Source organism: Ascaphus truei, chromosome 3, assembly GCF_040206685.1.
Source record: "Ascaphus truei isolate aAscTru1 chromosome 3, aAscTru1.hap1, whole genome shotgun sequence".
NCBI lineage: Eukaryota > Metazoa > Chordata > Amphibia > Anura > Ascaphidae > Ascaphus > Ascaphus truei.
In genome coordinates this window covers 413,662,141-413,789,241 of record NC_134485.1, presented here as the reverse complement: position 1 = coordinate 413,789,241, position 127,101 = coordinate 413,662,141, and the positions used below count along the sequence as shown (strand labels likewise).

Below are 127,101 nucleotides of genomic sequence, written 5' to 3'. Positions count from 1 at the left end.
TTGCCCTGTGTTGTCCTTTTTTCTTATTATATTTTATCAGAAAAGTATACTTGAAGAAGAAACCTATGTGTTTCCAAAAGCTCTGTATACACCATCATTTAATTTATGAACAAGTTGCATGATCTACAAACCTACTGTACAACACATCTACACTCGTCTAGTACCAATATGGAAACTAGTATTTGGAACTACACTTTAATTGTCTTAAAATCTTTTATAGTGGAATTGCACCTTTTTAGCATTGCTAGTGATTATTTTAAGATGTGTGTCTCTTTTTTATATTAATGTGACAGTTATTTAATTTCTTGTTTCCATCTGTTTGGTAACGAAGATACTCACTTTCTCCTTGTCTTGTGTTACATGTTCCCGAAAGTGAAAGGCATTAAAAGGACATTCAACATTTCAATAATAGGTGGATACTGATGTGGGAGATTGCATGAGCATTAGAGATGGAGGAATGTGTCAAAATTTGAGCCCCAAATTATTTTATAATTATTTCAATAAACAGTCAATCTTTTAATCAGACAGAGAATTATGTGTGTGAACATGAGGGGCACCGAGTACCATTATTTTTTATTAAAAGTCCTTCTTTTCTAGGGGAAAGGAATTTATTTTACAAACATAATAATAATAATAATAACAACTTTATTTCATATACTGTAGTGCTTTTCTCCCAATGGGACTCAAAGCACTTCACAATTACAGTATAGTGCGCAGTTCATAGCATATGGGGATTTTTATAGACACAGACCCCAAAATCTATGAATTTGGTGCCTAGGTACAGGGAGATGAAGTGACTTGCTCAAGGTCACAAGGAGCTGACATTGGGAATCGAACCAGGTTCCTCTCATTCAAACTAAGTGTCCATGCTTACAGAGTTTAGTATCGTACATTTTTTGCGCTTTCTAAAAGGAGGTTAAAAAGAGCTTAGGCTCAATGATTAACAGGTTTTTAATTTTCTGAAATCGGACAGAACTGCTACTTTTTCATTGGCTCAGCACATTTAATTTAATGAAACATTATTATCTTTAACCATAAGATGGTGCTATAGTCATTGAGGATATATTTATTGCAAGACGTGTTGGTTATTTCTTCTGTCTGAACTATTTTGTATGTGTGTACTGTATATATACAGTGGTGTGAAAAAGAAAGTACACCCTCTTTGAATTCCATGGTTTTACATATCAGGACATAATAACAATCATCTGTTCCTTAGCAGGTCTTAAAATTAGGTAAATACAACCTCAGATGAACAACAACACATGACATATTACACCGTGTCATGTTTTATTTAACAAAAATAAAGCCAAAATGGAGAAGCCATGTGTGAAAAACTAAGTATACCTTATGATTCAATAGCTTGTAGAACCACCTTTAGCAGCAATAACTTGAAGTAATCATTTTCTGTATGACTTTATCAATCTCACATCATTGTGGAGAAATTTTGGCCCACTTTTCTTTACAACGTTGCTTCAGTTCATTGAGGTTTGTGGGCATTTGTTTATGCACATCTCTCTTACGGTCCAGCCACAGCATTTCAATCTGGTTGAGGTCTGGACTTTGACTGGGCCATTGCAACACCTTGATTCTTTTATTTTTCAGCCATTCTGTGTTAGATTTGCTGGTGTGCTTGGGATCATTGGCCTGTTGCATGACCCAATTTCGGCCAAGCTTTAGCTGTTGGACAGATGGCCTCACATTTGACTCTAGAATACTTTGGTATACAGAGGAGTTCATGGTTGACTCAATGACTGCAAGGTTCCCAGGTTCTGTGGCTGCAAAACAAGCCCAAATCATCACCCCTCCACCACCGTGCTTGACAGTTGGTATGAGGTGTTTGTGCTGATATGCTGTGTTTGGTTTTCGCCAAACGTGGCGCTGTGCATTATGGCCAAACATCTCCACTTTGCTCTCGTCTGTCCAAAGGACATTGTTCCAGAAGTCTTGTGGTTTGTTCAGATGCAACTTTGCAAACCTAAGCCGTGGTGCCATGTTATTTTTAGAGAAAAGAGGCTTTCTCCTGGCAACCCTTCCAAACAAACCATACTTGTTCAGGCTTTTTCTAATTGCTCTGTCATGAACTTTAACATTTAACATGCTAACTCAGGCCTGTAGAGTCTGAAATGTAACTCTTGTTTTTTTGCAATTTCTCTGAGCATTGCACGGTCTGACCTTGGGGTGAATTTGCTGGGACGTCCACTCCTGGGAAGATTGGCAACTGTCTTGAATTTTTTCCACTTTTGAATAATCTTTCTCACTGTAGAATGATGGACTTTACATTGTTTGGAAATGGCCTTATAACCCTTCCCAGATTGATGGGCAGCAACAATTGCTTACTAAGATCATTGCTGATGTCTTTTCTCCTTGTGTTAACACATACCGGAATGCTCCAGACCAGCAAACTGCAAAAACTTTGGCTTTTATAGAGGTGGTCACACTTGCTGATGTTCAATTAATCAAGGGCATTTGATTAGCAGCACCTGTCTGCTACTTAGCATCTTAATTCCTATGGAAGCAGTAAGGGTATACTTAGTTTTTCACACATAGCTTCTCCATTTGGCTTTATTTTTGTTAAATAAATCATGACACCGTGTAATATGTCATGTGTTGTTCATCTGAGGTTGTATTTACCTAATTTTAAAGACCTGCTAAGGAACAGATGATTGTTATTATGTCCTGATATGTAAAACCATAGAATTCAAAGATGGTGTACTTTCTTTTTCACACAACATATATATGTACTGTGCATGCAATATCTTGTATTAAATTTATACCCTGTTCACTTGTGTAACGATGTACTTATAACCTTGTATTATTTGTCATCATAACTCTGTGCCCAGGACATACATTGAAAACGAGAGGTAACTCTTAATGTATTACTTCCTGGTAAAACATTTTATAAATAAATAGTGTGTGTGTGTGTGTGTACAGTATATATATATATATATGCTTGTACTATTCAAAATCCCTCCTATTTCCTGAGTCTCCTCAAAAAAATGCCTGAATGTAGTGAAATAGAAGCACATACAGTAAGAGAAAAACATCATAAAAATAGCCAAACTTTAATAACACAAATCACTAAAAAGAGTGTAAGATTAATGGAAAAGCTGCACTCAAGGAGAGTCTGAAAGTGCTTATCTGCAGTTCAAGTCCTATGGCAAGGAGGCCACTATTTGTATAGTGCCACCCATGTACATAGCAATCACATCAATAATACGCATGATAAAATAATAGGAGACATAATGGGAATAAGCACTACAACTCTGCCCTATCCTCCTCTCCTGAGCTCATGCCCCGCTTTCTCTCTGTCATTCTGCTAAATTTCCACACGCACGTGCTGCGTTCCTGCACACATTCCTCTGAACACCTCTGGAGGAAATCTCACACTCTCGCAGACTTCCTTTACTACAAATTTATGCTATCCTGTTTCAACTCTGCCCTCTCTCAGGCTAAACAAGCCTACTTTTCTTCACTAATCAACACGCACAAGTCTAACCCACGCCGGCTCTTCTCTGTCTTTGACTCCCTACTCAGACAAGCCTCTGCTGCCTGTTCTTCTTCCTCCATCTCACCTCGGGACTTTGCTGACTATTTCAAGGAAAAGGTGGAATCCACACGCCAGGCCATCCCTTCTGTACCCTCCTCCGATCCTACACCGCTTCCTAACTCTCCTCCTGCCTTCCTCAACATTCTTTCCGCTGTCACAGAGGATACAGAGGGAGGGGTTTGAATATTGCTTAGTCATTCTGACCCAGGTGACTGACTAAGCACCTTCCAGAAGGTGGGCGTGGCAAAGCCTCTGCTGAGTTACTATGCAGCATAATATGAGAAAGGGCACGATACCTTGCAACAACCCATGCAGCTAACCCTTTTGGGGCCTTAACCCCCTAAATACACATAGAAATCCCAGAGGGGGGGATTACAGAAGTAACATTAGGAAAGTAGAAGACAAAATAAATATAGAATCTGAATATATTACCCAGTCCCAGTTAACTGAACACCAAATGGAGGAACCAGTCTGGACTGATTCATTGAGACAAGTCAGATGGTGACAGTGGCGTATCTATGCTTAATGCTGAATCCAGTAATTTCACCAGTCAAATGTATAATGATGTTTACATTTAAATAAATTAAATAAATAATACAAACTTTTATTTATTTCATGTGTCTCTCTGCCTCTCCTCCCATGCTTTCCTTCCCCTGCTGGCACCACTTCAAAATGGCAGCAGGAAAGGGAGAGGTGGCTTTCTGGAAAAGGGGCCATGACAGGTTGAGCGATGCGAGGAAAAATGGTACTCGGCTTCCCGAATGTCTAGCATGTCAGATTCCATGGATCTGGACTCGCTCATCTCTAATGAAAACTACTGTAAAAACACATTTTGTTGCATAAAATATGAATTTACAGACTGATCTTTATTCAAGTGTGTTTGCACAAGTTTTACCATAAAAATATAGCGACCCAGAGAAAATATATTTTTGTACATAGATTTTTTTCCTAGTGGTAACTTTTGTCTTAAATTACTTTTCTTAAATGCTCTACTGTCCGATTTCTGTGTCTATGACGCGTGTCAAGTTAAATGCAGACACAAGTGTGATTCCTTAATGACGGGAACAGATAGTTTAACCTATTTTTGATTTACAGTACTAGAGAAAAAGACTATTTGCCCTTGTGCAGCTCAAACAAATGTCAAGAAAAGACACAGGCTTAGCAGGGTTTGGGAGTAAGGCCCAGCCTGGAAAATGATGCAAACACAGAGTCAGGCTGTAAATGACTAAACGTGGAAGCTTTAACTGGTACTAACAATATAATGCAAGGGTAGTATTGAACGTTAAACGCTAACACACCCTATTTTAGTTAGTGAATCAGTTTCATGGACATTTATCCCAAGAAAAATGTTGCAGCGCACCAATTGTGTCGTGAAATCACTGTAACTTGCGTGAAAGATAATGAAAGAATGCATTGTAAGCACAAATTGATTAAATAACAATCTCCTATTAGTGGAGAACAAAGTGGTTTCATTAAAGATGGCGGCCACAGGTGATACAAAAAGTGTATGCCAATACACAACCTTGTCCCATGAAGATATTATGAGAGGGTCTGCTGCTATATATATATTAGACATGCAGATGAGCATACAGTTATATTTACATATTTGCATATTTGCTTTGCAATGGAGGGTTTTTGTCACTTTTTTTACTCACCATAACGTAACTCAGTATTATGGTATACCCCATCCCTTAGCTTCTTTGCATACCCAGTCAATCAACCCCACACTGATGAGACCCATTAAGGTCGAAACAGCTGTCTGTGGGTGGTTTTCTGGGTATGCACCTTGACCCTGGCTGTGCTCAAAGCTGTGACCATGCAGCAAGCTTAAGCCTATAGGGAACCATGTTAAAAATGGTTTTTGAAGCAAAAAGTGGCACTGCGTGCTCATTTGCATGTCATTTCCCAGAATCCCTTTTGCTGCAGTGAAAGTGCTGTGTGCTGGGTGATAATGGTGAAGGGTGGGGTTCCAGACCTGCCTTAGACATGCAGATGAGCATACAGTTATATTTACATATTTGTATATATATATATATATACAGTGTTCGACAAACATATACATTTGCTCGCCCCGGGCGAGTGGATTTAACCCCCGGGCGAGTAAATATTGACCCAAGCAGCACACGTTTGGTACTAGGTGGCGAGTAGATTTTTTTGTGTGGCGAGTAGATTTTTTGGTGATTTGTCAACCACTGTATATATATATATATATATATATATACTTCTTTTCTAATAGGTATCATCTGGATGTGGTTCATCCTATTTGAGAGCTGCCGGAGATCCCCTCATACCAGGACTATTTTTTCCTATTTAAGGATTTTCACTCAAGGACTGGTTTTTATATCAATTTTTCTTTTTGCTTGTATTTTATGTTATCACATGTTTTTGGAATGTTGTCTTAAATTGTTTTTCACGAAATAGGAGCACATAATATATGTTATATATATATATATATATTTATTTTAAATTGTAGTATACATATTTACATTTTTAGTGATTTTTCCTATTTAGATATATTCATTTAAATTATCATTAATAATATTTTTACACTATTTCAACACTTCTTATTTGGCGCTACTTCACTCCCTTTTCTTTTTCATATATATATATATATCGCTTGGCATCGTGGTGGCTACAGAAAATGGACTAAGTAGTAAATGTAGCCAGGTCCCCAAAGAGTCCTCCCGGTGGCGTCAGAGGCACGGCGCCGCCATCTTTGTTATTTCCGCACGGGCGCGGAGGCTTATGCCTGCGCAGACGCGGTGGCCAATATAGTGAGCGCGAAGGGGCAGAGATGGCGCTCCGTAGTGCAGGGACTCCCCAAGGTCGCGCAGGCGCAGTTAAGCATAGCGGCGGCCATTACAGCTTTGCACAGGCGCAGTAAAGATAGCGCACGCGGTCCCAATGCTGAAGAGGTCCTGAGTGGACTACAATTCCCAGCAGCCTCTGGGGACTGCCCTTTCACCCACATCACGTGCAGCCAGCCAGCAAATAGAGTTTTCAGCTTCTCCTGTTGGAGAACGATACAATGTTGCAGAGACCACGCTAGGCAGTTGGAGTTGGGAGAAGGAAGGGGGAGGAAGTGTGTAAGGAGCAAGTGGCTTCTTACACTAGGCCAGGTACCCCCAGGTCCCAGGTAGGCCCCACTAGGTTAGTGGGTAAGTTCATAGGGAAGGCCCCTTAGGTAGGGACCCTGCCCTTAGCTGAGAGTAAGTTTAGTCAGTGACACAGCTGCAGTGCTGTGTGCTCTGACAAGAAGAGACAGTGTGGCTTTGAGTGCAGTCACAGCAGTTAGTTTGACTGTGTCAGTGAAAGGCCCCTCATAGGAAGAAGGGGGGTTGCTTTCTAAGTTATACAGTGTGTGTAATATCACCAGTGCCAGTTGCATGTGGTGAGCTGCCAGAGTCTGGGATCAGACAGAATCTACAGCAAGAGATATTCTGCATGCAGGGACTAGGGTAGAGAGAGGAAGATACATGCTGCAGGACATTGCCTGAATGCTCGTGCAGCCTGAGTGCAGAAAGAGTATCTGACTCCATAGCAGAGACTGTGGTAAAGGATCATTCCGGCTGGGGATCCCTCCCCTGTGGAGTCAGCGTGTGTATCCATTCCTGCAGAGAGCAGCGCAGTGCGGCGTGGGATCACTGTGCGGTGTTGCAGAGTTCCAAGGATTATCCTGATCAGGAGCAGTGGTCAGGGAGGTAGTAGAATAAGTGCACCACCGGGCCCCAAAACAGGGAAGCGCTATCCCTCACACTCACCTTATTGTTGTGGACACTCAAGGGATAAGTGCCCAAGCACATTATTATCAAAGGGATTGAGGGTGATGTGATGATGGACATGTGGGTGAGGGGATGATATGCATTCAGGGTGATGCAATGTTATTCATATGATGTATTGATGTTATGCAAAGAGAGTTTCATTGAAGTTATTGTTCCTGCTCAGTAAATACTGTTTATTCACATTGTGTGTATTTACTGTATGGTTGTTCTGGTGAGGGCACACTCCCACCACGTTGGGATCCCTCATCAGTGGAGGCGCTGCACCGAGTGTAAGTATACCCCAGGCTCCCAGTGGCAGAGGCTCAGCCCTCCTGGTTGCCAAAAAGGTACAGCACCACACTGATAAGTAGTCAGATACACCTACCCACCCCAATCTCACTTAGGGTGGGGGAAAGAGGGCTACATAAGTATAAAAATATATATTATTGAGTAAAAGATGAGTGTGACATGTACCGAAAAGCAGATAATTTCATGTATTACAAGAGTTACCGCAGCACCACACGCAGGTGATCTCCACGGGCGATGTATGTGCCTGTAGCAGCGATCAGGGAGACAAGGCAGCAGCTGCGGGCAGACGGTGGAACATCTGATCATCAAGCTCACAGGTGGTTCAGAGCGACCGCAGCTCAAATGATGTAGCACTCAGCTAGTGATCTCCGTAAACAGCACATTTTTAAAGAAATAAGCAATTTTGTGAAATCGTGGAGCATAAACAGTCATTTGCAATTTTATTGTGCAAATTTTAACACAATTTGTCCAAACTCACTAAATGTGCTTATATTCACCCATCATTTTTGTTAAATGTTCCCAAAACTTAGTATCAAGGTGTGAGTAAGAGTTTCATAATGTACTGTAGTTAATTTTTGAACAGCGTCCAACGTCCAGCATGTGCCACATTCTGACCCATCTCTAGCTGTAGAAACTGTGGCTGCACATCCCGAGTGCTCAGGAATCTGGGGCAGTCTGCTATCCTTACGCGGTTTACTGGCTGCCTTGATTGGCTGATGCTATTTACATTGTAACTGATGACAAGGTAACAAAGTAAAAAAAAACATGGCGGTCTTTACTGCTTGCCAAACTAGGGCACAACTAGTGAAAATGAACAATACCAGATCCATGAAAGAAAAGGAACGCCAGTTATAATGATCCTTTTTGTTTTTGCTTAACCTGGAGCAGGCTCAATGTGGCTCTGGGAACTTTCTCAGTGCAGAGAAAAAGGACAGAAAGCGGCACTACAACCAAAATGGTAACACAAGCACACCCCACACAAAATGCTATGGGTGGTGCTCCCTGGAGAGAAACAGACATGAATAAATAAAATAAAAAACCCTATGCGAAACATCCCTGCTTTATGATGCCTATTGATGCCCCTCGGATGACTCGGAAGACTAACGAGGTTGATCTTCACATACTGTAGTTTCCGGGCTTACCATATACTCCCGGTAGAGCGGATACATCCATGTGCATACTGGGGACTCACTTATTGGTGCTACAAACTTCCGTGACACCTTTGTGGACACTGGAGTATGTTTATAGGACTGTTGTATACATTGGCTGTATTTAGGATTTACAACATTTTACTCACCACCCCTTGTACTTCGATTATGATATTGGTGGTGGAGAGCGGCTATCTGGGTTTGTGCTGTTTAGTTCATAAAGAGAAACAGTGTATCCTAAACAGGAGACTATCATCATTGATACACTTTACACTAGCAGTTTGTTCTAATTATTGCTGCTGCTATTTTGTTACTCCTCTTGTTGATCCTATGTATCAAGTTGCCACCAATATTTGATACTTTTACTTGAGATTATAGGCTAAAGCAGTAAAATTCCAGGAATTATTAAAATCCCTGTTCTCTGATTGGTTAGCATTCCGGGCATTATTCATTCAGTAATGCCTGGAATTTTTGGTAACTTGTCAATACACCTTTCCGAGATGCAGGGGGAGTGCGCTGATAAAAAACGCCAAGTTTAAAACTTAACTGTAAATACTTCTCCTGGTCCAAGCTCCTGCAGCACCTCTGCTCCTCTCCTCACACAGCTCTGCAGCATATGCAGTCTCTCCCTCTCTCACAGCACCTCTCCTCACACAGCTCAGCTCTGCAGCATATGCGGTCTCTCCCTCTCTCACAGCTGCTAGTGCTGTCAGGAGCTGCTGTGTCCCAACTGGTAATTTTGTTACTTGCAACAAAGTAATATTTCTCACACTTCTATAGCTTGTGCTAAGGTAATTTGTATTTGCTTTTTATTTAGTTGTAGTTAATATCACTGTCCCCCCACTTCCCGCCCCTATCTCCCCTCCACCAACCTCTCCCCCTCCACTCTCCCCACTTCCCCCCATCGCCCCCACTTCCCTTTTCTCCCCTCACCTCTCTTCCCCCCTCATCTCTCTCTCTCCTCCCCTCACCTCTCTTCCCCCTCACTTCTCTCCCTCCTTCATCTGTTCCCCCTCTCTCTCCCTCCTTTCTCCCCTATCTCTCTCCTACCCCCCTCACTTCTCTCTTCTTCCCCCTCACCACTCTCCCCTCCCCCCTGTTACCTATCTCCTCTCCCCATCACCTCTCTCCTCCAACCCCCTTCACCTCTCTCTCCTCCAACCCCCTCAGTCTCTCTCCTCCAACCCCCTCACATCTCTCTCCTCCAACCCCCTCACCTCTCTTCTTCCCCCTTACCTTCTTCTTCCCCCCATCCCTTTTCTACCCCCCTCACCCTCTTCTCACCTCTCCTCACTCTCTTCTTCCCCTCCCCTCTCCCACCCTCTTCTTCCCCTCCCCACACTTCTTCTCCCCCTCGCCCTCTTCTTCCCCACTTCACCTCTCTCTTCTCCCCCCCTCTCTCCCCTCTCATTTGCTACTTTACTTCTTTTTACTACACAGGTGCATCAGCGTAGTTCCGATTTATATATCTATACAAGAGTGTCAATTATTTTATGAAAAAAGCCTACATTTAGCCTATAATAGTAATAATCACTTCACTACAGGCCAATAATGCCTTGGCTGGGTTAAACTCCTTTGGCCGCCTCGGGCCTTCAACTCTTCCAGCCAGGGCATTATTGGCCAGTAATGCCCTGTTCTTCAGGGGATTATTACTTAAGTATATTCTTCTGCTTAGTTCCACGTTTTGCTATTGCTACCGCTCCATTTTTTATTCCACCATGGTTTTATTATATTTATGTTCTGTGAAATTTTTTTTCTGAGCATTTATTTACCCAATTTAGAGGTTTAATTACATACTTTTCCTCTTTGCTGGCTGGGCAGTTATCCCATGTTTCAGGAGGGGCTATTACTTAGCCCCTCCTGGACCTTAGGGATGCTGTAAGGTTACTTTTAGTATTTTTTAGGTGCTCCTTTCTTCACATGGTACCAGCATACTATATCTTACAATAGAGAACCTCATAGATGACTGCTGACTACATTATTATTGTTACTTTAGTTTTCAGGAGACGTTCCATTTATATGTTTTTTAGTGTTTTTATTACATTTGTCTTGTATGTTTCATCATTGGTTATTTACTTAAATCATTTAGTACTTTCTCTACTCAGAGTGCCCACTATGGAGTTTCTGTGAATCTCGCCCTATGGGATTTACTTCTTCCTTTTTTTTTGTTAATCAACTTTCTCGGTTCGACTGACATAATGGCCATTGGAAGTGAATGAAATGTAGTGCTATTCCATGACCATGTGATAGAACATTACTTGTGCAAATAGCAAGGTCTTTCCCCTATTGCTTTCTCTTTCACTCAATCCTGTCTAAAGTTGGGAACCATCGTTTTGCCCATACACACACATATATATATATATATATATATATATATATATATCAACTGTAAATATTACTGTATGTTCATTTGCATGTCTTAGACAGGTCTGCAACCCTGTCTTTCCCCATTATCGCCCAGCATACAGCACTTCCACTGCAGCAAGGGATTCTGGGAAATGACATGCAAATGAGCACTCAGTGCCACCTTTTGTCTCAAGCTCGTATTACACAAGCAAATCCTCTAGCCAATGCATGCTGTTTTAAACACAGCTTTTAGACAGAGGCTGGGATGAGATGCAAAGCCATTAAACCCACTCACAGACATGTTTCAACCTTGATGGGTATCATCAGTGTGAGGTTGGTTGTAATGGCTAAGCTGGTTTGAGACTAGACTAGGTATTCACCACAATTATTAGGTTATGGTGGGTAAAAAAGTGACAAAAACCATCCACAGTAAAGCATAAAGCAACTGTAAATATTACTGCATGTTCATTTGAATGTCTTAGACAGGTCTGCAACCCTGTCTTTCCCCATTATCGCCTAGCATACAGCGCTTCCACTGCAGCAAGGGATTCTGGGAAATGACATGTAAATGAGCACTCAGTGCCACCTTTTGTCTCAAGCTCGTATTACACAAGCAAATCCTCAAGCCAATGCATGCTGTTTTAAACACAGCTTTTAGACAGAGGCTTATATATATATGTGTATGAACATGATGGGTGTTCATAGATTGAATTTTGCAATCATAAATCAGTGCCGGACTGGGAAATCAAGGAGGAGACAAATTACAGCTACCACTATCGGGTATATAGCAGACAAAAAAGTTATAGTAGGTTTTGGCCTTCTTTATACATACAACACACATGTTCATTCATAGATTCAATTGTGCTTACGTACATACATACAGAAATTCACTCCTATATATATATACATGCATAAACTTATGCACACATTATTATATATGCAGAGCACACTGACTCCCCAAGTGGCTCCGCTCACACACAGACGACCATGGGAAATATGGCCAGCCTCCTGAGTGCAGCCAACATTTCATGAGGTTCCTGGTCATTCTGGGAGACTTTACCGACTGATGTTACAGCTACCAGACCTTTCCCTCAGTGGGCCACGGCTAACCTGATCGTGATTGTGGTCATTTGCAATCCTCTTGATTTGCATTCACCAAAGCATTTCCATCTCTTCTTTTGTCCACAGTGCGGACGGCACTACCTACAGGATAGCAGCAAAGACATAAAAAGCAGATGTTTAATATCACCCTTCGGTATACCACCATGGGGATAATGACCAGCACAATGCTTTCAGATGGACTCTTTTCTTTCTGTTTGATATGTCTAGGATTCTCTTTTTAGCACTAGACTTATCTGGCCTGGTAACAGGGAAACGTCGCTACGTAACTCCCAATACGTGACAGATCAATTCAGGGACTTTATACTCCACCATATCACACATTGAGGGCTCAAAAAGTTGATTTACAGACGCCAGGAGTATTTATTAGCATTTACCTGTGTAAAACAAATAGAACCAGATTTATTTATCAAAACATTCAAATGAAAGCAAAGCAGGTAATAAGTTTTATTTTTTTGCACTGTGTTTTGCTGCCAGGAAAAATATATACATATATACCACCAGATTATCAGTGTTCCATCTCAAACATTCCGTTGCATTCTTTGGCCCTATTGAATATGCCCCGATGCAGCTTCCTTGTGCTTGAGATGATTCTAATTCCATTGACATTATATTAAGTAGGGACTTGTGTTGTTTATTCTTCCATAAATAACTTTTTTTTAAGCTGATCCAGAACATGGAAGGCAATGTGACTCTCCTCACTTTTGATTTAATTATACATTAAACATAATATCTTATATAAATACATTTCACACTGAGATATTTCTTAGTAGGCTGACATGAAGAAATGCTGCTATTTAACAGGACCTAATTGAATTAGTCTTTTGTACCCTTCCAATTTACTGTCACGTTGATGAATGACGGGGGACATTCCAAGTACATTTATCTGCATTCCATCATGTTTAAAAAGAAAGACTACAAAATTAGCATGGGTAAATTGTTCTGTTAAAGCTGCAATCTCATGCAGCCATCCATAAAAGAACCTTGTGGGAAACTATTTATCAATATTATTGGGTTCCTTAAACTAATCGAACCGTGCTAAAAGCAAAGATCGGGCTTCTTTTATTTCTCTAAAGAAGACGAAGAAGAAGAAGAAAACGAAGAAGAAGACGAAGAAGAAGACGAAACATCAGACAAAAGGGAGCGGCCAGAGGAGATCAAACCCATTCAAGTCTCAGATCATCAGCAGTCTCACAGGAAGTTAACAGTTTGGACACATAGGTTTGCTAACTTGAATAGCGAAATAGATGACTGCATACAAGGGGTTATTAACCATTTCAGCAATTGTTTATTCAGTTGGTGTAGGGAAAAAGAGCAGCCATAACATTTCGGGAGGTGGAGGGGACAGGTGGGAAGAGTGGGTTTGTTCCTTCCCAAATGTTGTGACTGTTTTGTCTCTGCACGAAGGACTGAAGAAACAATTGCAGTAAGACACCACTGAAGGGGTTAACCTAGAGTATCAAGTCATCTTTTTCTCTTTTTGAATGCTTACTAGCATGGTGGTTGGACAGGTCAACCACGACAGACTTGGAAGGACACCACGAGTGGATATCTTGTGGAAATACTTGTACAGATGCAACGGCCGTTATTCGAACACTTCACGCGTTGTATACCTCGGAATACCCACGACATGGCGCGTGATTTCTTCCAACCGTGCCGCCTTAAGATACGAGTGCAGAAAATAGCATTTTAGTGTTCTGGTTTTTAAACACCTGAGATTGACACAGTAGCACAGTACTGTACAAATTACAATTCATTCATTTCTGCCACGGATACGAAACAGAATCCATGAAATTCAAACAGAGCAACCGCGATAAACACGTGTGCCTGGTGTGATTGGCCGCGCGAATACCACGTGGAATACATCAGCGCACACGAAAATGGCTCCGTGATATGTTCGAATAACGGCCGCTGCATCTCTAGGTGTCGGATTTTGTAAATAAAAAAAAGGCATCAATCACCCAGATGTAAACATGTTACTGCCATTAGTATACTTCAGTCCTAGGGGGAACTGCATCTCTAAGTTGCATTCAGATGAAACCACAATGACCCTTATCGCTTAGCATACAATGCTTCGACTGCAGCCTGGAATCCTGGGTAATGATATGCAAATGAGCACTTGCAGTGAGTCACTCAGACAGGTCTGCAACCCTTTTTAACCCAGGCTGTGCTGAAAAGCTGTGTAATGCGGCAGGCATAAGCTTATAGGGGCCCATGTTAAAATGCATAAGAAGTAAAGAGTGACACTGTGTGCTCATTTGCATGTCATTACTCAGAATCCCTGGCTGCAGTGGAAGCACTGTATGCCAAGAGATAATTGGGAAATACAGGGTTGCAGACCTGTCTGAGACATGCAAATGTGCCCACACCTGGTATCTTGTTACATAACAAATACTTTTTGCCGGAGAGCTTCTAAGGAGTTTACACCGTGTCTTATTATTAGCTTCCTCGGTCTCTATTACCTGGTCAGGGTGGAGGCCGGGCATTGGTAATGTAATGATGGGCGCCAGGAACTTTATTCATATAAACTGGAGCTTTATTAACCACAGTTTTTAAAGTGCTTTGTCACAACATACACTTCAATATACATATATACATGTAACCCTTTTATCCTACCCCTCCTCCCCCCAGATGAGATGGGGGGTACTCTCCTTCTTGGTTACCTCAAACGGTCTGGGTGCTGTAACCTGCTGGCAACAGGAGGGCTGAGGGCTCCGCGGTGGTGTGGGGAGATCCAGGACAGGGAACAGGGGGACAGATTACCTTGATCTCTGATGTCTTCTGGTGGTGCAGTGCCTCCAGCCAGTGAGGATCTCCTGTAGATCTGCAGGGAATGGACTCTCACTGCCTGTGACGATAGCTTTGTAACAGGCTATTAATAATAAACACCAAATACCACTGGGTTGAACTGAACGAGGCTTAGATATGATAAAATGTAATTTATTCCTTGAAAAAGGTGAACACAACAGATTATACAAATAACAGACAAAATATGGACACTCACTTAAGATGGAAATGATGAAATAGTCAGAAATCGTGACTAGCAGTTCATACAGCAATCTTGAAAATCACAAAAGACACGAAAGACAATAGCCATAGGCTGAGCCTGGTTCTTATACAATTATTTCCCATTGAACACAACCTAAACCCAGCCCCTCTCATAAATCAGTGGTGAGGTTGACTGTTTTCCTCAGAGTAAAACTCCTCCCACTAAGGACGTTTAAAAACTGCTTTTCCTATCTAAATAACTTCATAACTTCATTTCAGAAATACTTACTGGCACGCGAGCCATATTAATACATTCCGGCACGCATGACGCTCCCAATGAGACTAAATATTACCGTGTAATACTAAAATTAAGAGAGATATTAATATCTGTCTCTTAGGACCTGTTAGACATCATGTGTCTGTAATCATTATTTGTGGTTCGGTCCCTCGGTTACACATATGTAACTCTTAGCATGTTCAGCCGAGGACATCTCATAATATTCTTATATTTAATAAGGTCACTCATTCTGAGATCTCCTTGCGTAACCGCACCCCTGGCCCCCATCAAGAAATCCTTTGAAGCTGGGCTGTGTGTAGTGAACATTTGTCACCGGTGCTATATTTCACACCCAATGCCCCAGCCTGGGTCCTAGCTGTCTCTACCAGCAATATACCCTTGGCCTGCCAAATTAGGTATTAACATACTGTACACTAAACCCCCATCTGTACTTGTCACACCCAACTTCAATCAAGCCTGTTGAAGCCCAGATATTTCTGAAAAGACCCCACACAATTGTATTTTCCTAAACTGTAGCTCATTAACCCCTTAAACCTCCCGCATCAATCCCAGTGTATGTGTTGGTGCAACACTGGAACAGAAACAATACATTTTTACAGGGGAATATACATTAGGATGCTGAAGCAAGGTAAAAACACATTACTGGACCACAGTCCAGTTAACCCCTTGCTTCCCAGGTGAGAGTAGGGGGGGCCAAATGGCATGTAACCCCTTTAATCCTGGGCCAAATACTCTCTCTCATGACACCTCCCCTGCTCAATGGGTGCCTTGTGGCCCAGCTGCCTCCCCTGGTGCTGGGACACCACTGGCGTCCTTGAAGCACTCAATAAGTCATGAGGGGTTGGCCTGGCAAAATTGTCCTCCGGCATTGTCCAGTACATTGTCCTGGCCACAGTGGACAGTGAAGTCCAGATCCTGCGGAGCAAGGCTCCACCGTGGCCGCCGGGCATTCTCCTTTGCCACCCTCTGCCCCCCACCCAGTGCCTGGTGAACCAAGCCCTTTGTGAAGGGGCACCGCTGCAGACCAGACTGCATTCTGCCCAGAGACTGGCATGTCTCTGCATCAGCGAGAGACCAGCTATCAAGCACAGACCGTCGCTTTCCTGTCAACCAAGTCTGGGAAAGAGCTATGTCACTATCCTGTAGGGACCCTACCTGCCCTGGCCCTGTGCCCACCTGTAGCTGCTCCGCTATACCCTTGCCTCTCCTCCCTGGCTCTAGGGCAGTCCCCACCCCGAGTGGCATCCTATCTGGAATCCAGAAACCACCTGGGGTGCTGACTCCTACCCTCTCCTGTGCCCCCTGGGACAAGATAATCTCCCAGTATCCTGTACTGGGGTCCCTGGTACCCAGGTGCTTTGCCCCTGCCCTCTCAAAACTGAAGGCCAGGAAACAAGCACCTGCTACCGCCACTGCTGCTAGGGCCAGCATCACTCCTCTCCCCTCCACTGTGCTGCCCTTCCTCCCTGTAGCTACCCTTGGCTGCCCTGGGGACAGAACCCTCTGCTGTACCCCCCTATTCCTGGCTACTGCTCCTGGCTGCCTACCTACCCACAGCCCCACCTATGGGAACCCTGGGGAATCTGTCAGGGGGGTCACTCCTGGCCAGTCAGAACAAGGGACCTCCAGCCTACCAAGCCCATCCCTAGCTTCTGCCAGCTGCCTGACACCCCACTGACCTCCTATCTCCCCCTGCTCCACGGTGTCTCCCTGCCTAGCCTCCCCTAGGCCCAGCACCTCAGCCCCGGCTGATGACTCCTGCTGCTTACCTCCCTGCAGCCCACCTGCACTCCGCTCCCCCTAGGCAATCCTAACCCAGACACTGGAACTACCTGAGTGCACCTACCTCCCTGACCTTGTCTTCCCCTTACCAGGGATGAGCTCAGGGGCACCTCTCCAGATGCAACCGCCGTAGCTCCTGGCTGGCAGGTATCCCTGGGGTGGAACAAGCCTGCCACTGCCCATGATACCCCCAAACCATAACCAGGCTGCAACAGGGGGTTGCTGATCTGAGGAACCCCCTGGGGCTCTGCCAGGGTAATGGGTAACTCTAGCTGCCATACCTGCTGCTTTCCCTCCCCGGCTACCACTAGCCCTTCTTCTCCCACTGAGATCTGATGCTGGCTACCTACCTGCAGCCTTCCCTCACTCCGCTTCTCCCTAGCTAATCCTAACCTGAATCCTAGGGACACCTGAGTGAGGTCATCTCCCTGCCACTGCCTCCCCATTACCGGAGAGGAGCTCAGGGTTGCTAGTGCAGATCCACCCACCTTAGCTCCTGGCTGGCAGGGAATCTGGGGGGGGTCTAACTATGCCACAATCCCTGATACTCCAGCCCATAGCAAGGCTGCAACAGTGGGGCTCTTAACTGAGAGTCCCCTTGCTGCTCTGCCAGAGTAATGGGGAAGCCTAGCTGCCCTACAAGCTGCCCTTCGTTCCCCTCCCCTGGTACCCCTATCTCCTGCCACCCCCCGGTCACCCCTATAGTGAAACAACAGGGTACAGTCATAGGAAAAAATAAGTCAGGGTCAGTCTGCGACTTGGTCTGGCTTACCTCGCTGGTCCCCGCAGAGACCACCACCTTCGTTGGTCCCGATTGCAGAGGGACTGGAGTGGCCGTCGTCGGCATCATCTGGGCCGGGCAGCAACGGGCTGCTGCCGCAACAGCGACCAGGCTTGGTTCAGGTAAAACGGTGCAGGACAAGGGTCCCAGGTCTTTGTGTAGTAACACAGCTCCCTCAAAACCAGGTAAAATAACCCCCTCCCGCAATCCCTGTCCCTCCCCCCACTCAGAAAGGGCTCTGGCACTTTGCCGGAATTGCGGCTCTTCCGCCGCTGTCGCCACCATGGGAGAGCCCCGGGTAACTGCCGCAACAGTACCCGGCTTTGGTGCAGGGTCGCCGGCGTGGATTGTGGGGCTCCGGTCATCGCTGGGAATCGCCGACTCCGACAAACAATGTGAAACACCCACCTCCCGCACACCACAACCCTCCCCCCAAATAAAATTGCCGCCAGCAGGATGCTGGAATGGCGGCTTCTTCTCTGCCGCCGCCGGTTCGCCGCCGGGATCTGATGGATGGCCGCCACTCTCCGCCGCTAACGGTGTCATCTCTTCCGCAGCTCGTGAGTGCTGGCCCTGAGGGGCTTCTTTACCCGACCGCGCACGGTCCGGGCACTGGGCATTATTGTGGCCCGTTTGTTGGCAGTGCCGCAGCGCCTGCCGGAGCTTTTCTGCCACCGGTGGACTACCCACCGCGAGGGTCTGCTGAGTCCAGAGCGGAGGTGCTTGAGCGCCAGGCTCTGGGAGGGGGTAAGCGGGTCGGTGCGGCACCAACTCCATGAACTGGGTCCACTTCGCTGGGAACCACGTCTTGCCCAACGCACACACCAGTGCTAGCTCTTTCAGGGAAAATGGACGGGCCGCCGCAACGGCCGTTACCTCTCCTGGTGCAAGACTTCCATGGTCTCCGAGACACCCGCTCCCTCCACAAGTTTCTGCCGTCCCAGAGCTGGGTCCATTCCCTGCTCTCCGGGCGGTTTGATGGTTATGGCGGCTGCAGCGGTGGATCTTTGCTCAGCTTGTCGGGTTTCATGCTCACCGATCACCGCCTCTCTCTCAGCCTTGCCGGCTGCTGGTCCCTGCGCCGACTTGATGCACTCCTCCGGTCTCGATGCCCGGCTCCAGCCACATGGATGGCCGGCACTTTAGTTCTGGAGGCAATGCTTCTCACAAGTAGGGGAACAGTGAGGAGGTGCCATATCTTGTGTTATATGTTGTACACTGTGTGTTCAATATCTTTAGTCCCAGGAACTCGCAATTACCCTCGAGTTCCCACTATATTACAGAATCCCGCAGTACTCCCGCAGTACTCTGTAATACAGGTCCAGTTCAATCCCGCCGCTGCCACCAGTTTTATTAATACCTGTGACGATAGCTTTTTAACAGGCTATTAATAATACACACCAAATATCACTAGGTTGAACTGAACGAGGCTTAGATATGATAAAATGTAATTTATTCCTTGAAAAAGTTGAATACAACAGATTATACAAATAACAGACAAAATATGGACACTCACTTAAGATGGAAATGATGAAATAGTCAGAAATCGTGACTAGCAGTTCATACAGCAATCTTGAAAATGACAAAAGACACGAAAGACAATAGCCATAGGCTGAGCCTGGTTCTTATACAATTATTTCCCATTGAACACAACCTAAACCCAGCCCCTCTCATAAATCAGTGGTGAGGTTGACTGTTTTCTTCAGAGTAAAACTCCTCCCACCCAAGGACGTTTAAAAACTGCTTTTCCTATCTAAATAACTTCATAACTTAATTTCAGAAATACTTACTGGCACGCGAGCCATATTAATACATTCCGGCATGCATGACGCTCCCAATTACCGTGTAATACTAAAATTAAGAGAGATATTAATATATGTCTCTTAGGACCTGCTAGACATCATGTGTCTGTAATCATTATTTGCGGCTCGGTCCCCTGGTTACACATATGTAACTCTTAGCAGGTTCAGCCGAGGACATCTCATAATATTCTTATATTTAATAAGGTCACTCATTCTGAGATCTCCTTGCGTAACCGAACCCCTGGCCCCCATCAAGAAATCCTTTGAAGCTGGGCTGTGTGTAGTGAACATTTGTCCCCGGTGCTATATTTCACACCCAATGCCCCAGCCTGGGTCCTAGCTGTCTCTACCAGCAATATACCCTTGGCCTGCCAAATTAGGTATTAACATACTGTGCACTAAACCCCCATCTGTACTTGTCACACCAACTTCAATCAAGTCTGTTGAAGCCCAGATATTTCTGAAAAGACCCCACACAATTGTATTTTCTTAAACTGTAGCTCATTAACCCCTTAAGCCTCCCGCATCAATCCCAGTGTATGTGTTGGTGCAACACTGGAACAGAAACAATACATTTTTACAGGGGAATATACATTAGGATGCTGAAGCAAGGTAGAAACACATTACTGGACCACAGTCCAGTTAACCTTTTGCTTCCCAGGTGAGAGTAGGGGGGGCTAAATGGGTTGTAACCCCTTTAATCCCGGGCCAAATCCTCTCTCTCATGACACTGACACTCCTTCATACCCAGAGACATGAATCCACACAGCAATGTCTTTTCTTGGCGGCTTTAATGCAGGCAAGTGTACAGTATACAGTATCACAACAGATTCTTCAATGCATATGCCCTTCTCCATACTAGGGAGCTCTTCCACTGCTCATAACCGCATACTTCCCCTCCCTCCCTCCCTCCCTGCCCCTGTGGGTTATGAGGGAGAGAACTATTTTCTTTCCTTCTCAGCTCACTCTCTAACTCTCAACTGACACTAACTGATAATTTAGGAGGCATGCCCCAATTTGAACATCCTTGGGGAGTGTCTCTAACTCTGACTCATTACTAGCCAGAGCCGGATACAGATTGGCCCACACACAGCAGGGGGCGTTCCAACCAATATCCACCCCTTAGATTGACAGCCTCAGAGTTGCAAGGCCCGTCCTCGAATATTGATACAACATTCAAGGCTGAAATACACATGCAGGCCTAATGGTGGAATTAACCTTTCCACTGCCTGCACTAACAGGACTGACAGAGGAAATGCCCTGAAAAAGAAATGGCTGCCAGAAGGCCAGGCTATATACATAAACACATATACATACATACACACATTCTCTGATATATCCACAAGTGGTGCTGTCTGTGTGAACTTCCCCAGCTGCCCCCAATCTTTTTGCCCTATTTTTGAAGTCTGGAGATTTTCATAAATATCCTCAAAGGGACTTACCCAATGTCACTAGAATTTGAACCAGGTTTACCTGTATCATAGGCCGGGTTCCAAACCCTGAACGGCTCCTTCATCTCTTGTGAGGTAAGCCATTCTCCGTGAATTAACCACGCTTCAACCATATTAGGTAGTGAATGGGAAGAATACATACTGCTCATGTTTATTAATGGGGACTGTCAGCAAGATGCTAGGTTGTATAGCATATACTTGAAAGCCGGGGCAGCCATTTTTATAACCCTGTAGGGCAGGGGTTATCTGGTTTCCCTTCAGTGTGATAAATCGTGTTGACAAAGACTCTGTTCATTAGTATATTAAAATTATTAGACAGATCTACAGCCGCCTTTCACCTAGTAACTTTAAAGGGCCGCTCCCACATAGCAGGTCAAGACATATATTTAAATCCCTTATCATTGTAATTGTTTTCCTTAGAAAGATTCAATCCCCTTAAAGTAACTACTTAACCACTTGTAAAATATGAATACTGTATGTTTTGCTTTTTTTTCATGGTCCACTGAGTTCCAACTGATCAGCAACTCATGTTTATTATTGTTATCATCATCATCATCGTTTATTTGTAAAAGTGCCAACACATTCCGCAGCGCGGTACAGCGGGGGGTACAGACGTTTTTGTGTGTCCTCTATTTTACATTTGCAAAGTTGCTGTTTTTTTATTTTTTTTTACAACACCTCCCTTTTCTGTAGTTGAATGCTGCAGATATCATGGCTGAAAATGTGCCTCCATAGGGACTTTAAATGGATGCTGCAATTCACACTTGTTAAGACCACACAGGTTGTCTTCGTACCAGCTGATGCCAGTGAAATAATAGAGGTGAAAACTCTGCAAAAAAATTGAGATATTGAAAAAGAAAAAGTTGGATAATTAGATTGTAAGCTCTTCAGGACAGGTACTCCTTTTCCAAAATATTACTTTATGTCTGAAGCACTTCTTCCCATCATGTGTTATTTGTATTATTTGTTAATTGTATGATTCTGTCGTGTATTACTGCTGTGAAGCGCTATTTAAATAGAGATGTACATAGATATCAGCCAAATGGGAACTATTTGGGTACATATGCCTTTTTTTGGAGGGGTGGATTGTGGCTTTAACAAATATAGTATTTATTGAAATCAGGAATAGTACTACTACTTAATTTAAACATGTTGGAGTCCTCCAGCATTTGTTGCTACCTGTGCCAGGCACGGACGACCCAATTCCGGGATTTCCTGGAATACGAATGGTCAGACTGGGTGGAGGCAGAGGTGCTAGCACATAGTATTGGCCTGTCTACCCCCAGGGTTCTGCCTGTTTGCTTCAAGGGATCAGGGATGCAATCGTCCCTGACTCCCGCACCTTCCTAGCTGGGATCTTGCAGACCGGAGAGTCATGTCCACCTTCTGAACTCCCTGCTTCCGGCTGTACTGCACCGACACACTTTATTCGAGCAAATACCCAGTATGTACCTGGCAGATACCTGGAATGCGCCGCTCCTCACCTCTGACAAGCCCCGTTGCGTTTGCCTTCCCAGCCTGGGTTCATGCCTGGCTGACGGGCGGCTGATCTGTTAAATGATAATGATTAGGATTTAATAGGCTGCAATGCTTCGTGTGTCTACCAGATGGCATAAATTCATGAATTGTAATGCAGTATATATATATATATATATATATATATATACTGTGCAGTATTGCAGCCAGCGGGAATAAAATGCTTCAATCCCTGCCTGGAAAATACCTCAATGCACTCGGGCAGAAAACAGTCACAAACCTCAATACACCCGGGTATACCCGAATTCGTGGGAGTAGCCGAGCTCGAATAAAGTGTGTCGCCAGTGTATGAGTGGGTCCTAAATCCTGCCAACTCCTTCAGGCCTCTCCTGCTTCCAGCCTCAGGGGTGGACAGGCTGATGGACATACCCTCGGCAGGCTTTTGTGGCATGCCGAGGAAGGAGCTGTACTCTGTCATGCTCCAAACAGTGCTCTTCCTCACTCGTCGCCCGCCTGGACAGAGTCTGGAAACGGGTGCTGCCACTCCACCGGGGATCTGAGTTGGAGGCTCCTCCATGAGGCCCTTAGCACGGGGGAGAGTTCCTAACTCACTTCACTGACTCCCCCCTTTTGTGACGAGCGGGAATCAGTGTTTCACATTTATTTTAGTTGTGCCAGACTACAGCCCCTATTGTAATTCTAGAGGGGCTTCCTTCTGCAGCTCTGCCTGAAATTCACCCCTCACACTTTTATTTTTGGGCACCCAGTATTCCGGAAACGATAGGGCTAGGGACCTCCTCATCAACCTCTTGGCAACCTCCTCATTTGCCTCTTGGCATTAGCCAAATTGGCTATATATAAGTCCAGGAAGCAGCATTGGGCTGGGGAAGATACCATTCCTGAGAGGCTCTGTTCCGAGTGCTGGTGCACTCCTGTATCCAAGTAGAGTTCACCAATGCTCTGGCCACTAAGCAGGTACCAGAGATCACCTCCCAGTTGGCCTTAAGCAGGGTGCTCTGCTCGGTCTCCCCCATCCGTTTCCTTTTGAACTCCACTTCCTCATTTAGATGTGATTTTGTTATGATTTGCTGGTGCACAGGTATGTTGCTTTGTTATATTCAGTTTTTATATTCATTCTTTTCCTAGTTGGTCCTCCAAGAAGAGGAAACCAACTAGAAGTTAGTTGGTGGTTGGCTGGTTTTGCCTACCAATCATATATCAGTCTGAAAAATAAACTCCTTTATATAAAGGAGGTTTAACCACAGAAAGCCATAGTTTCAGAAACTTGGAGTACAGTTATCCAGCGATATTTAGAATATCTCAGTACTTTTAGTTATCGCAGAAAAATTGTTTGCTAAAGAGTACCTTTTTTTAATCATCAATATTTGCATACATATTATTGTTAGAGAATACGGCAATGAAAATATATGTGGCTAGCAATTTGTCATTATCTAAATTATTGCTAAGAGTTAATACATCGTTATATGATTTCTAAGGTGACAGAACCAGATATTGCATACCATTAAGAGTGCCACGAATTTTTATTCTTATCTTAAATCTCTCTTCTTTCAAACTTCAGTTGGCATCAAAGGGGTTAAAACAATGAAATCAACAGTTTGCTGCTCTAAGTTCACCTTGCATGTGTGTGGTCCCATTAGTAAGTTCTTATTAAAACATAGAATTCAGACAATGGACCCTTGGATGGTTGCTGTAGGGAGGCCATCTCTGTGAATCATGTTTCATCACAGACACATCACTGACACAAGGCTAGACTTTCTCTTCAGTAGGGGTCAGTAGTGTTTGCATACACTGTGCATTTGCCCAGCAGCTGCTGTTTAACGACCTGCCACAGCTCAACAAAAAGGCGTTCATCTATTTCCTTTTCAACACAGATCTACAGAACTGCAGCTTTCTCTTGTAGCATCTTTCACATGTTGAAGCTCAGATGATGAACGCTGTCCAAGGAGTTCTGGTCTGTGACCTTTTAAGACCTTTCTCCTTTTCTTCCTGCTGTGACTAGATGTCTCATTCCTTAGTTGTACGCTCTGCTCTGAATCAGGTCAGCTTCATATGGAACCAGTTATTCTAACAGTGTCCCGGCTGATTCCTTCATTTATCAGCTTCCTGTAAGTACACGGTTCTGAGCTCTGTGATGCATGATTCATATTTCCATAGATATTAGAAATATGAACATTTCAGATAGGAACGTTGACATACTTTTAAGATCAGGTTATGCTGCCATGTCTCAGGGATTTAGGCGCATACACTGGAACAGTATGTCATTCTCATGCCATGTGAGTTGAGTTACAGTTGGGACATGATCCCAGTATTGGCCACAGCTCCCTAGTGCTCAGAATGAGCATAGACTCCAAGAATGTTCCTTGCAGCTATCTCTCCCAGTGTCCAGATTTCCCTTTCTAGCCAGGGACCTGGGAAGGAGAGGTTTTTTGGAAGGCAGCACGCAGAGAGCAGGAAGCACCACACAAATAACGCAATAAGTATCTCAGGCATTAGGGAAATATTGCACACGTTCCCATTTGTTTTAAGGGAGCAGTGTTGAGATTCGCATCGGGTGTTGCGGCAGCGTTAAAATGACGTATTGCATTAATGGGTGCGTTAACTTCTACTACATCTGAAGCAGGACCGACGGAGGAATATGAAGGGGCTTCTTACCCCCTCCGGAGCTGTGACTATGGAAGTTAGGTCGGGGTAGAGCACGAGCCCTGTGTAAACACTGGGCCAGGGGCAGTCGGAACCACTGGCACCACTATCAAGCTCGCCCTGGCCTGATACTTCATTATCCCTCTTAGGTAAAGAAACGTGTGTTTGCCCCACTTTAATTTGTGAATTTTGCTAGAATTTCGCCAAAATGCTAAATATTGCTCTGACCAGCACTGGAAGTTGAGCCCAGCCAGGCCCAACTTCTGTGTCCTTCTGCCGGGCCTCTGGTTGCCACCGAGCCCACGGTCTCTACCCAGCTCTGCCAGGTCGGGCCTCTCTCCGGCCAGTGCGCGTCAGAGTGCTGAGTGCGACTTCCGGGTGGGCCCAGCTTCCGACGGGGGAGAGGCCCGGTCTCACAGAGAGGGAGGCCTGGAGTGTGAGAGAGGCTCAGGGGATAAGGGGTATTGTATTTTGGGTAGGGGGGTATTCTTTGGTGGGGATTGTATGGGTATCGGGGGGTTGTGTGTGTGTGTGTGTGTGTGGGGGAGAAGGAGTGTGTGTGGGGCAGGGCGATTGAGGAAGAGGGGATAATTATGTGATAGCAGAGGGGGGGCAGAGTGTTAGACGAGAGAGGGGTGGAAAAGGGAGGTGGGGAAGTGAGAGAGGCGGGTGAAGAGAAATACATGAGGAGAGGTGGCTCGTGAGGAAGTGTGAGAGGGTGGGGATAGAGGAGGGGGCTTGCAAGGAAGTGTGAAGGGGTGGCTTGCAAGGTCGCTGACATGAGGAGGCCTGGTTGAAACTCTAGTCCTGGGCCCTGCGAAATCTGTCTGCGGCACTGACAGCGTGAGGATTCTGTTCTTTAAGAGGTTATGGCCAATAAAATGGCATAAATGACAAAGGCAAAGACTCATGTAGAGAGGCTAAATGGAAGTGGCAAATGATATATATGTTAATAATAATAATAATCATAACAGTAACTTTACTTATATAGCACTTTTTCTCCCAATGGGACTCAAAGCACTTCACAGTTCCAAAAGGGAAAAAAGAAGAAAACATTTAACGAGACCAAACACAAGGGAAGATACAATACAGGATGGGACGGTACTGTAGCTATTCAATGCTGGACAGGTTGTGGTTCATTAATTTAATGCCTGGGTAAACAGGTAGGTCTTGAGCCTGTTTTTTTTTATAGCTTTCCAGAGAGGGGGCCTCTCGAACCGTAGGAGGCAGACTGTTCAAAAGACTATGAGCCGCGTGGCTAAAAGCTCGGGCGCCAAAGGAAGTAATTCGGGGAACTGTTCGGAGTTCTTCATCCGCAGATCGAAGTGAGCGAATGGGAGTGTAGGGAACTAGAAGCCCTTTCAGATCGGTGGGACCCTGGTCATGTAGCACTTTATATGGATGGCATTTATTCTGCTGCCTTGAACGTTTTTCAGCCTTAGCAAAGTATTTGGCTCTTTTCTAGCACCAAAAAACTGTCACCATAGTCAGACTTAATTGTTTTATGCTGTAAGAGGAGAGTCAGTGGCGTATTTTCCACTGGGAAATTTGGGACGGCAATAATATCCGCCCCATGTACTTTTACCGCACTCTCGGGCCTGATGAGAAGTCCCTTAGTTGTTGCTCCTTACCTGCCACTCTCCTTCTCCTTCTGACCCGCAGCGTCCGATGACGCCGTGGACGTCATCAACGTGACGTCACATGGCATCTTGTTGCCAGCAGCAAATGACATTGCGTTACCATGGCAACATGACGCCGTGCGACTTCACGTTGGTGATGTCTGCAGTGTCATTTGATGCTGGGGATCAGAAGGAGGAAGGGGGCGGTAGCAAGGAGGAGTCACAATGAAGTGAAATCACTCAGACATGTGACAAATTCTGCATCATTTCTAATAATTCATTCAGAATTTACGATTTGCTAATCAGCTTACTAAAATGTAGACTTCGTATGGCACAATAGAAAATATCAAACAATATATAATACATTCAACTTTTGTCCCCAGTCATGAAGAGAATTTAGTCACATTTCCATAGTCTCAGTACGAAGACTTACAGAGCAGTTTCATATTAAACACCGTGGTAGCCATTTTAAAGAGCCCCCATAAAACAGGTCATACTCTATATCTGGAGTGGCCAACTCTAGTCCTCAAGGGCCACCAACAGGTCAGTTCTTCAGGATATCCCTGCTTCAGCACAGGTGGCTCAATCAGTGGCTCATTCATTGATTGAGCTCTTTTTATGTGGGGCTCTTCAAAAGCCACCTGTGCTGAAGCAGGGATATCCTGAAGACCTGACCTGTTAGTGGCCCTCGAGGACTGGAGTTGGCCACCCCTTGCTCTTTTTTTCATCATATCTTCTTCAAGCCTGCAGAATTTTACAACGATCAGTTTAAAAAAGTAATTTATATGTACAAGTTTCTCAGCCGCGTCTTGGATTCTATTCCGGAAAAAAACAATTTGAAGTTATTTCATAGTCCAAGGCTGTTATCACGAAGAACACGAGGCCTACACCATTCTTATAGTTTTTTTCTACAAAGTCTTGGCGTGTAAGGTTTTCATTTCCCCATTAAAACTAGGATAGTGCCGATCGGGGCCCCGTCGCACGGAAACTCCCAATAATACTCGATTGAGAGTATCCGTGAGATTGTGCCCCTGGTGGACACTATCACAGTTTATTATTATTGTTATCTGTGACTTGTATGGCGCCAACATATTCCGAAGCGCAGTGCAATGGGAGACGGTATTGTCTCAGACAAATAGTGAAGGGGTCCCTGTCCCAAGGAGCTTACGATCTAGAAGGAGGGCAGTGGAGAAGGAATAGAAAAATGACTTATCCTCTAAGTCACAATATACAGTATATCTATGGCACAATATATATATTTTTGCAATGTGTATAATTGGTGACCACAAAAAGGTGTTAATCGAAATTGGGTGAGATAAACGTGTTATTAAAACTGACGGTTTCATTTCATTGACAAAAAAACGGCCCTCTTTCAGTTTCATGTGCGATATAACATCGTTTTGAGGAAGTCACCACATTGTCGAGGCCCTGGCACAGAATAACAGGTCTATATATATATAACATCAAACGGCTGTCACACTCTGGATGTAAAATACAATGCAATCTAATTATAACGTCCTCCGCATTGTCACCGTCTTAAAGCTGCAGCACCTCTTCGCTAAAATAAAGATGGTGCTCGGCTTAACAGTAGAAGTTTGGTGCAAGCAATGTGTTTAACTCATTGAATCATTTTTACCGGTATTTTTATTAACCCTTTGCTTTGCAATTCATTGCAGGCACCTTTTGACAGTCCAGGGGTTTAAGAATTGTTTTTCTTTCTATAGCGGAGACCCGGGTAAGAAAAACAAATGTCAACCTTCTCCACGCTGTCCTGTCATCATCTCTAGAAAACAGTGACAATCCACAAAGGCTATTGAAGCTAAATAAAGCCAAACCCCATCGATGTTTAAGCTAAAAAAAAAAGACACATACTTATAGGCAGTGCTTGACAAATCACCCAAAAATCTACTCGCCACCTAACCCCGGCCCTAGTCCCACCCTAGCCCCACTTAAAAAAAAAGAAAAGAAATTGAACTAATAAGTAAATACTAATTACAGCATTCGTTTTTGACATAAGTGTATTTATTGTATAAAATAGAGGAAAAGAAGGAACACACAGGAGACTGGTTTTGAGTTTGAAAAAACGTCAATAAAGTATTCACAGCATCAGAGCTAATAAAGGTAATGTTTCAGGACTAATGCATCCCTTCTTCAGACCCAGGTGCCTCATTCCTGCAATGTTATATGTTGGAGGGGAGGTGTTCCCTACCTGTCTTCTGGGATAGGGGGGATTCCTATGTCTCCCGTGTGAAGCTTGAGTCAGATCTGGAAGAAAGCAGTATAGGTTATTTCGGTAAATATCCAGATCCAGAGTGTGAGACAGAGAGAGTGTGAGAGAGAGTATGTGACAGAGAGAGAGAGACACACACACACAGAGAGAGTATTTGACAGAGAGAGAGAGTGACAGAGTGTGACAGAGAGAGAGTGTGACAGAGAGAGAGTGTGACAGAGAGAGAGTGTGACACAGAGAGAGAGAGTGTGTGACACAGAGAGAGAGTGTGTGACACAGAGAGAGAGTGTGTGACACAGAGAGAGAGTGTGTGACACAGAGAGAGTGTGTGACACACAGAGACAGAGAGTGCGACACAGAGAGAGAGTGTGTGTGACACACACACAGAGAGAGAGAGAGAGAGTGTGTGACACAGAGAGAGAGAGAGTGTGACACAGAGAGAGAGAGAGTGTGTGTGACACAAAGAGAGAGTGTGACACAGAGAGAGAGTGTGTGACACAGAGAAAGTGAGTGTGCGACACAGAGAAAGTGAGTGTGTGACACAGAGAGAGAGTGCATGTGACACACAGAGAGAGAGTGTGTGACACACAGAGAGAGAGTGCATAACACACAGACAGAGAGAGAGTGCGTGACACACAGAGAGAGAGTGCGTGACACACAGAGAGAAAGTGCGTGACACAGAGAGAGAGAGTGTGTGACACACAGAGAGAGAGAGTGTGTGACACAGAGAGAGTGTGTGACACAGAGAGAGAGTGTGTGACAGAGAGAGAGGGAGAGAGTGTGTGACAGAGAGAGAAGGAGAGAGTGTGTGACAGAGAGAGAGAGAGTGTGTGATAGAGAGAGAGGGGATGACAGAGATAGACATAGGGGTGACAGAGATAGAGAGAGGGGGTGACAGAGAGAGAGAGAAAGTGACACAGAGAGGAGAGAGGGTGACAGAGAGAGAGAGAGAGAGATGGTGACAGTCTAATCTGGCAACAATGATGAAACAAAGCATCAGATGAGACACACACAGAGAGAGTGTTTGACAGAGAGAGAGTGACAGAGTGTGACAGAGAGAGAGTGTGACAGAGAGAGAGTGTGACAGAGAGAGAGAGAGAGAGAGAGAGAGAGAGTGTGACAGAGAGAGTGTGACACAGAGAGAGAGAGTGTGTGACACAGAGAGGGGTGTGTGACACACAGAGAGAGTGTGTGACACAGAGAGAGAGTGTGTGACACAGAGAGAGAGTGTGTGACACAGAGAGAGAGAGAGAGAGTGTGACACACAGAGAGAGAGTGTGTGTGACACAAAGAGAGAGTGTGACACAGAGAAAGTGAGTGTGTGACACAGAGAAAGTGAGTGTGTGACACAGAGAGAGAATGCGTGTAACACAGAGAGAGAGAGTGCGTGACACAGAGAGAGAGAGAGTGCGTGACACAGAGAGAGTGCGTGACACACAGAGAGAGAGAGTGCGTGACACACAGAGAGAGAGAGTGCGTGACACACAGAGAGAGAGAGAGTGCGTGACACAGAGAGAGTGCGTGTGGCACACACAGAGAGAGTGCGTGACACACAGAGAGAGAGTGTGTGACACACAGAGAGAGAGAGAGTGTGTGACACACAGAGAGAGTGTGTGACACAGAGAGAGAGTGTGTGACACAGAGAGAGGGAGACAGTGTGTGACAGAGAGAGAGAGTGTGTGACAGAGAGAGAGAGAGAGAGAGAGAGAGAGAGAGAGAGAGAAGGTGACAGTCTAATCTGGCAATAATGAGGAAACAAAGCATCAGATGAGTTGGATATCTCAATCCTGGGATTCACAGATGTGTTTCAGTGCCAGCTGTAATTACTTTCTAATATCCTCTAAAACACACTTAAATATTACTCTTCTCCTACATTACTTATATTCTCTGTTGAAATATAAACTACTTCCAAGCCTGTCCCTCCTTATCTAGCAAACACTTTTGCAGCAACTGATGGTATTGCTCAAACAAGCAGCAAAACGGCAAAGCAAGACTGTGTACAGTATAACGAAAGGACAAAATGACTTCTTAAGACAAAGTGAATGACTTCATTAACATAGAGCTAACGTTACATTATTATTTCATGTATGTTTGTATGTGTAACGAATATGGCAGAAAGTATTAACTATTTTTTTGAACCTGGCACTTCAGAGGTTAATGTTGGTTACAAATTGTCTTAAATACATGTATTCTTTTATGGCAGGATGCCATGCCTAGTTTTATGTGCTGATCTACTGTAAGGATAAAAGATAACTTGTTTTATAAATGGGGGGATTGAAATATGGCTGTCTTGACACTAGAATAAATGTCAACCTTTTAAAAGTACTTTGAAAGGCATTCTTTGGACGATCTGTGAAATATCAGGGGGCAGTGGCCAAGATAATAGCACAAAGGTTTGTGTAAAGTTATTAAATATGAAATCCTGGGCCTGACAGCAATTCGCAAGAATAACAAATAGATATTTATAACCGTTGCGATTACATGAATCAAATGAAACCAAAATCCAGGGTTTTCTATGTATCATAATGTTCTTGTATAGCGCTGCTAGTTTTACGTAGCGCTTTACAGAGACATTTTGCAGACACAGGTCCCTGCGGAGCTTACAATCTATGTTTTTGGTGCCTGAGGCACGGGGAGATAAAGTGACTTGGCCAAGGTCACAAGGAGCCAACACCGGTAGTTGAGCCAGGTTCCCCTGCTTCAAACTCAGTGCCAGTCAGTGTCTTTACTCAATAGTAGATAGCGTTTGGCTAAGTATTATAGAAACAAAGTTATGAGGTCTTTTATATATTCAGGCAAAGTTTAAAAGTCAAAAGAAAGGTTTTTTTCCTTAAAGTCGTAAAAATGTAATGTAGAGAGATTGATGAAAGGGGTGGGTTGAAACCATATCCAGAAAAGTGGGTTTATGTTGTTTTCAATTAAGAGAATTTAGACTATAATCCCTGCATTGGAATTATGAAGTAGAATTCAACAGAGGTGTGTTTTGGGGATCAGACAGGTGAATTCTCAACTTTCCTACTCCAGTGACATCTCTGGGAAGAACCTGTTACATGTGGTAACGTATAGGGAATTCTGTTTGTTTATATTTTTATTTTAAGAAACTGTCTGCATTTTTATTATATGTTCTTGTAATCTCTTTCTGCAACCTAAGCACTGTACTTTTTGGATATTAAATTTAAACTATAAGTAATACTTTGGGCTCTGATTGAACTGTTGCACGCTTTGTAGAGAGTAATTAAAATTTTTGGACACGTTTTGCTACAACAGATTTTTGTGTGTTACTGTAATTGCATAGTTTCCATAATAAATAGAGACCCTGTACGTAAATCTTTAAACCCTTTGGTGGTGGCAGGGTTGAGGGTAGTGTAACAGGTACTTAACCCTGTTTCATTGAGGCTTCAATATAAGCCTGTAGTGGTCTGAGGAATTCAGCAGGGAGCTGGTTAATTGCAGCTAGATAATTAACCAGTCTCCACCTGGCTAATCAGACAGCTAGAAAAGCCTCCTGCTGGGAACTTACAAAGAGACTCCTGAGCACAGTCACAACTGTGCTGCCAAAGGAGATGATTGTCTTGAGCACAAAGGACTGTGTGCTGATATCAAGACACCAGGGACCAGACCTCTATTCCAGGGTGCAGCAAACCCGGGAACCCACCAGAAGCTGCCCCCTCAATAAACACCCATCTAGACCCAGACCCAGAGACTGACATGAAGGGCCACCTGCTTTGAGGTATCGCTTTTGGACTTTGGGGTCTTAGGTTGGTAATAGGCTTATCCTCCCAGCCCTGCAGAAAGGGACTGGGGATGTAAGTTAGCCCTTATAAAGGGATAGGCAGTTTATTTATTTGTGTATATGTTGCCTTAAACTGTATAATTTAAAGTGACAGGCTGAATAAAAACTTTGTTTCATTTCCCCAAATCCATCTCCCTGGCCATACCTTTCCACATGTCTCTTACAGGTAGATATTATTAATTTGAGGGACCTTTGCAGAAGGTGAAAAGTGGTGTGCCATACGTGACAGTATGAAAAACAGACACGCTCAAAAAGTGAGCGACATTATTAATTACATTATATTAACTTTAACAAAGAAGAGGAAAGCCATTTAAACGGATTATTTCTCTCTATTCAAATCCGTTACTCTGGTATTCAAGAGTTGGGAAAATGTTGCCTCCAGCAACAAGTAAAATCTGTTCACAGCAAACGTCTAGCGACATTTTCAATCCACTAGGAATGTGGCAACATTTCAGGACAAAAGGGTGAGTTTTCCAAGTGCTTAATTAAGAGAAACAAGACATGGTTTTATTTTTTAAACGCCCCAAACTCCTGCTTCTGCGTATAAACCCCCTGTGGCCTTAATTGCATTGGGCTACCACTTCTGTATATGAGTGCTACCCAAGTGCTGTCAAACTGCTTTGCTCAGTACACAATATTTACCCTGTCGATCATGGTTGTATTTGGAGGAATGCGACAACTTACATTTTCAAGGTGTCTCCCGTGTTACTAACCCCGTGGTCGGCATCTCAAAAGTGGACATACAGTATGGATTGTATCACTGACAGAAAGTTTTCTATTATTAACAGGTACCCAGTTAATACCGTATTTTGTTCACAGACATACCCACACTTCTTGAGATGGTGATAGCAATTGAACTTGGGATACTCCCAACATGGAGAATCCACTACTTAATAATAGTGCCTGGGATCTGGTTTGCACACTTCCCTTCCATTATGGTCTATTACTTTAATGGAATGGGACTGAAGACTTACATTTTCAAGGTGTCTCCCGTGTTACTAACCCCGTGGTCAGCTTCTCAAAAGTGGACATACAGTAAGGATTGCATCACTGCCAGAAAGTCTTCTTTATATTGAGAAAAGCTATTTCCACTCTGGGAATTTCAGGTCTCACCTACCCCAGTGCCACCCCCATGCTGTTCCCTTAGCACTGCCTGCCACGCGCGGACACACTCCTGAGAAAATTTACATTACAAAATGATCCACTAGATTATTGCTGAGAATTGCACTCCTTGGTCGGTTGGCAATTCTACATAAATGTAGTCCTTGTACCCCCTGGGTACTGAAACTACACATTCTGCTTTTACATGTGTGGCTAACAGGAGGCCTGAGCCTCCACCACTGGGAGCCTGGGATACATTTATACACGTGCAGCGCCTCCACCGATAAGGGATCCCAGCGTGGTGGGAGTGTTCCCTCACCGGAACCAACATACACAGTAAATACACACGTTTGTATAAGAACAGTATTTACTAACTATCATATAGAGCATGTACCATATCATAACACAGTAACACAGCCCCCAGCATATGACCCAACAATACCCAGTCCATATTAATGTCACCAAACACTGAATGTCTAATTGCACTTAACCACTGAGTGTCTCTCTAGCAATATGTGTATGAGGGGATAACGCGCTTCCCTGTGTTGGTGCACATGAGAATACCTCCCTGGTCTTTGTCCAGACCAGGATAAACAGCAGCGATGGATCCGCGTCACGGTCTGATGCTCCTCCCTTGGGTACTGTAGATCCTCAGGCTGACTTCTCTAAAGGGGCTCCAGCTGGATGGCACCTTACAAGTTATATAGAGTCCTGATCTGCACTCAGATAGCAAGCTGCACTCTCCTTCAGGCAGTGTCCTGCAGCATTTCTCACTCTAATGCTATGGTGAGAAGGGTCCCTACCTTAAGGCTTTCCCTATAGCAATTACAATAAGTTCCTCTTCTGTGTCTCAGGGGACTAACTGGGCCCTTGGGGTAACTTCTGGCCTAGTCCCTGGAGCACAGCTCCGTGGACACCACCTACACAATCAAGGTCTAGGTCTTGACTGCCTGCTTCCTGTCCCAGCATGCCATATATCTATATCCTCTTCCAGAAGAATATTGCAGCCCTATTGGCTCGTTGGCGTCAGGTGGTACACTCTCCCAATGCAGCATGGGAGTTGTAGTTCTGTCTGCAGCCTTGTTCTATTGCAGCCTCGTGCGCATAGGACATTGCGCATGCGCGACTCTAATGGCCGCCGCTGGTGCTCTGCGCATGCGCGAGCTGACTGGAGGCCTCCACAATTCTTGCCCCGGTCTGCGCAGGCGTGAGCTAAAAGAAGATGGCGACACCCTGCTACTGTAGCCGCCGGCGAGCCCGTCGCCCTGCCTGCACCACCCCCACTGCAACGAGGGTAAGAAGGGAAGCGGAATGGCAGACATGGGAACCGGAGGGGACCTGGCTACATAAATATTGGAAACATTTGGCCAAATAGACGAAAATTATTGCGATATTACAAATCCAAGAATATAATGGTGTAAACAAAACTTCAGCAAACGTTTTCCTGTTGAGCAGCTGGAATCAATTAGCATAAAACTTGTTTTGGTGACCAAATTCTTCATGATGACTTTGCTAGGCGTGTATACAGTTTCCAACAAACAATAAGAACGTATGTTTTGCATGCAGTTTGAACACAGAGGAGCTCACGAAGGAATGAGCAGTCCTCAAACCCACTTTATTACCCCCACACTATAACAATAAGGAGGCATTGGCAGTGGCTAATAGGCAATTTAAAAGATGTGATATTGGACCAGCTTAATTGAGTGGTATTAAGCCATAATGCATTATACATACAGTATGCCCATTTAAATAATTGCACGCTTAGGTGTCTTACCCCCTTCCTTGCCACAGCATGGCTGCAGCATTGTTCCAATTTTATATTTTTAAGATTTTCATTCCAAACAGAAAACCTTTTTTTTTTTCCCGATGTAAAGGCCTTTACATATTTTGTGAACATACTATAGATGGTTACCTGTTCACTTACATTTAATCAATCTCATACAATTGTTTGGAAGGTATACAGAATATTAATGCTGATGGAGGCACATTGGGGTTCTCTTCTATATTTTTAGATACATACATTTATGTATGTCTTTATTTATATAGCGCCATTAAAGTACATAGCGCTTCACTGTAGCAATATACTTGACAATCATATAAATAACAAATAATACAAATAACAGATCATGGGAGTAAGTGCATCAGACATAAAAGTAACATTGCAGAAGAGGAGTCCCTGCTCCGAAGAGCTTACAATCTAATTGGTAGGGAGAACGTACAGAGACAGGAGGAGGGCATTCTGGTAAGTGCGTCTGCAGGGGGCCAAGCTTTATGTACCGTGATAAATGTCAATATGCATGTGTATTTGGGATGATAAATGCTTTTTGTATTTGTCCTTTATTCGCTTCTTTTCCTTATTCTTTGAAAGATTTTTTTTTAGAATTCTGTTTGGTGCATTTTATAATGTATCATCTTCCTTAATGAATAGGCCAGGCCGTAAGCTGTCTTAAGATGTTATAGGATCTGTTACAGCGTCATAAAGTGTCTAATGGTTTAGCTTCACTTAGTACACATGGCCCGGGATCACAGCATTTCAGGAAGCCTTATCCTCATATTCACTAAAGGGGAATATATTTCCCAAAATGTTCTTATGTCTTTTTTTGTTGTTGCCAATTCTGCCTTTAATAGCGATATCTTCACCTCCAGATCACAGTCTCGCAATGTCACATTCTCATGACATGCAGATACGGTAACATTAGTTTGACATCATATACGTTTCAATAACCGGGGAAAACCAGCTGAATTTCACCTGTCTCTGTTTTATGCTCTGTTTTAAGTCATATGTTCCATATCACGAGGAAAGTTCAGCTTCATAATGAAAAATAGTGTAGTCAACATCTGTATGTAACCAAGGCAGGGTGATTCACAAGATACTTGGAAAGAAGATTTTATTTCACATCTGTAGCAAATAGAAAGCAGAGCAAACCCTAAAACGTTAAAACCATGTTCCTATTTCTTAGAAATGCAACCACTGTAGAGCTCCTTGTTTTTTTTGGATTCAACTTCTTTGCTACATTATTCCCACAAATAAGTTACACACTCATGAGAGCAAAGAAGTTAATAATTTGATGACTGCCAAAACAAGATTTTAGCCCCAAGTCGTAAATAAGATCATTTCTTTAACTACCGACTGTCTGTTTCATGGCATTTGTACATCGGAGAGAAATAATCTAAAAGGTAAGTCAGTAAGCAGTCCCAGACATATGATGTATTATGATAAATTGCACCGTTTGCAGGTCAAGCTAAGGATTGCAACAGAGAAGAAGACTCAACCTCTTTATTGTCCAAAGGCCTTGCAGCTTCAGAGCTATCTGAATGCTATTATAGAAATTACAAATATCACAAAGATCATATGAGCATGGAACCCTTGGCCACTGCGCTTCCTAATGGAAGAGGATGATCATATGACCATGGAGCCCATGGTCACTGCTGTTCCTAATGGAAGAGGATGATCATATGACCATGGAACCCATGGCCACTGCTGTTCCTAAAGGAAGAGGATGGACATATGACCATGGAACCCATGGCCACTACTGTTCCTAATGGAAGAGTGTGATCATATGACCATGGAACCCATGGCCACTGCTGTTCCTAATGGGAGAGGATGATCATATGAAGATGGAACACTTTGCAACTGCTGTTCCTAATGGAAATACAGTAGGATGAACACACTGCCACTGCTGTTCTTAATTGAAAAGAATGTGCTCCTCTCCCATTCAGTATATGCTTTGCTCAACATGACATGTTTTAAGACGGACAGCAAATCAAGTGCTGTCCAGGAGCAGGAGAAGGACGCCAATGTCGCCAGCTCTCTTGCTGCTCTAGGAATGTCTCAAGCGCATCATAAATGAGCCAGAAAAGATCTAGGGAAACTTGAGAGCAGTGGTCAACAGTGAGATAAATGGTGTAAATAGCATAATAAAATACAACAAAATCCTTAAAATAAGTGTGAAACCATAACAATATCGCCCCTGCTACGAATATGTGCATACTGTGAGCAATGCAGAGTTGATCTGCTCCACCTATCACATGGTGTGATGGGAAATGGGGGACACTGTCCCTGGACTGCCTGGCAACACATGACCGGAGATATGGGATTGGATGGGAGGTAGAACAGATGGAATGATGGAGCAGGCTGTCAGTTTGAGACACACAAAGAGAGTCCAGAGTGACAGTGAGATGGGCTACATAGAGGAAACCTGACACTCTCGTAGATGAAAGAGATGGTTTGTATTAGACTGCTAGTCAAGGACAGAGAAAGTGAGTGACCGCATCAGAAGCACATTCTCCACACATAGAGATACAGAGAGGAAAATACACCAGAGCAAGAGATCAACATACTTGCCGGGCTTGCCAAAGCGCAACAGGATAAGGCCTCGGCCAAGCTTCCCGCTGGCGCGCTGAGGCTCAGGGAAAGCGGGTGCTCGTCGTCAGGGGGCGGGCCGGGGGCGGGCCAATGACATCATTGGGCGAACCGCTCACGTGACCGGACCTGCGCTCCGGCAAGCGGGGAAATTTTACATTTCCCTAAGACCCTAATTGCAGCAGTAGGGGCTCAGTGCTGAGCGGAAGCGCGCCTCCGCTAGCAAGCAACAACCATGGACGAGGCCTAATGGGAGGGGGGATTGAATGAGAGGAGGAATGGGAGGGGGATTGAATGAGAGGAGGAATGGGAGGGGGGATTGAATGAGAGGAGGAATGGGAGGGGGATTGAAAGAGAGAGGAGGAATGGGAGGGGGTTTGAATGAGAGGAGGAATGGGAGGGGGATTGAATGAGAGAGGAGGCATGGGAGGGGGGGGGATTGAATGAGAGAGGAGGAATGGGAGGGGGATTGAATAAGAGAGGAGGAATGAGAGGGGGATTGAATGAGAGAGAAGGAATGGGAGGGGGAGGGAATGAGAGAGGAGGAATGGGAGGGGGGTTTGAATGAGAGATGAGGAATGGGAGGGGGATTGAATGAGAGAGGAGGAATGGGAGGGGGATTGAATGAGAGAGAAGGAATGGGAGGGGGATTGAATGAGAGGAGGAATGGGAGGGGGGGGGGATTGAATGAGAGAGGAGGAATGGGAGGGGGAGTGAATGAGAGAGGAGGAATGGGAGGGGGATTGAATGAGAGGAGGAATGGGAGGGGGGATTGAATGAGAGAGGAGGAGGGAGGGGGAGTGAATGAGAGAGGAGGAATGGGAGGGGGATTGAATGAGAGAGGAGGAATGGGAGGGGGATTGAATGAGAGAGGGGGAATGGGAGGGGGTGTGAATGAAAGAGGAGGAATGGGAGGGGAGTGAATGAGAGAGGAGGAGGGAGGGGGAGTGAATGAGAGAGGAGGAATGGGAGGGGGATTGAATGAGAGAGGAGGAATGGGAGGGGGATTGAATGAGAGGAGGAATGGGAAGGGGATTGAATGAGAGAGGAGGAATGGGAGGGTGGAGTGAATGAGAGAGGAGGAATGGGAGGGGGAGTGAATGAGAGAGGAGGAATGGGAGGGGGATTGAATGAAAGAGGAGGAATGGGAGGGGAGTGAATGAGAGAGGAGGAGGGAGGGGGATTGAATGAGAGAGGAGGAATGGGAGGGGGATTGAATGAGAGAGGAGGAATGGGAGTGGGATTGAATGAGAGAGGAGGAATGGGAGGGGAGATTGAAAGAGAGAGGAGGAATGGGAGGGGGGATTGAATGAGAGAGGAGGAATGGGAGGGGGATTGAATGAGAGAGGAGAGGGGGGCAGTAGCGGCCTGCCAGAAATGTGTACCCATTTCTTTGCACGCCTGGAAAAAAGGTCAGCCACCTCTGGCACTGCATATAAGAAACAACTGTTCCTGCGCCCAGGATTAATTGCATAATAATAATACCATTGTTTCCTTTAAGTGCTATTATTCTGGGACACAGTAAAAGGTGTTTCTTATGTACTATGCTATGATGTTTTGAACTTTCTTTTTTTTAGTCTTGTTCACAGTATGATTTTGCTGACGGGCACTAAGCACAATATTTGCAAAATGTAGCAATCTGCGTCGCATTTTTGCATTTTCATTTGTTTGTACTGACTTTAATTCGCAGCGCTACAGGTCGCATTGTCTGTTTCTGTTTAATTGTGTTTATAGCATTGACGCCGGGGGTCTCCGGAGCTGAGCTACGTTAATTTTGCAGGACATTTAAACAGCAGAGAGATACCAGGACCTAATACAGAGAGAAACACAAAAACACAGCGCACAACGCTTATAGGGGGTCATGCACTAAGCTCCGTTAAGTCATTTTTAGAGCGCAAAGAGCTCTTAGAACGTGATGTTGCGCTGATCACGATGCACTAAGCCGCGCAAACAGGCACTTTGCGTTCTAAAACTGACCTTTTTCAGGAAATTTTTCTAAGTCAACTTTGCTCGTTCGTTATTCTGTTTGCGTTAAATTCTGTCCATAAGCGGGATGCACAAAGCTACGTAACCTTAGCGTACGCGAAAGTTGCTTTCAACAGAACACGCCAGCTCAAGGTAGACGCAAAAAAAAGCTGGACTTTGAAAAATTTCTTGCTTTACATTTTTGCATGCGCAACACCCAAACAACAGGCCGGCGGGTGTCCCCGGATGACCCCGCGGGGGTCCCCGAGGGAAGCCGGGGGTCGCGCGTGTCCCCGGCTAACCCCGCGGCCGTTCCGGGGTCCCCGCGGGAGTCCCGGGGTACCCGTGGGCCTTTGCTACCAATGTTGTGCCTACAAAAATACTAAACATTATTTCAAACTAAATACACCCCCCTAACACATACAGTACAATAATGTGCAAAATAACTATTATCCAGATATGGATAATAGATTATTTGCCCATTATTAAACACTGCATTAGCATACCTAAATAAAAACAGTTGCCAGCTAATCCAATAAATACAAGCAGTAACAACATCAACAATGAATTAATTAAACCATTAACCAATGAAACCAATTACTGTAATTCCTAAACCAACTCAAAATGAATAGTAACACTAACCAATCAAACAATGAATTACTACAACATTAACGAATGTAAACATTAAAAGACAAAGAAATAAATTCAAAGAATATCTGAAATAACCATAAAACGCATTAGCTAAAATAATACAACATTAACTACAAACGAACACAAATCGCAAACATTTTATTACCATTAAGCAGGAAAAAACAAACAATCACATCGACATAAGAAATTAAAATTAAAAAAACCAACAGCAATACCAAGCCACAAATGCCCCCCAAATATTGTCATAATACTGTATTAATATGTACCCTAAAGTGGTACAGATAAATATATTATCAGTCAATGTGCCTCCCCCAAAAAATCAAAAAACACATCCAATGAAGAAACCTGTAAAAAGAGACATTTACAAACATTGAATATATTACTTACCATTAGAAGCGGTGGCCCTCCGACTCCCGGGGTAACAGGAAGCTCACGTACTTTGAAGGCCTCCAACAGCATCCGATGCCATCCGCCATGAAGATCCGGATCAGGTACCCAAATCTTCTTTTTTCTTTCTTTAATCCCCTTCTTCTATCTTCATCTGTCACCATTTCTTGATCTTCTTTATCTTCTATCTTCATCTGTCAATCCAAAAAAACCCCATGGTAAATCCCAACCAATGTTGTCTCGTCGTCTTCCTGGGCTCAAATGAGGCGTCACGGCCTTAAATAGGGTTTGTGACGTCACATTTAGCCTCAAAATGGTTAACAGCCACCTGATTGGCTGTTCAAACCATGTTCTGACTTTAATTTTTTTTTTTTACATGACGTCACTTAAAGGGAATGATGCCAGCCAATCAGTATGGCTGTATTTCATTTGCCTTTAAGATGACGTGACGAAGCCGGCGTCACATGGTATTTCAGCCAATCAAATCATGGGAACCAATTCCACACTCTGATTGGCTGAAATACCATGTGACGCCGGCCATCTTGGATTTAGTGAAGTCATCTTAAAGGCAAATGAAGCACAGCCATTCTGATTGGCTGGCATCATTCCCTTTAAGTGACGTCATGTGCATTAAAAAATATATTGATCAATTGAATAATACAGGTGAGTATTAAGCGTACATCAAAAGAGAATTAAAACAGCATTTCAAGGGTTAGTTTGTTACCTGGATTTGTCATCTGGATTTGCCACAGGTTGGTGCCTCCGGGTCTTTAGATATACCTCTACTACCCTCCGTCGCAGTCCTGTTGTTACAGATGGAAATGTCCCAGCAAACTTGCTACTACAGTAGGTAACTGTAGCCAGCCATCACTCCCAGCCATCACTCCCAGCCATCACTCCCAGCCATCACTCCCACTAACGGAATTCATACAGTTACCTACAGTAGTAGCAAGTTTGCTGGTACATTTCCACCTGTAAGAACAGGACTGGCGACGGAGTGTAGTAGAGGTACTGTATATCTAAAGACCTGGAGGCACTAACCTGCGACAAATCAAGATGACATCGTGCTGGAGAGACCTGGTTGGCGCTTTAAATGCAGTTTTAATTCACTTTTGATGTACGCTTAATACTCACCTGTATTATTCAATTGATCAATATATATTTTTAATGCACTATGAGCGTTGTACGCTGTGTTTTTGGGTTTCTCTCTGTATTAGCTCCAAGGGGTGTCTGAGCCACCCCTGTTTCCACGGCTGCAGACGCTCTATTCAAATTATTCTGTAGGATCACGTAATATTGTTATTATTTGTTTCATCACCTTATCTCACTTGGTTTTTTAGTGGTTTAATGAGCTAGATTTTAGTTGCGCACTTTCTTCACTTTGTTTCACAGATACCAGGACCCCCTGCAGAGGTAAGTTATCTCAGGAAGTAGGGGGTCGCCGCAGCTAAACATAACGTCGCTCAGATCTGTAGACCCGGGCTTCAATCCTATAAATTAACAAAACAAACAAGGAAACCTGGAGTGCTGATTTAATATGTTTCTTGTTGCCCTTTCCAGAGCTGTTTTTATTTAAAATGTGGAGCTCCAATTAGGAGATATACGTTTTTTAAATATTAAGTGTCCGGGGGAGGTTAAAATTAAGCTCTTCTAAGAGCCCATTGTACTACACATTTTTAAATAGCTGGTCATGCTAAAAGAGCAAGATATGAGTAAAACATAGACAATCTTCTGGAGAGGATCGCTGCTTTAAATTTGAAAAAATACATTATTTTGAAGGTATCTGTAACTGGCGTAGTCAAATCTTTCAATGGATTATTCAACATCGGTAAACAAAACATTTATTTTTAAATTGTGATAGCAGCACAACACTAACAATGTGACAAACAGTTTCTTCAAAGTGCAGGTCTCCTCAAAGTTAGACATACTGTACATAGTAGAGGCCTACTCACAAGTTCATAATGAAGTTCTCCTTTAATGTGACAGCCAAGAACAGTGGAAAGACAAAGTTTCAGGTGCCATATTTCACCTGAGGAAAGGTCCATATGGGACCTGAAACGTTGTCTTCCCGCTGTTCTTGGCTGTCACATTAAAGGAGAACGTCATTATGAACTTGTGAGTAGAGCTCTACTTTGTATGCCTGTCTTTGAGGAGACCTGTACTTTGAAAAAATTGTTTGTCTGTGTTGTTGTTGGCTGCACACACAGGATTCTCCTGCTTGTTGGAATTGCTATTTAATGTCATCCATCACTAATTATCTATCCTCAATGGACTTACAAATGTAGGGGTAGATCCACAAAGCTCTTTTAAATCAGGGCAACTAACGTCACATGACCTAAATAGTTAACGGAGATCCACACATCTAAATGTCCTGTCCTGGGCTTCCTGGGGCTCAGAAAGCTTTAACAGGCAGATGAACTCATCTCCTGCTTATTGCAAAATCGTTCTTAAATTTCTGATTAACTTTATTCACAAGTACAAACAGAAATGAATAGAAAACTTTGGGGGATGCATAAATTAGGAGAAGGTAAAAAAAACAATACTATGAAAGGAGAGCAGTTGGGATGAGACCACTTAGCTGTCGGCAAGCTTGGAAAAGGCAGTACTGCATGGCTGACCATGAAGGAAACAGGGCAGGACTATACCATGTGCTAGGGAGGGCAGAACATATCAAACTCCAGGGGTCTGGGAAGGGTAGTTGCTGATAGCAAAAGGCTGAATGACAGTTCTAATGCAAAAATGCATAGCAACAGGGGCGGAACTGGAGCACAGGTACTAAGCAACAGCAAAAGCAGAAAAAAACACAGGCTGGAGACAGAGCAATAAATATATGAAAAAATAGTCCATTAGGCCCCTCAATTGCATATCACTAATGTGGCGTTAGCCAGCTAATGTCAGTATAAGCAGGGCTGGCTGGGGCATTTGTGGGGCTTGATGCATGGTCTTTTGTTAGGCCTCTTACCTTGTCTGGCGTGAAATCTCGTCCTCCAACGACACAGCGTCATGACCGTCCCGTGACGTTGCAGCGCCATGTGTTGCATGTGATGCCATGTGGTGTTACATTGTCATTGCAACGCAGCTCCATAACAATGAAACGCTGCAGGTGAAGATGCCGCTGGACAAGATAAGAGACAGTTACAGAGGCCCGTGTTTTCCCCCGGCAATTAGTTTCATTGTTGTGGGTAAGAGCACAGGGGGCTCTATAACCATGGGGCCATCAAACCGACCCTGGGTATACGACACCATGATAAATAGGACTTTCCTCTCCTCCACCCCCTGCCATGTTCCTCCTCCCCCTGCCTCCTCCCATCCTCATCCCCCTGCCTGTTCCTCCTCCCCACCCCCCTCCCCCACTCTGTTCCTCCTTTCCCTCCCCATTCCCAGTCCCTCTCGCCCCTCCATCTCCCCATTCCCTTTCCCATCCCTCTTCCCCTCTCCCTGTTCCTCCTTTCTCGCCTTCCTTTCCTGTTCCTCCCTGCCCTCCACCACCCTCCCTTCCACCCCCCACCCCACTCTCCTCTACCTCCCCTTAACATCTATATAACTCTTGCTTCTGTCTTTCTGTGCTAACAGTAGCCAAGACCTATACAAATATGTCAGCCTGTTCTCTAGTCATCTCCATTCTCAACACAGTGAATTGCTTATAAAACATTACTATCTTACAGTCTTTAAAAAGAAGACAACATGAACAAGAAATATGATAAGTGAAAAGGTTGGGGCGTTAGAAAATTTAGATAGGGGTATTTCTATACATTGTGTGGTAAATAGAGATGGGTGAATGCCAAATCCGTTTGCCGGATTTTCGCTGATGTTACCCCAAAATCCATTTCGCGGTCTAAAATCCGTGAATGGATTTGGGCTGTTTCAATCCACGTGGATTCATCCAAAACCGCCATTGGATCCATCCCGTGGACGGATGATAGCGAATCCATTCCGCGGATTCAGCAAACCTTTGGTGGATTGGATTCTACAAATCCCCGTCCACGGTTTTCGGAATCCATATTGGTATTGTATTGGTAAAAATAATACAAAATCTGCAAAACGCGGATCGCCCTTTTTCAGATTGACCCGCTGAAATCTGCGGACCAAAGGGACCGGCCGATCCGTTGCGAATCCAAATCAACCCAAAAATTAACCCATCTCTAGTGGTAACATACTGTAGAGCCGACTAGAATTCTAAAACAAATCTGGGGCAGTCACCAACAAGACCCAGGTACATGCTGGGTACATGCTGGTACATGCTGCAACATTTCAGTGTCATTTCTGCAGACAGACTAATGGCCCATCGGATTAACAGCGGGGGTCTCTGGCAGTCCCATTCAAACTGAATGGTACTGCCAGGTGTGTTAATCCAATGGGCCATTAGTCTCTGCAGAAATGTCACTGAAATGTTGCAGCATGTACCCAGCATGTTCCTGGGTCTTGTTGGTGATAGCCCCAGATTTTCCAAGGCAAGTTTAAGGCATGTTTTAGAATACTCGTCGGCGCCCCTGTAGACATTGACGGCAGATGAGGACCATTTGGCCTACTTAGTCTGACCATTTCCAGACCTGCTATAAAGCCTCAGACCTTATTGGCTTTCTGATATTTTTTCCTATTTAGGTGTAGCCCCCTGTAAACAGCACAGGCTATACCTATCTCCCTTCTACTGTGGTAAGTCCTGTTATGATCAGGCACCAGTAATCATCATGGGTTTTCCCCCTTCATAGCCTGCCCTGAGTGGTAGATGCAGGCCTGGACTCAGCTGCAGGCGTGAGCAAGAGGGAAGGTTCTGCTGACATCACGAGAGGTGGGGCTAGCTCTATATTTAGCAGCCAAGTCCGGTGAGTAGAGTTAGTTTTATGCCGAGAGTCTGGAGTTGCCGGTATGTTATGCCGAGAGTCTGGAGTTGACGGTTAATTATGCCTTGAAGCGAAGAGTCCTATGGATCGGTCCGAGGAGTTGAGGAGACCGCGTTCTCCCCTCCGCAGAGTGCAGGAGCAGAGAGAGGAGAGGAGATATTCAGCCTCCTTTAGTAGAGCTGATAGAGTTATAGACCTGGTGGACCAATGCCCTCACCCCACTGCCTGGGGTGATGGGGAGAATCCAAGCCCCACCGCGAGTATAACCTCGGGGGTGGGCCACAGGGTATTGAAGCCCTAGCTCAGACCATCCTGTCGGAGGAGAGACTTGGGAGGAAGGAGAGGAGGAATTATCTGTGTGGAAGGAGAGCGGCGTAATTAGCAAGTCTTGGCTGTTGTTGTTGCGGCTACTGGAAGCCACTACCGTTGGGAGATTGCTGATCTGTCAATAAAAGAGACTATTCTTTGTTACCAAAGACTGTGTGTGAATTGGAAGCTATTACCTTGGACCCAAGGGGTTCTTCTATACAGGTCCTGTCCCATATTCATGGGAGTATAGAAGATGGAGGCGCTGCACCACTAAGAGATCATGGAGGCTACCACCCCAGAAGCCCGGTCCTGGCTCCCCAATAACATCGCGGGAAGCACAGGCCCTCCTGTTCCTCACAGGTATGCACCACACCGCATGTAATCTGCCCTCATGTACCCTAGACACCACCATAGAGTCTGGGGGAAGGGGGGAAGCAGGGTTACATAGGATACTAGTTTGTCTATTCCAACTCCTTTATTATGTCTGCCTCCACCACTTGAGGGCAGCTGTTCCATGGATCCACTACTCTTTCAGTTAATAAGCACTGCCTTACACTTCTTTGTTACCTCTAATACAAAAGGAACTGGATTGACTGGATTGTGCTTTAGGTCTGTGAAACGTTTTATTTGTTTGTTTTATATTAATCCTTTGCAGTGCCCTCCAGCTTTGCAGTATGTACTCAAAATATAAACAATTAAAACAGGGCATGCCTCAGTACTTGTAGGGTTTCGTGGTATTATGAAGATGTCTCATATCCCGAAAGAACAGTGATATATGAAATTCCAGTTTGGTTAGGTTTCGTAATATGCATCCAAGTGGGTGCGTTTACTGCGGCTTATATAGGGTCACTAATTCCTCTGTTGGCGTGAGAAGTGGAATATTAAGTAAATATATCTTTAAACATAAATTAAATATTTGGCAGGAATTACATGCATCAGAGCCAAATTTATATTCTATTCTAATATGTGGGCTCTCTATGTATAATTTCAGGATGTTTGCTGCACACCAAAAATATATAATACGTTCTGATACAGTTACTGGTGCTCCTAGTCCCAGGGAAGACCTGAAAATCAACCAGTATGTCCAATGTAATAGATGGACAAGGGCACTGTGGATTTTATATCATAAAGGATTTATTGTGCCATAGAAACACACAACGTTTTTGCCTGCTCTCTCTATGTATAACATTGCAATATTCCTTCAATATAGGGGACGAATCAAAGCATTTCTGGTGCAATTAGAGGTATTTTCATCTTATTCCTATTTGAATCAATGTAGCAACATATTTGCTCTGATTTTGCCGTGCCGTGTGTTCCAGATCGTGATACGGGGAGTGCGAACAGGAATAGTTTCCAGGCACGCATGTTATATTTCAATGTATTGAATTCTGTGTCTGTATTACTTCATCTTCCTTATTATTTGCACACACAAAATCGGCCAGGTGGCCTGTGGTGACACAAACCCCTCTGGCTAAAACAATTAAGGCCAGATGAAAGAAACTTCACTAACAAGCTTCTTATACATAACACAACAAAACATAGGGCATTGTGCCAAAACACACGCTCTGCATTGACACATCACCCTTGTGTTTATTCTTAGCAAACTGAGAGCCAACAACTCTCCTTTACTCAGCCTAACTGCTTGCCCTCTCACTCTGTACTACAGTACTTTCTAATCATCATCTGCTCTACAGTCTATTATTTGTTGAATAGCCGCACGTCTTCAAAGACATCATTCTCATTTTGCCTCTAGTCTATTCTATGCTTCTTCTCTGTCCCTCTTTATGGTACCTCTATGGAGAACACTAAATGGTATCATACAGTTTGTCCGAGCCACTTTCGTCTGTTTCTTGGCCACATTCAAAACTCTTTGATCAAAATCAGTCCACTATTGGCAGAACTCAGTAAGCGTTCAGCAAGATTCCTTGGTGGTGTTTGTAGAAGGTATTACCGTAATATAGGAGGACTACATCCTTGCTTTGACTGCAGCTTTAAAGCCAAAGTTTGACTGATATGTGTCTATTTGTTGCAATATTGGGCGGAGAGCACCCTGATCTGACGTTAACAGCCATTCAAGTCTTAGCACTTGGTGAATCCTGGCTTTAGAGACGTTAATAAACTGCAATAGATGCAAACACATGGAAAGCCCCATTCAAGTGCTAGTGCTGAATCGGCGCTATGGCACATTATTGAATAGAGCCTTTAGTCCGTTAACTTATTACATTCTCCATTAACCTTGACAACATTGGTAGATTTGTAAGTCTTATTCATGATTATTATGGCATGCAAAACCATCCAGAAACCTTTATACATTCTTTACTCATCAAGGGCTTTCAAAACTTTCAAGCCATTCTCTTAACATGTGAAACTCTATATAATGCCTTGTAATGACTAAGCATTCACCAGTGGTTGGAATGATAAACAAGATAGTTCCCAGCATGCTTTTACACAAAGTATCAAAAGATGCCTGCATCCCAGCTGACATGATTCCAAGATATCCATCACTAATAGTCTTGCCTATTTGATAGGAAGCATATTTTTAGATCTCTAAAATTCACAGTGTAGTCGCCACTTTAGTGCCCATCTTTCGGATCCTTCTAACCTTATTAACAGTATATTGTTAACAGTTTTTAATTGAATATTTCTCATTCTCTTCACTCGTAATTCTTTAAGACCTTGATTCTCTTTATTGAGGATCACTTCAGTAGTAATAATTATGTTGCAGTACATCATATTTACTGTACTTACTGTAGTTTTGTTGAGAACCATGAGTAATCTTTGGATGGTCCAGAAACAACAGTTTGAAAGCCCCTGCCCTAGACCACAAAGCCAATAAGGAAGGGCTTGTGATTGGCAGCAAGGGGAGGTTCATGCCTTAAGATGGAGAGAGAATTAAACTTGAAGTGTCATGGATGGAGTGAAAGGCTTGAGTAAAATGTTCTACAATAGAGGTCCATGTATAGGGTATGCATAGATAGATACATTAGATTTAGTACTACATAACTGAAAATGGAAGCTACAAATGGTAAGACATAAAACCCAGAACTTGTTAAATCACTATATTATATTTATTCTTGGTAACTTCTTCTGTTGATTCTCGCCAAACAGCAATCGGAAATACTTGTGATTGAACATTGAGTCAAAATATCTCGATACATTAACGCAATTAAGCAATCAAGCTAAATTGATCACAATCTTTGACTAACCTAAACTTATTTTCCTATCATTCTAGTTAACACTTACTTCTAAATAAACCTACCTATTGTTTGTTGCTTGTGAAAGTATCTTGACAAAGTGACTATTGAAGGGAAAGTTATTGGCTTGGTCTCAAAATCAACCTCTCATTCATTTAAGGGGCACTAGGATTAATTTTGAAAATTAACACTGTTAAAAATATGGCCCTTGGTAACTTCCAGACCAATGATTTTAGAATTACAATAAATAAAAAATATCACTTGTGAGCACATTGGCATGTCTCAGAATTACAATGTACTGTAAGACTAAATGAAGAGGCATTCATATAAATACATTGGACCTTATACTCCTGTATCAATCCCCATTCTCAATCAGAGTCTCATCCACTCAGTCAATACAGCCCTTTCCTGGTTTCAAACCCATTAGGATGAGGCAGACGCCTCACCAGTGGGGTCAATGGCTCAACATTGTTTTTAATTCATTTGTAATAAGATAGTTTAATGAAATGATTTGCTTTATTGTTTCAACAAACTAAATTTCGTATTCACTGTGTTGACCTGGGCAATGGAACGCCATTGCTTCTTTCTATTGACTCTCAATAGTTGAGGTGTCTGCACGCTGGATATTTCGTCCTACAAAAAAATAAGTCGCTTTGAAAGAAAGATCCTTTTGAGCCCCGGATTTGGGAGTTTACTGTTTAACAGTACGCCGCATGGTGATGCATTGAACTTTTCCAGGCAATGACAAAAATCATAGTTTTACATTAAACACAATTTTGGCACAGAAGATACTAAAGCTCTTAGCCAGAATAGTGAGGCAGGAGGATTTATTACGTTTCAGCTTCAAAGGAAAACTAGAGCATGTTTTTATAGCGCATCAAAGTTTTCTTTACAATCTCCTCCCTGCATTTTCAGGCTGCTTAACCTCCTCTGAAAGGTATACATTCAAACCCTTGGATCCCACTTCTCAAACAAGAAGTCATTTTACAAACGGTAAACTATTCTTGAAATTCCTAGCATACTCAAAGTCATCAAGTAATTCAAAAAGACTGCTCTGGCAAATTTAAAGAATTATATGTAATTATATATTAAATGGTAGTAGAAAACTCCCACTACATTCCTATACTTTGGCCCGTTTTATTGTAGCTATTCTGCTGATAGAAACCATTGGACATTTCTATGAATTAAAATCATGCATTCATGGCCTTTCAGCCATATGAGAAAGCATATAGTGGCTATAGTGGAAGTGCCCCTTCCGTGCTCCTTGGCATAGCGCACGCTTGCCTGCAGCAGGAGAGATTTCCTGCCCTGCAGGCAGAGGCAACAGGGAGGCATGTTGGGGGGCGCAGCCGTGACGTCACAGAGCTGGTTCGCCCTTATTAGGCGAACCGCTCACGTGACCCGGCTGTTGCGTGGGAAATACAAACTTGTTTGTAGTGCAAAGCGCCGGTCTCCCCGTTGCGCATGTGCACACGCGCACTATATACCAATACATTGTCGTCCTAGTGTTTGTTTTCGGAGTGAGCTACGTAGCTCATGCCGTCTCCTGCACTATGGACGCAGATTTATAAAGCCTTGTTGCCCAGTCTCTGCACTAAAATATTGGACTCCTGTATGCCAACCGCTGACGGACGCCTGCCATAGAAAATGTAAAGCACCATTCTCCTGGGAAGATGCTCCATAACATCAGTGGCCAAACCAGCGCTGGACACCAATTACCAGCTGGACGATATGCCCAAACTTGATACTCTGGGCTCCATGTGTAATAATGAACCCACCAAGCTGTGACAAACACACACAACGTAATTAAACATTACTTTTCATTTGTACCTACATATTGTACCTCTTTCGTCGTTTTTTGTATTTAAAAAAAATAAATAAAAAGAATTCAACATATCCATTAATGCTACAATACGCACAAAGAGAGGGAGGGACTGCTTGCCCTGGATGCCACGAGGTGAGTGGCATCTGCCCCCATATCCCATGCCTCCCCCAAAACCTGATTCTATCCCCTTTAGACATTAACCCACTAATGACCACCCAGCGCAGGGAAGGAGCATGGCTACCTATTTATGCTGCCCCTTGGCTGAATCCTATCATAACTTATGCAAGAACATGCTAGTTTGTACATAATGATTAATGTTGATTCTCCAGAGTAATAGCTAAAACGTTTTTGGGGGTAGGTCAAAGTTCTAGCAGCCACAGTTGTCCTGGATAAGTGTTGATTTGTTGTATGTCGTGTGTACCATTTTAATGAACCAACAAAACAGTTATTGATAATTATAAATTATAGTGTACAGAGCTTTCGAACCTCACAAGTCTCTTCTTCAGGTACTCTGACAGCTTTGAAGAAGAGACTTCTAAAGAGCTCTCATGTTGGTCAATTAAATGTATGACAACTTTCATGGAAGGGCATCAATCAGGTGCTACTGATATGAGATGTAACTTGTATATGCCAATGGACTGAAATGTTACCCGAACTGTCCCTGGAATTAACATACTGTTCAAATGGATGTGTTCTTTTTTATACATGTAACGGGTGTTCGTGTCTGGTCTGACCCCCCCAATCTCACATTGGCCCCTATGGTCTATCCAGCCCCATTACATGCGTGTGTATTGTGGTGCACCTGTAGGCAACAGGACTCCTGAGTCTCCCGCTTGATGGTATTGGGGGATGTCAATCAAGACAAGTGTCTGAGGTAGTGGGTGTTGAGTCTTACTCACATTACGTACAGCGCCTCCACCTCATCAGAATCTATGCAGATGCAGGTAGATGGTCCTGATGAGGAACTCCTTCTTGGTGGTGAGGGCCCCAGGAGAGTAATTGCAAACTCACACCAGGGGGTTTCCTTTTTACAAGTCATCTTTATTGTACCAGAGGTGGGCAAGCTGCCCGGTGCAGTGAAACTTCTCAGCCGCACATTCTCCGTGATTCCCTTCCAAAGGTACGCCCTCCCAATGGAGTGGGATTCCCTCTCCCCGTATGAAGATCACCCCTGTTCCAGGTCCCTGGAACAGTTGGCCTTAGCTCACTTTAAAGATTATTGGGTACCCCTAGTTACAACACTAGGGGGTACCTTGAACTTGTAACTTCAACCTTCCACTTTTACTCCCGTACGTGCGCGCACTAACTTTAGGCAGTGTAGTGCCTTATATACCTCAGGAGGCAGGCACATCTCTGAGGTCACTAACAATGGACTCAGAACATGTAGCCACTCCGTTCCATACATAGGTCACCTCACCAGGGTGTGAGGGCAAACCTCCATAATTACTGCTGGCACTCCTGTAACTTACCAGGTCTTATTGCCAGCAGGAGAGATGACAGTAGGCATTGTTATGCATGACTACATACAGTACCTGCTACATTGTGTAAAGCCTGTCTCTTTCATGGATACACGCTGATTATATATAGTGTATAAACTTGTGACTTCTATTTTACCTAAATGCAGGTAAAATAGAGTGAACATGTTTCATTAAAATTGAACATTCAAACTCACAAAATAGACATCGAGCTTATGCAATTCGCCCTATTCAGTGTACCTACCAATTAAATAGTGTGTAACTTGCTATATCTATATTCACATAGTGTAAAAGAAATACTGTGATGACATGAAACTCGGATTTAGAGTATTACTGAATGATACATTTCTGTGTTGTCTCTCTCTTTAGTCTCTTCAAATAATGGCACTATTTAACCACTTACAAAGATCTGTTTTAGCTGTAGTCATGACTCATGACTTACGATATCTAGCAGGACCCCAAGTTACACACTAACATCAACTGCAGGAAGTAGTTCTTCCCGATCAATATGCATAGTCTATCTATTAGAGCTGTTAAAACGATGAATTAAGAGCTCACTCATGTTTCATTGTCCTTTTATTTGCTGATGTAGACAGTGTTTGGTTTGAAATATCAGATTCCAATGTTTCCAGACACTAACAATAAACGGATAAAATAGACATTTAATAGACATTCAAAGAATGAAAACAGTTTGCTAGAAAACTCCATGGGCAGTCTGCATACTGGGAGGCTTCCGTCTAACTGATCACAGATGGTGTCCCTGGGAGAAAACAACAGCATTAACTTTTGCTTGAAAACACTTTTATTATATATATAAAAAAATTGTATGGTGGCAACATATTCCCGTGCACAGTACAATGAGAGAGGCAGGACAATGCAATTGTGCACCAAACTCTGTACAGGCATACCCCGGTTTAACGACACTCGCTTTAAGTACACTCGCGAGTAAGGACATACTGTATCACCAAATAGGCAAACGGCAGCTCACACATGCTCCTGTCAGCATGTCCTGAACAGCAATACCGGCTCCCTACCTGTACCGAAGCTGTGCGCAAGCGGGGAGACTATAGCGCCTGGTACAAATGCGTTATTTACATCAGTTATGAACGTATATGACGATTGCAGTACAGTACATGCATCGGTAAGTGGGAAAAGGTAGTGCTTCACTTTAAATACATTTTCGCTTTACATACATGCTCCGGTCCCATTGCGTACGTTAATGCGGGGTATGCCTGCACATATAAGTTAATAGAAACTGAAACAAAGAGCTTACAGTCTATAAAGGTAGGGAGTTTTGACACAAGGAATAGTGTGTGCATGCGTGTGGGAGGGATAGCGGGTGAGTTGTTCAGCATGGGTTTAGCTATAATGGTTGGGCCTCTGAGAATCTGGGATAAAATAAAGAAGTCAGGAGAGTGTTGAATCAGCCTCTTAAAAAAGCCCAAATTACTGTAGGTCAGTAATGTAGAGAGGAGCGGTGAGTTTCAGCTTTGTCGGTAAGGTGTGGGTTGCCAATGTAGGAATTTGCAGAGTGGGGCAGTAGAGGAAGAGTGGTAGGTGATGGAAAAATTAGCCTGACAGCTGTATTTAGAATGGTCTGTAGGAGGGGAGTGAAGGGGCAGTTGGCAGAGTGGGACACCAACAAGAAGCAGGTTGCAATAGTCGAAGAGGTATAAAATGAGTGAGTGTATAAGAATATTGGGGACTTGTTTAGTGAGGAAAGGCTGTGTGCACATTAGAGCATTATTGTATCATACTTTCTGAGTAAACCCTATTCTTTACATACAGTAGAGATATTTTCTATTAAGTATATAAATGGTACGGGCGTTAAAGCAACTCTTTAAGAGAATACTTGATGAACTGTTAATGTAGATTGCATAAAACAACATCGCTTAAGTCATAACTTATACGGCTAATATATTTAAATAAATCATACCAATAACTAACACTAAGTAATATGAGACTAAATCATTTTATTTTTCCTTCACCAACTATAATGTATGGATACAACATATATCCACATTTACACTTCTGAACTTTTGTGTGTCTTTTATTACTCATGGGTACACTATATATAGAGGACACGCACGTTTCACCTACTTTACGCATACCCAATAGCCTATACTGTATGTTTATTCATACAAATATAGTGTACTATTATGAATAATGTAAGCAAAACAAATATGAAATATATAATACTTTAATGTACATCTAGTGATTTAAACAAGACGTAAAAAGATTAGATATACAAATATACACATATATACATCTTGCTATGACGTCACCAATGAATGACTTTCGGCGTAAGAGTAAAGGAGATGGGGATGCACTTTCACACTGGATGGGTATTTAAATGTAAGCTTCTCCTTTTACTTTGTAACCCAACCTGATGAAGAGGTCATCCTGAAACATTGTATTTCTTGCCTCTGTCAATAAATATTCTCAAAATGTATCGTGATCCCAGTAATCCTTCACTGAGTGCCAGAGATAATTATACTTTGATTATACTCCAAGGACGATAGTAACAAAGCGGGGGGGGGGGGCGGTAGGTGTAGGTGGTATGAAAATTTGTGCCCCCCCCCTCACTTACCAGGCTTGGCAGCGGCACACTGGCAGTGGCACAGGAGTCAGGATGCGAAGCGGCAGTAAAAGACGATGCCAGCAGAGGGAAGACGTTGAGACAGGGGGCGGCAGTTGCTTGGCAGTAGCAGGTGAAGATATCTGAGTGGAGCAGGCGCACAGAAGACGGCAGGGGAGGTACGCGCTGTAACACTGGAAGTTGACCGGCATCTGACTTACGGCGCCAAAAGTCAGGCGCTAGAAGTCAGGCGCTGGAAGTCAGACATCGGAAGTCAGAAGCCGGAAGTCAGATGCCGGAAGTCAGATGCCGGAAGTCAGGCGCCGGTCAACTTCCAGTGTTACAGTGCGTACCTCCCCTGCCGTCTCCTGTGCTCCTGCTCTGATCGGATGTCTTCACCTGCCACAGCTAAGGCCATCGCCATCCACTGTCTCTACATCTTCCCTCCACTGACATCATTTTCTACTGCTGCTCCACTCCCTGACTCCTGTGCCGCTCGGCTCCCGCTGTGCCCCAGGACTTTTGTGCCCAAGGCAACTGCCTTGGTTCGCCTAATGGACAGGCCGGCCCTGATTGGACCAACAAATAGTTGAAATGTTACAGGCTTTCGAACCTTCATCAGGTCCTACCCTCCTAAGAGGTTTGAAAGGTTGCAACATAAATAAAAGGTATCACACCACCTACACCTACCTCTCCCTTCTTTATTACTACATGGAAGAAAAGACCAACATGGCTATCCACCCTTCTTTGCCATCCAAGGATGATATTGATTCTCATCCACTTTGCAAGCACCAATGCTGGAACCCCAGCATAAACAGCTGTATGCCTCACTGCCGCCATCTTTATGAAAAACATCAACATAGTTACATTCTTGCTTTGTGTTTGTTCTATTCAATCTCGGCCCCGGTAGAGTAGTTTGTGGTCATTCTGGGGAAGGAAGAATGGCACATGTGCTTGAAGCAGCAAGACAGATATTTATGATCTCTATGGCAGAGATTGATGTGGGAAAGGGTTTGTAAATGTTTAGCAAATGTGTTTAACGCAAAATTTAAACCATTGACAGTGGTTTAAAGAAATGATGAAATATCTTACAGACATTCAATTCAATTCTGAAGCAATGTTATGTATAATTGGAAAGTCAGCTGGTGCTTCTGGTTGAGCATTACTTCTTAGAGTTTGCATGCAGTAGTGCCAGACAACGTGGAGCTACACAGGCAGAAATAATAACTAATAATACATTTAGTTCATATAGCGCTTTACTCTCAATGGGACTCAAACCGCTTCACAATTACAGTATAGTGCACGGTAAGCAGCATTGTACATAGGATTTTTAAAGAGACAGTCCCTGCCCTGTAGAGCGTAGAACCTATGTTTTGGTGCCTGAGGGACAGGGAGATAAAGTGACTTGCCCAAGGTCACAACTTGCTGACACCGGGAATTAAACCAGGTTCCGCTGCTTCTAACTTTGTGTAATTGTTTTTCAGTGTCAGTGTCTTTTCTCACTGAGCCGCTGCTTCAGAAAGATAGAACACAATTATTGACCTGGAATGATGAGTGAATTTGAGTAAGACAACAGTTCACTCAATTTACTATATTAAAGTATTGACAGCGAGGGAACCACAACAGAGGAAAGAGGCCTGTTCATTATAGGGCTTGCAATTTAGCAAAGCAGTGGAAAAAGCCACCAAAATGCTTGTGTGGAGGTGTTGTCACTTTATAAATCATTGATAATAACTCATCTAGAAGGTCTGCATATCTACCGAGAGACAAATTGCACCAATTCCTGCTTCAAGCTGCATCATACAGTATGTAACACACTTGTTATTTGCGTTTCTTACTCCTAGCACAGTATGTTAATGAATGAGATTTAAGCCACCTCAACCTAGTAGACTGTTGGATGGAGGAATAGATTAACCGAGGAGCACAATTTGAAATATAACACATGTACCCCCTCCCGACCCCCCCTCTGGGAGATACTGCTTCAGCTACAAATGTCAGTGGTGCAGCATACCTGTGAGGGTCCAGGAGAGCTGAGCTGTCTGCAATGGGATGGAGACCAGAACAGGCTTTTGTGACCTCTGATGTTCTTAATCCTTTATCCAGTGCCTCCAGCTTCAGTGGACTTCAGGGTTTCTGGAGGCAGTCCCGACCGAAGCAATAATATGCACCCCTGCCCAACGGACTGGAAACTCAGGCAGGGGTATGTAGAACAGAAGGGGGTTTATTAAGCAGTCACTGCAGTTCTTATCCATACAGCGGATGCAGGGTTCTCAGAGAATCCCAGGTCTCTGGATGATGCTGGCTCTTTTAATGTGGAGCCCTAGATATTTCTGAGCCAGCCAGCCAGCCATGAGGGCCTGGCTGCCCTCTCTCTCCCACAGGGAGGAGACAGGCCACATACCTCCTCTCTCTTGGAAGGGTGGGAGAGCACTAACTAACTTTGGCACTGCCTCCCTGAGGAACCAGAAGGGGAGGGATCAAGATCTGTACCCTGATAGGTTACACACAGACAGTGAGTCACAATCACCTCTACTGTCACTCAGGGAAGGAACATGAGGGGCCCACAGGACTGCCTGTCAAAGCCTAAACTGCTAATGACTTATATGACAGGGGGGAAAGAGAGGCAGGGTGGACTAACCATGTTACAAATATATTTAATTATAATGTGTGTCATGGAACTCCTTTAACTTCTCCAAGATACCTTGATACCTTGATGCTAAAAGGTCCTACATGTAAATTGCTTTGATATACAACACAAGCTGTATAAAGCTGTGTGCTATCTCTTCTTTGCCATGTGGCCCTGGAACTGCCTTGTAAGGAGCCTATATATATTTATTCGCCTTATGGGATAAGCACCTACTTCTTATTATATGTGAGTGCCACCTGTCTTTCTTTTCTATATATATATACATATATATATATGTATATATATATATGTGTATATATATATATATATATATATATATATATATATATATATATATATATATATATATATATATATATATGCAAATACAACTGTATGCTCATCTGCATGTCTTAGGCAGGTCTGCAACCCCGCCTTTCCCCATCATCACCCAGCATACAGCACTTCCACTGCAGCAAGGGATTCTGGGAAATGACATGCAAATGAGCACACAGTGTCACTTTTTGCCTCAAAAACCATTTATAACATGGTTCCCTATAGGCTTAAGCTTGCTGCATGGTCACAGCTTTGAGCACAGCCAGGGTTAAGGTGCATACCCAGAAAACCACCCACAGACAGCTGTTTCGACCTTGATGGGTCTCATCAGTGTGGGGTTGATTTTAACTGGGTATGCATGAGAGGCTATGGGATAGGCTATACCATAATACTGAGTTAAGTTATGGTGAGGGTTTTTGTCACTTTTTTTACTCACCATAACTTAACTCAGTATTATGGTATAGCCTATCCCATAGCCTCTCATCGCTGCTCCCCTGTATCCAGTTTCGGGGTGGATGGCCCCTCCAAGTATCACAGTACCAGAGGATTTGCCTGGACACTTGGGACCGAGTTCCCACCACGAACAGATAAGACAAAACAAATGTTTATTGCTATTGCTAAAAGACTGTGCTGTATCTAGTGACCCTAAATGAGAGGGCATTGTTTTAAGCTGGGGAACCAGGTTTGTTGGCCCAGCAGCACTTAGAGAGGCTGATTCTGATGTGTAGTTAGATCCCTGAAAGGGATAGGATTTCTTTATATGATTTGGTTTTTATTTCTTAAATGTGACACTGAGTGAAATGCTATAACACTGATATGAGTAAACCGCTGAATGAAAATATCTGAGTGCCTCTTGCCTACACATGTTAAAGCTGCAGTCCCTACTGGGATGAAAATAAAGCAGGCAGAAGCCTGAGTTAAGCAATATAATACTTTGCATGATCCTGTTTGTTGTATAATTAACCCTAGAAGACCGTGTCGGGAAGAACCCAGACAGACGTCAGCGCTACAAAAGAGGGGCGTTTGTCACATATGGTGGAGAATGCGGGTCGACACTAAAAAGTCTGTGGGTTTGCAAATAAATGCGGGGGTTTAAAATGGCCACCCAGCTGAAGTAAAGTACAGATGCTATGAGTGAAGTCTGTCCCACTGTGTATATCAGTTGTGCTTCTAGCATACACAGAGAATGTGCGAAGTGTGGATGCAATAGCACCCTGAACCCAAACAGAAAACCAAAATGTTTTGCTGAAGAGAAAAATTTTGCATCTAGCAAGTGCTGTTTGTAAAGCTAATGCCTTTTGCTGAAGTGAGTGAAATTGCAGCTAGCAAATTGTCCCTGCCGGGTTTCTAAAATGGCCGACGTGAAATGTTTGTTTTGTAATGCACGTAATCATGAAAAACAGTGTCCCTTCAGGCCATACGATGATGATGACGACGACTCGTATGTGGCCCCTGGAGGAGAACCGTACCCACAGATGAATTTAGTATGCTGGGCCTGTCGTGAAGTAGGTCACATGGAAGATGTGTGCCCCAAAATTTTCAAAGACAAACAGCTGCAAAAGCAAGCAATGCCCTGTGAGTGCAAGCAAAATGTGGAAGCTACCAGTGAGTGTGTGCCCAGTACCACTGATATCTCTGGAGCTAATAAAGCAGAAAGAAAGAAGAAGAAAAAGAAAACTGTTCCTCAAGTCACAGGGGAAGTGACCGAGCCACTTGAACCTGCGCTGTCAGGACATGCGTCAGAAAGGCACCGAGATGTGCTGCAGACCGGAGGGACCGGCAGAATTGTCACGGGAACAGTGGCAAAGGAAAGGGAGTAGCAAAGGGAAGCTGAATCCTTGAACCAGGATAAAGAGGCTTTGGTTTCTGCACTCCAAACTGCCCGCCATGATTATGAAGTCCTGGGCAGGATTTGAAGAAGGAGCGAGAATGTTGGAAGAAGGAGCAAGAATCTAACAATAAGGTGCGAGAATGTTGGAACAAGGAGCAAGAAGCGAACACCGAGTTACAGAGGTGTATACTTCCAGCTTTACAGGAGTACGAGGCTTTGAAGAAAACAGAGTCTCTCTTATGGAGTGAGCTGGAAGAGGTGACGACTAGTCTGGAAAAGGCCAACACCGTAATTGCTATCCTAAAACAGAAATACGGGAAGGCTCTACAAGAGGTTCATGCGCTCAGCACAGAGGAGGGCCACGGTCTGAACACAGAGCTGGGAATGTTGAAGCAAACCCATGAGATTGCCCTGAGTGAGTTAGAGACTGTAAAGCAAGAAAATGAGAGTCTGAAATTGAAAAATTCAGATTTGACTGACCAAGCAGAAAAAGTAAAGAAACAGTTGACTCAGGAAAAATTAGAAGTGCAGGAAGCACTACAGAATGCATTGATGCACACTCAGAGCCAGCACCAGGAAAAAATGGAGGCTCTGAGAACAGAATTGCAACATGTATGCACAAAACAGAATTCTCTCGTGGAGGAACTTAACGTTTTGAAAAAGGAGAAAAGCATTAGAATAATTCAGAAGCACTGCAAAGCTCTTATCCAAGGAAGAAGGGAAAGAGAAAATTATCGGCGTAAACGTGCCGCAACTATCATCCTACAGGCTGCCTACAGAGTGATGAAAATTCGTCAGTTTAATCGCCGGAATAAAGCAGCCTGTGTTCTTCAATCATTCTACCGTGCCCGCATGGTACGAAACAGGTTCCTCATTATGAAAGGAGCAACTATAAAAATCCAGTCTCTGACTAGGATGACACAGAACAGGATTCGCTATCAAACCCTGAGAAATGCGTCACTGGTTATACAGCGGTACTTCCGCCTGAATAAATGTAGGCCTCAGGAAAGAGAGGCCCAAGACTACATGCCTGCTGGCTGCAAAGGTAAAATGCCACAGGGTACAGCCGGAGTTAGTGAGAGCCCCATCAAGGTAATCAGTGCTTCATCTTCTAAATACTATATAATTGCCCCAGAGGGGAAATCCCAAATCTCTGAGAGTGATGGTCGTGAGAAAATACATGGCAGTAAGAAGAATACCATAAAGGTTCAAAGGTTGCAAAGCAAAAGCGACGAAGGTCAACGCTGGCCTTGAATTATCCCGGAGCTCGCCACCCTGGGCCACAATATAAAGACAAAGACTATCCGGCCCCAGAGTTCCGTCAGAAGCTAAAGAAACAGTCCAGTCATTTGCAGGTTGGAGCGGGCTATGAAATAAAGTCAGGGGATGTAATGGACTGGAAGTCAAAGAAAAAAAAAATGTGTTTGGGGAATTGACCAATATTTTTTTGTTATTACACGTGTGGACTATGTCACGGACACTTAACTTTGCAAATAAGCTAGTGTAGTTATGCTATATTAGGCCTCTAGAATAAGCATTCGGGAGGGTGATTGCGTTGCCAGGGACTCCCGGCGGATCTCGCTGCAGGGCGCAGCCATTGCTGTTTGGTCGCGCATGCGCAGTGATATGCTGATAGTGCGGCGGCCATTAGAAGCTTGCGGGTGCGCAGAGGCACGCCAGGGAGCCAATAGCGCAGCTCCATTTCCCTGCACACAGAAAAGATACATTTTGCGCGCTGTGAGGGCACGTCAGTCGGAAGAGGGACAGCAAAGAGTCAGGTAGTGTCCAGGGAGTGGTACTACTCTGGGCTAGGCCAGACTATGGAGGCTATGCACTAAGCTCAATGGCTTTGCGTTCTGATTTTCCAAAAAAGCAGGTTCGTTAAAAAGTGAAGCCGGGGACGCGATTCACTAAGGCCTCAAGCCCATTTTTTAACGTACCTGCTCCAAATAGCTCAAAACACCCACAGCGTACCTGTTGCTTTTTTCCCCCCTGCTAGCATTCTTAACCTTTACGTACGCTAGCTGTAACATTTGCATGGAGATTCTGTATCTCCATGCAAGACTGTTACAGGCGATCATACACGAAATAAATAAATTTTAATTATAGTGTACATAAGCAGGGAGTCTCAGGACCTGAACCGCATTGGTTTCAGGTCCGAGGACCCCCTACTTCAGGATTTATAGGCCCCGTTATGGTGTGCCGGTATCCCCTGCACTTTAAAGCTCCCGCGTCACGTGACCGGGACATTTAAATTCTGCAGGGGATACCGGCACCCCATAAAGGGGCCTGTCTCTCCTGAAGTAGGGGGTCCCCGAGGCTGAATCCAATGCGGTTCAGCTCAGGAGACCCCCTGCACATCTACACTAGTATTAAAACACATAACAATAAGTGAAAAAGAAAAAATGTGAACAAGCGCTAAAGATTAAAACACCAATGTGACAAGTAAAAATATAAAATGTAATGGCTGCCTAGTAATACTCTGAAAAGGGTTGTATTGTCGCTCACCAAAAAGTTATCAAAGGTATGTACATTTAGATAGGGGTGCATATGGGAGATAAGTATGAGTGGACAGGGTGTAGGGTTGCGATAACCCAAAAGAAATCCTATTTGCACCCTTCTACTATAAATGGCTGGGAAGAATTCAATCCCTGGGTAAAGAACCCTATACACCATATAAAAGATATATATAAAAACAGTTTATTTAACACATATGCAAAGACAACTACAAATATTAAAAGAAACAGGGAGTGGGTGCAGGGAGTGGGTAGAGTGGTGTAGATATATATAGTACGCTGTAATGAAGCAGCTATAATTAATGTATATATAACCTGTCTGTCATCTACAACGGTACTAGCAGTATGTATTCACTCATGCACGCTGTGTAAGACATATATAACACAGCAATACAAACACCAGTTAAACTAGTAGTATCATAAATAGTATACAGAGGGTTTAGCATCTATGTCCCTTCCTGAGGGAATGTGCCGCACAATGTGCTGACTGGTTGTTGGCTATAGTGAAGGTGTAAATCCCATCAGTCATGTATGCAGTTACTGGCAGTTTGTGCTTAACCAAGCACGCTGTGTTAACAGCTGAATCACACACTTGTACCTAGAGTGCACAGCCAACAGGCTAAACAGGTATATAGAGGCACAGCAAAGCTACTAATCACCAAAGGGGATATGCATTGTGTCTCCTGACCATGTTATCAGATGACAAGCTCCCCCCCGCAAAGGAAAGCCACAACGTCCTGACGCACATGTATCCAACAAAGGGAACTGTGTATCACAAGTGCACCTATAACCAGGACAGTTGGCAGTGTCATCATGCAACAACTGTTGCAAGTAGGGCTCAGCTGTATACGACCTGATAATCGTGGCCTCTATTGCTCCAACACTCCTCCCTGCTATCCGCTCACTGTTGACGTCGCGAGAGTGACGTCATCACACACCGACGACCGTTTCGCGCAAATGCGCTTTTTCAAGGTGGATAGAGGTAAGTGAACAGCCCCTTCCCTGATGTTTTATGTAGATCGGCCAGTGGGAGTGGCTTTGCAGAAGTGGCCAATCATCACCATAGGGGGGGGGGGAAGAAGGAAATCAAACAGATACAGCTGGATCGCAACCAGGGACAAAGTTAACCCTTCACGTACCAAATTGTTCTGTGTAAGTAATTGGTGTGTCACAGTCACCTCTCGTATTCTTATTGTGAGGGGTGATACTGAGTATCATATTGATCTCAATAATTAAGTTAACGAAGGCAGTCTGCCATATATATTGATCGAGTTACACGGGGCAAAGGTAGGGATAATCCCCTACTGCTAATGATGTGTGATGGAGGCATGTGAGCCCTGACTATCCTATATTAGCTGTCAGGGTGGATATACTAATGGCCCTCCATAATGTAAGTGTGTAGGACTGTGTGGACCTTAAGTGACCGCCTCTAAAGTCAAAACGGTCACGGGGAGTATAAGACCCCCACTGTATACCCGGATCCCATAGCAACATATTAAACAAGAGAGCTCTTAATTCATCTAGCTGGGTAAACCAAACAGAGATATCTCATGGTTAGTGGTGTGGGGGTTTCAAAGGAAGGGGGTGTATATATATCCCTCATTAAGTCCTTTGGGAAAAAGTGTCTGAAGTGTAAATATCCACCTACACTCACGTTGCACCAGACGTTTATCCCAATCTCCCTTTCGTTGCCCCCATGGTAGGTGTTCAATACCACAAAATGAAAGGTACTGGGGATCACCATTATGTTCGGCGTGGATGTGGCGTGCGATTGGGGTATCTGCGGTGTTCCTAATGGATCCAAGGTGTTCAAGAACCCTCACTTTCAGAGCTCTGTGTGTCTTACCCACATATCGCACGCCACATCTACAGGTGATAAGGTATATCACTCCGGCTGTTAGACAGTTGATATAATCTTCGATGGTAAATACCATTGTACCTGTTGAATCTGTAAAATTCTTGGTAGTTTTCATATAGCTGCAGGCCTTGCAGCGGCCGCATGGGAAAGAACCCGTGGGGCGCTTGTCACCTAACCATGTTTTTTGTTTGTGTGTGGTGAAGTGGCTATGAACTAATCTGTCCTTTAGGTTTCTCGCCCTCCTACAGGTCATGGTGGGTCTATCCTGCAGCACCTGTCTCAGGTCAGAGTCGTTCGTCAGGATGTGCCAGTGTGTACTTAAAATACCACGTAATTGATCCCATTGGTTGTTATAATCCCCAATAAATCTAATAATACTGTCAGTACTAACAGAAAATACTTGGAAACAAAGAAAAAAACCTGGCGCCAAAAGTTCAATGGATAGTCCTGTACTCTTCAGGGGATCAGCACACTTGCTTGACAGGCCATGTAAGGGAAAAAACACAAACAAACACAGATCATAGTGCAACTCTGCAGGGTTAAAACAGGTCTATGAATATAAAAAGGGGGATGGGGGAGCACAATCGTCGTAAACAGGCAACAGTATGGATCTAATGAATGCTCTTAATGTGAAGCAGTTGTTACCATGAGCAAATTAGGTAGCTCAGGTGGCTAATGTCTAATTGGAAGGGAAGACACACATAGGTTTGTATGTATTAATGAGTTGGTAAGATAAAAGTATATATAACTTACACGGCCTTGTGTAAGCTCAGTCACATCAAGTGGTTAGATAACATACCATTTGGTCAGTTTCTGAGAGTCCGGAGAAACTGCACTGACGATAGCACTTTTAGAGACCAAGCCGAAATATTGAAAGGCAGATTTCACGAAAGAGGCTATCCTTCGGAACTCATAGAATCAGCAGTAGCTAAAACTAACGCACTACCACGTAGCGACATGCTGATTTCCAAAGCAAAACAGGGCATCACACAATTCCAAACCCCGTTCATCAGCACCTATAACACAGATGCCATGAAAATTCAAAAAATAATAAAAAAACATTGGCATGTGGTACTACAAGACCCTGTCCTCAAAGACAATATTCCCAGCGTCCCAAAAGTTATTTTCAGAAAGGCGCCGTGCATTAAACTCCAACTAGCACCCAGCGTCTTCAAAAAAGAAGAACCCAAAACCTATACCTGGCTACCCCCAGTAAAAGGTTTCCATAGCTGTTTTAGTTGCAAAGCGTGCAAGCAAGCAGCAAAGGGAAACAAACTGGAATTTACGTCTAATGTGACAAGAGAAACTTTTAAGATAAAGCAACATCTAGACTGCCGCACAGATTACATCGTTTATTTATTGTCCTGCCCCTGTGGTCTCCAGTACGTGGGCCGCACTTCGAGACCCTTGCGGGTCCGCGTACTGGAACACATGGGTAATATAAAGAGGCAGCTAATGACACACAGCGTTTCGAGGCACTTCAGCTTATCCCATGAGGGCAACCCAAATCTTCTTACGTATAAGGGTATAGAGAGGGTTGACGCTAACTGGAGAGGTGGTGACCGGCTGCGCAAACTATGTCAACGGGAAACCTTCTGGATATATAAATTAAAGACACTAACACCCAGAGGACTCAATATAGAAATAGATCTGGGGGCATTTATGTGAGCACTCAATACCCCAGACTATGGTCCGCATATCCCTTCCCTGAACAATTTTTATGATCAGTCCAAGGCAATAACTAACTTGCTTCTTTTCCCTCAACCACAGATGCATCTGCTCAAGGCTCTGAAATTTTCCTCAACATTTTATATTCAGGCTCAGATTGCACTTTTTACGATCGCTCTTTGAGACCATAGACTCCCATCCCACTTCATGGCATTTTATTTTATTTCATTTTATGGCATACCATTTTTAAATTTGCATCAGAAAAAGATCATCTTTTAGTGCATTGGTATCTCTCCAGTCATTTTTAATACGTATTTTTTCATTTTTCTAAATATTGCATTTTATCCATTCCTTGCCTTTTCATTTTTTAACTTTTCAGGCACTATTAATTCCACCAGCCTCCCCAATGGGGGGTTTAGACTTGATTAGTACACATTTATAGTATGTCCTTTCACTTACAAGTTTCATCTACATAGGAGATGATATGTCACTTTAATCAATGTAGTATATTATATTATCCACCACCACCATTTGTATATCATTTCACTACTATTTTTATTATTATCACTTTTATTAATACACAAAATGTAGCTTAACCTAAAACCCATCAAAGTAACATATATCACTATGCACCTTACAGATTCCTATAATCTTTATCTCTGTAGTAACCCTACTATATTGATTGATTACCTTTGTTTATTTATAACCAGGTTAATTCACCCAATTTTATTATATTAACCCCCTGCACTTTCAACATCTCAAACACTTTTACCAACACATTAATTGTATATATTTATTCATTTATCATTCTTCGACTTAACCCACACTATAATATTGATCACTTTCACATAATCTTAATCTTCAACACTTCATCATTTGAATTTCACAGTATTTCAAGTTAATTAGGTATTCATTACTCCCTATAGAAGTCCACTTCAGAGAAGACTCTCACACACTTTTAACTTTATTGATCACATAAAACGTAACATATAATTTAGTCACCATAGACAGCTTTTATTTATTTTTTCTGTTTTTGCATTTTTTCTCACATTTTGAGGATTATGGCACGTTATATTCATCAATGCTAATGTAGCCATCATCGGAGGCATCTTTGGACACCCTCCAAGTCATTTTTATCCCCTTTGAAATTCCACGACATCCAGAGAACTCCAAGAGACCCTTAACAGGGCAGACAATTACGCAGTATGCAGGGGACTGCGTGCGCAACTTCTCCATTTCCACAATACTAAACCTTTTTTTCAATAGCAAACTTTATTGAGACATCCATGGACACTATGGGGCTGCCTTGTCTATGCCAGCAAGACGCGCGACTCCTCAATAATGAAAAACTTTATTAGTGAATTCCTCACACGCGCGACTCCAATAGAAGATGGGATGCGCGCGCAACTCTACAAGATGGCGACGTCCCGTCGCATCAGAAAGCGGGACGGAGACCACACCAAGGCCAGGATTGGCCAAACCTGGCATAAAAGAGGCTGGGAACAGCAAGTCCACATCTACAGAGCCTGAGGAAGTCCAGTACTTGGACGAAACGCGTTGCTCTTTCATCCGGAATACTTTGCAGCACTATACAGAGGAGACAGAGGTGTAGTTGTAGCTCCCCATCCGGACGCGGAAGAGGAGACCCCCTACCACCACACACCCCACTGTCCCCTCCCTTGCTTTTACTGTCCCACAGAAACGCTTGGTTTCTGTTTTTTATCTTTTGTGTTTTTATATTCATTAAAATTAGTTTTACCCTGAAGACCCTAGTGTCCTTTATATGTGTTCTTCCCATCTTCACTTCAGCTGTACCAGCAATAGAAGAAGAAAGATACCGCTAGGAGTGTGTACTCACACTGGCCCGTGTGAGTATTGAGATATATTTTCACTTTTTATAACCTTATACCCCATCCTTTCATCACTTGCCTCCGATCGGGTAATAACCCTACATGAGCAAGATACCAAGATAAGAACACACTCACATTAGCCCGTGTGAGTGCTAGATTATCATATTGTCCATTGGTTCATAGCCACGTCACCCTTCCCCCCTATTAACGTATATATGTATATGTTTTAATCCTATCCCCCTTCTCTGTTTATACGAGAGGAAATCCCCCTGGAGCGGCACCTGGAACTAATGAAGATAACGGCATAGACAACAAGAAGAAGTAACTACACCGCAAGAAGAAAAGCATCAACCGCAGAACACGGGATCCCCAAAGAAACCTTGATGTGACTGAGCTTACACAAGGCCGTGTAAGTTATATATACTTTTATCTTACCAACTCATTAATACATACAAACCTATGTGTGTCTTCCCTTCCAATTAGACATTAGCCACCTGAGCTACCTAATTTGCTCATGGTAACAACTGCTTCACATTAAGAGCATTCATTAGATCCATACTGTTGCCTGTTTACGACGATTGTGCTCCCCCATCCCCCTTTTTATATTCATTGCCTACAAGGGTCCTGGATAGATCCTGCTGGGGTTCCGAGTCACAAGAGGACATCACCTGAAAATCACTTACAGGCAGTATAACACCATTCTCCATATACACTTCCACAGATCAAATAAGACAAACAGAGATAGCGCCCGGGTACCTCCCCAAACAACTCACCCATTAAAACAGGTCTACACTACACATACAACATAGAGACTCCTAGTGACTATAAAAACTATTTATTAAATAAAAAGAACTATGCCATAAAATGGTATGGACAGAATGGAACACCGCTGGTCATCCAGATGGTGCCAGGTTTTTTTCTTTGTTTACACATAACAATAAACAATAATTCATTACCGTAGCGGCTATCCGCTATGGTACTGAAGCTGCATTAATGTACATTTTAATAATAGTGTGCGGGAGCAGGGAGTCCCCTGAGCTGAACCGCATTGATTTCTGCCTCAGAGACCCTCTGCTTCCCGAGTTACAGGCCCCGGTATGGGGCATCGGGTGCCTGTGTCGCCGCCATCTTTATAGCGTCCAAGACACGATGTGGGCTCTATAAAGATGGCGACACTGGCACCGATGCCCCAAACCGGGGCCTGTAACTCGGGAAGCAGGGGGTCTCTGAGGCAGAAATCAATGCAACATTGGTACGGCAGGCCCGTGGGTACCCCGGGACTCCCGCGGGGACCCCGGGACGGCCGCGGGGACCCCCGGACTCCAGCGGGGACCCCTTCTTGATGAGCCGGGGACCCCCGGACACCGCGGGGTCAGCCGGGGACACCCACGTGACCCCCGGGCTCCCTCGGGGACACCGCGGGGTAGCCGGGGACACCCGCCGGCCTGTTGTATGGGTTTTGCGCATGCAAAAATGAAAAGCAATCATTTTTTCTAAGTCCAGCTTTTTTTGCATCTACCTCGAGCTGACGTGTTCTGATCAACGCTAAGGTTGCGTTGCTTAGTGCATCCCGCTTAAGTGCAGAATTTAACGCAAACAGGGTAACAAACGAGCAAAGTTGGACTTAGAAAAAATTCCGGCAAAAAGTCAGTTTTAGAGCGCAAAGTACCTGTTTGCGTTGCTTAGTGCATCGTGTTCAGCGCAACATCACGTTCTAAGAGCACTTTGCGCTCTAAAAGTCACTTAACGGAGCTTAGTGCATGACCCCCTGTGTCTCCAAGGCCCCAGTTAGGCCCCGAGTCACCAATTAAAGCAGTGATTGCTTTAGAGACAGACCCTTAGATAGGGACTCTACCCCTTTATCTATTTGACAGTCAGGGACACAGTGCGACGCAGCGCAGCCCTGCAAGGTGGGTTCTGGGATCAGAACACCACCAAGGACACAGAGACTACACAGTGATATTATCCACGCCGGAATTCACCCCACGCGGTGGCGGGTGAAGACGTCGACCCGGATGGAGACCCTGTCATAGTTTGCGGGCAGGTATCATTCCACAAAGAGCACCAACACTGTACAGCAACATACGGATCACTGACGAAGAAACCCATCAATTGGAGTTTCGAAACGCGTAGGAAGGTTTTTGGCCATCCAGGGACACCGTAGCTGTGCATACCAGACGGTGACGTCAGCAGGAGGAGACGTTTGGAAAAAACTCTGTTGGCAGCAAGACCACGAGGACTGCAGGAGATCTCCCCGCATTAACGGACGTTCTGCACCCCACGGCGAGCGGTTATTCCTGGCAAAGACCCCGAACCACTGCACATGTCCTACTCATGGACGGTGAGTAGGATTTCAGTTTTTACCACACGGCAGAGCAACACAGCTTCCTTAAGCACAAGCGCTTGGGAGCTTTTTCTTATTCAGCAGGAGAATAATCTACTGTTTATTAATTCAATACATGTTTTATATCAAGTGTGGTGAAAAAAGTTAAACTAAAAACATATATTCAGCGCTCAAACCTATTAAACCTAACCTTATAAATTAATTTGAATAAATAAGTGCTCTAAATAACAAACAGGAAAGAGAATCCCCTTTGAGGGAAACTATATATGTGATTCCTCACAAACTGACTTGGCAGAATGGGGAATGGCTGCCACAGGAATAAAACAGGCCTATCCACAAGGCATGTATAGAAAGCATACACAGAAAACAGAAAACATATATTACAAAACAATAATTTCCTAGGCGCGCTGACAGATAATTAGACCTGGCAAAAAAGTTGCAGTCCCATGAATCAGACGATGATAAAAGTGAGATCCACAGTCCACAGTATTCAGTTCCTTTAGATAGGCACGTTGTATGTCACGCATAGGGCATAACGGCATGTGAGTGCATGTTTTTAACCCTTGGATTTTTAGAAATAAATGTGTTGGTATCACACTATTGGTGCCCATCTTTTTTTCCACACGGTTTATGGTGTTGCTGACGCTTGGAGTGAGACTTTCGTCACCAGCTGCAAGCATCCAGTCAGGAGCCAACCGTGAGGGAACTAAAGAAACCTTTTGAGGCCCATTTTATCTACTTTTAAGTGAGTAGCTAGCAATGGTGGGGGTGTACACAACTGACCATTGGGTACTGCGCAATGGCTGTCTTGTTTCTATCCCCAGATCAGCCTCCTATCTAAAGGAACTGAATACTGTGGACTGTGGATCTCACTTTTATCATCGTCTGATTCATGGGACTGCAACTTTCTTGCCAGGTCTAATTATCTGTCAGCGCACCTAGGAAATTATTGTTTTGTAATATATGTTTTCTGTTTTCTGTACATGTTTTATATCAATTGAGGTTACAATTGTTTTAACCAATAAATGCTCTTTGTATCTTGTCCACCACGACAATTGTTGTCTCAAGGGTAATACACTATTGTGGTGTTTTTTGTTTATTTCTTGTTCCCTTCTCTGAGGTAATCCATATAAGAAGAAACCACTGCACATGACTCAATTCCATTCTTTTTCCTCAGCGCCATAGGAGGTTATTCTACACAAACATACGGATCATGCCTAAAGGGTGGGGGTACCACTTGGGGACACTTATGTGGGAGAGTGGCCAAGGGCCCCGTACAGTATTCAGGACACAGTGTGGGAACACAGTGGTGGGTTGCGCCCCTGCGAGGTGCGTTGGCCAGTTGCACTTCTAGAGGGGAGGGGTATTTCACATTGGTAACCCTCTTACAGTATAAGACCGTTTGAATATCGTATTAGTAAAGGTTATTGTTATATGCTGTGTGGTACTATTATTTGTTCCTGCAAGGGGTCACCCCCAACACTAGGGATCCCGTACAGGTGGAGGCGCTGTCACCTAGCAGCTAATGTGTATCCCAGGCTCTCAGTGGCGGAGGCTCAGGTCTCTGTGAGCCAGCAGGTAATATCAGCACCAGTAGACTCTTCCCATAAAGGGGTAAGAGGGCTACATATATATATCTATATATATACATATATATATAGATATATATATATATACATATATATATATATATATATACATCTATATATATATATATATATATATATATATATAAATATATATATATATATATATATATATATATATATATATATATATATATATATCAAGCAAAAAAGAAAAAAAGCTGCGCCTCTAATAGAAGTGAACCAGTGTGGATATAATGGTTCTAGTAAATCCCAATCAATATGTACTAATATGGGAGTTTCCCTAAATGACATATGCAATTATTATAAACCCTTACAGATATTGAAGTGGGCACATAACAATAATAAAACAACATATGATTGAAATGAACATAATATAATAAAAGAGCAAACAGGAAAGAAAAAACCAGTCCTCAAAATGTTCCAATAGTTGTAATGGATACTGGTATGCAGGGTCTCCGGCAGCTCTCAATGTGAACAACCCATGTCCACAGGGTATCTAGAAGGAAAAGAAGAGGAGAGAGCGCACGCCCATAGCGTAAAATAGTATTTAATGAGGGGAAGGGGGGGAGAGGGGGGGTAAAAAATGCACTTACAAAAGTACAATAAAATCAAGCATTTGTGAAAATAATCACCACCATCCGGTTCAAACTGCAAGCTCTTTGGGACAGTCCCAGGCTCCGTTGGTGAAGGATCAGCGTCCCCGCAGATTTCCAGGGCTGGTGTGCTGTTAAAAGTCCAAGAAATCAGTTCCGTGTAATGAAATCTCTTTAGCACCTGCGCTTGGATAGGTCCGCTCCAGCGCTTCGTATTGACTTCAATGTCAGTGCGTCTGACGTAATGACGCTCCCTGACGCGTTTCGTCAGTCACGGCCAACTTTTTCAAAGGGATAACTTGAGAGAGGGAGGTCCTGTAGTATATATACACAGCATAATGATGCTAAGTGTTTGGAACGCCCCCACTCAGGTGAAAAGTGCTTGTCACTGATTTAAAGTGTGTTTGAACTGCATATATATAATATAATAAAATCCATATGTGATTACATTGTTACTTGAAAGAGTTAAGCGGAGATAGTATTTGAGAGAGAATCATATCCATATTGAGAGACATAGTCCCAACTATACTTGGATCAATATACATAGTAGTTTCCAGAGACAGTTCAAGTTAGTAGTTAATTAAAAAATGTTTTTAAGTATACACCCTTCAACATCCTAAACCGCTTGGTAGATGGATATATATGGGGGGTTACACCAGACAATTGTTATACTCGTCTGTGAATTGCACCACAAACGGGCTACCTGATTTAATAAATTTTCTGATATATATATATTTTAAAAAATAAATGAATAAAGAAATATTGTATATCCTTATGGATGCAAATGGTAAATATATACTATGTGGTAGATCAATTTCATCAAGACTTGTACAAAATACGTAATGTGAATACATAAATTCCAATTTAAACAAATTACATACAGCATAGTCTAAAAATTATTCTGAACAAAGTCTAGATTTATACACATAGTATAACCAAAAAACATATATATATATAGATAGAGAAGACATCTGAAAACCACACATATGAACATCACAATGAATATCATCCTCCTATAAATAGGGAATCTAATCTATGAGAGCATTAAGGAGATCAATAATATCTGGAATCTATATGCCACGAACAGAGCAGGGGCCCGGAGGTCCTGAAAAAACAGTGTAATGGATAATTGTGATCTACCGATTAAAGTGTTTAGATACATATATAAATTTTATTTATGTATACGTGTGTAATGAATACTGATTAACTCATATCCATTGTGATTAATAAACAAATTATTAGTGAATGCTTAATTCTATTAAATGAACTTGTAGTTCTGTGTTATGTGTTAATATATTAACTAAAAGTGTACTCAACAATATAAACTATATGATGTGATTAATGTCTAACTGATACCGTGTAATATAGCCCAATGATCCTAATATTATCTATAAAGATATATATAAAAATTATATAAGAATATATTAATTATGTGAATAGATGACGTAACCCAAATCCCAGACGGGAAAGCGAGGGGGGGGGGGGGGGAAAGGGGGGAAAAGGGGAGGAGGGGGGGGGGGGGGAAATTTTTTTTTTTGGGGGGGGGAATGGAAAAAACTAATGGAGACCTCAGGAGGAGATCCAGACAAAAGATGGAGATGAAAAGCAGAGGAAAAGACAGGAAGAGGTGTCCAAGGACCAGTCAAACAAAGGTGCTGACATCTAAACATTCGTTTAGTCCCCCAGGAGTGAGGGTACCCAATTGGTGAATCCAAAAGGTTTCCCGCCTACACAGGGTCTTGAACCTATCTCCTCCTAGAACACAAGGAGAAATGGTCTCTATTCCCATAATTTGCATGGTCTTTGGATTTTGCTGGTGAAATGATTTAAAGTGTCGAGAGACACTATGATTATTGAGACCCTTTATTACATTTCTCCTGTGTTCCAGGAAGCGCGTCCCTAGTGTTCTTGTGGTGCGTCCAACATATTTTAGACTACACCCACACTGAATGACATATATAACATAGGTGCTGAGGCAGGTGATGGAACTATTGATGGTATAGGTGGTACCCCTATTTGAGGAGACGACATATGTTTGATGCTGGAGATGCCTACACGTGATGCATCGACTGCGACCACAGGGATGATTGCCTAATGGTCCCCTACTCTTGGGAATCGTGAGATTGGAGCAAGACTTCAATCTAGTGGGAGCTAGCATACTTGTAATGCTTCTCGCCTTCCTATATGTAACAGTGGCTCTATCCGGCAGGGTGGGTCCTAGATGGGGGTCACATTTAAGGATGGACCAATGATCATTAAGGATTTTATTAATATTTTTGGATGCCTGGTTGTAGGTGGTAATGAACCTTACTGTGGACCTCTCTATCTCTGTATGTATTCCTGGGGTAACATAACTTGATCGATTACCCTTCTGTTGTTTATTTTTGGATTTTTCAAGTAGGGTAGATCTAGCAGTGGAACTGACCTTGTCAAGAGAGTCGGATATCAGGACCGGATCATAACCCTTGGAAAGAAACTTCTTCCCAAGTTCCGCAGACTGGCTTTTGAAATCAACATCCCTTGTGCAGTTCCTACGTATTCTGTGGAACTGCCCCAAGGGAATATTGTTGAGCCAGTGTTTGTGATGGTTGCTGGACGCATGGACGTAGCTGTTCACAGACACAGACTTAAAATGTGTGGTGGTAATAATATTTAAGTCAGCGTCTGTGCTTAAGGCCAGATCCAGAAAGACAATGGATGATTTATTGATCTCAAATGTAAATTTTAATCCGAACAAGTTGTCGCTGAAGGAACTCAAAATTCCGGATAGAGCTGACTCCTCTCCATCCCAAATAATAATAATATCATCTATGAAACGGCCATAGTAGACGAGACCCGCCCCCAGCAAGTTGTTCTGCCAAACATGGGATTCCTCCCAGTGCCCCATAAAGAGGTTGGCATAGCTAGGAGCGAATCTCGTGCCCATGGCCGTTCCACAGATTTGGAGGTGAAAATTTTCTTCAAATAAAAAATAATTGTGCGTGAGAATAAAGTGAATGCTCTGTAAGATAAATGACTTGTGCTTATCAGGAAATAGTGGGTCCCTGTCCAACCAATACTTGATTGCTTCTAACCCCCTGGTATGTTCAATGCAAGTGTAAAGTGATGATACATCACACGTGGCCCATAGATAGGTGGATTTCCATTTTATATCAGATATGGAGTCAATGACATGGAGCGTATCCCTAATATGGGACCTAAGTGAATTAACATAGGGATGGAGAAAATAATCAACATATAGTTTATATTGTTGAGTACACTTTTAGTTAATATATTAACACATAACACAGAACTACAAGTTCATTTAATAGAATTAAGCATTCACTAATAATTTGTTTATTAATCACAATGGATATGAGTTATTCAGTATTCATTACACACGTATACATAAATAAAATTTATATATGTATCTAAACACTTTATTCGGTAGATCACAATTATCCATTACACTGTTTTTTCAGGACCTCCGGGCCCCTGCTCTGTTCGTGGCATATAGATTCCAGATATTATTGATCTCCTTAATGCTCTCATAGATTAGATTCCCTATTTATAGGAGGATGATATTCATTGTGATGTTCATATGTGTGGTTTTCAGATGTCTTCTCTATCTATATATATATATGTTTTTTGGTTATACTATGTGTATAAATCTAGACTTTGTTCAGAATAATTTTTAGACTATGCTGTATGTAATTTGTTTAAATTGGAATTTATGTATTCACATTACGTATTTTGTACAAGTCTTGATGAAATTGATCTACCACATAGTATATATTTACCATTTGCATCCATAAGGATATACAATATTTCTTTATTCATTTATTTTTTAAAATATATATATATCAGAAAATTTATTAAATCAGGTAGCCCGTTTGTGGTGCAATTCACAGACGAGTATAACAATTGTCTGGTGTAACCCCCCATATATATCCATCTACCAAGCGGTTTAGGATGTTGAAGGGTGTATACTTAAAAACATTTTTTAATTAACTACTAACTTGAACTGTCTCTGGAAACTACTATGTATATTGATCCAAGTATAGTTGGGACTATGTCTCTCAATATGGATATGATTCTCTCTCAAATACTATCTCCGCTTAACTCTTTCAAGTAACAATGTAATCACATATGGATTTTATTATATTATATATATGCAGTTCAAACACACTTTAAATCAGTGACAAGCACTTTTCACCTGAGTGGGGGCGTTCCAAACACTTAGCATCATTATGCTGTGTATATATACTACAGGACCTCCCTCTCTCAAGTTATCCCTTTGAAAAAGTTGGCCGTGACTGACGAAACGCGTCAGGGAGCGTCATTACGTCAGACGCACTGACATTGAAGTCAATACGAAGCGCTGGAGCGGACCTATCCAAGCGCAGGTGCTAAAGAGATTTCATTACACGGAACTGATTTCTTGGACTTTTAACAGCACACCAGCCCTGGAAATCTGCGGGGACGCTGATCCTTCACCAACGGAGCCTGGGACTGTCCCAAAGAGCTTGCAGTTTGAACCGGATGGTGGTGATTATTTTCACAAATGCTTGATTTTATTGTACTTTTGTAAGTGCATTTTTTACCCCCCCTCTCCCCCCCTTCCCCTCATTAAATACTATTTTACGCTATGGGCGTGCGCTCTCTCCTCTTCTTTTCCTTTTATATATATATATATATATATATACAGTATATATATATATAAGTGTAGCCTCTGTAAGTAAGAGCATATATACTGTATCCTTTTCCTACTGGAGTAAGCCCTGGTAAGGGCAGGTGCCTTCCTGTTCCAAGCAGGTACGCACCACACAAGTACACGTAGCCAGCCTCACTACACCCTAGATAGCCATCTGCGTCTGGGGGGGGAGGGGAACATGGGTTACATTTGGAGGCGAGCTGCTGAGATCCCAAACAGGTCAGGCTTTCAGCGAAGCAGAACGGGAGGAGTGAAGTGCACCTTCCGTGCAAGTGCTATGGAGGGTAGGGCATATCATACCAGGGGTAGTCAGGGGAGCGTGGACTCCCGCACAGTGCGCCCTGGGTTCCCTAGATGGGTGATGTAAGATGGGTGTATGGCTATTGCTGTCCTAGTCCCTTGAGGCAGATAGTGTGAGGCAACTGGGGGGGGGTTAGCCTGTTAACTAGTCCAGGGACCATGGCCCAGGGCCCGCACTATGAGTGGCCAAAAGTAGGAGACGGCCGTACTTACGGAGATGCCCGGTACACTAGCCCAAGGGAGCGCAAACTTTTTGTGCTGCGCCCCCTGTCACTCTTCCCCGGCTCTCGCGCCCCCCTGCCTACCTTCTTTCGCGTCAGATGACGCTGCGTGGGCGTGTGACGTCAGGTCACATGGCGCCCCCCACTTTGTGCACCGCTACACTAGCCAGCACCCACATAAAACACACCACAGAGCACTTGTAGGGACCGTCAGCGAGTGCGGTACACAGAGAAGGAGTTCTGCCTAGCCTGGGGTATGCCACATCATACTAGTGGGTAAAGCACAGAGAGAAAGCATGCAGAAAGCATCAGAGAGTGTCAGTGAGTACAGTCGGTGTCTAGGAACGAGTTTTGCACTAGACACTGAGAATAGCGGTGATATACATTTGGTGGGCTCATCAAAGATGGCGGCCGTCACTACATGTGCTCCGCGGAGCCAGAAAGAGTTAAAAATGGCGACTGCAGTGCCATCCACGGCCCAGCAGTTAGCAGCCGAACTAAAATGGTGACTCCCGCCAATTCTGGAGCGCGCACGTGAATCGTGCAAAGAGACTGTGCGAGAAATGTGGAGGGAGATGTGCAGGGGTTAGGCGCCAAATCCAGATTCCCTGGAAAAGGAGCGGAGTGGCGCGAAAGCCGAAAGCCCACCCACCTGTGCTGTGACTGGCCAACAGACAAGCCCAAGTCACACTGAAAGAAGGAGTGCCCCTCCTCTTGTTTCCACCAGAGGGAGGGGGCACAAGGAGAGCCAATCAGAAGAGTCTTCCCCAGGAAGTGAGAGCGAGGAGCGTCACTTCTGTCTGACATTCACAGAGAGAGGAGCCGAAACTTTGAACTGTTCCACCCCTGAGCGAAATATGGCCGAACTGAGCACCACGATATACCAGCTTCCAGGCGGCTTACTGGTAGTGGAGATTGAGGGCCACGAATACCTCTGGTGCCTGTGCGTCCACTGCGGGACACCCAGACCGGTCCCAAGCACGAAAGCACGATGCCCTAAATGTGGCACGTACTACCTGTGGCTTAACGAGCCATGGCCATTGATCAAGACCCCGCGGGGTGCCTCTCCGGGAACACTAACGGAGGTGGCGGAGACAAGAGACGAGGCTGCCCTAGTTCCCCGCGTCACCCATGCGGTGGGAACCACGGCCCAGCCAGCTACTGAGCCGAGAGAACCGTCGGCGGAGGTGAGCGCGACCACAGTGGAGGTACCAGAGTGAGCCCGTTTTGTACCACTACCCACTGGCGGTACCGCCCAAGAACCCGGTGACACCTTTGCGGAGGATCCGATCCTAATATCTTCGGAGGAGGAAGATGGCGTCCCATCGGTGGAGATGTGCCTACCGGCAAACCACCCCAGCTGTAACCAAGATGGAGGTTCACTTACCGGAGAGAGGGAGCAGATGAGTCCGGACACCTTCCAACGGCGAGCGCTGGTGCGGCCTGAGGCCCGTAGAAGTCCCACGGCCGTGGTGATTCCCAGTGCGGCGCAGATAGCGTCTGATATGGCTCCGGAGGAGCCAAAGATCACCAGCCTGCAGAGGAGAGGTAAGGAGAATCCACCACCCCCTTACTCCCGCCAGGCGAAGACGGAACCTGCAGAGGGCGAGAAGGAGAGGCGTGCGGCCTACTTACCCATCCGCGGACCGGATGATCCACCACCGCCCCTTCCGGTCCTCGGCCACGGAGCGGATGGAGATTCCGCGGCCGCCGACGATGACATCACTTCCGGGTCTGACTGGAAAAGAGGCCCGGGAGCACTGTTCTCCCCACGGAGAGCAGCAATGGCAGCTGCAATGGCCACTCTGAGAGGCCAAGGTCCTTCCAGAGGATCACGGGGCTCGGCGGAGAGAGCAACCAAGAAGATGCCCACTGGTCACAGTATTACCCTCTTGCTGGAAACTGATTTGAACATTGCCCCAGCCCCAACCCCCAGCTCCATCGCCCCGGCCACTGCCCCTGCCCCGTCACGAGTGTTACCACCGGGACCTAGCGGGGATAAATTGAGCAAGTACCCCAAATATTCAAGAGATGTAAGGGATTGGGAATTGAGCGATGAAGGGTCTGATGGGGAGATACCGTATAATAATGCAATTTGTATACCCAACCTTGTGCCTTTTTCTCCTGTGTTTAGAGGGAGGGCCCGAGGGTTCCACACTACAGCAGAGGCTGGGCCTGTAAGTGAAGTGGTTCACAAGATGAACCCTACGATGTACATCAACGCCAAAGGGAGGAGAGATTGCTCGCGCTCTACCGAGGCGGGTATGTCCGGTGTCTCATCACAAGTGGAGTCGGAGGTAGATACAGGTAGCCCCTTATCAGAGTAAGAGCACCGTGACAAGTGGTGGGCCCCCCTGTTCACCGGGTATCATGAAGGTATGGACCGCACCAGGTTCGTACGCATCAGAAAGGACATAGTTGATTATTGGTGGGCGGTAGGTACCTATACTCCCCAGGAGGTGGTGGATGAAATAGAGCATCGGTACCAGGAGATAGAGCAAAAGATAATTCTGCCAAAGGGGCCTAGTATTTTGTATGACGACATTGCCCCTGTAGAACCGGAGTTTTGGGTGCTGCCAAGCAGGGCGGGTCGGAAGACCTTGACCAAGTTGAGCCGAGCAGACAGAGCCATAGTGGCTAGGTATAGGCAATCCCATGGTTATGAATACCCTTATGTGCTGGAACCCATAATGCGAGAGATAGAGGAGAATAGGGATAGTTGGCTCAGAGAAGCCGTACAAGAGTACTTGCGGACGAAATTTGGTAAGGCAGGTTACCACAATCAGGACAGGATCAGTGAGTTGGTCAGTATCTGGAGTATAGGACGGGGCATATACATGCACAATGTAATATATCGGCCCGAGTCTGGGTCGGTACAGTCATATCATGTGACCATAACTGACCATAATGGTAGAAGGATATGGGAGCCTGATCCGAAGCATTATTATTAGGGTTCTCCCCGTTGGGAGTAACTGTATTCTGTTGATATCTTATCTCACCTGGTATTGTCTATGAACAATAAACTGCCATGTTTTGTGTTTGTGTTCCCAGGTTTGTTCGCTGCAGGATGGTGCTGCTAAAAGTAGGTCCAAGTGGGGACCATTGGATTCCACCAGAGGGAGAGTGTAGCCCCTGTAAGTAAGAGCGGGCTACTTATCCTTTTCCTACTGGAGTAAGCCCTGGTAAGGGCAGGCGCCAGTAGTAACCATGGGTTTTCCCCCCTTCAAGCCTTGCCTGAAGTGATGGAGGCGGGCCCCCTGACTCTGTGCAGGCCTAGACAGAGGGGAGGTCCTGCTGACATCATGAGAGGCAGGGCTGACTCTATTTAGTGGCCAGTTCCTGTCAGTGACAGTTAGTTCTTGTCTGTCCTAGGAGTTGGAGGAGTAGTTCTATGCTGTCATGGGAGCAGAAGAGAGTTTGGTGTGTGAGCAAAGCTAGGGTGGACCAATGCCCCTCACCCTGTTGAGGGGGTGAGGGGAGAGATCTAGCCTCACCCATAGGGCCTACCCTGGGGTGAAGGCAGGGGTATTGCAGCCCCACCAGGCCATCCTGCTGGAGTACAGCCTGGAGGAGAGGAGAGGAGGACAGAGACCTGCACATATCTAGAGTGCGGGGTATTTATGAACTGCTTTGTGCTGCTGCTGTGTGCTTCCAAGGATAAGCTGTACAAGGATAATAAAGAGACACTGCTTCTATTTTACCAAGAGACTGTGTGTGTGTGATCTGGAGCATTCACCCTGGGACCAGGGTACTTTCTCTGTAAGGGTCCTACCCGACATCCCTGGGGTTTATAGAGAATGGAGGCGCTGCACCACTAAAGAATGAAGGCAACTACCCCAGAAGCCTGGTCCTGTTGTCCCCAACACCAACGCGGGAGACTCAGGCCCTCCTGTTCCAAGCAGGTACGCACCACCCAAGTACACGTAGCCAGCCTCACTACACCCTACATCTGCGTCTGGGGGGGGGGAACATGGGTTACATATATATATATATATAGCAACTGTAAATATTACTGTATGTTCATTTGCATGTCTTAGACAGGTCTGCAACCCTATCTTTCTCCATTATCACCCAGCAAAAAGGAGTGGTACTGAGCATGGCCAAATGTATACAACAAAAGACAAAGATACCCAATGCTACATCCAATGTGAAAACATAGATAGTTATACATAGATTTTCAACTGGTATCAGTTGCTTGGAGGGTTTAAGCTCACCCCATCCCATTTTTTAATTAGAAGGTTTTTCCTGTGCAGGACAGGTCTATTAAAGCCATTCTCTCCCCACTGCAGAGGCAAATGAGAATTTTCACAGGCAGTGTTAGGGCCTGCATACTGGTCATGCCGTCAAGTGGCTGCAGGATTATAACTCTTTGGCCAAAGGGTTTAACTAACCCTTATTCATGAAAATACTAACATTATAGTGTTTAACTACAGTATGTATTTTGTCACATTTGATGTAGCTTTGGGTATCTTTGTCTTTTGCTGAATATGTACACATGATGAAAAGAGGGAACATGAACTATGGTGGGAACTTTCAGTTACATGCGGGGTGTTACAGTAACAAGGTGCAAGGGAAATATATATTTTGTAGGGGAAAGAGAAATGTTGGAACAAGAGGTCATGCTTTGAAGCTGAGGGGAGTGGGGGGGAGTCATTCTTAATTAAAAGAGTAATGGATTTATCTAGCAGACTCGCAGAAGAAGTAGTTTGGGATAATACGTACATAACAGGAACTGAAAACTTTAGGGTTAGAAGAACGCTGATCCTGATTACAGATGTAACAGACATTATTACTCTTGCTGGTGTGCTGCACTGGAACATACACAAGGTGACAGTGGGAGGAGCGACCGATGTTTTAAATTAGCCCCACGCAAGAAGGGGGATGGTACTAATTAACCATTTGCTGGTTCGCAGTGGCCGGTGCAATAACGCTGACTACATCTCTACGTAAAGGAGACAATGCGAGTTATATCTACGGAAATAAATTGTAAATAGACCTTTGTTTTGACACATTACTCCATCTTCTGTATACGGTTCCATCAAATGTTAAATAAATTGGGTTTTTTACATTTGAAGCAAATTGTTAAGCAGAAAAGTTTACGCCACATCAGAGTTGGCAGATTGTTTTGACGCATATACAACATAATAGAGACTGTAGGAGGAATGTCCTCCAAACCAAGTGCATCAAAGTGTGAGATCTGATAGTCATAAATGAATAAGCAAGCTTAAGCGGACCCTGGGATAGGTAAGTAAGCACAAACAACCAGGAGTGTCTTGATTGCAGAGCTCATTAACAGGTTACCTGCTGCCAATGGTGTAACAAAAACCTAATCTGAACTAACCGGTGTATATGAACATCAGTGTGAACAGCAGGTCTCTATCTGGCAGCAACCTTGGAGCAAGATATGAATATCCAGTGATATAATGATGTAGTTCTTACTCACATGGGTGTTGTTTGTATGCCGTCCCAGAGGCGTGCGTCCAGCTGGTATACAATGCAGACAGGAATCCTCGTGGAAAAAGTGTAGCACAGCCGGTCCAAGAAGAAAACAAAGGATACTCTTTGAGGAAGCGCTATCTCAGCGCGAAACATGTCAGAGGCATATCCCCTGTGCTACCATGCTGTGCACCCCCAATAAAGAATATTTTTAATTCATTCGTTTAGCCCCGGATAGTTTTCTTCTTGGACTGGCTGTGTTTCACTTTTTCCACAAGGATTCCTGTCTGCATATACAACATAAAGTGACGCACAGATGCAGAGTATGATTCATCTCATTATAATCTGTGTGTCATGTAACTCCTCCTATTGACACTCCCCAAATCGCACACAGACGCACATGGAGAAAAACTTGGAGCAAAGACCTTGATAAAATGACACAAATCGACGCAAGGCGAAAATGATGCACAATGCATCACGTTTCCACATTTCCCTTGATACCACTCATCACCCCCAATGTGAGCAAAATGGTTTCTGTCTGCTAGCAGTTTCTATATTTCGGTTTTCAGGCATTCCAATAAATGGGCACAAATTTTTAATAATAATAATGATATTATTATTATTAGTAGTAGTATTATTAATAATAATAATAATTATATTGTTTCAATGGGATTTCTGAGCTTGCATTTCAGGTAACCATTTCTCAATATTAGGATTGATTTCCGAGGTGGTTACCAGAAGCAGACGGCGCCCACGTGAGCGTCTGTCATTACAGATCTGCACTTATTTTTAACAAAATTCATTGCCGAAAACGTCTGCTCTCAAAACAAACAAATATGTGGCATGACTTACATTTAATCTTAATTTAATTATTTCAATTGATTTGATTTTTTAAAATGTTTTTAATGGTTAAAGAAGTTATTAAAATTGTGCTCATTTTCCAAATGTGTGTTAATAGTCATAACTTTCCCCTGTCATGTTTTTTCATTTGAAAGATTTCGTATTGTTCCTTAAACGATTTTTTCAGTCGATTTCTATGTATTGCTCCTTCATCAGGCTTATCCCAAATGCTGCTGCAGGCCACTGGTTGGTCACTCCTGATCTAATGGTTTAAACTAATGATGGGAAATCGTGTTTAATTACTTTGTTGTTGTTTTGTGCTTCTCTTCAGCTTCTGAATTGGCTAATTGTTTGCCCTTTCTTTTTCTTCTATGAGTGTCATTGTAGCCAGATATTGTCATAGTAATTCAGTGTTATTTCCTTGCTGTACCAGTATTATTGTTACACACGTTGTTAATGGGAATACCTTTAATTAAAAAAATAAATGGATACCCTTTTTAACATTTGTGTCCGCTTGGATGCTACTCTACCTTCTGTGCCTGTTATTTATTTCTATTGAAATGTATTATTTCTTATATTGATTGCTGGTTGCCTGTACATTGATGTCTCGGTGTTTATATACCAGATGTTACCATGTCTTTAAGTATTTGCTCTGGATCAGTATCATGTCGTTTCGTCCCTGCCACACCTACCGTAATATATCTATTTGTTCCTATATTTATTTCTGGCTGTCTGTATCTTGATGTCTCAGTGTGTGTACAGTATATAAGATGTTACCTTTAGGTATTTCAATGTCTGGTGTTTGTCTCGGATGCAATGCATTTTGACACTCTAAATCCCGATCATATGTTACAAACTGCACCAGAAAGGGCTGAAACACAGTCTAGCTATTTGCAAAATGTGTGTTGGAGATGCAGAGAGTAGAATTTGGAAGTGTTTGATCAGCAATAGTCCACCCTATAACTCTGCTTCAGTTCTGAAGAGCAGACACTGTTTTGTCATTAAGAGGTTAGTAAGCCCGAGCGCTCATGTTAAAAAGAAAAGATGACTTGTTAAGATGGACTTATGTGTCTTACTTGAAAGGTCAACGTTAGGAAATTTCTGATTAGCACAATGACTCACACAACATTACCTCTCATCCACTTTACTTTGTCAGCAGAAATGTACTTTCATTTCAACATACTGTGTACTTTATTATGTATCCAGGTTAGCTTATATTTTTAGAGGCTTTGTTATGAGCCTATTATTGGTAGGTTCCTATCTTTTGATGGGGTATACCATTTGCATTAGTAATGTAGACATTTTAGGGGACTATTCTATATCAGCCAAAGCAGTTAATCAGGCTGTTTTCATCCTAAATTCTCAAGTTAATGCAATAGGAATTTCTGCTAAAAATGTCCCGATGGTCTGTTTCGGCTGATATAAAATAAGCCCTTAAGAGTTCTTACCTATATTATAATGTGAGTGCTGATTTGTATGCCATTACACAGAAATTGAAAGGACAATTTAGTCACTCAAAAATTCTAAAGAACCAGGACCGGATGGTTTTTCAAATATCTATTACAAAAAACTTTCCAGACTACTAATCCCACATCTCCAAAAGCTTTATAACTCCATTCTCCAGGGAGCTCAGTTCCCCATACATATGCTCCAGGCTTCAATATCAGTGATACACAAAGAGGGTAGAGACCCTACATGTTGCGCTAGCTATAGACACATCTCACTTATTAACACAGACATAAAATTTTTCTCTAAAATACTAGGCACGAGATGAAATGTAAGTCTCCCGTCCCTCATCCATAATGACTAGGTGGGCTTCATACCGAACAGACAGGCAGCAGACAATACGAGGAAAGCTATAGATGTCATAGCTTTAAAAAAAAACATAATAGTCCAATTATGGGGAAAAGCGTTTGACAGAATTGACTGGACATACTGTACTTAAGAACCTCATTAGAGGCATTTGTGTTAAGAGGCCCCTTTTTTCAGGGCTATTTTATCACTTTACACATCCCCAGTGGCTAGATTGAGGTGTTTGGATACGATATCAAATTCAATAGAGATTAGAGGGGGGACGAGGCAGGGTTGCCCACTTTCCCCCTTGTTGTTTACATTGTCGGTGGAGCCACTAGCGGCACCTATTAGAGGCAACATGGACATTTCGGATATTAATATAGGGAACTCTGAATACAACATTTCTTTATTTGCGGACAATATTTTTTTAACACTCTCTGGACCGTTAACCTCCCTCCCCTCCCTGACCAGAGAGCTGGACCACTTTAGCTCTCTTTCAGGGTTTAAGATCAACAATAATAAATCGGAGGCACTAAACATTAATATCCACCCACAAACAATTAAACTAATTTAACTTAACTTTAATTATAAGTGGAGAAAGCATAATATACGTTACCTGGGAATAAATATAACCCAATTATATGAGTCCCTATATGATGCAAACTACCCTGAAATTATTCAAGCAATAAATAATGATCTCTCCATCTGGCAAAGTTTAGAATATTTTGGGTGGGAAGAATCCAATTAATCAAAATGAACATACTCCCGTGTTTGCTGTACCTATTCCAGACTCTGCCCGTCCCCCTAACAGTTAATGACTTTTACAAACTCCAAAGAAATATCACTAATTTTATTTGGTCAGGAAAAAGACCTAGAGTAAGCAAAAAGGTTATGACACTGCCGTCAGCAAAAGGGGGGATTTGCTCAGCCATGTCTGTACTCCTATTATGAAGCAGCGCAAACTAGTCACCAGGTCAATTGGCATGAGGAGGGATCCCCGAGAAGATGGGCTACAGCTTGAATCTGACCTAATGAGGCCCTGTAGACTCCAAATCTATATTATGGCTGCCAGGGCATAGGAGAAAGGAGGTGGATGGGATCCTTCCCACAATATTGTATGCCCTGGGCTGCATTAGTTCTTATGCCACCAGGAAGAGTCTTACTGTAAGAACTCTGATTGATCCGTGCCGGGTTTTCACTACGATTAAGGTCTCTCCTGCCCTTTCTGCTAACTGTGGCCATTTTGGATACTGGCAGTCTGCTTTATAAGGCTGCAGTTACCATAGGGAGTTGCCGAGCAAAGTTCTACCATTTACAACTCCTGTTGGTCTTTACGCCTTACCCTCTTGCCTGTTTTAATTCCCTGTTGCTGACCCCAGACCGTGACCCCGACCTCGCTTCCTTCCACCTGCCCTGACCTCGCCTTGTCTCCTGGACTTTGCAACTCTGCCACCAGCCCTGACCTCTGCCTGTCTCCTGGACTGTAACGGATCGGGGGACTCGCGCTTCCCAGAGTGTCCCCGTCACCCCAGGTCCCACGGCGGCTAGCTGTCCCTCTTCCCTACGTCCCCATTTTCTCTCCTCCTCCTCTCTGAGCCGTTCCTCCGCGGCACGGTCTGCACGCCCAGGCACACGTTCAGGGCACGCGCGCGGCCCCCTCACTGAGCGCGCGCACTCCCGATCGCTTGTCACTTGCCGTGGGACTTGTGCCCCTCGGCGTGCCTCCGTCATCCCAGCCCTTACCGTACCTGGCTCCTCTGCTCCCCCTTCCCTTCTGCCTCTCATGCCAAATGCCTCCTCCGCGATACACCCCTCACGCCCTGGTACACGCGCGGTGCGTGTGCATAACAATCTTACAGAAGACGCGCGCACCCGCTCTAGTTATCAGCCATCCCCAGGCACTGGCTCCGCCCCCCGTCGGTTGCAGGCTATTACCTTGGATTACCTCCCTGTCTCCTCCCCTGCTCTCACGGACCTATCCCTGCAATTACCCACTCAAGCCTCTGCTCCACCCCTCACCCCTATTGGCCCTTCTTCCCATATAACCCCACTCTGTCCTCTCATTCCATGCTCTGCATAGCTTTCCTGTAGCAGTGTGTGCAGCTTTCCTGTGTGTGCAGTGTCTATGCCCAGCTCCCTTATCTGTTTCAGCTCTGGTTCCTGTCCCTGGCCCTGTTTGGATTCCTTTGGTTTGAACTTGAACTCTGCTTTGGACTTGACTACGCTGCCTTCTCCTGCCCTTGAACCCTGGCTTTCGGACATCACTATGCTGCTCTCTCCAACCCCTGAACTCTGGCTCTTGGACATTACCCTCCGACCTCTGGCACCCCGGACTCAGAAAGTATAACGTTAACCCTTACTCACCAGGCCCGGCAACGCAACTTACCACACTCCGAGCATGCCCTCACTGCTGTGGTGCGTGTTATACCCTTACCCACCTCAGTACTGGGGACTGGCCAGGTCTGTGGGCATACAGGCATTACATGGACTTTGCAACTCTGCCGGCAGCCCTGAACCCTGCTTCCATACCGACTACGGATACTCTTACAGGACTCTGTTCCTGGGTTGTGGTCGGTTTATTTGCATTCCTACATGAGTCCTGCGGGTCCGTTTCCTGATTTAAGATGAGCACCGTCACACTTACAGATTCTAACTCCCCACTAACATCCCTCTATGACAATCCTGAATTCACACCGGGGCAACCGAGACTAGATTGTCGTCACTGGCAGAAGGTGGGAGTGACTTGCTTGAGAGATTTGAGAGGTAGAGAAGATACTAAACAACTTGAGGACTTCTTTCCAGATATACCAAGCCAGAGAAGGGAGGCACTCCATTTCTTACAGCTTAGAGGGTTTGATAGGAAAAAGAATCCTAGGGACTCCCTCACAACATTTGAGAAACTATGCCTAGAGGCAGCAAGCACAAAGGGCTTGATCTCGACCCTTTACGATCCAGTGGTGGGCCCCTCCCCCAGTAGAAACCCCAAGTTTATCAAGTAGTGGGAACGAGATTTAGTGGCGGTGTTGGAGGGACAGGAATGGCAGGAGATCTTCGAGGCGGTGGCAAAAAGCTCGATTTGCACCACGCTGAGGGAAAATTCCTAGAAAGTTTTTTACAGGTGGTATTACACACACTATTCACTGCGCTTGAGACGACGTCATTGGTTACTGCCCTCTGCCTTACAGCTGAGCCCCACTATACGCCAACATAGGAGGAGTATTGTTCCATCCATGCTGATGGTATTTCCTCTACGGGACTCTTTAGTGTTATGCTAGCACTCTGTTATTTATGCTACGTCTATAACTATTACTGACAGTCTAATACCTATACAGGCTAGGTGCTGAACTACCACTTGCCTCTCGGCTGCTGCCGTGTATCGGCGAATCACTTGTGTGCTCACCCGCAGTTGTACCAGTTTACTGTAATATTGTTGCTGAATGTAGCTACTACATTCTATTTTTCAATGGTGGCTACATACCATCCCCTGGACCCCTCGGACTTCGATTTCACCCCCCACCAGTTGGAACCTGGACGCCATCCAACCACACAGTAAATGAAGAAGGAGACCAACTTACAACTGCTCCAGCAGCTGATGACGACGTTCATCCGTGGGAGTTCGTGCTCACTTGTGCTACCATGCTGGATCTTGCATGACATGCTTTAATGTGTTAATCATCGTGTACGTGCGATACACTGGCGACACACTTTATTCGAGCTCGGCTAGTCCCACGAATTCGGGTATACCCGGGTGTATTGAGGTTTGTGACTGTTTTCTGCCCGAGTGCATTGAGGTATTTTCCAGACAGGGATTGAAGCATTTTATTCCCGCTGGCTGCAATACTGCACAGTATATATATATATACTGCATTACAATTCATGAATTTATGCCATCTGGTAGACACGCGAAGCATTGCAGCCTATTAAATCCTAATCATTATCATTTAACAGATCAGCCGCCCGTCAGCCAGGCATGAACCCAGGCTGGGAAGGCAAACACAACGGGGCTTGTCAGAGGTGAGGAGCGGCGTATTCCAGGTATCTGCCAGGTACATACTGGGTATTTGCTCGAATAAAGTGTGTCGGTGCAGTACTTACCTTCACCGTTCCAATAATATATTTTATTAATTTACTACACTGTGAGTTGTGCGTTTCTCTTGTTTTTTCTATTTTAGTGCCATGAGATGCTGATCCATCTTTATTGATTAGCAGCCGACTTCATATATATTTTCTGCACCGAGGTCATGTATTTATATATTTAATAGTGACCTTATTTGGTTTTTGTGTTTTACATTGTTCACGATTTTTTCATTATTATTATTTTTCACAATCTTTGGTACGTGATTTTTTTCACTTTTCTGTACTACATGTGGGCGCGTGTGCATGGGAACCTTCATTATCTTGCACATGAATTTTCTGTGGACATAATTTGCTGTCAATCATAAATCTGCGGTGTAAAAATCCCATTCCTGAATGGGCCAGAAATGTTCCAGAAGGATTGCAAGAGTCTGCTTCTTTATTTTCCATGTCACTCATGTTCCAAGTCTCCTGTGAGTATTTGTGTCTCCCACATTTAAAAGGGTTAGGCAGAGAAAATAAAAACAAAATCACAGTCAAGAAAATAAAATTATTCAATAAAGTTATTCAGCACGTAATTCAGGTCACAAGGGGAGGTGCGTCTATAAAAAAACAAGAACATTAATTTGCAGCCAAACATTTCTATGCATTGGATTTATTGTTGCAGACACAGTTAATTACATGGATGCTTGAAGAGTGTGTTCTCTGATACTGTAACTTATTTAATTATAGATGTCACGAACAAGGCTCTATTTATAAACAGCCAACGTACTAACCTTAAAGTAAGAGTATAAAGGCCTTATACATAAGGTCAGATGCAGCTGATTGCACAGTGATCTAGTCAAGTCTATATATGAACTATGTATTCTATAAAGTCTATAGGCAGGGAAATGAACAGGTGTGATGGAGGCAGATTTTGTAAGGGAAGATTGTAGTTGGTGAAAGGAGAGAATAGGAGAGCTAACAGGTACATAGAGTAGGGTAGATCTTAGAATTGCCAAGTCGGTGTTAAATGCAATGCTTCATTTGTATCTCTGTAAAGAATGTAATTATCTCCTTATTTTTCGATGACAGCAATCATTGAATGTAATGATAATTATTACAGGCTGACAACCAACCTCAAAGTATGTTAGTTACATTACTCTTTTGAAGCCCCACTTTACAGATTAACAATACGCTTCTGGCAACGTTAATATAACTTTCTATTTTCTTCTTAACGCTGTTCAGATGCTATGGTCATAAATAATGTATAATACACAATACATGGAAATTCCTCTCCATTAAATACACTGAAAACGCTTCAAACGTAAATCTCACTGAAGCATCTCTAAATATGCAAGAATACATAGCCAATAAAAATTCCACTTGTGGGTATATTTGCATGTCTCACACATGTCTGCAACCCTGTCTTTCCCTATTATCTTCAAGTAAACAATGCTTCCACTGCAGCCAGGGATTCTGGGTAATAACATGCAAATGAGCACTCACAGTATTCATACAAATTCAAAGATACTTTCGGTAGATGGTAGAATTGGAACGTTGCTGTCCGCGGCTATGTCCCCTTCAGCCTCTTTACTACCTGGTCATGTTATACATGGGTGGAAAGCTCTTCATGAAGATGCAAACCCTTTTTGTAACCATTTCCGTCCCCATTCTCCCATCACTGGCCATTTATTCCACTGCCCCCTCAAGAAGTCTTATAAATGACTTCAAAGCTATCAGTTCTAAACAGATAATTAATCACTAGTAAAACACTGCAGGCCGTTTGTCCAACATTTGTATCGCTTGCGGTTCGGTTGTGTTCATCCAACGCATGTCGCGGGCAGTGCTAGTATAGATATCATTTTTCTACCTCCCTTATCTGCTTTACATACAGCTCAACCCCCATATAACACTATGCTAGGGGTCCAAAGAATCACATCGTGTTATAAGCGGATCGCATTATAAATAATGTACAATTGTATGCATTGTACAATAAAGTATTTAAGACACCAATAATCGTGTTGTAAAGTATTTACAGTATAGATACGAAAATTGGGAGCCACGCTTGCATCGCGTTATAAGCGATCCGCGCTGTAACGGATCACGCAATAACGGGGTTGAGCTGTATATGTATTTCATGTTAGATATTGCAGCATTTATACTCGTGATGGTCATGCAACATTTTAATATGCGAGAACTTTTAGAATTCTCTTCTAAATCCAGTTACTGTATGCAGAACATGGCAAACTTTCACTTCTTAACAGAAGCCTTCAATGTATTACTGTATAGCAGCATAATCTGTTAAGCTTCTTTCTGACTTAGACTGTTCGGCATTTCCTTATGACGCCAATGAGGCCTCAAGACTTTCCTTTCATTTCGTTTCTTTACAGATGTTAGCTGTAACATGTGTATGACGTACATGAGTCACTGGACCAAGCGAGACTCCAGGAGAAGTAGTCTATCTGTTTAATGCCTTGCCAGGTCTCTTAACATACTGATTGTATTAACCAGAATGTCTACTTTTTTTTTTGTGTATCTTGTTTTTATTCCCAAAATTGATGACAGCCTTCATCTTTTAGATCTTTATCATGAAGCTTTGTTTTTCAGACTTTAAAGTCTCATCTCTCCAACCAGATCAACAAACATTTAACAGCTAAAAGTTAAAAATATGGGGGTTATTTTTACTACAGTTTCCCAACTGCAAAACTGAGACAAAAACCATAGCAAAAAAAAAACCTCTAGTAATGTTAATAAGATTCCTTTTCTTGGATAAAAATAATCCTGTTATTTCTACTGGTTTTGCTCCATTATTGTAGCCAGGAGACTTTAGCGAATAGACCTCACGGTGACTATGTGCTAAGGCAGGGGTGCGCAAAGTTTCTTACATGCGCCCCCCCTGTCTCCTCTCCCCTCCGGCTCGCGCCCTCCCACCCTGCACGGCTCCGGCGTCAAATGACGTTGCGTGACCCCTCGACGTCATTAGACGCCAGGTTTCCATGGAGACGTGCCGTTGGAAGGTAAGTAAAAGTTACAGAGGCCTCACGCGATCCCCGGTATTTATTTGAAATGCTTTCGGGGAAGCGGGGGGCCTCTGTAACAGCCGCGCCCTCCCTAGAAAATCTCGTGCCCCCCCCCCACTTTGCGCACCCTGTGCTAAGGCAATTTTGGTGCAGAGAAAGGGGAGGAGGGGAGATTATATAATAATAGCTCTTTGATGCACAAGTGGGGGAAAAAAGTCCAAAAGAATTGTACTAAGTTTAAGTTTCATTAGATTGTAAGCTCCTCGGGGCAGGGACTCCTCTTCCTTAATGTTATGTTTGTCTAAAGCACTTATTCCCATGATCTGTTATTTATATTATCTGTTATTTATTCGATTACCACATGTATTACTACTGTGAAGCGCTATGTACATTAATGGCGCTATATAAATAAAGACATACAATACAATACAAAGGCAAATCTCCAACTGATTGCACTGGGATTCCTTTTCTTTGCATTGGTTCTGCCAGATTTACAAGACTTTAGTACATAGAACGCATTTCTCCACTTTTCGGTGCATAATTGCTTCAAATGTAATGAACAGTTTTTTTTATTTCTGGTGCAGATTGTCAGCAGAAAGTACAGCTCAACCCCGTTATAACGCGATCCGTTACAACGCGAATCCGCTTATAACGCGATGCAAGCGTGGCTCCCAATTTTCGTATTAGGAATACTTTACAACACGATTTGTTGGTATCTTAAATACTTTATTGTACTATGCAAACAATTGTACATTATTTCTAACGCGATCCGCTTATTACACGATGGGATTCTTTGGACCCCAAGCACAGAGTTATAAGGCGGTTGAGCTGTATATCAGCACTCTAGACAAAGTGCACGTGCATTATATATGTAGAAACTTTTTAACAGCACCTACAGGAAAGTATGCAGTTCCTTCTTCACACATAGCATTCCTGATCATCGAAACCATTAAGGAATAACTGGTAGGCGAGTCTTCAGTATGCAAAAGTTGAACTTTTATCTTAGAAGCCCAGAGGGAGGAAGCTACAGATGTAGCTGTCCTTACTATTCCCGGCGCAGTGGGTGAAAGGCTTGAAAAATGCGGCGCTGGGGGTGGTGGCTGCTGCAAGTATAAGATGAATTTACAGAATGCTGAACAGTGGCCAAAAGTAACATTAAAGGCCCTATTCAATATAGGCAGAGGCAGCATTGGCCATTTCTTCACCACCCAAAAGGGAGAAGGAGAGCTGAAGCCCTCCTCGCCCTATTTAATAAAGGGTAAAAAAGCGGACAAAGTAGTTCTAGGAAAATAATTCAAAACTTTCTTGTGCCGAATTGAATATCAGCATGGAAATGAGTAATTTTACTGAAATTGCTCATCCACATGCTATTCAATAAACTCAGAAGAGCTGTGTTACGTCATTCCCATCCCTATGGGTTTGCAACATCTTTTTCCCCTCTAGTACAGGGTGCCAAAGCGGCCACTTCGGAAATCTACAGTATATGGATAACCCAGACTGGTTTGTAAATGATAATAATTAAACACATACAAAATCACAATAATATTAGACTGGAAATTTGGGCAGGTAAATGGCAGATGAGGTTTAATACAGATAAATGTAAGGTTATGCATTTGGGAAACAAGAATAAACAGGCGACTTACACATTAAATAGGGAAAGATGGAGAAGGATTTAGGAGTGCTTGTAGACTGCAGGCTTAGTAAGAGTGCCCAATGTCATGTAGTAGCTGCAAAGTCAAACAAGATCTTATCTTGCATTAAACGGGCAATGGATGGAAGGGAAGTAAACATAATGATGAAATAATTGTTTTTTAACCCCCACAAAAGAACAGATATGTCACGACTTTTCCAGTGATATTTGAGACTGCGATTAAGAGAGAAAGAGGTGCCTCTTTTAATCATTATTTGGCAATAGGGCGATTTAACACTCTGAAAGTCACATTACGTCTTTTGCGGTAGTATGTGTGATTGCTGTCCATGGGTATTTTAACTGCAGCATTTGTTTATTTTTTAACACACTTACCTGATGGTCGGCTCTGTATGAGGCTTAAACGTCGCATTGTAGTGTAAATAAAGGCAACTTATTTTCATCATCCATCCGTTTAAAGTGAGTCGGATACTCTCCTACAGATTGTGAGAGTTACCCTGTCTTGGGGCAGTGGGTTGTCTCTCCTCTTTTTTCTATGCGCCTATACATGAAGTGTGATTACACATTAAGAGACTAGCACCTTCCCTTGGTTCTCTGAAGAAGAACAGACTGCGTGGCTCCAAACTGGGGTATTTGGGACTTGTTTCCTCATTTTTTTCCCAGCATTAGCAGCCAAAATTGATTAATAAGGCTGTAGGCCATTGCTACAAAAATATAATAAAATGCTAATAAAAAATAGATATAACAACCATAGCCCACTTACCAACATAATACAATCTCACATTTTTCCACATGACATTTACTCTTTCTTCATGGTCACATACTGTACTTCATTTTGAAGTTCTTCGGTACACAAAAGAGACAGACTGACGCATATACCTTTCAAGAGTTACTCAGTCTATCCAACTGTTAGGGCATCTTTATGAGAAGAATCACACATGCAATTGCTAGTGAACCCTCCTCTGGAGTCTATGTCAGTATAGTATAGGTTGCATTGCTGAACTGTAGGCAAACCCCAAAAGAGAGGGATGTGCCCGTGCACACTAAGCCCAGATCCACAAAGGGTGCCAAGTGTTAGCATGCCTAAGCTCCCATTGGGAAGCCGAGACTGCTAATGCTTAGTACCCTTAGTGGATCTGGGCCCTAAAGCATAATTCCTCAATAATTATATATAAAGTATTTAATCATTATTCACCCCGGATGAAAATCCAGCACAGCCCAAAAGTATAACTCATACACATCCCTGGAACTATTTGTAGCTTGGAAAAAAAACCTTGCTGTGTGAAACAGCTGTCAGCTGGACTCCCATGTCCCCTGGTTATTATACTGTAGCTGTGCCTGTGTTAAGTTGTCAGTTTTACTATCATATTTGTATACTGTACAGTATGAGTTTTCACTAAAGATCTAAAAAAAACATAATATAAACGCATATTGAAGTAGGTTGCAGGCTGAGTTATGATTTGCACATTCCCCGTTTTTAAAATCCAGGATCTAATAGCAAGACACTAAAGATGGGCAAACCTTTTGCCGGACTCAGCAAATACGATGAAACGGGCACTTTTTTTTTTGCCAGCTTTGAATTTTTAAACTGTTACAAAAATTTGTGGGCAGTTCGTCACATTTGTTTTTCCAAAGTCTAAGAATATGGAGAGGGAGAGAGAACGAGATTTGCTCATCCAAATTAGCATATTTTCCAGGTATCTCAGGTGTGTTCATGGTGTGGGATGCAGGGAGGTGCTATTAGGTATTATGTACATAATGTAAAGAGGAATTTTTCATATGTAAATGTTATTTTCTTATATGTCTGCTTTTTCTTTTTTAAACATAATTATATCTGTTTAAAACCAGAGACAGAACATGAAACACAGACAGAGCTCAGTGCACATCCAGTGAAACTTATACATGGTACAGTGCCTAAAAATATATGAATAGATATCTATGAAATAAAATGGTCTTTTAGTTTAACATTTTGGCCAAAGTGTTGTAGGCCCCTGAGCCACTACACGGCAGACCACATCTCAAGGGTCCTTAACACTAATATAAATTCTTAATAACCTGTGCATTACCAGGAAGAACGATTTATAATAAATCTGTCAAAATTAGTTGCATAGTTCTAAGTCTGATTGAAGCTTTTATTAACCTATACATTACCAGGAAAAGCACTGTGTATTAGATTTGTCACAATCATACTGCAAGCAAGCAAGTTCCCCTGAGAGTGGGAGATGCTATGGAGTGAGCTTTTAACCACTTAAATGTGGGAGGGGGTGAGCTTCAACAAAATAGGAAGAGCCACCCTCCAATCAGCTATAACCAGCTGAACAAGAATTGTAAAACATACAGGACACCTGCAAGCTCATATTGAACCCCAAAATAGCCACAACATATATATATGCATATAAGTGTCACAGAGGATTGCTACTGAGCATGGCAATATATATTTAAAACCAGAGACAGAACATGAAACACAGACAGAGCTCAGTGCACATCCAGTGAAACTTATGCACAGTACAGTGCCTAAATATATATGTATAGATATCTATTAAATAAAATGGTCTTTTAGTTTAGAATTTTGGCCAAAGTGTTGTAAGCCCCTTTGCCACTACACGGCAGACCACATCTCAAGGGTCCCTAACACTAATATAAATTCTTAATAACCTGTGCATTACCAGAAGAATGATTTATAATAAATCTGTCAAAATGAGTTGCATAGTTCTAAGTCTGATTGAAGCTTTTATTAACCTATACATTACCAGGAAAAGCATTCTGTATTAGATTTGTCACAATCATACTGCAAGCAAGCAAGTTCCCCTGAGAGTGGCAGATGCTATGGAGTGAGCTTTTAACCACTTAAATGTGGGAGTGAGTGAGCTTCAACAAGATAGGAAGAGCCACCCTCCAATCAGCTAAGACCAGCTGAACAAGAATTGTAAAACATACAGGACACCTGTAAGCTCATATTGAACCCCCAAAATAACCACAACATATATATATATATATATATATATATATATATAAGCATATAGGTGTCACAGAGGAGTGCTACTGAGCATGGCAATATATATTTAAAACCAGAGACAGAACATGAAACACAGACAGAGCTCAGTGCACATCCAGTGAAACTTATACACATGTTTCATGTTCTGTCTCTGGTTTTAAATATATATTGCCATGCTCAGTAGCACTCCTCTGTGACACTTATATGCTTATATATATATGTTATGGTTATTTTGGGGGTTCAATATGAGCTTGCAGGTGTCCTGTATGTTTTATAATTATATCTGTATATGTAAAAAGCTAAGGATGTCTGCAACAAACATAGCGCACCCCTGGTGGTAGCTCTGGTTAGGAATACCTTGCTAGCAAGAATGTTTAGGGATTTATTACTGAAATGCACAGAGCAGACCAAGTGACCCGCGAGGGTCAGTACAGTGCTAATGACACCCCCAGGGCAGGACTGCAGGGTCCTAATGAGACAGGGTGAAGAGTTTAAGATGACACTGAGAAAGATCAGTTCTCTGCAAGTAGTCTCACTGAACGTTTAAATTTTCATGAACGCCATTACTGTAACCTCTATTGGGAACACAGATTATATTCCCCAGTCTCTATGGAACTCGGCGCTGGCTTTGAAGGTTAAAGTAACCGGGTCCCATTCAGAATAATGGAAAAAAATTCAGACGACCAATCAGAATTGTCCCTTTAAATTGGCAGCCAATCCAGAGGAAGAGTGATGGTAGAGATGAGCCAATCAGAAGCCACGGGCAGAGCCATCCTCAGAGGGGCCGTCCAGAGAGAAGGGTTTAGGAGTAGGGGAAAGATGAATCGGTCAATCCTAGCAGCGCCTACAAGGCCATTGTTTGTCCGGGTTGAGGGCTCCAGGCGTCCCGCAAGTTGGTCATTGAGCTGTTGCTGCAAAGCCAACTCCGACTTTGTAATGCAAGTCCTCCCATAAGCGGCCAGCCTCTCCCCATACTCGCCATTGTCACAGGTTCACAGCACAGGAAAGGTTCTATGTGCTATTTTCCATTGAACTATTCATCCTATTATTGCGGGCCAAAACTCATCTACTGGAGAAGAGATCGCGACGCAAGTTGCGGTGTCGCTATCCAGTGACGTCACAGATCTGGAAGTAGAGGATCGGAGGGCTGTGAGTGTGTACCCAGCTATCGCAAGAGTTTTACCTGCTACAACGGTTATCATCCTTGTCTACCACGAGTCTGCTGGACTTTCCATCTATAAGAGTGGGACGATCCTGGATCTACACACTCTGGCTTGTGGCTGAGAGATCCAGAGACGGGAAGCTGCTCCTACCACTACTGATGACCTCTTATCTGGCGATTTGTCTGGCGCATGGGTAACATTTAACCCCTGACATGCCTGTTTATTTTCTCTTTGATGTACGCACATTACTTACTTGTACTGTTTACTATGAATAATATCTTTTTTAATACACTATGAGCGTTGTGCGCCTTGTTTTTTTGTATTTTGTTTAAACGTTTAGGGGGTGTTTTGAGCCTTCCAGCTGCAGACGCTCCTTTTCCAGTGTCCACAAGGTCACGTATTGATTATATTATCACTGTTTATCACCTCACGCTTGTGAATTGAATGTAGTTGCGCACTTTACTCCACTTCTTCACACAGCACTGGTGCCCAAACAACCACAGTCCCTTTATCAATGTATGCCTTGTATATAACCAATGTGCTTGGTCCAGACATACAAAAGGTTAATAAATAAAAAATAAATAAAAAAAACGGGCGCTCCTTGTTTTATTCAGTGTTCAAGAACAGTGAGGGACAATGAATAAATCAACAATTAATGATATTGTACAATAAAGTGCTCACGGCTCAAAACCTAAATTAACCCCAGCAAGGTTCTAAGTGACAACATGCGAAAAGTATAAGTGGATCACTAGATGCACTCTACCAATTAGATATAAAAACACAATGTGACAAAACGTTACTGTGAAATAGTGATGATATGGATTGACATTGTCTCAGCTACAAGTTAACCATGTGAATGGGTAGGGAAAAAAAAAACATGACCATATTACAGGATTCTAAATAGAGATAGTAAAATCCGCCCCAAATCCGTTTCCAGGATTTTCGCTGATGTTACCTCCAAAATCTGTTTTGCGGTGTGTTGCAGGGTACATGCAACCACACACGCGGGTTCTCATGATAAGGCTTATTTATTGAGCCTTAAAAAAAATACAACACACAAAAACAAAATAGCTTCTCTTCAGCATACAAAAACAAAATAGCTTCTCTTCAGCATAGAAAACAAGGCAGCTTCTCTTCAGCATGCAGGAAACAGACAGTTCATCAAACAAGTACTTTGCAAACAGACCTTATAGCAGTAATCTCTTCAGCCTTTCAGTCCTGTCTCCTGACCAGCTAGCTTGCATGTGTGTACAGCCTGGGGGTTTTAAAATACCGTGATTTTGCAGCTGGGGTCAGACTAATTAAGCAGCCCTTCTCCAATGAAACTTAACCTCGTCACTGCTGCACTGCAAGCCTAAACATAGGTTTGCCAGGTATATGGCTGGCGACGTTCATTCACCCTGTCACACGGTGTAAAATCAGGAATGAGATGTGAGCAGTGTATTGCCTTAAAAGTGAGGAGGAAAATTGAGTGTGTAATACGGGATTTGATAGGAAGCCAGGAGAAGGATTTCAGCAGGAGAGATGCTGAGACAGATTTAGGAGAGAGTAACGTGATTCTAGCAGCAGCATTTAGGATAGATTGTCTGGGAGACAGGTGAGAGGCAGGAAGGCCGGAAAGTAGAAGGTTACAATAGCTGACATGGGAGAGAATGAGGACATGCACTAGAGTTTTAGCAGTAGGGGGACAGAGGAAAGGGCTTATCTTTGCAATATTACAGAGGGAAAAATGACAATACATTGTGAATGTGAGAGGAGAAGGTGAGGGAGGAGTCAAGTGTGACCCCTAGGCAGCATGATTGTGATACTGTGTCTATTACAGTGCTACTAAAGTAATGTAGAAGGGGGCAGTAGGGCCAGGTTTGGGAGGAAATATGATGAGCTGCATCCTGAAGATGTTAAGTTTGAGTCGGCGGAGGGCCATCCAGGTTGATATAGCAGAAAGACATTCAGAGACTTTGGTCTGTACAGCAGGCGCAAGGTCAGTGGTAGAAAGGTACATTTGTGTGTCATCAGCATAGAGGTGATATGTGAACTCTAGAGATGAGATAAGCTTCCCTACAGAGAATGTGTAAACAGAAAAGGTCCCAGGACAGAGCTCTGGGGTACACAGAGATTGATAGAGGAGGTGTTAGCAAATGAGACACTGAAAGTAAGAGGAAATCCATGGTAGAGTTTTGTCACAGAGACCAAGAGCTTGGAGAATGTGAAGTAGATGATGATGGTCCACAATATCACAGTATCAAAGGCTGCAGGGAGGTTGAGTAATATGAGTAAAGTGTAATGACCTTTGTCTTTTGCAGCATGGAGGCTATTAGTTATTTTGGTGAGGGATGTTTCAGTGCGGAAGTGAGATTGTAGAGGGTCTAGGAGAGAGTAGCTGGTGAGAAAATGAGAAAATGGAGCAAGCGAGAGAAGGCGTTCAAGGAGTTTAGAGGCAAAAGGCAGGAGGGAGACAGGGCGTCAAGGTTGCTGTTTTTGAGTCAAGGTATAACTATTGCGAGCTTGAAGGAGACGGGAAAGGTACCAGAGTAGAGATATGAGTTGAAAATATGTGTGAGTGTAAGGATTAGAGTAGGAGCAAGAGGTTTGAGGTGATGGAAGGGAATGGGGTCAAGAGCACAGGTGGTAGAAGGAGAAGAGGAGATCAGTAGTGACATGTACTCCTTTATGACTGACAAAAAGGAGTCGAGGAAGGCAGGAGGAGAGTCAGGAAGAAGGTGTAGTAAGGTGGATATGTGAAGGGATGTCTTGGCAAATAGAATCCACCTTAGTCTTGAAATAGTCTTGAAATAGTCAGCAAAGTCCTGAAGTGAAATAGAGGAAGAAAGACAGGTAATAGACGGTGGTCTGAGTAGCGAGTCAAAGAAAGAGAAGTGTCTGCCTGGGTTAGACTTGTGAATGTTGACAATAATGTAGGTTTATTTAGCCTTAGCTGAATTGAAACAGGATAGGATGAATTTGTAGTGAAGGACGTCTGCGAGAGTGTGAGATTTCCTCCAAGCTAGCTAATGTAGGCAATCAGAAGGAAAGTAACATTGAACCTCTGATTATGAGGAAAGTAAATATCTACTATAAAAGATTGGTCTGTACATAAGTTACATAGTTACATAGTTACATAGTTACATAGTAGATGAGGTTGATAAAAGACGTAGGTCCATCAAGTTCAACCTATGCTAAATTTAGACAACAGTTACTTTATCCTATATCTATACTTACTTATTGATCCAGAGGAAGGCAAACACAAAACCCCAGTGTCATATCATCCAATGATATCTCATAAGGGGAAAAATAAATTCCTTCCTGACTCCAAGAATTGGCAATCGGATTAATCCCTGGATCAACATCCTTCCCATGTATACTTATTTGGTATATCCCTGTACACTTTTCCTATCTAAAAAGATGTCCAACCTCTTTTTGAACAAATCTATTGTATCTGCCATCACAGTCTCCATGGGTAATGAATTCCACATTTTAACTGCCCTTACTGTAAAGAACCCTTTCCTTTGTTGCTGGTGAAATCTCCTTTCCTCCAACCATAAGGGATGGCCCCGAGTCCTTTGTACTGCCCGTGGGATGAATTGTTCTTTTGAAAGCTCCTTGTATTGTCCCCGAATATATTTGTTTATAGTTATCATATCCCCTCTTAGACGCCTCTTTTTTAATGTAAATAAATCTGATTTAGTTAGCCTCTCCTCATAAGTTAGGTTGTCCATCCCCTTTATTAATTTGGTGGCTCTTCTCTGCACTCTCTCTAGTTCCATAATGTCTTTTCTTAGGATTGGTGCCCAAAATTGTACTCCATAAGTCAGGGGCTATTGCCCAAATAACGGTCCACAGTGTTTATTTTTTCTTTCTGGTGGCATCCTAATGCACCAGTACAGCAAATAGACTGTATTATCACTCCAAGCACACCTTCCCCACACCTTTAATTGTTTTTACCTATTTCATATTGCCACATCGAATTCATTTTGTTCTGTTTGAATTAAAGTGAATTTCAACTTCCCCATTAATCTCAATACTACAGTATTAGATCAATTTTGAAGCCTTATACTGATTAGCTGGCAAAGCAAGCCAATCAGATAATACAACATCTGGTTGGCCGAGAGACCAACCAGAAAAAGGTAAGGCGCAAACTAAAATAAACTTAGGCCAGAAACTAGTGCAACTGTAAAATAAGAAAAACGGTGCACTAAATAAGGAGGTTAAGCTTTAAAGAAAAACCATGGGGGGATACCGAGCAGAGCACCCCACTTAAGGCCCACTGGGAAGTGAACACAGCTTCCTGCCCAGTGGTCACAGCGTAGGTGTACTCTGCTCGGATACTGGAGTGCACCAGCACCTCCTCATAAGGCCTGGCAGGTGAGGGATACCTCCCCAGCCAAACGCTGCTTCCTAGGTATTTTAGCAACACAAAATATCTGCTTGTTCTTCTTATTTGTATATGTATATCTAACTAGATCTCAGCTAGCTGTACTTAATACAATTACACTCTACCATTTAGTTGAGCAGGATGTTTCCCCTTTGTTTTATACTGTTCATCCTAGCTAACAAGAAGAACTTGACTGAAGACTATACAGTCCTTCAAAGTTTTGACACAAGGAGTGATCATCGATTGGTTCGCTGCAAATTACATCTGAATGCAAAGACGGGAAGAAGAAAACGGATTAAAAAGAAAACATAAACAATCAACAACAAGAACCTCAAGAATAATTAGATCATTCCAACTTTAACTTAAAAAGTGTTTCAGAGTGCTCAAAATGCACATGGACACTTTGAAAACAATTATGAAGAACTTATGACGATTGTAGTTGAAAGTGAAGAAACAAACTGGACGAATCTGTAACCACATACATGGGAGACAAAAAGGTGTTGCAGCCACAAGATAGGACGTAAACTATATAAAAATGATTGAACCAGACCTCAATAAAAAAGGTTGTGTGTGCCGAGCATTTTAAGTGAAACTTTTTTGTCTTTTGCCACAGAAATTGTATTTGTGATGGTGATGTTTAATTAAAATCAAAACACAATTTCAGTGAAAAAACACAAAGAAGTGTTTATACTAACTGTGCATTCCTCGTGCGTGTGTGTGAGTTATTGCACGCATTCGACTCTCAGCGCATGTGCGACTCTGCGCCTGTGCGACTTTGCGCGTGTGTGACTCTGCGTGTGTGTGACTCTGCATGTGTGTGACTGCTTGTGTGTGACTGTGTGTGTAACTCTGTGTGCGTGTGTGAATCTGCATGAGTGTGACTCTGCGCATGTGTGTGACTGCGCAAGTGCGTGTAAGTGTGTGTGACTGTGTGTGTGTGACTGCGTGTGTGTGTGCCGAGTACGCGCATTTTAAGTGAAATTTTTTTGACTTTTGTCACAGAAATTGTATTTGTGATGGTGATGTTTATAATTAAATATCAAAACACAATTTCAGTGAAAAAACACAGCATGACTTAGAACGCAAGTGCACGGCACTAATATGTTTATACTAACTGTGCATACCTTGTGCGTGTTTGTGTCTCTGCGCACGTACGACTCTCTGCGCACATGCGACTCTCTGCGCTCATGCAACACTCTGTAAGAGGGGGGGGAGTGCCAATGTACTTGGTGGACAAGTGCGGTACTGCACATGCATGGTGGGGCCTGCAAGCTCCTCTTCTGCGCATGCGTGACAGGCGCACGGCCATTAGTAGCGTGACATCACTTTTGTTACGGTTTTTCGTTACAAGGCAATGCATTTTTTCCCATGAAAACCCTGTAGGCGTCAGCAAAGAAGTTTCACTTAAAAAATGGATAAGAAATGATCAGGTGAGACAAAGCAGTTACTGAGGAGACAACAAGAAATTAAGCAATTCCAAGAGGCAAGAAGAAGAATTGAATATGCAGAGATTTACAAGATGCTCCACAAACGTATAATTGAAGATGTAAAAAAAATGTTAGCTGTAATATGGTGATGAATACTATCGAAAATAACCAAAGGTTAATGAAGCAGCTACATGATTGGGAAGAAGCAAATCATTGCACTCAAAGAAGACAATGGATCAACAATAAAGTAAGGTGCTCTTATCATACAGGAAGTTGAGGCCATAATCCAGCAGACGAAGAGCGAGAAGAAACCAGCAATGGTGTACCATGTGTCCTTCAAGAAGAAGTGGCAAAGACAATAAAATCCATGAACAATGGTAAGGCTCCTGGGGAAGGTTGAATTACAACTGAAATCTTGAAAGAAGCTGGGAAAGAAGTAGAGAAAATCCTTTCAAAACCCTTAATAGACTGCTTGAAGAACAGGAGAATTCCAGAACAATGGATAATGCCATAGTTTTCCTCCTCCACAAGAAAGGTGGCACAGAAGACCTCAAAATCTGCAGACCAGTCAGCCTACTTCCAATACCTTACAAGATTTTACGAAAATGTTAGCTAATTGGCTGCCACCGACCCTAGAATTCACCCAACCTAGAGAACAAACGTGATTTTGAAGTGGGTATAACACAATGGACCACATCCAAGCCATATAAGAAGTGATTTCCTGAAGTCATGAATACGATCTACAGTACCACTCAGTTTAGGATTCTTAGATAACGAAAAAAGCATTTGATGCTATCTACACTTCAGCGGTTTTAAATGCATTAAAAAGACAAAATGTTGCAGAAGCGTACATTGATATTATAAGGAAAACCTACAAGAATGCCACATATCAATCATTAGATTACATGGAGGTACAAGCAAGATAGGGATCAGCAAGGGAATGCGACAGAGAGACACCACGTCAGGAAACTGTTTACAGCAACACTTGAAGAACTGTTCAAGACATTGAGTTGGGAGAAAAAAGGAATCAAATCAACGATGAATAATTGAGTCACCTTCAATTTGCCTTTGTTATTTTATTTCCAGAAGACTTCCAGCAATAAATCAGAGAACTTGCCAAAGCAAGTAAGAAAGTGGGTCTCCATATGAATATCAACAAGACCAAAGTGACATTTAACACGTGTCAAATCTACAAAGATCGAAACAAATGAAATAAAACTAGAAGAAGTCGAAGATTACGCCTACCTTGGCCGGCAAGTAATGATGGATGGGAACCTTTTGAATTAAATCAACAGGAGTTTGAAGATGGGATGGAGCCCATTTGGAAGAAACAAGACAATATTTCAAGGGCATCTTCCACTGGGCCCCAAGAGGATAATTTCCGACCAGTGTATTTTTTCAGTCCTCAATTATGGATGTGAAACTTGGACCATAAATGCGAAGATAATTCAGAAGCTTCAGACAACTCAAAGAAGTATGGAGAGATGGATGGTGGGTATTATCCAAAGAGACCGGAAAAAGAATGAATGGGTTAAAAACTAAATGAAAGCCTGCGACATCATCACACAGCGGAAGAAATTAAGGCCATATCCCTAAGACCTGGAAAACTGCCAGAGTTGTCCAAATCTTCAAAAGTGTGGCAAAAACACTGTATCAAACTATAGGCCCATCTCTCTTCTCCCAATACTATCCAAAGTCATTGAAAAATGTGTTCACTCCCAATTAAGCGATTACTATACCAAGACACATTTCCCTAGCCAATTCCAATCTGGCTTTCGCCCCAAACACTCCACCGTAACTACCCTGCTAAAAGTTTGCAATGAAATCCAGTGTGGAATGGAACGGGGACAACTCACTGGTGCAATATTCCTAGATTTTGCAAAGACTTTTGATACTGTTGATCATGCTATCCTGCTTAACAAACTCCAGTGCTCTGGAATAGGGAAGCATGCTTTAAACTGGTTTCAGTCCTACCTATCAGATAGATTCCAACATGTGTCCATCTCGGGCTCTAACTCAAACCCCTTGGATATCACCTGTGGTGTTCCGCAAGGCTCTGTTCTGGGGCCCCTACTCTTCTCAGTATTCATCAATGATCTTCCCACAGCTTGTAAGGAAGCTCCAATACACATGTATGCAGATGACACAATCCTATATGCACACAGCCATACCCTCTCCGACCTTGAACACATACTTCAGTCTGACGTTTTGAGACTTGAAAACCGGATTTCCCAAAACAAACTGTTTTTAAACACCGACAAGATTGTAACAATGGTATTTGGGACCAAGACTAAATTTTTAAAGCTTCCAGTGACTGAGCTCCAGATCAGAACCAATGCTAACACCACCCTAACTCCTGTTACTAGTTTTAAATACCTGGGCATATGGTTTGACTCCTACTTAACATTCGGGATGCACATTGATACCCTGACATCCAAAACCTATGACAAACTAGGTGTACTTTATAGGAACAAATCCTCCCTAAGTCTGCTGGTCAGAAAGCATATCACACAGCAGATGGTAATGCCAATTATTGACTATGGAGACATAGTATACGGCTCGGCACCCCAAACCCACCTTAGCAAACTTGACACCCTCTACAATTTAATATGCCATTTTGTTCTCCAATGCAACTACAACACACATCACTGCGAAATGCTCAAATAACTAGATTGGTCATCACTTGAGTCTAGGCGCAAAGCTCATCTTTCCTGTGTTGCCTTCAAATACTTTCTGAGCAAGCTACCCATCTATCTGAACAAGCTCCTCACCCCTACCACATGCAGCACTTATCATCTGAGATCTGACTCCAAAAGACTGTTCATGGTCCCATGGCTCAACAAAGTATCCGTCCGCTCCTCCTTCTCTTACCGTGCACCCCAAAACTGGAACAACCTACCGGAGACGCTCATATCCATCACCAGTTTAAGTTCTTTCAAAACTAAGGCTGTCTCACATTTTAATCTGGTCTGTAACTTTTACATACGCCTATAATATATATTATCTCTAACTGTGCATGCAATGTTTTGTATATAATGTATACCCTGTTCACCTATGTAACTGTATTTGTAACCATTTATTATTTGTCATCTTAACTTTATGCCCAGGACATACTTGAAAACGAGAGCTAACTCTCAATGTACTGTATTACTTCCTAGTAAAACATTTTTATAAATAAATAGGTGTGCCGTACGCGAGAAGTACTATAGCTATGACTTTATTAGAAGAATTAATTTCACAATTACATTTTTGGAAAAGTAGGGTTTACTAAATGTGAGTAATCCTTTGGGGTCATGCATAGATTCTCTGCAGCCATGTGATTGTAGACATATAATAAAACAACCGCAGTTCATGATGAGATCTACACCCTTAAAAATGAAAACAACTGTAGCATAACAAAACATGGTATATATTCATTTATTTATGATCCTTCGTAGCTGTTTCTACCTAGAGAATGGAGATCGGAAAAACATTCGCTGTATAAATCAACAAAGGAATTCCTTTACTGTGTTGGGTATTGGGCAAATAGAATGGATACAGAAGGATACTGGGTTGTATAGGAAAATGTGTTAGCGAAAGAAAGAAGGTGCCCATGGCACATGCAGATAAGTGAGCTTTATCAAGTGCTATAGTGACAATTGGGAACTAGCACATGGAAACTCCTATTGTCTTGAATGGGAGTTTCCGTGATGTAGTGCTAAATTGGCACTACTGCATTATATTCAATAAGCCCCAAAGTGATTTCCCCTTGATCACAAAGAGAGTTGACACTGGTTTTTAAACTTACAGTAGTTTCACCACTGAGCTACTTCTTCAGCCTGATCAAATGTGTGAGCAACTTTAAAGTGTGCATCAAAAATCCTATGAAGAACATACCCAAAGAACTAAGCTTGCAAGCCCTGTAATGTGGCAGATCTAATCAAATCTGAGATAAGGGGGCTATTTAAAGTAGTCATTTCTAAATAGAGAGAGTAATTTCTGGTCGTAAATGTAGAAGACCACATCCTTATACTGTACGCATTTGTATTAAATAGGTGGAGGGACTTTCCACATGTACTGCTGCTGTAACACATACTGTATATAGCAATGTCATACAGAATCTGTGCTGTGTCAGATACCTAAGTGATTTCTATTTTCTGCGCTTGTGACAGTTTCCAAGTTGCAAGAACTTGTATCATTCCCATGTTTGCTCTTGTGTGCAAAGCCCATATCTTAAGAATGTCCACATCAGGGTAAAGCTTGTGACTCTCAAATGCTCAGAGACGAAACATCTGTGGCTCCACATCTGTATGTGACTTACTGTACTAATCCTTTTCAATTCTCCAGCATATTTAATTAAGTTAACAGTTCATTTGAAGTTCAGTGCTGTCCAAAAAAAACATTAAACTGAGCAGCATGGAAGCCTTTTCCCACTTTTCTGTTATTTCCTGAATGTTGCTAAATACGGGTTGTTTTTGTTTTCATAGGTAAAGAAGGTGCTTGGGGTTGGTAGCTAATACTTCTTTATCCAGGAAAAAGCAGCTTCTTTGCAGCAAACCGTCCTTATTCACAGTGTTCACAGGCTATTGGCAAACTTCTTCTCTCTCAATGCTGCTGTAATCACCACTCTGAATAAGGACGGTTTGCTTTACCCCTATATACTTACCTTTACTGCGGATGGCTGTTCACGGCAGTTTTATATGACTGCACTTTCTTGTGGCTTTGTTTAGCTTGCATTGGTGTGTCTTACAGGGGGGACAATTGTCAAGGGAAGTACCTTGCGGTTCCTTTGGGCCTAAGGGTACGTGCCAGAAGAAATGGTTCCTACCCTGAAACGTTGCCCCTCTTACCCTACCCCAGTGTCTTTATATGTGTAGCCAGGTCCCCCGTGGTATAGTTGCCCCCCCCCCCCCTTCTGCCAGCGCGAGCAGCATGTACCTGGGAGTTGCGGCCGGTTGCCGGGAACGCGAGCGGAGCGGTTGCTAGGCAAGCAGCGGCCCGGTTGCCGGGGACGCGATCGGGCCATTACTAAGGCCGCGGTCGCGTTACGAAGGTACCGGCGGCTCGGGAAGCAGGGCGCCGCCATGTTCAGCGCTGTTGCGCATGCGCAGGAGGCCAGCTAGCGCGAGAGGCCCCCAAACAGCTCGCGCATGCGCAAGGCGGGAAGGACAGCCCCCAGGGTGCACAGGGGCAGAGCCACATGACTCCAGGGAGCCAATAGGGCTGCAGATCTCCCCAGAGGGATTAGATACATTTCGCGGGGTTTTGCAGCCACGCAGGCAGTCAGGATCCGGACCAGCTAGGGGTAAGAGGTGGATGCAGGGGTCAGTGACCCTCTGCATTAGGCCAGCAGCCCCCAAGGTCCCAGTTAGGTCCTGAGCCACCTAGTAGCTTGTGGAGCTTAGGGACAGGCCCTAGATAGGGACACTGCCCCATTAATTGGTTACTTAGCTAGGGACACAGTGCTGAATCCGTGCGGCCCTGCGAGGTGGGTTCTGGGCTCAGAACCCCACCAACGACCCTGGGACTAAGGTGATATTATCCGCGCTGGAATTCACCCAACGCGGTGTGGAGGACAACGTCGGATCGGGCGGATCTCCAGTGATATCGCAGTACCCGTGGCTGGAGCCCGGGCAGGTAACCTGCAACTCACGTGCACCAACCAGGCCTATCACCAGACATAGTGGCTGTGCAGTCACACATACACATGCACAGTGGTATTTGACTTTGGGTGTGCGAGACATTTGGGTGGGGTTACTGGACACGGGGTGGGATCACTCTGTGGGAGGTTAGCGTCCGCCGTGACGTCTAGAGGTGGTTAGCGTCCGCCGAGACGCCTAGAGGTGTTAGCGCCCGCCGTGGCATAGAGTGGTTAGCGCCCGCCGTGGCGCAGAGTGGTTAGCGTCCGCCGTGGCGCATAGTGGTTAGCATCCTGTGAGACGCCATGTGTGGCTCCTCTAGAGAGGAGTCATGGGTATGTTGATGTGTTATGCTATGCAGTAAAGGCAGTTCTGTTTTATATTTGCTCGCTTTGTGTGGTTGTTTCCTGTGAGGGTCTCCTCCCACTCCGTTGGGATCCCTCCCAGGTGGAGGCGTTGCACCCAGAGATGTATAACATGCATGTAGAGAGAAGATGCTGTAAGTGATCACCCTAGTACAATTACCCCAGGTTCCCCGTGGCGGAAGCTCAGCCCTCCTGTGAGCCAACAGGTAATGCACCACACCTGAGTAACCTTGTATGTTCCTACACCTCCACAGTATTATCTGCGAGTTGCTGAGATAAGTCCTGGGGTGCCCTGTTCCATTTTTTTCTAAATTGTCCGATTCATATTTTCATCATGTCCGTGCCGTCACCGCAGGATGTCCATGCCTGGACCTTAGCGCATCAAGTATCCCCAAGACGCGCGATTGCAATGACAGGGGTAGCAATTGATACAGACTTATCTGCAGTGCGCACGCAAGTAAGAAGTTGCCCGGGGTTGGCCACCGCCCGGGTGATAGACTATAAACTGGATGTTGCCGGCCGGGGGATCACCTGGCTCCTGGTCACCATGAGTGACATATGCTTAGAAACGGCCCCCCATGTATTAAACCTACCCGAGCCCTCCGCAGAGGACTGCCGCATGATCTACTCTGACTCTCAATCTCCTGAAGAAGCGTCCTCTAGTACTGGATTACACCCGAGCCAACGAGTGACCAGTACGCCTCACCGGGTGGACCCCCCTAGGGTCTCTTTCACCCCAAGCGGATTAGGAGGTACCGCCAGCTGGGCAGGGAGCCCGCTCATCCCACCCAACCCTGATCAACGGCCTGGCAGAACCCCAACCATGCCTAGCGTAGGAACTGGGAGCAGTAGTCAGGCCCTTAGTGGGAATCTTGACGTGAACACGATAGCCTCCCAACTAGTAGAAGCTGTAACCATTTCGACCCAAGCACAGAACTACCGGAAACTCAAGGCCTTCTCTGGGATTCTGCCGACGCCCACGGGAGAAGAGGGGATCAAGGCATGGAGGGACCATACGCTTCAAATCATAGAGGAGTGGTCGTGTTCTGAAGCCAGCAAGAGACAAAGACTGGTTGAGTGCCTCCGAGGCCCCGCCGCTCGGTTAGTGCGGGCACACCGGAGCGTGGAAGGAGAAGTTACTGCCCAGGAACTAGTGAAAATGCTAATTAAATCCTTTGCCAGAAAAGACGACGAAGATGAGCTACTGGCTCAATTCAAAGCCCTCCGACAACGTGAAGGACAAGATTTATCTGCCTTCGTTTGTGACCTACAGCTGTCCCTGGGCACCCTCCTGGACAAGCATATCATTTCCGCGGCCGAAGCGGACCGCTACCGGTTCAAACAGCTACTCAAGGGGTCGTTGCCTGACCACAACATAGCTATAATGATGCGGGCCGCCCCGGTCGCGGCAGTATCCCCTAAATACGGGGAACTAATGGATTACATAAGAGGCCATGAAGTGCAGCGCCATTTCCATGAATCAAAGAAACCCAAAACTATCCCCAAGAATGACCCTGTGGCCCCCTCGGCCCCAAAGAGTAAGAAACCTTCCACACCAGAGGAGGAAGCGACCCCCAAGTCGTCTGTGCGGGAAAGTCGTAGTTCTGAGCGGTCCTCATCCACCTATAAGTGTCGTCCGGACCGCCGTGAGGTATCTTGCTACAACTGCGGGAAGAAGGGCCACATCTCGTACTATTGTCCGGAGAAGGAGGACCAACCGGAAGAAAAACCTCCCGACAGAAGAAGCACAGCCCGATCGATGGTATGCCGAGCACAGACCGTCGAGCCTGATGTGAACACCCCTCAGGGAACCACGGATTCCCCTGCTGACGCTGGCCCCAGTGATGACGCCTCACCCGGTGAAGCTTGCAGTCAAGTGGGCCCTGCGGCCATCGTGCCCGTGGTAATAGAAGGGATATACGCCTCGGCTCTATTGGACACCGGGTCACAAGTGACCATAATATATCGCAAGTTCTATGACCAGCACCTTCAACACTGCCCTCTGAGGCCGGCCGAACATATGAAGGTTAGGTGATTGAGTAATGAAGACTACCCCATCGATGGGATTGCAAGGGTCCAGCTGGACATACTCCAACTGAACACCGGCAAGAAGCACCCTATGCAGGTAGCGGCCATGGTATGCCCGGAGCCCCACGACCATTGCAAGTACCCCATCATCTTGGGAACCAACGCGGACATAGTGCAAGCTATAATCCGAGCTTACTTGAAAGAGACCAACGAGCTGCCGCTGGCCGATTCGCTCCTAGACCCCGTCTTACGAGAGGAGTGCCACCGGGTATATGCCTTGGAGCGTCATGGGGACCTCTACAATCGTCAACGTGGACTGACGACCATTTCACGAGGGGGAGTGAAACGCCTGGCCGTCTGGTGCTGTTATCCGGATCGGGAGGATACCGATCATCTGTTCTCTCTGGAAAGTGACCCTGAGGAAGAGATCCAGAGAGGATATAGGGAAATACCTGAAGTAAGAGAGTGGACGACCCGAATTCCTCTCCGAACCCATGTGTATATTCAAAACATCTCTCCATTTCCAATGGACATCGATGTAGGACAAAGTCTGGGCAGTATATATCCCGTCAGCCCAGTAGAAACAGCGCCCCAGGTGAACGCCGCTGCAGTAGGTGAGCAGTTAGTCGACCTGGACTTCAACTTCGGGGACTCGACTCTGCCAACTGAGTGGAAGGGTCGACTGACGGCCAAGCTGAGGGAAAGAAGAACAGTATTTTCTACCAGTGAGATGGATGTGGGCCGCAGCCGCAGCGCCCAACACACTATTAGGCTGAGTGACGCCACTCCGTTCCGTGAACGTTCTCGTCGTATCGCCCCCAGGGATGTGGACGACGTAAGGGATGTCCTGGAGGAGATGAAGACCGCTGGAATACTGACGGAGTCGCGGAGTCCTTATGCATCACCCATAGTGGTAGTAAGGAAGAAGAATGGATCTGTAAGATTGTTCGTCGATTATCGAACGCTGAATAATCGTACGGTACCTGACCAATACAATCTCCCTCGTATTGAAGAGATCCTGAATGCTCTGAACGGGAGCCAATGGTTTAGTGTGCTCGATTTGCGATCTGGGTACTACCAGGTACCCATGAGTGAAGAGGATCAGGAAAAGACTGCCTTCGTCTGTCCCCTGGGCTTCTACCAGTTTACGCGTATGCCCCAAGGTATATGTGGAGCCCCTGCTACCTTCCAGCGGCTGATGGAAAAGACAATAGGGGACATGAACCCTCGGGAGTGTCTGGTTTACCTGGACAACATCATTGTCTTCGGGAAGACCTTAGAAGAACACGAGGAGAGGCTGCTGAAGGTGATAGATCGTCTTGGCCAAGAAGGATTGAAGCTATCACTCGACAAGTGTAGGTTTTGTCACACCTCGGTGACCTACGTGGGACACATCGTGTCTGCCCAGGGGATTGCTACTGATCCAGCCAAGGTAGAAGCTGTGGTGAACTGGCCGCGTCCCGATAATGTCACGGAACTGCGGTCCTTCCTCGGTTTCTGTGGGTATTACCGTCGGTTCGTGGAAGGGTACTCTAGTCGAGCTAAACCCCTGAACAATTTGCTGAAGATATACCCTGAAGATACTGGGAGAAAGGCCACGTCGGCCCGTCAACCGTTTGGCGATAAGTGGACGCCTGAGTGTGAATGAGCCTTCCTGAACTTGAAGAAAAGTCTGACTGAAGCACCAGTGCTTGCATATGCTGACCCAGAACAACCATATGTCCTGCATGTGGATGCCAGTCTCAATGGACTGGGTGCTGTCCTGCATCAGAAGCACCCCGAAGGTCTTCGGCCTGTAGCCTACGTCAGCCGCAGTCTGACACCCAGTGAGCAGAAATATCCGGTACACAAGTTAGAGTTCCTGGCTCTTAAATGGGCGATCACGGAGAAACTTCATGATTACCTCTATGGTGTTACATTTGAGGTAAGGACCGATAACAATCCCCTCATGTACATCAATACTTCCGCCAAATTGGATGCAGCCGGACATCGATGGCTGGCGACACTATGTAACTATCGATTCTCCATGAAGTACAAGCCAGGGCCTCTGAACATTGGGGCCGATGCTCTATCCCGACGACCAGGATTGAGTGCTACCCCTGATGATGATGAATGGGAAGAGATCCCTGGACCTGGGATGCGAGCAATGTGTAGTATAGCGGCCGTCATCAATGATCAGGTCGCATTCTCTGAACTAAGAGTTGCCGATTCGTTAGGGTGCCAGTCGCAGGCGATCCCTGCTGCCTACTGCGACCCCGCAGGGATGAACATAACCCAGGACAAAGTCATAAGATGGAAAGACTTAGTGGACTATCAATTAAGAGATCCAGTAATCAGCATCATCCGACAAGCCGTTCAGCGAAAGAACCCCGCTCTATTGAAGAGTGCTCCCCGAGATCTGGTCGCGTTACTCATGCGTGAGGTGGACAAGTTCGAGATAGATAATTGTTTGCTCTATAGGGTAGTCCAATATCATAACCACCCTGATAGGCGACAACTAGTTCTACCCCAAAACTTGAGATATATGGTGTTGAAGTCTCTACACGACGAACACGGGCATCTCGGTGTAGAGAAGACTTTTGGACTAGTCCGAGACCGGTTTTTCTTGCCCAAGATGCGGGAAGCGGTGGAACAACACTGCCGCCGTTGTTCCCGGTGCGTTCAACGCAAGACGTTGCCTACCCGAGCAGCTCCCATGGCCCATCTTAAGAGTTCTGGTCCAATGGACCTGGTGTGTATGGACTTCCTGTGTATCGAACCTGATTGTCGAGGAATCGGTAATGTGCTGGTCATCACGGACCATTACACCCGCTATGCACAGGCCTTCCCCACAAAAGACCAGAAGGCTATCACGGTCGCGAAAGTTCTATGGGAAAAGTTCTTCGTTCATTACGGTCTTCCAAACCGACTTCACTCCGACCAAGGGCGAGATTTTGAGAGTACTCTGATCCGAGAATTACTTAAAATGCTGAACATCGCCAAATCCCGGACGACTCCGTACCACCCCAAAGGAGATGCTTTGCCTGAACGATTCAACAGGACCCTGTTGGACATGCTTGGAACTCTGAAGGGAATGCAGAAAGCAGAATGAGTCGTCACGTAGAAACGTTGGTACACGCGTACAACTGTACTCGCCATGAGTCCACTGGGTTCTCCCCGTACTTCCTCATGTTTGGGCGGGAGGCAAGACTCCCAGTAGATGTGCGTCTTCGAGTATCAACGGATGGGATACCCAATACCACTCATTTCATGTACGTGCAAAGGCTAAAGGACAGTCTGCAACAAGCTTACCAACAGGCTGAGAAGTCTACAGCCAAACTGAATGCTGGTAACAAGAGACGATATGACAATAAAGTCAAGTATCGAGAGTTACGTCCTGGGGATGCTGTGTTACTTCGTAATTTGGGAATCCCCGGAAAACATAAACTGGCGGACCGGTGGAGAGACGGCGTATATGAGGTGGAGTCACAGATGCCCGGCCTCCCGGTTTATCGCATCACTGATGGCAGGGAAAAGGTTTGGCATCGTAACCACCTTCTTCCCATCCCCCAAGTGGGAGACGAAGAAGAGGAACTACAGGCCACACCGCTCAACGGTGAGTTCGATCTATCAGAGGTGGGTCAAGAGACTGCAAATAACGAGACCCACTCTGAAGCTTATGAAGACCCTATGGAGGGACCCTCTCAAAGGGACCATTCCCCAGAAGGGGCATCTCCCGAAGGAGCTACGGGTAAAGGGCCTCGTAGGCCAATGCCTACTAAGGTGGCACCAACAGGCCAGCCTTTGGATCCACAGAGCCCAAGCTTTGTGCCTAACAGAGACTGTACAGAGACAATTCTCCCCTCAAGGGAAGAGGCCGAGCCTCAGGACTATGGGCCTCATGCAGTAAGCGTTGATAAGGGAAATATGGCCATGTTATAGCCAAAATTGGGTTTGAGATTCAGTAAGCGCCGATAAGTGCTTCATATCGCCAGGTTTCGGAGCCGATAATTTGGTTATGGCCAGTCGCCTGCCGATAAGCCTGTTTTCGACACTGATCGCCACTTTTTTAAATCGGCTGGATTCAACAAAAAAAAACAGCTTATCGGGGCTGATCGGCACTACGAAATTGAGATGTTATGGCCGATTTCTCCCGCCAACTAAAGTTGGCAGTTTGGACGGGAGAACGATCGCTAAGGCTGCCGGAACGGCACTTAGAAAAAAAACATCTTCTGTACATCAATGGAAGTCAATGGAGCGGGGACGTATAACAGTATAGTACTGTTTACGTTTCATTGCTCACAATACAAGGGGGATTTGCATTACAGTGTGGGGGCATTCCCTGCATTGTGTCACAGCTGATGTGTCTTATTTGCATAACATTCGACTTTTACATGTTTGCAGCATTTGCGGGTCACATTACTCATCATGTGATGATGTGGCAAGGGAAAATACTATACTACACTCTTAAAGGAGAACCTCACATCATATCACACATTTTACTCAACTCAGCGACAATTATTTACATGATGTCACACATGTCACACATGTCACTCATACACAGTATATTCATCTTCCTTTACATTACACAATGCTTGTAATGTGACACGCATCTTTAAACGTTCATGTACATCTGTCTTCTCATGTTTACATATACTTTTGGGTCCTCCCTATTTTCATGACGTCACTTATTGGACGCTCAATCACATTGCATGTTTACATTGTAACCGTTGCATTACAAGCACTTCAACCTAACTTATACACACATGTACAGTAATTCAGCATTGGGACACCTTGTAAACTCATTCTATACCAACTATCCTCCTTACACAAATGCATGCATATGCACACGACTATTCATTGTTGCCAACATGTCACAATAACATGGATAATTACACATGTTACACAAAACTTTTCCCACGTCAATCTCAGCCTTTTTGTCTCATTACATGACTGACTCTTGCGTTCACAAGTGTTACATGCATTGCACATGCAACTATTTATTTGCAAGCAATCTTTGTACAAAGCTTCACGTCACATCATTGCCAAATATCATCATTCCCTGCAGAATACACACAACAAATACTTAGAACAACAAGTGCACACAGCTTGCCACAGAAGTACTTTATTATGTTAATGTAACACCTTGCATTTTACTATGTCACCTGACATCATCACATACCTATTTAAAGGACGCACATTACCTGCTCATTCACAGCTACTCATTTCAAAATGTTGCGAATGTTTAGGAGACGGAGGAACATTCTTTTCTATGACATGCTTGATGATGAAGACAATCATATAGGGCAAGGGAGGGACACACCGAGGGACAGTGACAGTGACGCGGATACGACAGGGACAGGGAGAGGGACAGGCCGAGGGACAGGTAGAGGGACAGGAGATCAGAGGAGAAGACAGAGGAGACAACTTGTGCCTCGTCCGCGTCTGTACAGGGAGAGAACCCTGTTAGATGGGATGAGTGAGGAGGAGATTGTAAGTCGCTATCGTTTGAGTTCAGCAGCAATCTTAGCTCTTTATCAGGAGATAAGGGGGGATTTAGATTTTTTCACAGCCAGAGGTCGTGCAGTCCCTGGGCTTGTTAAAATGCTGTGCTCATTACATTATCTTGCTTCCGCGTCATACCAGACAACTGTGGGCATAGTGGGCGGGGTCTCGCAATCTACATTCTCGCGGGCCTTGACCCAGTTTCTCTATGCACTCAATAGACGCGCTAGGAATTATATTCATTTTCCTACAGAGGCGACAGAGTGGCTGGAAGTCAGGACTGGCTTTTATAATATAGCAGGGATACCATGTGTGCTGGGTGCAATCGATTGCACACATGTTGCTTTGATTGCACCTAGTCAGAGTGAGCATGTGTACCGCAATCGGAAGCACTACCATTCACTCAATGTACAGGTGGTATGTGATGCCACGATGAGGATAATGCATGTGGTACCCAAGTTCCCTGGTTCCAGTCACGATTCCTCTATCCTGAGGAACTCTTCAGTCTTCCATGCGTTCGAAGAGGGACATTTTGAACCTGGTTGGCTGCTGGGTGAGTACATATTTACATGTTCTAACACAAAACACATGTTGATTTAGGAATGTTGGCATTGTACAATTTGATCACTAATGTCAGCTTATGTGTGCTCCATTCATTATAGGTGACTCAGGATACGGAATTAGGCCGTGGCTCTTGACTCCGGTGCTAAACCCTCAAACTGAAGCAGAGGACAGGTACAATGCAGCCCATATATCTACAAGATCTGTTATAGAGAGGACATTTGGCCTACTCAAGACCAGGTTTAGGTGTCTGGACAGAACTGGTGGGGCTCTTCTATACAAGCCTCAAAAAGTGTCTGATATTATCCTTGCCTGTTGCATTTTGCACAATGTTGCACTCAGGCACAATGTACAGTCAGACCTAGCTGAGGCTTTGGTAGACGAGCATCCCACCCATGTAGCTGCTGAAAATGAACAAACAGCCAGTGGTGGCCAGACACGACAGAATCTCATCAATTCATTTTTTTCTTGTAAGTACAAACTCATATGTTCCTAGTACTACTTTTATAGTTTAATTATGTTATATTAACAATAATGTTTCTTTATATAACCTTCTGTTAGGACACAGATGAATATGGGTTGCACACCTTTCTTTTCTCTGCTGTGTGCACAAAGGGATGTGGCACCGGTATGTTATTGTTGCACAGGTTATATAATCCCTCTTCAATTGTACTTTAGTTGTGTGTATGTGAATACAACTTGGGTAACAAAGCAATAATATTTTAGCATTGTGTTATTCCTTATGCTAAGACAAAACACATATTATGCCCATAATCATTCATGCTTCTAGTATGCTTACATACAATGTTATTGGTGCAGTGTAACATGTACATCCATATGATGTGTACACCAGGCTGATTTACATTTTGAATGTCATGAAATATACATGGTGTTGTACATTTAACACCAAATACACACTTTGCTGTGTTGTTTACGGTACTGAAGATGGCATGTCAATGTTTGCAATTTATATATTGTTCCTTTGCATTATAGGTATATCTCCAGTATGACTGATCATGGTATGTATATTTGCTGACATCTCTCATAAGATGTGGCTACCTCAATCTTCCTATAATTATTGGAACTAAAAACCCAACATATTGGTTTAAACACAAATGTTACATATATGTACTTTCTGTATCATGTATATGCATTTAGCTACTCTTGAGCTTTCATGTGCATTGTATTACAAAATGATTACTCACATTTCATCACATTTTATGTATGTTTCCTTATAATTTCCATTAATGTAATATAGAGGTGGTTGGAGAAAAGGGGATAACTGTACTTATTTGTTTACTTACGGGAGCACATTCATCACTAGCATAGACACACTTTTTAAGACAACTGTTTGTGTCTCTATCAATTGGTGTAGGATCCATGTATAACACCGACAAATGATAACACCAGCTTTATTATGGTAGCTTATATCATCATATTGACTATACTATGTATTTCTAAACGATTAATAAACACAGTAAACTATAGTTAGTTAGGTTAATGAAATATACACAGAAACGTACTTCATAACATGATGGTGATGTCATATTCAGAACATCATGCATTGGAGGGGACCATAACATCTGGCCAGTAACATTATTTGCTACAGTCCCAAACCATTTTATCTACATACCCATGTAACAAGAGATTTTAAAAATAAATGGCTACTTGGTTGTAAGTGTCCTTTACATTGGGAGAAGGAGTGGCTCACTGAGTAAAGACACACACTGGCACTGATAGTTTGAAGCAGGGGAGTCTGGTTCAATTCCCGGTGTGGGCTCCTTGTGACCTTGGCCAAGTCACTTTATCTCCCTGTGCCTCATGCGGCAAAAAAACATTTGTACGTTCCACGGGCCAGGGACCTCAGGCTGAAACATGTGTCTGTAAATCGCTGCGTACAACTAGCAGCCCTATACATGAACATGCTCATATTATTATTATTATTGTTACATAGTTTCGACAGTCATACGTTCCATTACATATTAGAATACACAAATGTGTTAGCAGAGTGGGAATGGTTGTTATATATAAAACACACCATGTCATAAAATGTTAGTAGTCATTAAAGAACACTCAATAAAAATTCATGAGGCACTCTTTTGCAACATCATTATGTTAATTAAGTGCTTATGCAATATAGGCATAAGGGTATCACATTTTTAATTGTTTGTTAATAAGCGCTGCAAGCAATATAAAATTAGTTCCATATGTAGTATAGTAGTCGGTGGCTCCTCCTCACAATCATCTCATATAAAGGTAGACTCTTCTGAAATCATACATTGATCCGATTGTATCTTCCCCGACATCTCTGAAATACAGCAAACACATGATGGTCAAAGATGGCACCTTACTAGATATGCATCCGTGACAACGCGTTACGCAGCTCTATATGATTGTGTAGATACACACGTCACTCACTTATATGTTAGAAGTAAAACTGTTCATCAGTATGTAATGTTTCTTTAAATTTGTAGCAGGCATAACTATGTATAAGAAGTGAACGTTGCCTGTATACTGAAAGATGTGCGCGCACATCTTTGTGTGCGCACGCACTTCACGCTTGGCTCCACTAACTGTTAGCGCATGCGCAAAACAAAGCGTACGTTGTGCGTTCAATACATGTTGAAAATACCAGTAAACATAACATCTTTATTTCAAATACAATGAAGACGAAACTACATTCGTTCTAAACGAGTACATCTGTATTCTTTTTAAACAGACGTGTTTGAACAGAAAGCACGGCCGATAACACAATGCGCAAATGCAATACGTGTGACGTCATGTTAAGCCAGCGTGAAACGCACGCTAACACTCCTCCCACTCAATTAACATTCGGCTAACGCCCAGGGTACGCCTACAAACACTGAGCCGCACGCATCACACACTGCAGTTACCGTTACTATAACAAAACATGACAGCCAATAGGCTTTGAGGCGCGCACGTCGCTTGGGGGCGGGACTTACATCACTAATCCTTTTTAAGGACGCCTTGGCCCATGACAAGGGTCCCACGTCATACGTGGTGGACCCGGTTTTCAATGTTGTAGATGTTGCATGATAACAAAACAGGTATGTGTTAGAGTAATGGTAAAATGTTGCTAATATGTTTAAAGGGATAGGAAAGTACGTATATTTATTCCGTCAGCAATGTGTACTACTCTTTCAGGTCCTACTATATTGTATTAGGAAACAATTTGTTTGTGATCGCTACATGTTATGCAGTCTGCAATGTTACGCTGTATCCACGCATTGAAAGTGAAAATGGTGGTTACAAAAAAAAAAAAAATTTAAACGCAGAGTCAACGCATAACGATTGTTATATTTACCATTCTTCTAGAATTAACTCTTCGCCTGGCTGCAACTGGTCGCTCCAGAAATGCAAGCCATTTTCATCCACGCTTAACCCAACCGCTGAATCCAGTATGGCACATATCTCCTCCAGGATGCGCTCATAGGAATCGCCACTGCTTTCTTCAAATAATTGGTCGGGAGGTAGGTTCATTTCTTCCGGTTCCCATTCCAATGCAATTTCAGCTGAAAGGCTTGGTACATAATCATAGTACTTTTGTTCTTGTACAATGTGGGTTTCAGGAATGGAGGCTGCAGATATTGCAGCACGTATCGATTCAAACGGATCAGTAGTAGCGGATACATTGCTATTGCCATTAGGAATAAATATGCCTTTCACGACAATATAAGTGCCGTCTTTCAGGAGAAATTGTTTTTCCGGGGCAATCTTCCAGAAACCATAGGTGTGTTGTAGCTTATCCTGGTCACGTTCAAAAAAGTCATTACTTGATAAAGTGAATCTTATTGAGGAATTAAAATTCCGTGCATGCTTACGGTCTTGGTAATAAGGATATTTTGCTCGAATGAAATCATCGATTTGGCGTGTGCTTGCTTTCTGTCCGCGACTGTTCAAGATGGCTTCACAGATCATGTACTTATACCCTAAAAGGGGATTAATATTGTTAACGAATTCATCAGCCATGTCTGAGTAGCACAAAAGCTGTGTGCAGGTCTGTGTTATTTGCTCATCAAAATGAATGTGCTGAATGGCTAACAAACTCCTGTTTTTCCTTGTCAAGGTCAACAAAAGTAACTACTTTGACTCCTTATTTCAAACGCCAATTGGATTTGTTTGTCTAATTGGGTTAACAGTTGTGGTTCGTGATATGGGACTGTGGGAGAAACATTTCTCCTTCTTTTATCTCGTTTGTGAAAAACATCCCTAGACTGTGAATGCGTTCACATAGTGTTTTTTTGAAAACTAACAAAGACCAGTGTGTGAAAATATTTCTTAGCCAGGCATATCAGTAAAAACACACCTGCAAAAAGAAATGTTTTTTCCCCGCTTACATTTCTGTGTGTATGTGAAAGTCTGGTTAACTCCCTGTCTGCATGAGTTTAAATACGTGTGTATATATATATATATATATATATATATATATATATATATATATAAATATATCTCTTATAAAAATATATATATATTTATATATAATATTTTATTTTTTTTTATATTGCAGGAGTACACACAACATTGATGGCATTAAGTATACCTTGTATGAAACCTATTTAAATGGTGAGAAACATGATTGAATGAAGTAATAAACATTTGTTTAAGCACAATACTGTTAGAGTCTCATACTTAGGATATTTCTCAAACATTAGGCCTGTATTATTAAAATAGTGTGCTTTCACAAGGAAGCATGAAGTGTATTAGTTTGTGTATACCAGTTTATATAGTACTATATATATATATATATATATATATATATATATATATATATATATATATATATATATATATATATATATATATATATACACACATATATACATATATATATACACATATATACATATATATATACACATATATACATATATATATACACATATATACATATATATATACACATATATACATATATATATACACATATATACATATATATATACACATATATACATATATATATACACATATATACATATATACATATATATATACACATATATACATATATATATACACATATACATATATATATATACACACTCACACACTCACACTCACACTCACTCAGTGTGTGTGTGTGTGTGTGTGTGTGTGTGTGTATATATATTATTATACATTCTGAGATGTTATAGAAACGAACACACAACTGATTAAAGGACAAAATTACAATGGCCAAGCAAGGCAAAGGTAAGTAATAATTTACACATACTGCACCGACACACTTTATTCGAGCAAATACCCAGTATGTACCTGGCAGATACCTGGAATGCGCCGCTCCTCACCTCTGACAAGCCCCGTTGCGTTTGCCTTCCCAGCCTGGGTTCATGCCTGGCTGACGGGCGGCTGATCTGTTAAATGATAATGATTAGGATTTAATAGGCTGCAATGCTTCGCGTGTCTACCAGATGGCATAAATTCATGAATTGTAATGCAGTATATATATATACTGTGCAGTATTGCAGCCAGTGGGAATAAAATGCTTCAATCCCTGCCTGGAAAATAACCCAATGCACTCGGGCAGAAAACAGTCACAAACCTCAATACACCCGGGTATACCCGAATTCGTGGGACTAGCCGAGCTCGAATAAAGTGTGTCGCCAGTGTAATCCTGCTGTACACGTACAAGAAAGATGTTTGCACTTACTTAGGTGTTTTAATAATTGCATGTGACTAATATGCATATGCAATTCTTACATCAATTAACACACCCAAATGCAATGTTTTGCTGCAAAGTCAATGGCAGCTTCTCTAAACTTAGCAACTGGCTCCTGGTGGACCATTACTGAACAGACGATTACAACATAAATATTTATAACACAATTAATTATGAGTGTTAACATTTCCAAAACTTCACGTGTACAAGAACATAGTTGAAAGTTTGGAAACAACACAGTCTTCAGCATACATACAATAGTAATTAGATAATCTGAAGTCAACAAAACAAGGCCAAAGACATATTTTCTGAATTATAACATTTATTTTTTTTGTTCCTTTTGCGAGCGAGTAACAGGCCTGCTTGTTGTCTCTTGAATTTTCCTTTTTCTTTTGCCACCAACTTTAGGCACAACAGAGCCACTTTGAGTGGCCTCTGGCACTTCACGGGCAGGGCTTGTGGCCAGTGACTGTTCACCTACGGGGCTTGTGGCCAGTGACTCACCTACAGGGCTTGTGGCCAGTGACTCACCTACAGGGCTTTTGGGCAGTGATTCACCTACAGGGCTTTTGGGCAGCGATTCACCTACAGGGCTTTTGGGCAGCGATTCACCTACAGGGCTTTTGGGCAGCGACTCACCTACAGGGCTTTTGGGCAGCGATTCACCTACAGGGCTTTTGGGCAGCGACTCACCTACAGGGCTTTTGGGTAGTGACTGTTCACGGACAGGGCTTGTGCCCAGTGACACATGTGAGCAAGTTGGTAGACACTGCACAAGTGATGGTTGGTCTGTTTCATGTGTGTCTTGTTTTGTTTTTGTCGCCTCCTTTGTAGGTGTCTGCTGCTGAATTTGTACAGATGGCAGCGGTAGGATGTCATCAGGAACCTGCACAGCAATGTCTGCTACTTGACCGGTAACATTTGGGCCTGGTGAATGAATATCAGATGAATGTGGTGAAAACTGACCTGCATGAACAGATCCTGGCTGGGAGGTGTTGAATTGTGGTACATTAGTCATTCTCCAGTAATTAGCTTGTGTTTGCTGAACAACTAATGCTTCGAATGAGGTGTTGATTTTTTGCAACTGTTTAGGCACTTCAATGAAGACTCTGTGGAGATGTGCCAATTGTGATACTGTTTCTTCCTGCAGTCCAATCATCCTTTCCAGCACTGTCATCATGTCTGAATGGCGACGATTTTCTGCGTCCACTATTTTTCCCTCTGAAGCTACAATTGCATCGTATGTGGAAGTTGATGGACGATTTGGCGGTACAACAGTTTCTATTGGCACCTCTTCATGGTCACATGATTGTATTTCAGTCTCTTCTGTGGCGTCATCCTCATCATACTCATCATCCTCATCACCATGATGTTCTAAAAAGAAATGTACACATTATTAAATGGCATGTTAATGTATGCTGTGTTACTATGTAATTGTACTGTGTCCTAAGTAACACCTAACATGTTAGCATACGTTTTATAACCTCATTAAAAACTACCTTGACTTACGAATAATGTTTGGACTCAGTATGAAATATGAATGAATGAAAAGTTGCTCTAAACTCAGAAGTCCTACATGATAATTAACATCACTAACACAATACATGTTGCCTTACACTTAATTTTCACTGACACTAAGTAATCCTATTTAAAGAAGATGTGCAAAACAAATAATGCACATGACAACATAACATATAGAAGAGCACATATTATATGGCCAGCAAATGATACACTCACCTTCTAGTAGTGTTGAGCTGGCTGACCCAGGTGAAGACACTTGTTCCATCTCAGGTGACACATGTCCTCCAGGGGCAACTATATATAACAATAACATAAGTTTTACATTTACATGTGTAAATATTGAACAAACACTTATTGTATGTTCTGTATTTATGATTAACTAACAACATCAGTTCCTTAACCGAAAATGTGTGTGAAAGTGAACATAAATAGTTGTAATAACACTGTACATGCCTGTGTACTTAGAATTTTTGAGTTCCCTAACATACAACATACTATGTTTCTGCAGTAATGCGTGAGGATAAATAGATTAAATGAGTACATAAAAATCATATGTTGTGTAGTGATATCAGTATCATAATGTACATAACTATCATGAGATGACCATTCACAATGGTTATCATGAAGGTGGTCATATTGCAAAAAGTGTTGTTTTTGGTAGAGGATATGTGTGGTACATTAATCGAAGATGTGGCACACCTGAATGTGGCTGTGACTCAACAAGACAACACATGCAGTGTGTGATAATGTGTCTTTCATAGTAGTTCAACTATAGATATGAGTGAACTAATGTGTGACGTACGCTTTGATAAGTAATGAGTTGTTGGGGCATTTAGTAGCTAGAGTTAAG

The 127,101-nt window shown here is 43.6% G+C and overlaps 1 protein-coding gene across 1 annotated transcript; it reads right to left on the bottom strand.

Annotated features, from left to right (window-relative positions):
• Positions 1 to 49,051: 49,051 nt before the first annotated feature.
• On the bottom strand, positions 49,052 to 126,541 carry LOC142490797 (uncharacterized). The gene is made up of 3 exons (XM_075593219.1): positions 126,468 to 126,541; positions 125,370 to 126,104; positions 49,052 to 49,245 (listed from the first exon to the last, which is right to left on the bottom strand). The coding sequence occupies exons 1-3, from the start codon at positions 126,514 to 126,516 to the stop codon at positions 49,052 to 49,054; spliced, it is 978 nt and encodes a 325-aa protein (XP_075449334.1). The 5' UTR covers positions 126,517 to 126,541.
• Between the last annotated feature and the right edge of the window lie 560 nt (positions 126,542 to 127,101).

Excerpts from the sequence above, each read along its gene's own strand:
- LOC142490797 (XM_075593219.1), bottom strand. The coding sequence starts at position 126,516 with ATGGAACAAGTGTCTTCACCTGGGTCAGCCAGCTCAACACTACTAGAA. Across the intron at positions 126,105-126,467 it reads CAGCTCAACACTACTAGAAG|AACATCATGGTGATGAGGAT; the intron begins GTGAGTGTATCA and ends ATTTCTTTTTAG. Across the intron at positions 49,246-125,369 it reads GCTGCCCAAAAGCCCTGTAG|GCAAGACTATTAGTGATGGA; the intron begins GTGAGTCGCTGC and ends CCTATCAAATAG.